At 39.7% G+C, this 144,179-nt stretch overlaps 4 protein-coding genes, 1 long non-coding RNA gene and 6 pseudogenes across 13 annotated transcripts in view; 7 read left to right on the top strand and 4 right to left on the bottom strand.

Annotated features, from left to right (window-relative positions):
• The window catches only part of LOC110058006 (phosphoglycerate kinase 2-like), an 88,896-nt gene extending 86,920 nt beyond the window's left edge, over window positions 1–1,976 (top strand). For both annotated transcript variants that reach the window (XM_020764598.2, XM_089272866.1), the window contains exon 14: window positions 1,213–1,976. In XM_020764598.2, the coding sequence (XP_020620257.2) occupies window positions 1,213–1,253 (41 nt within the window). In that variant the 3' untranslated portion in view covers window positions 1,254–1,976. The remainder of the gene's footprint in view (window positions 1–1,212) is intronic.
• Window positions 1,977–28,752: 26,776 nt separating this feature from the next.
• Window positions 28,753–37,531, top strand: LOC110058061 (KRAB domain-containing protein 2-like; annotated as a pseudogene).
• Window positions 37,532–37,533: 2 nt separating this feature from the next.
• On the top strand, window positions 37,534–39,069 carry LOC110058063 (uncharacterized; annotated as a pseudogene).
• Window positions 39,070–39,071: 2 nt separating this feature from the next.
• Window positions 39,072–40,089, bottom strand: LOC110058064 (putative serine/threonine-protein kinase DDB_G0280461). The gene is made up of 2 exons (XM_020764654.2): window positions 40,068–40,089; window positions 39,072–39,625 (listed from the first exon to the last, which is right to left on the bottom strand). Exons 1-2 carry the CDS (start codon window positions 40,087–40,089, stop codon window positions 39,072–39,074), a joined length of 576 nt encoding a protein of 191 aa, XP_020620313.2.
• A 7,933-nt stretch (window positions 40,090–48,022) lies between these two features.
• On the bottom strand, window positions 48,023–60,046 carry LOC149103154 (uncharacterized). Of its 5 annotated transcripts, none has more exons than XR_016201936.1 (5): window positions 59,196–60,046; window positions 56,828–57,431; window positions 56,219–56,361; window positions 55,532–55,657; window positions 48,023–55,208 (listed from the first exon to the last, which is right to left on the bottom strand). It is a non-coding gene; the product is annotated as an uncharacterized LOC149103154 (long non-coding RNA). The 5 variants fall into 5 exon arrangements; XR_016201934.1 differs by having other exon boundaries at window positions 56,809–57,431; window positions 59,196–60,045; XR_016201935.1 differs by having other exon boundaries at window positions 56,219–56,930; window positions 57,344–57,431; window positions 59,196–60,041.
• Window positions 60,047–60,198: 152 nt separating this feature from the next.
• Window positions 60,199–132,415, top strand: LOC110058102 (uncharacterized). 4 transcript variants are annotated; one of them, XM_089273651.1, is made up of 7 exons: window positions 60,199–60,426; window positions 61,448–61,529; window positions 83,955–84,106; window positions 126,838–127,544; window positions 128,141–128,342; window positions 130,710–130,805; window positions 131,132–132,415. In XM_089273651.1, exons 2-7 carry the CDS (start codon window positions 61,510–61,512, stop codon window positions 131,386–131,388), a joined length of 1,434 nt encoding a protein of 477 aa, XP_089129777.1. In that variant the 5' UTR covers window positions 60,199–60,426; window positions 61,448–61,509; the 3' UTR covers window positions 131,389–132,415. The 4 variants fall into 4 exon arrangements, with proteins under 4 accessions (XP_089129777.1, XP_089129775.1, XP_089129776.1 ...); XM_089273649.1 differs by lacking the exon at window positions 61,448–61,529; XM_089273650.1 differs by lacking the exons at window positions 60,199–60,426; window positions 61,448–61,529 and adding an exon at window positions 71,251–71,369.
• On the bottom strand, window positions 64,390–65,684 carry LOC149103153 (uncharacterized; annotated as a pseudogene).
• Window positions 93,194–94,615, bottom strand: LOC149103152 (uncharacterized). Its single transcript, XM_089273653.1, has one exon. It carries the CDS (start codon window positions 94,613–94,615, stop codon window positions 93,194–93,196), a length of 1,422 nt encoding a protein of 473 aa, XP_089129779.1.
• LOC149103151 (uncharacterized) lies at window positions 97,604–108,627 on the top strand (annotated as a pseudogene).
• On the top strand, window positions 109,291–112,516 carry LOC149103150 (uncharacterized; annotated as a pseudogene).
• A 235-nt stretch (window positions 132,416–132,650) lies between the features above and the next one.
• LOC149103149 (uncharacterized) lies at window positions 132,651–135,298 on the top strand (annotated as a pseudogene).
• Window positions 135,299–144,179: the final 8,881 nt, after the last annotated feature.

Below are 144,179 nucleotides of genomic sequence, written 5' to 3'. Positions count from 1 at the left end.
GAAAATCAGTTAAACGTCCTAAATGTTAGCGCCCGAAATGTTTTTGTAAGTAATGTAGAGTCTGTGTTGCCGTGCGTCTGTTGAGAAATAGATCACTGAAGACGTCATGTGGTAAGAACATCAGTGACACACTCGCCTAATGGTTTGTACACAGTATGCCACATTTTGTTCTAGCCATCTACAAGCGAGGAAAAGCTAAATCAATTTTAGGAGTTCCCACAGGTGGCCCAAACACAAGCTGTGAGCAATGATCATAAATTTGCGTAGTAGTGGTCATGACAAAATTATAAGACTTTGTGTGGGAGTATTTAAGATCGGATGCCTTATCTTACAAGGAATCGAAGCGATTACGCGAAGCGAAGCGGCTTGCGAAGCGCGATTCCAACGCTTCGATTTGCTCCGGTTTCAAAGCTTTCTATTGTCGGAAAGCGAGATAAACATTCCTGCAAGACGTCACACGCATCTTGAACGTTGACAACGCGTTATCAACACTCCTAACATAAGTAATCATAGTTTTTCGTTGTGAAAGCAACGCATAATTCAAACTCCGGACCTGGCTTAGGCGGTGATCCCTCCTTTCACGCTCCTCGCCCCCAGGATTTCGCGCGGCCATTCTTTTTCTCGCCGTTTTCTTTCGCGTCACGCCCGACGGGCTAAGCGAAAGAGGGCCTACTCGTAGTCTAGAAACAGGTCAATAACATCACTAATGTTACGAGAGGTCCTTGTTTCCATGATAACGAGTATGCTCCAGCAACATTAACTTATACCAATCTTTTCAGACATGTTGGGTTGTAGAATCCTGATACCAGCATTCATTTAATAGATCCTGAGTCAGTTTTAGCAATAGAAATGACTGATTCGACCCCTGTTTAGGCATCAACGGTCCCGTGTAATGGTTTCTGGTTAATGGGAGATTATTAGCAGTAAATAAGGGAAATGAGTTTTGGGAGTTTGGGTACTGTCCGCTTAAAACAATGTCACTTTTGCTGTCAGCTTCATACAGGTGGAACTGTTTCTAATATTGTTTGACTACAGTTGTATGAGATAAACTGTGCAATAACAGCTAGTTATATAAAAGACCATAAAATGTATGTAACTTGGAGAGTGTAGAAGGGCAAACTGGGTATCATATGTTGATTTTGTTTTACCCAACGAACGAATCACAGTTTAAAAAAAGATCTCTAAACGCAGTGTTATTTTTTTCCTCCACAGGTAAAACTCTCCCAGGTGTTGCCGCCTTATCAAATGCCTGACTAGGCAATAGTCATCTGTAGGCTACAAACAGCAAGAACTTAGAGTAAACTGATTTTAAATATAACATTTAGTTAGACTGCTAGCTGGTTAAGTTCTCAAACAAATCTTACAGCAACATTCAAAGAGCAAATATTATTTTTCTGCCGTAAATAATCCTGAAATTTCGTCTCAAATTGTAGTTGTACGAACCAATATATCTGATCGGAAAAGTGATATGGCGATGTTCAGTTTTAATCAAACTCACCGCAAGGAGGTCTCAACGGGGTAGACAGCTGACGGTTTAAAAACATCATTTTTTGATGATTAAGATCTGAGCAGTACATACGCTTAGCCATGGTGGTGCGCTACAGTAGTTCTCCAGCTAGTTTACAGGTATATCACTAAAAAAGAGATTTTAAAATAAAATGAATATGGAGTGACAAAAATTGAAGTAGTAGTTGGCAAGATTTCCGTATTTTTCAATACACCTACATCTTAAATCCTTGTTGAAAGAAAACTAATGCCCAAACAATAGGAGTACCTTTGGAAATTACACTTATTGTTCAACAGGTTTCTCATAAAGCGCTGACGATTCTCTCGATAATTTTCGACTAGACTTTCGTGTAATTGCCTTTGAAAAAGAACAAAAGGACGAAAGGCTAGTTCACTGGTCGAGAAGTTGATTTCTTTAAATAAAGATCGAAATGTATTAAAAGGAGAACAATCTTAGCGAACTGTCACAATGTTTACGTAATCTTCCTTACGCAAAAAAAAGCAACTTCACGTTGAATTCGTGACAAAAAAAAATCCACAAACACGTTACGATGTTCTTGGCGCAACAACACTTCGATATCGATGAAAAACATGCGACTCTTCTTTTCCTAAAAATCACGCGATTTTCCGTTCTATATTACTGTACTAAATTACTGAAAAGCGCACGCTAGTTTCTGATTGGTGATTCTGTTGACAGTAATTGACAGTTGATGAAATCGGATTACATGGAAATTGGTGGGCATAATGTCAAAAGCGCGGTTCTTATCGCAGGGTTCCTTCCCCTTCTTCCTCGCGTTTTTTGGCTTCCTACCTCTTCCCCGTTAACGCCTGCAAATAAGTAAAATTTTTACTGTTAATGACATCGTCATCGATGTTAATGACGTCGTAGAATTCGTCAGTTCATAACATTTGTTCTGTTAGCAATCTTAAAAGCAATTTGTTTCTTTTAGATGAATATCTGGAAACGCAGCATTTTTAAAGTCGTGAAAGGTCGTAAAAGGAGCATGAACAATTATACTCCCGATGTTTCTCTCGAAAGTTAATGATAATATAATAATAAAACTAATATTAAAAGAGGAGGCCTCCAATCACATAGAGGTAGTTTTCAGGAGGGTCCTCTAGAAGATAAAAGTCTAGAATATACATTAAATGTCTAAAATACTGAAGTAATAAAAGCTAAAAACGTGATACTAAAACTAAGGTTTAAAACTAGAACTAGGATTAAAAATCTAATTATTATTATTATTATTATTATCCATCATCATCATTATTATTATCATTTACATTATGCCCACCAGTTTCCATGTAATCCAATTTCATCAACTGTCGACAGATTCATCAATCAGAAACTAGCGCGCGTTTTTCAGTAATATAGTACAGTAATATAGAACCGAAAATCGCGTGGTTTTCATCGATATCGCAGTGTTGTTACGCCAAGAACATCGTAACGTGTTTGTGGATTTTTTTGTCATGAATTCAACGTGAAGTATTTACAAGCATTTAAACAGAACTATAATCCTGTGATACATCAGGGGTTTTGAGAATCGAAAATTCAAGTTTTGATGCTATCACCGAAATACCACAAGGCAAACCCAACAGAGCTATTTCAAGCTGTCATGCAAGAAGATGTGAGAACAAAGAGCAGTGCCTGAAGTTCTTGGCCTACAGACTGCGCAGCTTTATTAGACACGGCAGCATTTTGTGGCTTGTACGATGCGTGAGCTACAGGCTGCCATCTTTAATTGTAAACAGGTGGAAGACCGATCAAGTGGCAACAAAAAGTCGATTCGCGCCACAACTGTACGGCGAATTTAACTGGAAAAAAGATCAAATAGGACTCCTCTGTTTCCTGTATTAGCCACACCATGGCGAGTAAAGAGACTGAATTGGAAACTAGCTCGCGTCACCTGTTCCAACATGGTGGAAATTCGTGACGTCACTGTCGCAAGCGACATTTTAGCAGCAACTTTGTTTACGCTGCACAGTAAAGTGACCAAACTATGGATATTGAAGATTTTTTTTGAGGAATGGGATGAAGACGATTTGGCAGAACTTTAAGAAGACGACAATTCTTTACTGAAGCCAACCTGCCCTTTTTCGTCAACGTTTCCATCGGAAGACAGCAATTTAGCTTACTTTTAAAACTCTTCGTAAACCTGCTGTACTTTCAGGTGAGGAAGCGGTCGTACCTAAAAAGTAACACGGAGGAAAGAAAATTGGAAGTAAGAAAATGCAGCTCGGCGCAAAGTTCTGCTGAATTACACGGAAAGGACAGCATGAGAAAAGCTCTGATCTCCTCCAGCGCCAACATCTCAACATCGATGAGTAATTTTCCAGCCCCATTAACATTATCAACATCGATAAGTAATCGATAAATTTCTACTGCAAAAATTCGCTACAAGTTACCAGCTTTTTAATGTAATGTTTTACCAGAAAGAAATCTGTCATACTTTAGAAACCTCTTCAATATGATAAAGATCATTGCGGACACGGACGAAAAGTTTCTATGGGGACCCCTGAGGAAACAACATTTCAGAGCAATGCCAAGCAGTGTATAAATTCACATTTTTGAGCTATTTTTTTTGCAAAAAAAAAACCTCTTAGTCGGCGCGTCGGGGTATGTTATGGACGGATAAGTGGATGAGTGAGTGAGTGGGTGAATGAGTGAGAGATGTGTGTATGTCACACCAATCAGATTGGATCTACTATAAACAGCCAATCAAACTTCTTGTTGTAAAGGTAAATGGTATGTGAGAAGATTTGATCCCGATACAGTTCAGAACGGCCATATTTATTCTTCTATAAAAGAGGAGGAAGCATTCATATATTGGGCTTCGACATTTTCTGTGGGTTAGGCTGAGGATTTTGTGGGCGGGTTCGATGATCATTTGCAACTGGATAATCAGTCAAAGTAACATGGTGTTTGGCATATAACAGCGAGCATGCGATGAAGGGTGAGCCTTTCCCATTAGATACGTTTTCGAATTGAGCCGCTCTACTACTAGGTTTAAGATGTGATGTCTCTGCAGTAGCAGTTTAATATTTTTGTTTGATGGACATTTTATGACATTCATTTCAGTCCGATATTTTTAAAGGTAAAAAGTATGAAAACTGCTCAAATGTTCTTTGAAGACTGCGTGGCAACAAGTTAAAGTCCCAGTTAATTAAATCAGACTTTCAACGTGTCAGAGAGGGTTTTTTGCTCTTTCTTTCTATTTTCGGTGAAGTAGTGTTGTTGCGTTGTGTTGTGTAAAAAGGGTAAACTCACGACTGGTATGAAATGCGAAAAGTTCTCTTAACTTGAGTATTTTTGAGCAAAAATTCCTCTTGGCGGTTGGAAGGGCTTTGTGATCGGTGAGTGAGGGAGTTATGCATGTGCGCTTGTCACACCAATCACAGTGTGGGTTGTATCAAAGAACGAATCAAACTTCCTGTTAGAAAATAAGATGGTATCTACAGTAATCTGGAGACGTGTCAGATTACTGTAGTTTGTTCAGTCAAACATTTTATGGCTTACTGTTTAGTTATCTTACCATTTCTTTCTCGCCGTACATCGCAACCAAAAAAACCTGTCAAACAGACCAAAGCATTACTGTAAACAGTTCCATGAACGCTCCCATCTCCAAAACTTTTAGTTCACAAAAAATAACTCTTGCACGCCTTGCGTGCCTATGTTTAGTGCAGAGTGCACTATTGGGATGGTTTGGAGGTTGACGTCGCTAAAGTACTATGGCAATAAGGCACTATGGCACTTAAATGTTTGTATAATTACTTAATTTCAATTAATTAATTAGACTTGCAGCAACGGGGTAGGATGGGGTAGGTACTTGTGAGCACTATGTAAAATAGGTGGTGTATGTACCTACGTTACTTCCCTGCGCTCTGCTAAAAGCTATTTATGTTTCAGAAAGCCCCTTGCTCTCCTTGTGGTATTCTTCTCTTTAGAACAAAACCAATATTTGCTCCAAACGCATGCGCAGATTAATAAGCGTTAGTGTGAACTACATATTGGGCGGAAGATACATTTCAGACAAGATCACTCACTAACGTTATGCGCTTTTCCTTCTGGTAGAACCCTAATAAGTCATATGTATGCGTTCTAGCGTAGTTAGCACTATGCAAGGATGCTACTGTGACTGCGTGTCTTTTGGAATTAGCAAACGAGTCCCCTCGGTCTCTGAGGGGACTCGTTCACCGATGAAGGATATAATTTCGCTCAAGTAGTGCTGTTTACTTTCAATACCTCTCGTTGAAACGCCCCTCAGTATTATTACTCGATATCAGTGTGTATTTTAAATTTAAGTGGTTTTATTGTTAACGCCAAAGGTGGCAACAGAACCTGCTGTTCCGTGACAGTTTGATAATTAGATTAGTTCCTGTTTATCAATCAAAAGAAAAATTCCGTTTTAAATAAAGCAAATCGTTCCTCTTCCATTTCTTCATCCGACATTCTACTTTCTTCCATTTATCTTCAGCTGTGAAAAGAATACTAGCACATCTTCCGTGTGTTTTCGAGAAAACAAGAGTTTTAGGTTACATACCTTTGCGAGGAAAACAAAAGTATCAAGTTACAAACCTTTTCGTGAAGAGTAAAATTGTCACGTTCGCTACTTAAATGTATTATTAACCGCACGGCCATGGGCCGAGCGCGGTTCATGGTTTACCCATGGTTTATTTTATTTTTTTTTTAACCGCGCGGCCATGGGCGAAGCGCGGTTCATAATCTACCCGTGGTTTATTATTTTTTTTTTTGTCGGTGACCAGACGCAGACCTCCGCTCGGCCAAATTTCGAGTCACGCAACGTGTGGTGTTTGTTCGCCAAAAGCTCTTGAAACATTAATACGCCGACAATTTTACGGATATTGTTTTCTTTGTTGTGGGTAAAATATATTTTCTTTTGGTTTTATCCAAGCGTTGGATTCAAATGGAATAATAAACACGCTAAAAAAAAGTATTACGTCAGCCATGGAATGCGCTAACATTGCAGCTTTCACTTTCCCTAGGTGACAAATAAGATGGTGTTTCCTTTGCAAGGTTATTTCGGCAGAAGCGACGGTCATCAATTTATTTCAAGTTTTGCTAGTATTTCTTCTGGTTTTAGGCAAATGAAGTAAATTCTGTGGCTGTTTCATCGCAGCGAGTTCATAGATCGGAAAGAAAATTAAATATTTGCAAGCCAAGCAAAGAACTTGTCAAAACATGCAAGGATTACGTCATTGGCAGGGAAATTACCACCGTACTAAAAATAGCCTTGAATAACGGAAGTCTTAAATTGTGACTCGTGTGACTACTTTTCTAGCCCTTTACTCGTGGAAAACTTCAAAGAAATTTAATCATGACTTTTAAGAGAGAAAGCAATTGTTTATAGTGTTATCGAATCGTTCATATCGTTCATATCGTGCACGCCCATACATATCCCGAAGAAAGTTCCAGATTAAGACCATTACGTCATCGGAGATTTCACAACGGCTACGACTGATGGTGCAATAATACAGTTTGTGGTGATCAAGTGATGTGGTGTCTACAGTAATCAATGACTCATCAAGGATTGCTTTGGAATGTACGCTGCGTTGCGACTGTAGTGCGAAGGAAACAGTTAGATTTTTAAAAGCGCGCTTATAAGATCTAACAGATCTTGTTTTTTTTAGTTTTCTCCGTGACCAGACCCAAGCTTCCACTCGGCCATCACAGGTTGACACAACCTGTGATGTTTACTCTGCAAAAGCTGTTGAAACATTAATACAAGAACAATGTTACGGATATTATTTTCTTTCCTTTGGGTAAAATATATTTTCTTTTGGTTTTATCGAAGCGTTGGATTCGAAGGGAAATAATGAAATACGCTAAAAAAAAGGTATTCGTCAGCCATGGAATCCGCTGATGTTGCAGCTTTCACTTTCGCTACGTGACAAATAAAATCGTGTTTACTTTGCTAGTTTTAATTCGGCAGAGGCGACGGTCATTAATTTATTTGCAATTTTTCGAGTATCTCTTGTGGTTTTAGGCCAATGAAGTAAATTCTTTGGCTGTGTTATCGCAGCGAGTTCGGTGATCAGAAGGAAAATGAAATATTTGCAAGCCAAGCAAAGAACATGTCAAAACATGCTAGGATTACGTCATTGGTAGGGAAATAACCACCGTACTAAAAATAGCCGTGAATAGCGGAAGTCTTAAATTATGTGACTGGTGTGACTAGTTTTCCAGCCCTTTACTCGTGGAAAACACCAATGAAATTTAATCCTGACTTAAGAAAGAAAGCAATTGTTAATAGTGTTGTTATCGAATCTTCATATCGTTCGTATCGTTCATGCCTATACATATCCCGAAGAAAGTTCCAGATTAAGACCATTACGTCATCGGAGATTTCACAACGGCTGCGACAGATGGTGCAATAGTACAGTTTGTGTTGATCAAGTGGTGTGATGTCTACAGTAACAAAAGAATCATCAAGGACTCCTTTGGAATGTGCACTGCGTTGCGACTGTAGTAGTAAGCAAACAGTTAATTTTTCAAAGCGCGGTTATAAGATCTAACAGATCTTGTTCTTTTTAGTTTTGTCGGTGACCAGACCCAAACTTCCACTCGGCAAAATTTTGAGTCACGCAACCTGTGATGTTTACTCGCCAAAAGCTGTTGAAACATTAATACACGGACAATTTTACGGATATTGTTTTCTTTATTGTGTGTAAAATATATTTTCTTTCGGTTTTATCCAAGCGTTGGATTCAAAGGGAATAAGACATACGCTAAAAAAAGGTATTACGTCAGCCATGGAATGCGTTGACGTTGCAGCTTTCACTTTCGCTACATGACAAATAAGATCGTGTTTACTTTGCAAGTTTATTTCGCCAGAAGCGACTGTCATGAATTTATTTCCAATTTTCCGAGTATTTCTTGTGGTTTTAGGCAAATGAAGTAAATTCTTTGGCTGATTCATCGCAGCGAGTTCATAGATTGGAAGGAAAATTAAATATTTGCAAGCCTAGCAAAGAACTTGTCAGAACGTGCAAGGATTACGTCATTGGTAGGGAAATAACCACCGTACTAAAGATAGCGGTGGATAACGCAATTCTTGAATTAGGTGACTCGTGTGACTTCCTTAATAGCCCTTTACTCAAGGGAAAAAAACAATTAAATTTAATCGTGACTTTTAAGAAAGAAAGCTGTTGTTAATAGTGTTTGTATCCTCGTGCCCATACATATCCCGATGAAAGTTCCAGATTAAGACCATTACGTCATCGGAGATTTCACAACGGCTACGACTGGTAGTGCAATAGTACAGTTTGTGTTGATCAAGTGATGTGTCTACCGTAATCAATGAATCATCAAAGACTGCTTTGGAATCTGCCCTGCATTGCGACTGTAGAGCTAAGAAAACAGTTAAATTTTAAAAGCGCGGTTATACGATCTTAAAGATCTTCTTGTTTAGATTTGTCGGAGACCAGACCCAAGCTTCCACTCGGCCAAATTTTGAGCCACGCAACCTGTAATGTTTACTCGCCAAAAGCTGTTGAAACATTAATAAATCTCATCTCCGATACTGACTTTCGCGGGAAAAAATTAAAAACCCAGCGCTCGTCAAAAATTATATTTTTTCACCAGAAATTTAGCTCGGAACACATACATATTTATATTCGTTGGAATCGTCGATGAAATGACCTTTTCCGGATATTTTTTCCTTCAGGGTCAACAAAAACCTCCGTTTACAAAATCACGCCGAATCCACATGTTGCAAAGAAATCTCTTCAAAACCCTGACTTCGAAACGATATATCACTTTAGCGTTAATAGCTACCATACATCGGCAGACGGTAAATCTATTCCTTAACAATCCAGCTTTATCGTGTTAAAATTTCATCGAAATCGAACAAAACCAGAATTAATTAGAATTTTTTTTTGTCACCTCACTCCCCAGACTTGCCCTAACAAAGGAAGCCACGGTCGCCCATAGCAACCGAAAAACACGAAAATAACAAAGCCGACGTTTCGGCCAAAAAACTCCAGAATTATCGCCTGAGAGCTTAAACTTGAATGGGAACATCTTTTTCGAACTTTTTTCAACTGATCTAGACGAAAGACTGGCCTCGGCGGGCTACAAAAAAGACCAAGAAAAAAAACAGAACAAGACAGCACAACAAGCCGTAAATGGCGACAGAATACGACAAAGGGCGTGAAAAGAGTCGAAGCTCATTCGAAAGTGCTCTCTAAAAAAGTCATGTATGGCAGGATTCCTATGGATTTCCCCAAACCATCGCTGGTCTCTCGGATATACCCAGACTCGAGGACGATTCGACGGCGATGGAGAACACTCTGACGTTTACGCGAAATTAACATCATGTTTGAAAGACCTGCCTTAGAAATTTGCGTAGTGCGCATTAGAAGGAAGAGGGACTGCCTTGGCCGTGAGTGGAGAGAAAGGAAACAAAAACAAAGAAAATGAATCGAGAATATAACAACAGACTGAACAGGGTCCTCCAACTCTGCCATTTTGTTGGTTTATCTCATGACGTCAATTGAGTTTAACACACTTCTTAACCCATTTCAGTGTGGCCGCTCATAAAATATAACCCCGTTATTTAATTATAACCAACCTTTAACCGAGTTAAGTTGTTTAGAATTTTTAACCAGGTTTCTAAAAAATAAACCTAGTTAACTCTCTCAGTGCGGCCGCAGCCAATATTCTCAATATTTCATCGCGTGGCTTTCGGTACAAAAACGAAAATACAGCTTACTTCTGGATAAATTCAGCCTTACAAGCCAGCAACTGGTCCCAAATTACTTTCTGTACCCTTACAAATGTCCTGAATTCCATCTCCGAAAGATTTTGCCCCAATTTCGAGCAAATAAACATTTCGCGGACGCGGTGGCTTCCATACTAAATTAGCTAACTTGACAAAATTCTCCCGAGAGGGGATATGACGAAAAGAGCTGAAAAATGGCCTGTAATTGGCTAATGATGAGATCATCCCACTGTCCAAATTTGGTGAGAATCGAAAGTAACGCCAATTTTCTGTCACATTTTCAATCTGTGGTCACTGGAGTGAACAAAATCGGTACATGGGTCGGGATAGAGTTTTATTATTAAATTATATGACTTGTGTGACTACTTTGCTAGCCCTTTACTCGTGGAAAACACCAATTAAATTTAACCATGATTTTTAAGAAAGAAAGCTGTTGTTAATAGCGTTATTATCGTGTCGTTTATATCGTTCATGCCCATACATATCCCGAAGAAAGTTCTAGATTAAGACCATTACGTCATCGGAGATTTGTCAACGGCTACCACTGATGGTGCAATAATACAGTTTGTGTTGATCAAGTGATGTGATGTCTACAGTAAGAAAAGAATCATCAATGACTGCTTTGGAATGTGCACTGCGTTCCGACGGTAGTGCTAAGCAAACAGTTAAATTTTAAAAGCGCGGTTATAAGTTCTAACAGATCTTCTTGTTTAATTTAAAATGAGCAAAAAATCAACGTAAAACATCGAGAGCTGTGTTCACAAACGATAATTAATTGTAAGTTGTGCTTGGACTGTGAATGAAAATACACACATCAAACATATACACTGCTAAGATTATGTCTCATCAAAATCCCTAGCTGACTAGCAAGGTCATTACAAACCAGGAGTGAATAGTAGGGGTTATATAGGAACTGTGTCGTGGGTACTGCGTCAGAGCTATACATTACACTCTGCACTTTGTGAGATTGTCTCACTAGTTGTTATGGATGTCATCGATGCAAAGACAGTTTCTATCAATTTCTTCTTGTAGGTAAAAAGGCAACGTGCAATGTCATATAATTTTTGTTTGGTGTGTAACATTTTACAGTGGTGTGTAACATTTTTCAGTAAGAATGCACTTAGGAATGCAAAAAACCAAATGAACAGCACAACCGTTGCTTCTCATATTTCTTGAAGAAATGAAGGAGGCTATTTTGCGAGCCTGCAAGCCCGAGCCTCGAGCCACGAGCCGCGAGTCTTTTTTTGCGAGCCTGGAAATATTTCCGCCAAAAAATCCAAAAACGGGCATAATGCCTTAAGACGGTATTTATTACATGGAACGACATTTTCCGATCAAACCGGGCCAACCAAGAGGAATCGGACTCTTGCCAGTTTTCACTTCTTTTCCGAATTCCCTACATAAGTGAAGAGAAGTAGGGCAGTGAACCAGTTTGTCAAAAATGGAACGGCAAATTTCGGTCGGACCGGTCCGAGCGAAATAAGTGAACAACCTCCAGAGGTGATCCCGAATATTCCGGTCGGAAGAAACCGAAATGGACCTTTCCATTTGACTTCCGAGGAAGAATTCATTAGAAATTCATGGAATTCCGGAAAACCTGTACCCGGGCGCACTCAACATCACCATCGTACCCAGTGACGTTGAAATTTGTCATAAATTGAAACTCAACAAAGGGCCACAACCAATTTTGGTTAAATTCCTTAGCCACCAGACCAAGTCCAAACTTTACAGGAACGAACCAAGCTCAAGAATGTGAAGATCTCGGATATCCATCCAAGCTACTCTTATTCTGTAGAAAGCCGAATCTTCATTCATGAAAACCTAACATCGTACAGAAAGGACATAGTAGCAGAACCCAACAGACGCAGACGGGATAGAACTCTTCTTAGTATTTGGACTTTAGATGGTTAGATCTACGTCAAAACGTCTCCAGAAGGTACTCCTAAAAAAATTTATTGTGTTGAAGTTCTCGATTACATCTAGGCTTAAATAGAGTGTATACATGTAGTTGGCAAGCAGGGACCTTTGAACTCGAGGTTTCGAAAGCTTATCTTTATTTGTTCATCTTTCCCTTATTTTATTTTATTGCTTTTTTAATTGCCATAATTATTTAAATTCATATGCGTGACTCAACTGTTTACAAAATAATTTCTTTAAATGTGAGAGGTTTAAAAAATCAACGAAAGCGAAGGAGCATCTTTTCTTATCATAAGGATAAAAAATGTCACTGCTATTTTCTTCAGGAGACCTATTCAGAACCAAAAGATGAATTGATCTGGAAAAGCGAATGGGGAGGAGAAATGTTATTCTCCCATGGTACTAATCGCCAAAAAGGTGTTTGCATCCTTTTGAATCCGTCAGCATGTAATCTTTTAATTAAATCTCAGTGTTCCGATGTTGATGGTCGGATAGTTTTGGTTAACATAAGTTTTAATTTTACCAAAGTCTCACTCTGTCATATTTATGCTCCGAACAATCTTGATCTGCAGCTACGGTTTATTTCAACATTGAATAGATTTTTACGTTCAAATGCAAATATTAGCGAACTTTTTCTCGGTGGAGATTGGAATGTCGCTTTGGAAGCTATTGACAAAAGCGGTGGTATTCCATGGGGGCCTACCGCTTATCACGAACAGGTGTTGGCGCTCTCTAGGGAATTCGGACTTCTTGACATTTTAAGCGTAAAGAATCCAAATGGGAAGCTTTACATGAATCTAAGGCACTTTTAAAAAATGAAGTCGAGGATTGATTACTTTCTCATCACAACATCGTGGGGTCACCTTGTCTCCGTGGCTGATATCAAAATCTCAATAGCTCCCGACCACAGAGCGATCAGATTGGGTACTAAAATGGCCATAAATAAGCGCAGCCCGGGCCTTTGGAAGTTCAATAATTCTCTGTTGAAAGATCAAGTGTTTATAACGCTAATTAAGAACAGCTATCCGATGATTAAAATAAAATATAGCGAGATCGAAGATGCGCGCTTAAGGTTACAGTATACCTTCAGGGGTGTCTCTCGTCCAAGCGATGTAGCGCGTGCAGTTTAAGCTGTGGATACCTAAACCCCTATATCAAATTAAAGCTTATAGAGCTGGCTATCAAACTATGCCAACAATTTCGAAATAAAATGAATTGTCGAATTTTTCATGACCATTAACTGCGAGCGCCCGAATCACCTTTCGAAAGCTACAAGTCAAAACGAATTTCGTTTTTCGCCAATTTAATTTTTTCCTCGGTTTCAGGGCTCAAAGGGCTTTAAAAACGTGTCTGCGTTTTGGCATATTCAATTGTAGTAAAAAGTTACAGAACATTTTCGAAATAGGATTTAAAAAATGTGGAGTGATTGTACAAGAATCGCATTCGAAGAAAAAGTATTTCGAAATTAACAATTCCCCGACACGCTTTTGTAGTTTATATGTTAAACTAGCTAATGTCCAAATTTGAGGGCAATTGAACAAATTCCCTTTGAGTTATAACTCTCTAAAGTGTCTGCTTCAAGTGAAAGAATTTATTCGAGAAAACAGCACTAAGAAAAATCTTATGCTTCGCAAACAAACTCTGCCCACAAACACCTTCAACTGGGTTCTCAGATAACTGAGCTAATCAGTGTAGGGAAAGTTTACCACCGTTAAGCTCCTGGTGAAATTTACGCGCGAATCTCTAAAAAAACCCTTGTGTTTCGCAATGCGCTCAAGGCACCGAAGGAAGATAATTTTTCTGTAGCTCGGTTTTTCTTGAAGCTGTTCTGGCAAAATGGGGAAGACTAAAAACGATACGAACGCTAGAGTGGCTGAGCGAAGAAAACAAACAAAAGAAAGCGCGGGGAGCAACTGTGTGGTCAACTCTGTTTGGATAATATTTCAAATAGTGTGAATGAGTCCGACGATTCGTCGATATCGGACTCATCAGAAGAGTCTCTGTCAACATCCCTGTTATTGCTGTCAAGTTCCGAAATTTTTACAGAACCTTTCTTTTCTCTTACTACGAATATTTTGCCCGCCTTAGACGATAGCTATAGCTTCATCCGCGTGACGAACTTTCGCTTCTTCATTCATTAACCGCGCGGCCATGGGCCGAGCGCGGTTCATGGTTTACCCATGGTTTATTTATAACCGCGCGGCCATGGGCCGAGCGCGGTTCTAGGTTTACCCGGGGTTTATAATTTTTTTTTTTGTCGGTGACCAGACGCAGACCTCCGCTCGGCCAAATTGTAAGTCACGCAACGTGTGATGTTTTTGCGCAAGAAGCTGTTAAACCATTAATACACGAACAATTTTACGGATATTGTTTTCTTTTTTGTGGACAATATATATTTTCTTTTCGTTTTATCAAAGCGTTGGATTTAAAGGGAATAATAAATACGCTAAAAAAAGGTATTACGTCAGCCATGGAATGCGTTGACGTTGCAGCTTTCACTTTCGCTACGTGACAAATAAGATCGTGTTTACTTTGCAAGTTTATTTCACCAGAAGCGACGTTCATTAATTTATTTGTAATTTTGCGAGTATTTCTTGTGGTTTTAGGCAAATGAAGTAAATTCTTTGGCGGTTTCATCGCAGCGAGTTCATAGATCGGAAGGAAAATTAAACATTTGCAAGCCAAGCAAAGAACTTGTCAGAACGTGCAAGGATTACGTCATTGGTAGGGAAATAACCACCGTACTAAAGATAGCCGTAGATAACGCAATTCTTGAATTATGTGACTTGTGTGACTTCTTTGCTAGCCCTTTACTCAAGGGAAAAAACAATTTAATTTAATTGTGACTTTTAAGAAAGAAAGCTGTTGTTAATAGTGTTCGTATCTTCATGCCCATACTTATCCCGACGAAAGTTCCAGATTAAAACTATCACGTCATCGGAGATTTCACACCGGTTACGACTGATGGTGCAATAATACAGTTTGTGTTGATCAAGTAATGTGGTGTCTACAGTAATAAATGAATCATCAAGGATTGCTTTGGAATGTACACTGCGTTGCGATTGTAGTGCTAAGAAAACAGTTAAATTTTAAAAGCGCGGTTACGAGATCTCACAGATCTTCTAGTTATTTTTTTTTTTGTCGGTGACCAGACGCAGACCTCCGCCCGGCCAAACTTTGAGTCACGCAACGTGTGATGTTTTTCCGTCAGAAGCTGTTAAAACATAAATACACGGGCAATTTTACGGATATTGTTTTCTTTCTTGTGGGTAAAATATATTTTCTTTTCGTTTTATCAAAGCGTTGGATTTAAAGGGAATAATAAATACGCTGAAAAAAGGTATTACGTCAGCCATGGAATGCGCTGACGTTGCAGCTTTCACTTTCCCTACGTGACAAATAAGATCGTGTTTACTTTGCAAGTTTATTTCGGCAGAAGTGACGGTCATTAATTTATTTGTAATTTTGTGAGTGTTTCTTGTGGTTTTAGGCAAATGAAGTAAATCCTTTGACTGTTTCATCGCAGCGAGTTCATAGATCGGAAGGAAAATTAAATATTTGCAAGCCAAGCAAAGAACGTGTCAGAACGTGCAAAGATTACGTCATTGGTAGGGAAATAACCACCGTACTAAAGATAGCCGTAGATAACGCAATTCTTGAATTATGTGACTCGTGTGACTTCTTTGCTAACCCTTAACTCAAGGGAAAAAACAATTAAATTTAATCGTGACTTTAAAGAAAGAAAGCGGTTTGTAATAGTGTTCGTATCTTCATGCCCATACATATCCCGAAGAAAGTTCCAGATTAAGACTATTACGTCATCGGAGATGTCACAACGGCTACGACTGATAGCGCGATAATAGAGTTTGTGTTGATCAAGTGCTGTGATGTCTACAGTAATCAATGAATCATCAAAGATTGCTTTGGAATATGCACTGCGTTGCGACTGTAGTGTTAAGAAAACAGTTAAATTTTAAACGCGCGGTTTTAAGATCTAACAGATCTTCTTGTTATTTTTTTTTGTATTTTTTTTGTCGGTGACCAGACGCAGACCTCCGCCCGGCCAAACTTTGAGTCACGCAACGTATGATGTTTTTCCGCCAGAAGCTGTTAAAACATAAACACACGAACAATTTTACGGATATTGTTTTCTTTTTTGTGGGTAAAATATATTTTCTTTTCGCTTTATCAAAACGTTGGATTTAAAGGGAATAATAAATACGCTGAAAAAAGGTATTACGTCAGCCATGGAATGCGCTGACGTTGCAGCTTTCACTTTCGCTACGTGACAAATAAGATCGTGTTTACTTTGCAAGTTTATTTCGGCAGAAGTGACGGTCATTAATTTATTTGTAATTTTGCGAGTATTTCTTGCGGTTTTAGGCAAATGAAGTAAATCCTTTGACTGTTTCATCGCAGCGAGTTCATAGATCGGAAAGAAAATTAAATGTTTGGAAGCCAAGCAAAGAACGTGTCAGAACGTGCAAAGATTACGTCATTGGTAGGGAAATAACCACCGTACTAAAGATAGCCGTAGATAACGCAATTCTTGAATTATGTGACTCGTGTGACTTCTTTGCTAACCCTTAACTCAAGGGAAAAAACAATTAAATTTAATCGTGACTTTAAAGAAAGAAAGCGGTTTGTAATAGTGTTCGTATCTTCATGCCCATACATATCCCGAAGAAAGTTCCAGATTAAGACTATTACGTCATCGGAGATGTCACAACGGCTACGACTGATAGCGCGATAATAGAGTTTGTGTTGATCAAGTGCTGTGATGTCTACAGTAATCAATGAATCATCAAAGATTGCTTTGGAATATGCACTGCGTTGCGACTGTAGTGTTAAGAAAACAGTTAAATTTTAAACGCGCGGTTTTAAGATATAACAGATCTTCTTGTTATTTTTTTTTGTATTTTTTTTGTCGGTGACCAGACGCAGACCTCCGCTCGGCCAAACTTTGAGTCACGCAACGTATGATGTTTTTCCGCCAGAAGCTGTTAAAACATAAACACACGAACAATTTTACGGATATTGTTTTCTTTTTTGTGGGTAAAATATATTTTCTTTTCGCTTTATCAAAGCGTTGGATTTAAAGGGAATAATAAATACGCTGAAAAAAAGTATTACGTCAGCCATGGAATGCGCTGACGTTGCAGCTTTCACTTTCGCTACGTGACAAATAAGATCGTGTTTACTTTGCAAGTTTATTTCGGCAGAAGTGACGGTCATTAATTTATTTGTAATTTTGCGAGTATTTCTTGCGGTTTTAGGCAAATGAAGTAAATCCTTTGACTGTTTCATCGCAGCGAGTTCATAGATCGGAAAGAAAATTAAATGTTTGGAAGCCAAGCAAAGAACGTGTCAGAACGTGCAAAGATTACGTCATTGGTAGGGAAATAACCGCCGTACTAAAGATAGCCGTAGATAACGCAATTCTTGAATTATGTGACTCGTGTGACTTCTTTGCTAACCCTTAACTCAAGGGAAAAAAACAATTAAATTTAATCGTGACTTAAAAGAAAGAAAGCGGTTTGTAATAGTGTTCGTATCTTCATGCCCATACATATCCCGAAGAAAGTTCCAGATTAAGACTATTACGTCATCGGAGATGTCACAACGGCTACGACTGATGGTGCGATAATAGAGTTTATGTTGATCAAGTGCTGTGATGTCTACAGTAATCAATGAATCATCAAAGATTGCTTTGGAATATGCACTGCGTTGCGACTGTAATACTAAGAAAACAGTTAAATTTTAAAAGCGCGGTTATAAGATCTAACAGATCTTCTTGTTTTTTTTTGTCGGTGACCAGACGCAGACCTCCGCTCGGCCAAAGTTTGAGTCACGCAACGTGTGATGTTTTCGCGGCAGAAGCCGTTAAAACATAAATAGACGGACAATTTTACGGATATTGTTTTCTTTTTTGTGGAAAAAATATATTTTCTTTTCGTTTTATCAAAGCGTTGGATTTAAAGGGAATAATAAACACGCTAAAAAAAGGTATTACGTCAGCCATGGAATGCGTTGACGTTGCAGCTTTCACTTTCGCCACGTGACAAATAAGATCGTGTTTATTTTGCACGTTTATTTCGCCAGAAGCGACGTTCATTAATTTATTTGTAATATTGCAAGTATTTCTTGTGGTTTTAGGCAAATGAAGTAAATTCTTTGGCGGTTTCATCGCAGCGAGTTCATAGATCGGAAGGAAAATTAAACATTTGCAAGCCAAGCAAAGAACTTGTCAGAACGTGCAAGGATTACGTCATTGGTAGGGAAATAACCACCGTACTAAAGATAGCGGTGGATAACGCAATTCTTGAATTATGTGACTTGTGTGACTTCTTTGCTAGCCCTTTACTCAAGGGAAAAAACAATTTAATTTAATTGTGACTTTTAAGAAAGAAAGCTGTTGTTAATAGTGTTCGTATCTTCATGCCCATACTTATCCCGAAGAAAGTTCCAGATTAAGACTATTACGTCATCGGAGATTTCACACCGGTTACGATTGATGGTGCAATAATACAGTTTGTGTTCATCAAGTAATGTGCTGTCTACAGTAATCAATGAATCATCAAGGATTGCTTTGGAATGTACACTGCGTTGCGACTGTAGTGCTAAGAAAACAGTTAAATTTTAAAAGCGCGGTTATAAGATCTAGCAGATCTTCTTGTTTTTTGTCGGTGACCAGACGCAGACCTCCGCTCGGCCAAATTTCGAGTCACTCAACGTGTGGTGTTTGTTCCCCAAAAGCTCTTGAAACATTAATACGCGGACAATTTTACGGATATTGCTTTCCTTGTTGTGGGTAAAATATATTTTCTTTTGGTTTTATCCAAGCGTTGGATTCAAATCGAATAATAAACACGGTAAAAAAAAAGTATTACGTCAGCCATGGAATGCGCTAACATTGCAGCTTTCACTTTCCCTTGGTGACAAATAAGATGGTGTTTACTTTAAGGTTATTTCGGTAGAAACGACGGTCATCAATTTATTTGAAGTTTTGCTAGTATTTCTTGTGGTTTTAGGCAAATGAAGTAAATTCTTTGGCTGTTTCATCGCAACGAGTTCATAGATTGGAAGGAAAATTAAATATTTGCAAGTCAAGCAAAGAACATGTCAGAACGTGCAAGGATTACGTCATTGGCAGGGAAATAACCACCGTACTAAAGATAACCGTGAATAACGTAATGCTTGAATTATGTGACTCGTGTGACCACTTTGCTAGCCTTTACTCATTGAAAAACCAATTAAATTTAATCCTGACTTTTAATAGCGTTATTATTGTTGCGTTCGTATCGTTCATGCCCATACATATCCCGAAGAAAGTTCCAGATTAAGAACACTACGTCATCGGAGATTTCACAATGGCTAGGAGTACGATTGATGGTGCAATAATACAGTTTGTGTTAATCAAGTGATGTGGTGTCTACAGTAATCAATGAATCATCAAGGACTGCTTTGGAATGTGCGCTGCATTGCCACTGTAGTGCTAACAACACAGTTAAAATTTAAAAGCGCGGTTATAAGATCTAACAGATCTTCTTGTGTTTTTTTGTCGGTGACCAGACGCAGACCTCCGCTCGGCCAAATTTCGAGTCACGCAGCGTGTGATGTTTTTACCGCCAGAAGCTGTTACAACATTAATACACGGATAATTTTACGGATATTTTTTCCTTTGTTGTGGGTAAAATATATTTTCTTTTGGTTTTATCCAAGCGTTAGATTCAAAGGGAATAATAAATACGCTCAAAAAACGTATTACGTCAACCATGGAATGCGTTGGCGTTGCAGCTTTCACTTTCGCGACATGACTAATAAGATCGTGTTTACTTTGGAAGTTTATTTCGCCAGAAGCGACGGTCATTAATTTATTTGCAAGTTTGCGACTATTTCTCGTGGTTTTAGGCAAATGAAGTAAATTCTTTGGCTGTTTCATCGCAGCGACTTCATAGATCGGAAGGAAAATGAAATATTTGCAAGCCAAGCAAAGAACATGTCTGGACATGCAAGGACTACGTCATTGGTAGGGCAATAACCGCCGTACTAAAGATAGCCGTGGATAACGGAATTCTTAAATTATGTGACTCGTGTGACTTCTTTGCCAGTCCTTTACTCAAGGAAAAAATGAAATTTAAACTTGGCTTTTAAGAAAGAAAGCTGTTGTTAATAGTGTTCGTATCTTCATGCCCATACATATCCCGAAGAAAGTTCCCGATTAAGACTAATACGTCATCGGAGATTTCACAACGGCTACGACTGATGGTGCAATAGCACAGTTTGTGTTGATCAAGTGATGTGATGTCTGCAGTAATCAATGAATCATCAAGGATTACTTTCGAATGTGCAGTGCGTTGCGACTGTAGTGCTAAGAAAACAGTTAAATTTTAAAAGCGCGGTTATAAGATCTAACAGATCTTCTTGTTTTTTTTTTTCTGTCGGTGACCAGACCCAAACTTCCTCTCGGCCAAATTTTGAGTCACGCAACGTGTGATGTTTATTCGCTAAAAGGTGTGAAAACATTAATACAAGGACAATTTTACGGATATTGTTTTCTTTGTTGTGGGTAAAATATATCTTCTTTTGGTTTTATCGAAGCGTTGGATTCAAACGGAATAATAAATACGCTAAAAAAGGTATTACGTCAGCCATGGAATGCGTTGAAGTTGCAGCTTTCACTTTCGATGGGTGACAAATAAGATGGTGTTTACTTCCCAAGTTTATTTCGCCAGAAGCGACGGTAATTAATTTATTTGCAATTTTGCGAGTATTTCTTGTGGTTTTAGGCAAATAAAGGAAATTCTTTGGCTGTTTCATCACAGCGGGGTCATAAACCGGAAGGAAAATTAAATATTTGCAAGCCAAGCAAAGAACTTGCCAGAACACGCAAGGATTATGTCATTGGTAGGGAAATAACCACCATACTAAAGATAGCCGTGGATAACGCAATTCTTGAATTATGTGACTCGTGTGACAGCCTGCGTAGCAAGCGTTTCCGTGGGGTTTGGTAGCAGAGAAAGACCGAGGAACGGGATTTTCGGTGTTTTGTCTGCGCGGAAAATGGGGCGAGAACCAAAAAAAAAGGAGGGGGTGGGAGAGGGGAAGGAAGGAAAGGACAGCATAACAAGCCGATAATATTTCACCGCGTGGCTTTCGGCACGAAAACGAAAATACAGCTTACTTCTGGATAAATTCAGCCTTAGAAGCCAGCAACTGGTCCCAAATTACTTTCTGTATCCTTACAAATGTCCTGACTTCCATCTTCGAAAGATTTTGCCCCAATTTTGAGCAACTAAACATTGAGGCCCTGTTAGGGGTAAATTCCGACAAGCGACATGGCCTTGAAACGGCGACACGAGAGCTACGAATTGGCGACAAATGACAGACTACTCCAGCGAAATAGGGAAAGCGACACCAATGTCAAAATAGACCGACAGCGAATTTCGGATTTGTGAAAGCAGTGAATGTTTTAAACAATAACGTCAATAACGTTTCAATAAAACCAATACAATAAGTCATAAATACGTCTCATTTTACCGACTAAAATAATTTGTATTAACGTCATTAATGACATTAATTAACAAAAACTAAAAATTAATTAACCAACCAGGGCTCGTCACGACAGGAGGATTGCATGACGAGTCCAAAGAGCATCTGGGTAGGAGGCTAGACCCACGTGCGCGCGCGCTCCATCTTTCTGTCATCTGTTCGAGATATTTTACTGTCGCGTTCGTGTTACTGTCGTTACTTGCAAGCGAATTCCGATCATTTCTTCTTTCTTTAAATACGTCACTATCAGGTGCCACTGACTGGTCACTGACGGCATCAACATGGGCAAACACAAAAAGGTCAAAAAGCACAAGAAAGAAAAAAAAGCGCGAAAAGTCAGAAAGAAGAGAGAGACCAGGTGAGTGTAAATCTTCAGATTAAAAGAATGATAACGTCAATGAAAATTAGCGGAATGTTACTAGTCTTCGAGGTTACTGCTCTTATATGTCTTATATCATTCCCAGTTATCGTGGCCATGAGTCAGCGCTAACCCATAAATTATAGAATAAATGGTTTCACAACACGCAAAATTCCGGATCTGTCATGAATGACCATGAACAGGGATCAAAGGTCATCAACTTATACATTTGATCCAGGCAGACCAAGTAACCCGTACGGAAACCGTTAAGGGAGAGTCTTCCGTTCATTAACGTTTCGTCAGATTTTCAGTATTTTCCTTGGAACGTTTTTACCAAGGGAAAATTTGGTAAAAAGATTAAATAAACCGTTTCACGGTTTCTGACGTCATCTTAGATGTTTTTGGGGGGTAGACACGGGAAAAAATTGAGAATCTAATGTCCAACAACTCCAGGAAAATTCGAGTTCTGAAGTATTTTAAACTTATGAATTCTAAAAAAACGAACGTTACTAGTTTTGATGGGACAATTACGTTGCGATCAAAACAAAAAAAGTCGATTTGTCACAAAGCTTTGGAAATTGCGTTAGTATTAAGAAACAAAAGAAACACATGGCATTGAAGGAAGACTGTGGTCAGGTCTGGTTACAGATCTCCGACGCCTCTGATCGCCTCTGGGGTATCTGGTATTTGCGGTCACGCAACACTCCTTTAAGTAGTGCCTGAAAATAATCAGTCATAAATTGTCTTTCATTACTCTAGCAAACGATTACAACAGGAAAGATAGAAAAAGAAAAAGGAGTTGTGTAGACCACTCAGACGAGGAACAATCAGATGTCTGCGAAGTGAAAAAACGGAAGCAAGAGTCGAGGCCGAAATCAATTCAGATGACTATGGCTCACTTTGCCAACAAGAATTCCGTCAACGACAGTGCGTCCGCCACAGTGTCCACAGTAGATAGCTCGAAACTAACAGTCGACACTACAATAGAAGTCTATAAATACGGCCACTCATAACGATGAAGATGATGACATCAGACGTCAGATGCGTAAAGAAGTCACACTCAGTGCGGTAAGAAATCGGGACCGAAAGTCGGTAGAATCCATGCCTCTCATGGCAAAGCCATCGGTGAGAGATGTCATCCGTAAGGAACCACTCCTTGTGCAGGCCATCATCTCAGAGACCTTTCGCCTTTATAAAGGAAACTCCAAAGGTGTGACTGAGAATCCTACTGGTGTCTGTGTTGGTGATTATGGTAGTTTGTTCATCACCGACAACAAAAAATCTAAACTATTTCTGGCCTGCCTCTACTACCCAGTCATGTGACCGAGATTTCAAAGTCACTGAAGCATCCCAATGGTGTAGCATATACCAGTGGCATCGTTTTTGTTGCGGATACAGGCAACGAACGAGTGGCGTACAAAGCAATTGGGTCATCGGTGTTTATGGATCCCAACTTTTTCAGCCAAATGCGCTCTAGAAACGACATGCCGACTGCCTTGGAGTTTGCAAATCTATTTGCGCCCACCATTCGCGAGTCATTGAAGCAACTCACTGACAGTGGCTTTGTCTAGTACACTTCCCCACATTCTTATTATGAAGTACCGGATGAGATGAAACTCCCATTTCGAGACCTGCCATCCTTGTCTTCTGTTCCACCATCAGTAGAAATGGCAAAAGATGATCAGAGGTTAATGAGAGACTGGAGGGACAGCTTTGGTAAACCAGTTCGTCAACTAACCGTCCTGAACCAGAGTACCAAAGACAATGTCGGCACTCTTCCATTGTTTGCATACTCAACACCAGGTCCTCAACCAAGGCCTTTAGATTTCTCCGCTACTGATGACCTCGCCGCATCTGTTGCTTCTAGAAACACAGAGACGCAGCTTGAGCCTCATTTTATTCGAAAACAAACATTTTATTCGAAGCCAATAGTGTGTTGATAGTGAAACGTGATCACATTCGTGGAACTTTCGACAAAGGACCCTTCCTTGTTGGAACTGTTGAAGCTGACATAAGCGACGAGGAACAAACTAACTTTTGTGATGTTCAGTTATTTGTTCCCTCATTTAAAGATTGTCTTCTTTTTACATTGAAAGGAAAAGCACTAATTCACCGAGATGCTATAGCGGGCAAAGTGAACGTAGGGCATTTTCAAAGAGGAGACAACTTTGTCAAACTGACAGAGATGTCGTAGGAGACATTTCTTAGATATCAAAATGAAGTGGAAGATTTTCTGTCAGACAAAGGAAGTTGCAAGGAGACCAGCGACCTTGACTCCGAAGATGAAAGCGGCCAAGCAGACGTGGTCTTTGGCAGAAGGTCCTTGTGTACATCATCTGGAAGGAGTGTCATGCGCCCAGACCGTTTGGACCTCTGACTAGAGCTTTTCAAATAATAGCGTAGACGGCCCCAAAATATACACAATTATTACTCCATTGCTGTTGTGTCTTCAGTGACTTCAGTTGATGTTTTAATATTCTCTACACTACTATCATGTCAAATTTGATACAAGGCACTCACTTTTAACTGGTAGTGTCACATCGACTCGTTATTTATTGCGGTCATTACTAGTCTAGCCATGCCGGATCGAGATTGACTAAACTGCACTTACAAAAACTGAAAGTCACTCTGCTCTCGGTTTTCAAATTATCTTATTATTATTATTTTTTCGTTTGGCAAAATATGGCTAGAACAGGCGACTTCTTCAGTCAAACTTTGATTGATTTTTGTTCTCCTGATGTTTGTCTTCGTATTGTCAGTTTTTTAATAGACAAAGGTATTATGATGTATTATGCGCGTGTATAATTTCGTTTCAATTGAACAAGGTCGAATTCCCTGACACAATTCCTCTAAGACGAAATTCCGACAGGCGACATAAGAATCTTGCGAAATGCCGACATAGCCGCTTGTGAAATTCAGACAGGGGACATGGGCACCCCCCCTAACGGGGCCTCTACAAAGACAGTCCAGTGGAAATCCTTGGGTCCTGCATTGTCTACCTTCACCACAGTAACAAGATATTCAGAGTTTTGTGCGAAGTCGCAGACAGCAACGGTCACATGATCCTAGGCAGGAAGCAAGTGTTAGTCATAGAATACGTCAGTTTCCCTGAGATCCGGGAACCTGCTGTCCAAGCTAAGGCAGATAGGTCTTTCAAGACACTCGTGGAAGAGCCCGCGAAAACCACTAATGGTCCAGTAATTCCAAGAGTTCAGAAATGCACTGATCCAGTAATGCCAGTGATCCAAAGGCGTACTCAAGAGAGGATAGCTATCAATGGAAGACACACTCATTGCCCACAACTAAGGATTACTTACCGTAGGAATACGCTGATGTGTACATGATGTGTATGTGTACGCTGATTAACACAGCTTGGAGTCATTAAAGAAGTAAGAGAGCACACTGAGTGTATTAACTCGATCGTCCCAGTTAAGAAACCAGATGGTTCCTTACGGCTATGTCTTGACCCAAAGGATCTCCACCAAGCGATAAAGAGGAATGAGTGATACAGCAGAACAGTTGATGACATCCTACCGGAGCTAGCAGATTCGAAGTATTTCAGCTTGCTTGACGCGAAGTCGGGGTATTGGCACTTCCCTCTTGACAAAGAGAGCAGTTTCCTGACAACCTTTAATACACCCTGGGGCAAGTACCGATGGCTACGCCTAATCTTTCGGCTAAAGGCAGCAGGAGAGGTTTTCAGGAAAGAATTGACAGAGTGCCGAGAAGTGTCCATAATACCGCTGGAATCGTTAATGATATCCTTTGCCATGGCAAGGCTACCCATAACGCTGTACGCGTGCTTTGTCTCACAAACATCGGGTCTGTGCAGTGCTATTCCCTATGCTCCCTTTAGTTTGCACGCTTTGTTATGTTCAGTAATGGTCTTGTATGCGTACTTTGCCTCACAAACATCGGGCTATTCCTTCTGCTCTCTTTAGTTTGCACGCTTTGTTATGTTCAGCATTGTTCTTGTAGGCGTGCTTTTCCTCACAAACATCGGGTCTGTGCAGTGCTATTCCCTCTGCTCCCTTTAGTTTGCACGCTTTGTTATATTCAGTAATGTTGTTTGCGTTCTTTGCCTAACAAACGTCAGGCTATTCCCTCGGCTCCCTTTAGTTTGCACGCTTTGTTGTATTCAGTAATGTTGTTGTATGCGTGCTTTGCCTCACAACCATTGGGTTTGTGCAGTGCTGTTCCCTCTGCTCCGTTTAGGTGCTCGCTTTATTATGTTTTGTACTATTCAGTGATGTTTTTGTCGAGGTTGCTTTGCCTCGCAAATGCTGGACTTGTGCAGCACAATTCCTTTGGCTCGGCGTCATTTTTACTAATACACGTTTGTTTTCTTGGTTTATATTATTAAGTAATATGTTCCCATTGTTTTGCTTTTAGTTGATACACCTATGTTCTTGTCACTTGTGCAATTACCTTGGATTTATGTTTCGTGCACGTGCTGCTGCATCGTTTCCTCTTTTCCCATAGTAGCCTGAAAGGGTGTCTAATGCCCTAGCCGGATTACTGACGCTCAGGCTGGCATCCCTTGGGTGGGTTCTTTCTACACCTTTTTGTTTCTCCTTAATCGTGTGCCTTTATCCCTAGCATTTTATCCTGTTTCTTACCACTCAAGAGCTGGCAGGTTTTGGATATTTTATTCACGCTCTCCTCCCTTAAAATTGCATAGCCCTTTGTCTTATGTTTTTGGTGGCTAGGATTTGCTAGCTTAAATTTTGGTTTTCGCTTTTGAGTACTGGCTATCGTTTTCGATCTTTAGTGAAACGTTCAACTTCTGGTTGCGGAGCATTTCTCCATCTCTTATTCAGCGAGCGTGAAAGGGAATGTCACGAAAAGTAGGCTATTTGAAACAGTCCCTTACTATAGTCCGGCGGCATAACTCGAAATTTCAGGCAAATTGTGCGCTTTTTGATACAAGCATAAAATTTGGCACATTGATAGCAGTCACCAATACGAGCATTTTCAGGTATAGTGCCAAGTTGGACGTCCATTGGTTTCCATGGAAACCACAATTTATTAAAATTCATGAATTTCTCCTGTTCATTTTCTAGTTTATTGGCAAATACTTTCATTTCAATGCTTCCAACTTACTTACCAAGTTCAATTTGTTTAATCCTACGGCACGTTGCCCTTAACTACGTGTTGCCATGGAAACGAAAAATTCAAATCCCACATTCGCTGAAAATAAAAGAAAGCTCTGCGTCTTGCCGATGGGCCTACGGTTGGTTAGACCATTATCTGCAATAAAACCTACAGATATTTAGGTGTTCTTAAATTTCCGTATCACAATAAACTTAGTCACGAATGCATTGGCCATCACACATACAAAGACAAGACAAGATACATCATCCTCTCAAAGGTTTTTCGGAAACTATTTACAACAATAAAGGCAGGGTAGTAACACATATCGTTTTTGTCGCAGTTCTTTTTTACAACGACAATGGCCCAGCACTTTACAGCTAACAGCTGTCGTGGCTGCATCTGCCCCTGTCTACCGAGATGTGTAGTTAGGCGGCAGGTACAGGGGCTGGGGCCCGTTTCTCGAAACCCCCAGAAACTTTTCGGGCCCGTAAAGCCATAGCAAAATCTCGAACCTTACGATTACAGAGCTGTTTTATTCACATATTCTTAAAATGAAGAGAAGTTCCCTTCATACAAAAAAGTTTCAGCCGTATACGTTTCTCCGTTTTTAACTCGTGAATTGCGCATGCGCAACACGAGTTATCGTGAGTTATGGGAAAATGTGTCGCTCGCTCGATGGGCTGTAAACATTATGCAAATGAGGTACGCTCGCTGCTTACTTTTAAATTGCTGTTCATCTTTAACCAAAACAAGCTGTTTTAAAGGTCAAAATTTTAGAAAATGAGAACATGGAGGATCGTAAAATCGTTGAGCAGCACAAGTTCTCACTGAATGCGGACTTCGTATGGATTTTACAGAAACGGAAGTCGTTGAAGTACGGTTACGGCATGGTAAATGCGCATATAGCGGGCGAAATGATATAAACACAGAGTATTTATTTATTGTATCGCTAAAAACAACGAAAAAAGAAAGGGGGAAAAAAAAAAACAATTCGCCGTCTACCCGGAGTCGGTCGTGGAACCTTTCGACGCGCAGTCTTCCCCAATTCCTTCTGTGCTACGCGATCAATACATACGTACTATGGTAAAAGCAAACAATAAAAGAATTGATTAAACCGCTGATAACTCGACGGGCTCGAGTCTGTACCAGGATTGTCTGGAGGATAATTTGTCCTTCATCGAGCAACTGTCAGTGAGTATATTTGGCATTCGTGGATTTTTCTGACGCTCGACAGTGCCTTTTTTAAAAGTTAGAGGTCACATGTGTTCATTCGTCGGCAACTAGAGTCGTGACGTTTGTTTTGAGGGCAGGTCTTCGTGACACGTTTTGCACCGGGGCTCTTCGCAAGCTACACACAACACTGGTAAGCTGAAACAAGATGTTTTGTTCAAGAGGCTTGGTTTCGAAGAAATCGGAGTGAATCAACGTAGTAGTTGAAGGATACATTAGTCGTCGCGGTCACCGACTGGATCTGAAGAGAGTTTAACATTCCACATTAGGCCGTTTGTGTTGGACTTTTTTGAACATGGTGAAAGAGAAGTTGTTGAGACAGTTTGTCTTGTTATTTTTCCTTTGATTTCCTTGATGGAAGACCAGGTGTCCAGCCTGAACGAGAAAGGAGTCAAAGCTATAGTTTTAGGGCCAGAAAGTTCTGACACGGAAATTAAGGATGCTTTTGAAGGTAAATACAACCTTGTGTTTATAAAGTCGGTGCGCTTTCAAGTGGGTTTTAAATACAGATCGCGGATTTAAAGCAGCTTCCTGGACTTTAGGAAACAAAAGTGGTAACGTACAGTATTACTTCGAAGTTTAATTCAAATTTTTGAACGACGACTAAAGCCACGGCCGATAAAAACTCAAGCTTTCGCTTTAGCGTAAAGAGTTAATTTGAACATGCTGTCACGCAGCGAAGCACGTCTGCGAAATTTTGAACATTTTTTTGCTTTTAGATAGTTTTTTTTTTTGCCTCATCTTGAATGAAACTTTATTGTTATTGAACTTCCTGTCATGTTTCTTTCATTTGGTTACCTTTGTTTGGGAATTTTAGGTTTTTAAAGTTAACAGTATTTTTGCACCGTGGATTTCTGCATATTTAATGACGGCGACCTTCGCGGCCGTGTTTGTTTAGTTTATTCGCTTCGTTCAACTGCATTTTTTTTAGTTTTATTCAGCTACTATAAAACTCCTGAGAAAAGAACTAAATGGGCACTAATTTAGCACAGTTGAAATACGATTTATCTCAAAATAATTGGCTTGTTTTTGTCGTCTTTTTATTTACAACTTTCATCTTTCTTTCTCTGCGCTGCATTATTTGTCGCACCCGAAGAAATTTTAAACTGATTTCTTGTTTTTAAATCGTACTTTAGATATGTCTTTTCGCTGTTATTTTCCGGTGTTTTCTCAAATGTTATCCGCTATAGTAAAAGAATCGAAATTTTGTGGTGACCTGAAAACACTGAACCCCCGGTCCGCGGACTACCTATGGACCGGTCCACGGACTCCTCCAAGGTCCCCCTCTACGGACCAGCCCCCAAAATATAATAAAAACAATAAATAAATATTTCAGTTACGGGTTGTCTAATAGATTACTCGTGACGGCGAAATTTCGAACGTTACATTGTCTAATTGGGCAGACCTGGATTCAGGCTGGGGTGCAATTTATATAATTACACACTGCCATTTCCTTTGCTGTGGCCATAAAGTATACGAATGACGCGTACGGGGAAGCCTCCGAGAAGCCTCGAAATTTGTGTTCTTTCCCCTCTGCCATTTTGTTCAGCCCATTTTCCAGTGGGTTCGTGAACTCGTTCCAGGCTTTACAAATTACTCAGCGAAATAACAGATACAAACAAGAATAAACGGCCTAAAAATATATCTTATATCGCCAGATTGAGCCACGAATAGAAGGTAAGAACTTTCCTTCTTACCATCGGCATCTCCTTACGCTGAAAACAGCTTTTAGGCATTTTTTTGGGGGGGAGGGGGGGTGGGGTGTTAAAAACCCAAGTCTGTTACATTTGCACAGTGTAACACTTGAAAAATCACCGACACGAGTCTGAATTAGACAACCCATAAGTGAAATCTTTATTTATTATTTTTACACTATTTTAGGGTGGTCCGTAGAGGGGATCCGTAGGGGTAGTCCATGGACCGGTCCGTAGGGTAGTCCTCGGACCTGGTCCGTTGTGGGGGTCCGCGGACCGGGGATCAGTGTTTTCGGGTTACCCGAAATTTTGTTGTTTTCGGTTTCGTTTTGTCCTCCCAAGTCAATAATTAACTCGTTTTTGCGTGTTCAATTTTCTCGGTTTTTGTCGCGCGGCAAAGAAAAAATATAATTTCTTGTTTTCTCATAAGTTATAATACACCTCAAGTTGAGTTCTTCAGTTTTGTTGATTTTTTTAAATTTTGGCCCGTCATTTGTTGAACTTTAAATAAACGATGTCTTAACATCTGATCTTATACATGGCTGTGGTTACTGGGCTTATGGTTTATTTTTCTGCTTACGCTCGCTCTGAAATATTTCAAAAAAAAAAAAAACTCCAGTGAATTAGGGGTAGGCTGTGAATCATTACGTCACATCCATGTTTTCGTGCCAAAAATGATACAAATTTTAAATTTGAATCCGAGCAAGCGGAACAAGTCGACTTCATTTTATAGAAGTCTACTTGTGGCAAGTCTATCTGGAGGCGTTCACGCAGGATGTAAGCGTTAACTTTGAATGGCTACCCTGGAACCTGCAAACACTCATGCCCCGTCCACACTACGCTGGAGAAATTTGAAAAAAGTGTTAATCACTCTGAAAACATATCAAATGTTTTCCGTCCACACTTCGTTGGAGAAATTTGAAAACGCAACAATCACCGGTCATTTTGGATTTGTGTTTGAGGAAATCGTGACGTTATCGTTTTGGAAAAGCTCCATTTTGAAAATGTTTTCCGTCCACATTAAAACACAAAGCCGGCAGTGTTTTCGTTTGAAGAGCGCCCGTTTTCGTGGCGAATTAGTGTGGACGGAAGACCTAACCGTAGAAATAAAGCTGCGTTTTCAAATTGCTCTGGCGTAGTGTGGACGAGGCCTCGGTGTAATTGTTTATTAAGTATCACAAATCAAACCTGAAGGTCAAAATTGCTAACATTACGCACTGGTCGGTAAACACGCACTGAGTATCAGATAAGATCGAAATCTCCGGTAATATCACAAATTGTTCTTGCGGACAGACTGGTTGGTGTTTTCCACTGGAATGCTAGCAGGCTCGTACCAAGAGTGTTCGTTCCCCTTAACCAGCGGTCGGGAAACGAGCGACCCTGGAGAGATCCGATTTGAAGTTCGAAAATATCGGACTTCCGGTTGAATTGCGCCTAGCTCATAAACACGTGGCTCAATCTAGTCGCTTGTGTTTTTCTTTAGCGTGAAAGGGCATCTGTTTTTTTCTGCTCTTGTTTCATGCAAAAAAAAAAAACCAAGAGCCAAAAAGCCGGATGCTCTCGCAGGCTAGTTTTTCTTCCAATCATTTTCAATGTTTTTAATGCCAGTGAAACTTAAGGCTGCAATGGAACTAGATATTGTTCACTGTGGATACTTCACCATCGGCATACCTACAGTGGTTACATGAGCTGGAAGTGTGTTCCTCTCTTTTTGCTTAATTTTCTCTAATTTCCCTCGACAAAGGAAAATAACCCATGTTTCCTCGCCGCCTTGTTGCAACTTGAAATGAAAATATCGCCTAGACTTTGCATATCACGGAATTTTTACATCGGAAACTTCCATCGAAAATGTCATGAACGTGTCCTTGTACATGTACGTCCTTATAAGCAGAACCTGAAAATGCCATTTTGCAACAAAACTCAAAACTCGTTTCTGTTTATCTCATTTGATAAAGGGAGAATGATTAATGTTTTCATTAAGACAGTATTGCCCTGATTTTTCAATATTTCCAATGTTCACTTTTGAACCACATTTACTGCTAACTATTTCTCGGTGAAACAGAGCAAACATAGGCACGCAAGGCGTGCAAGAGATTTTTTTTTTGTGAAGTGTCGGGGATAGGAGCATTCTTGGAGCTTTTTACAGTAATGGTTTGGTTAATTTGACAAGTTTTGTTTGGTTGTGATGTACAGCAAGAAAGAAACTGGGAATTTATGATGTACATGCAATGTTACATCGGTCATGGTAAGAGAGCCAAATAGTAAGCTATAAAATGTTTCACTGAACAAACTACAGTAATCTGACACGTCTCCAGATTAATGTAGATACCATCTTATTTTCTAACAGGCAATTTGATTCGTTCTTTAATACAACCCGCACTGTGATTGGTGTGACACGCGCACATGCATAACTCCCTCACTCACCGATCTCATAGCCCTTCCAACCCCCAAGAGGAATTTTTGCTCAAAAATACTCAAGTTAATTAAGAGACTTTTTCGCATTTTATACGAGTCGTAAGATTACCCTTTTTACACAACACAACACAACACAACACAACCTCACCGAAAATAGAAAGAAAGAGAAAAAACCTCTCTGACACGTCGAAAGTCTGATTTAATTAAATTGCACTTTAACTTGGTGCCACGCAGTCTCTTGACTTTTGACATGCCGAGGGCATTCTTTGGATTTCCTGGCGGGCTTCATGACTGGAATTTAGCGTTTGTCCCGCAAGGAAAATGGTTACCGATGCCAACAAAGTCTGGGGTAATGATTCCTCTTGGCAGTTCTGAGGGAAAGGTCCGGTGGCTTTGAATGTTCTACTGAGCATTTCGTAACGTACTATGATAGCTGTGCGTTCTAAACACATCACATTGCCATCGTTTTCCGCAGAGGAAGCGTAAAAACACCAGTTATCCTATGTCTTCGTCAGACACTGGCAATACCTCTTTAACTTGGGTGTCAGCAGTCAATAACACGCATAGAGTGTATCTCTTGCCACTCTGCCGCTACGCCTTTTGCAAAACTCTTTTCTCGAGTCGCGTTCTAGAATTTTGTGTGTGTGAAATCAACTCAGCTGTAGTACTAGATTGGCAGTTACGTTTTTCTTTTTTCTGATGACTTTTCCATTCTTATGTTGTCGCCCGCGGTTGACCGGCGCTGCTAGACAACCCAGGTGATATCAGTTGGCCTCAAGGGAAGTCATGTCAATCATGTTAGGTTAGATATTAGACTCAAATGGAATAACTCGTGAGCAACAGATCGAAATGTAGAGAAAAGGCAACAAGAGGAAATGCAGATTTATGCAAATTAAGGCTTTCATTCAATTAATATTTTTCGCTGGAAAATTACCTCTGCTTGAATAAAGAAGGGAGAAAAAATGACAATTCCAATCATAAGTGCATTAATAACGTGAAAACATAAAGGAAAAACGTGAATAAATTCTCGAAAAAGAACAAGAAAAAGATCTTCGCGGGGGGTCTAATCAGTGAAAACCCTAATTATCGCTAACTAGCTGGAATTAGGGAATTGGAATTGGCACTTTATTAGGAATTGATCAGTATGGGAATGCACATAATCCTGCAAAGTTTGGTGCTTGTATCCAAAATCGTACAATTCAAAAGCTGTGCCGCCGGACTACTAAACGAGTATGAATAAACTGACAACAACCCTAATAAACCTGAAAAGGAAGTTTGCATCTCGCATTGGGAAAGATCGGCAATCGCGCAGAAAAAAAAAAGAGAAAAGAAAGGTGAAAAAATTAAAGGAGGAGCGTTAACAACAGAAGACGTACTTGTTTCTCGAAAGACTCACCTCCAGAGAGCTGGCTGGAGAAGTGTTTGATGCAATCATAAATAACAATAGTTTTACAAGCGTCGCAACTATCAACGTTGAGGTAACTGGGAAATTGGTCAGGCGTCTTCATCTCGACCCTCTGCTATGCTTCCTAGAAAAAAGGCGTTTTTAATATAAGCATTGCCCGTAACATGCAGGTAATAGTAGCCAGTTTAAACGAAAAAAACATTGTGTGTCAGGCTCGGACGAGGCTGATAAATCGGACGAGGAGGCCATCCGAGAGTTGGCAGAGGGAGATATCAAAGAGTCATTGGAACAAGTTGTTCAAGAATCGGTAGAGGGAGGCGTCCAAGAGGCTGACAAAGAAGCGTTGGGGGACGAAGCACTCACACTAAATATTTGTATATATTTATTGCTTTTGTTGATGTTGCTTAGTGACAAGACGGTGTACCGCCACGCTTATCGAACGTTCCCATTGCGGGGATGCCTCTCGATGACTCTAAAGAATTTGAAACATGGAGCTTAGTCGACATTTAAACTAGCAAACTTAAACATTTTCGAGCATCACGTGTTATACTTAAGCACAACCATTATGTCATTATATTAAATTATATCTTGTCTGAACAAGAAAAAAGCTAAAATAAATACCAGATAATAAAAAAGGTAATAAATTGATCCCACCGCCCCCCCCCCCCCCCGCTTAGTGCCTTTCAATTAAGGCTGATCCCCCGTTCACCTAAAAACCATGTGATCTCCCCAAAATCTTCCGCGCCCCGCCCCCCCCCCCCCCCCCATGCAACACATAATGACCGGTCCCTTTATGCTTACATAATCTTTATTTAAACACGGTATTTCAGTCCAGACAGTCAAATATGGAAGCTAGCTGCATAAATTTGTTTTCTGGTTCAGTGCCGATTTCTGCTATGGAAGTCCATGAGTTTGTCGAGAATTACGAGATGCACTATTTAAGCCTATAAAAATAAGTTAAATCTCGAAAGCCCAGTATAGATGGTTTTCACGTGACGTCAAAAAGGTCTGAGATCCAAAACTTAAGAGCCGGCGACCTAAGACTTTCTTTTCCTTTATTTATCTTTTATAAGATGGCATCTTCTTGACTTCATGCACCGCATGACTTTTGATTTATTTTGTTTCACTGCGCGACAGTGAAAACGACCTATTGCTACCTCATTTCTGGGGTCTCACTGAAGGCGGCGGGTGTGTTCATTGGTAAGTTTTGCTTATTCAGTCTAGTTCACGAATTTGTTAGTTCAAGGAAACATAATCTGTTTTTCCTCGTTTCGTTTCTTGGAAGAGTATAATGAAGTCAATTCACGGAATCAATGTCCGCCAAAGTAGAACTGCATCGAGTGTGTATACTGAGCCTATAAAAGTTTTGGTATTTTGATTCATAAAGTTCAAACCTTGAGAAACTGTCAAACTGAAAAATAGTAAGAAAAAAGGGCAATATATTGACGAAAAAAAAGTTAAACGAAGGGTATTCCAAGTCGGTTACCCATCCAAGTGCTAATTTCCGTACGACAGGGCTACTTCGGTGATAAGACGACAACCGATGCTTTCCTCATGGGGCTAAAATTGAGTTAAATCTTTCTTGTGGGTCATACTCGATCATTAGGCTATTAAACACTTAATGACTGGCCTATCGGGAAACGCCTCGGGTAACATCGAGGTTCACGGGAAAACAAAACTCACTGTTTCCCGATAGGCCAGTCATTAAGTGTTTTATTATACCTTCCGAATCTAAAATAGGAAAAAGTGATTTGCTTGACGTCTACGGTGGCCGTGCCCGCAGTACGAGCGGCAGTCAAACCGAGGTGTCCTGCCGAAACGACACGATAATAGTCTTTTTCTTCGCAGCTAACAAAAAATGAAGACAATGCTAAAGTTGTTTTGGCTTCTTCTAATGCTTAGCTCGAGAATTCTGGGATTGATTTGACGAGGAACAGCATATTTTGTTGTAAATGACACAACTATTTTCCTACCTGGCAACACTGATCTGTACGGGTCCGCAAATGATCCCAGGGGCCCGTTTCTCGAAAGCCTCGGAAACTTTTCGGGCCCGTAAAGCCATTTTTAGTTCATCTGTATCTAAAAACGGAGAGGTGTATAAGCCTAAAACTTCTTGTATGAAGGGAACCTGTGTTCATGTTAAGAATACGTGAATAAAACAGCTCTGTAATCATAAGGTTAGAGATGCTGCTATGGCTTCCCGGCTGCGAAAAATTTTCGGGACCTTCGAGAAACGGGCCCCAGGACCGCAAATGATCCCCAAATTGGACTGCAAATGATCAAAGTGATTATGAAGCACGACTCGCAGATTTTTTACAATGACCCTAATAAAATGGCGTCATGATGACACCCAAATATTGGTTGTTATCGCTTACTTTCACTTTTTTATCATTTTACGTGTAGTAGTATTTCACCGTTGCTTCTTCTTGTTTTTCGAAGGACGTAGATAGACACTATCAACTCTTTACATACTTGTAAAAAATAAATAAAAATTTCATTACCCTTTGAAATTAAAAGTCTTGTTCAGCTCTCTCCGTAAAAATTGTACCCAGAGTAGCAGAAAATTATTTTCTTCCTGGCTCCTGGGCAACAACTTTATTTTTGCCTGAAAATTTAATAGACCTAAACAGGTACGATTTTTACTCGATGATCGACTGCCATACAGCTCGTAGTTTCAGGTTCCTATATTTAGCGTTACCCAAATTTAGGGATGTCTGGTCACGCAACTTTTAACCGCGTTACAATTTTGAAACTTCGTCAGATCATTCATGGACTGATCATGGGTAGTTGTAAAGCTAGCCGCCCAAGGATAGTTATCCTTCAGAGTCAATATTCGTCAATTGTCCTAGAAGGGTGGATTTTTTTAATAGAAAAATAAATTGCGAATTTAACAGACTAAACGTTCCCAACCCTTAGCCTCAAAGAAAAAATCTGCCTTTGGACGATGACGTCTACGATGCACTATACAGCATCTTAACTGAAGATAAGTCACTGCACGATTGGCCTAAGAAAGGTGACAAAGGGTTAAGGCAAAGGGTTTATCGGAAATTAAAAAGGTCTCTCAGCATGTGGATAGTGAGTACTACGAGACGAACGGGAAAAAAAATTGAGCAAACAAATGTCTCAAACTTACTGTGGGTTATCACGTCGAATCATCCAACGCAGTCTAAATTCAATAAAGCAGCAACAAAAAGTTAGACCCTTTTTCAAAATAAGGCGCCTCTCCGGTAAATCAGGACATCAAAAGTACAAGAAAGGCATCAAGTGGACCTTGTTAGCATGTCGGGCACGATAGACGGTGATACTTATTATGTATGTCTGTTATTGACATTTTCAGTAGATTTCTTTTCTAACGCCCTCTTTAAACAAAAGTAGACTAATGAAGCGGCGAACATCTTTTAGACATTTACATCGAAGACGACCCTCCAGAAATTTTGCAAAGCGACCAAGGTCTAGAATTTAAGGGAGTAGTAAATACTGTTTATGAAACGCCAAACATTCGCATAGTTAAAAGCTCCGCATACAGTCCCCAGATCTAAGGTAAAAACGAGCGCTCACACAGAACGTGGAACGAGAAAAAAAGTTTGATTTAATTAATAGCAACAATGGTGATCTCACACCTGTGAAGGGGTAATCCTTGAGGCTAATCATTCTGTGCACAAGTACTGTATCAGCTACAGTGATCCCGTGACACTTAAGAGCAAAACGGGGTGGTTTAAACTAGATGATGTTACCTCAGTAACAAAAGAAGAAGAAAATGACCGGCAGCAAAAAGCAAAGAGTGACAGTGGCGGACAAAATGCTAATTATATTCCCCAGGCCAACCAGCGAAGCGAGCAAAAACAGACAACACCAGTTCGTTAGAAGCCAGCATCGATCAAATAATCTCGTCGGAAAAGCTCAATGGTGACACTGGTAACTTGTATTTTGACTTTTTGAGAAAGAATCGGGCATTTGGAGAAGGGAATCGGGGATTTGCAAGTGCCTACTTTTATCCTTCATTGCAGCGACCGGTCGAAACATCTACATACTCCAAACATATAGGCACAAGGCTCTTTTTGAATGTGGACAATTAATGGTTCCAGTAAACCTTCCTACTGAGAACCACTGGCTGCTGGTCCTTATGAGTGTTCTTAATGTATGCCTTTGCATTTACGATTCCGCTAGATGCACTACAACAACGTACCGAACAATTTTTGATACCATCAAAGAAGGATTTATCAGAAAGGAACTTCAGTGGCTTTCTGATGAGGATAAAACTCTCTTCTAGGAAGATAATTGGGACGAGTCCACACCTCGATGTCCCAAGCAAAAGAATGATACCGATTGTGGAGTATTTACATGACTTTTTGCAAAACACTTACTGTTGTCGAGAGGCAACCATTCCGGCCTTACTCTCAACGGAGAGCCTCGAGATGAAAGGGCGAGCGATTTGTTAAATCTTGCATCAGCTTTTCGCATTGAAAACGATTTGTCCGAAGTTTTCCGGTGGATGGCAGACTGCCAGCAAGCTTCTGACAACAACAAACCCCCAAAGAACCGGTTGGACTAAGAGGTGGGAAATGCAGGACTTGCTTATCGCCAGGCCCGAACCCCCAAAGATGGCAACTGTTTGTTTCATGCAATGCATGACCAGACAGTTCGCCTCGGAAGAGTATCTCAGAGTGTCACAAAACTACGCTCTGACCTGGTGAATTATCTCAGAAGTAATCCAGCCACCCCGGACGGAACTCATTTCAATGAATGAACTCATTTCAATTAATTTATCAATCTCAGTGCATGGGACACTTATCTGAGAAGAATGGCTATGGACGGTGAATGGGGTGACTGGATTGCTTTATGGGACCTCATCAACATGCTCCAAATCCCGGTGGCGATAGTATCAAGCTTAGGAGAAACGGGATTGAAAGTTATCTGTCCCGCTGATTGTCAAAACGAAGCGCAAATGCCCTTACCTGGGGCGGATACAGGATTTGGTGAAGGGGGGCTCGGAGAATTGTCATGCTTCACTTCACCCCCGAGACTTATATAGGTTATTTATTTACGTAATTTCCAGCGTTTTGAGGGATGATTGTTAGTTACTTTATATCTTTGAAATCATCTCTGTTTTGAGCCCTTTAAACAAGGACTACGCTTAGGTATTTACAATAATTTCTTCCTTACCTGCTTACCTTAATGTTGTTTGCTTCCCCAGAATCGCCGATCTTTATAATCCATTCCGAGTTATCTGGTCCCCCAGAGATAAAGGAGGTGGCTGCTTTTACATCTCTGTGGATGATATTTTTGTAATGTAAGCATGATAATCCTTCAGCTCCGCTACGGGTAATATAGAGAGGAATGTTGTCCTCCATCTCATCGAGCAACATCCTTACGTCGTATACAGGTATCACTTCTCCATCGATGGTTACCCTTTTTTCCATCAATTTATATGCAAGCATGTTCCTGGATTTCTCTATGCCATAGAATTTTATGACATTTTGGTGATCAAGCTGTTTAAAGAGTTCTGCTTCCTTTTGTGCAGAACGTTTGGTACCTCTCGAGACGGCGACAGCTGACTCTTTAAGGGCAACCGGAATGCCGTTGTATTTTTCAAAGGAAACTAAAGAGCCCTTGTGCGTTCTACAAGTCGCACCAACTGCGAAATGTTTCTCGTCAACTTTCACTTGGTCCTTAGCAAGGAAAATGTCGTCACCTCTGCTCCTTAGCTTAATACCTGTTGAAAAATATAGACATATTTCGGACCCTTTTACATCGAGCTTGAACGCGTGACATATTTAATAAATTGTTGGCTCAATGGACCTCTTTCCAGACCTTTGTCTCGTTATTTCATGGACAGCAACACCAAAATCTGTTAGGCAACTGAGAGCTAATATTTTGAGCTGCAAAATGCAGGAAAATGCTTGTTATACTTTTAAAATTTTGTTAACATTAATTTTTGTGTTATCACCTAGAACTTTGTCCACATCTAATGATGCCTGTGTGGTCGTGTTTAATGCCTGTGTGGTTGTCTTAATTCCTGGTTGGCTGTGTGAATGCCTGTGTGGTTCTGTTAAATCTATGTGGCTGTTTTAATGCCTGGGTGACTGTTTTAATGCTTGTGTGGCGGGTTATTGACCTGTGTGGCTGTGTTAAAGTCTTTGCGGCAGTGGTTATACCTGTGTGGTAGAGTAAATGCATGTGTGGCGGTGTGGCCAGTGTGGCTAAGAAATGTCTACATGCCTTCCATATTGTTGGGCGTGTTACTATGTTTGTGGATGAAATCTGGGTGGCTTGTTCAATGCCTGTGAGGCTTGAGTTGCCCCCTAAGCTATGAATTTAACACCGCGGTCTTGATTTTATGCGACAACATTTTGTGTCTACACAGTGACCAAGTGGTAATAGGCAAAGAAGATTAAGTCATCCATCTTGTTGGTAACATTGGTTTCCTTCCTTGATCCGCTAGGGAGCGCTGGGCATGGCCGATGTCATGCGTAGGCTGAATGTTCTGGAGAATGCGCAGAGGAGGACAGTACAATGTGCCCCGGAGCAGCTCCAGGAGTACATCAGAATCCCTTCATTTTCCAAAGAGAGGGCGCTTGACCAGCTCGTTTCGCTGAGGACACTGGCGAAGGAATGGAATCACCCCAAGTACGTCATCGTTTTATAATGCAGTGCTCCGAGCTATCCAGGAGAAGACCAGGACTTCCGATTACCAATACAAGCACTATTTACGCTCTTTGCTTGGAGACAAAGAGGATGAAAAGGTCCTGGATGCAATGACAAAAGTGGAAAAGGCACTGAGAGTAGCAGAGTCTGGCCCTTCACAGGGAAGATCCCGTGGTCGGGATCGAGATGGTGTGAAGTGTCTTAGCTGCGGCCGGATGGGGCATTTCCAGAGATTCTGCCCCTACAAATTCTGAAGCCCGGCCAAAAGGCAACGAACTGAGCAGGTCTCCCAGGATCGTTCTAACAACTGATCATTTTTTTCTAGGACTTAGCCCGTTGCTGATGGAGACACACCATGCTTTGATTTGATTATGTTACAGGACCCTCAACTCTTGAGGAGTATTGTTCTGGCAATAAAGGTTGTTCATGCACAATGTTAGTGAGTGTTATGCAAAATGTATCTCACAGGTCAATGGACACTACTTGTAGGTTTAGGCTAAAGGTTATTACAGGCTGGGCAGGGACCTACCTACCTCGATATTGGGTGGTTTTAAAGCCCGGGCTCCTTGTTGGCTTATAAGGGGAATGTTCACCCTATCCATGGGTCTCCAATCTGGGCGAGTAACTCCTGCTGGTTCACCACTACGGTGAACCACCAGACGGTCTCTGCGTAGGCGTGTCGATGTTGCTCTCTCCTGATCGGGAACCAATCGGTATCTCCTCACGTCTGTTGGTTCTTTTTTTTTTCTTGTCCGACATTTGGTTTGGCTGTACTCTCATCTGGCCTGAGTTTGATTCCTGATTCGATTTTTGGCGTTTTTTCTTCAGGCAACAGGTTGCAAAAGGAAGTTGGAACTTCCGGCAGCGGAGGCTGGTAATTGGGTGGAGTTTCGGAGGAGGGCTTTAGCAATCAAGCCAAGACAAGCCCAAGCTGAACAGTCGTGGGTGGATATTGATGGAGTTCAGGGGGGACAGAATGAAAAACCGTCTTGCTGGAGGGAGGTTATTTCGTCGGGCGCTCCCGATCTGCATACTGGTCAACTTAGAAACCCTCAGACCTTCTCAGTTGGAGGCGTTCATCGCAGTACTCAGGTCTCGGAGGAACTTCTCCAAGGGTATCCACAGGGGGAGCGGATTGGGGAGTGAATACGACGCAAGATGGACATCCCTGAATTTTCTCGACCATTTTCTGGATCTTTTAAAGGTTCCAGGTACAAAGCAGACTTGCCTCCTCGTAGGGTGTTTCCCAACCACCCTTCGTCTTTCTCTGCTTTTATCTCGTCGGAGATCTTGCGCCGCCTAACGACAGGTGCATTTAGAGTTTGGGGAAAGGTGGGCTCTGATGACCCCCCGCAGTTGGTAATGCCCTTGACAGTTGAACCCTCAAAACCTCGGCTCTGCGTGGACGCCAAGTTCCTGCACCTGTGGATGAGGGATGCTCCTTTCTCATTGGACAGACTAGCATATGTTCCACGGTATGCACGACGCTACCTTTTGGGTGGAAAATCTCCCCTTATATCTACCACAGTATTGGCTTAGCGGCGATGGGATTCCTGAGATCCCAGGGTATTCCTTGCTCGTTATACATCGACGATCGGTTAAATGGGGAGATCTTAACTGCGACTGGTCCATGGTGTAAGCTGCCTCAGGAGCGCCCGAGAGCCTTTAGACTTGAAGCAGCAAAGGTTGCTCTCTATGTCGCGCTGTCTGTTCTTATAGAACTGGGCTACACGATTTGTATAAAGAATTCTGTGCTAGCCCCTACGACTTCTTTGGAATACCGGGGCCTTATTGTGGATTCTGAGAAACACTCCTTCCTGATACCACAGCGCAAGAGGGAGTCGTTTGCCCTTTTAGGGAGCTCATTCTTTCGAGCAAATACGCCATACCATTGAAAACGCTGCAGCGTTTTCGAGGCAAGTGCACATCTTTTTCGTTGGCCGTGCCAGCAGCAACACTTTTTATCAGAGAAATCAGTAAGGCTCGACCTGATCGCGCAGGGAAAGATACAGTGACCCCAAATGATGTCCAACGGGAAGAGGGTTCTTATTCGAGGTTTCTCGACAACTGGGGTAAATCCATCCCGTGGAGGGACGAAAAACATCATACCGTCTCCCTTTCTACCGATGCCTTGGGATATGGCTGGGGATGTGTCATTCACCAAGCCTCCTAGGATGCTGCCTTTGGTGATTATTGGGATGCCGAAGACAAGACACCAATATTTCCTCCAAGGAGATGTTGGCGCTGGTGTACGCGATAAGAGCCTTCCCGGACAACATCTGCAACTCCAGGGTGGATGCTTTTGTTTATAGCCAAGTGATGACTGGGGCGTTGGAGTCTCGAGGGCGAAAGTTTTCGCTAGAGTTGGTCAGAGTCACTAAAAAGCTCTTCATGGAAGTCTCTGAGCGGAATATTCACCTTAGCCTGAATTTCATTGAGTCCCGTGTGGACGAAGCCGATGCCCCCTCCCGGAGGTTGTCTTGCAGTGACGCAAGGTTATCCCGGGAATCGTTTGGGAATGTGGAGAGTGGGTTTAGTGCTGAATTAGGCCATTCCTCCGACCCCATGGCCCAGAATTACCTTAGAATAAGCAGGCTCTTAGGAATTCATCTGTCCCTGGGTTTGCTTTTCCGTACTACAACTAGGGCGAATATGGTTGGCTCGCAATATTTAGCGCCCTCAGCTGCTCAAGCGCGCCTTAAGTTTTACACCTCTCTCGTGGGAGATCACATTTCCGGGAAGCAGCTTACCATGCATAGCCGTCGTAGTAGTACAGCGGTCTCCCTAGCTCTAGAGGGTGTAAGCCTTCATGAAATTATGGACCATGTCGGGTGGAAGAACAGCAAGACCGCTCTTCACTATATAAGGTTAAGGCAGGTAGTAAATCCGGCGGAGGCGGCAGCAAAGCTAGCAGATTTACCCCTTGATACCGGCGAGACAGACAGGCGTGTCAATCGGCTGGAAGGCTTTGTGCCGGCTTTTGGCAACCAAACAGAAGGGAAACTGACATTTTTTCTAATCTTGGCTAGGTTCAAGCGCGGGGTAGCGCGTAAGCCACTCTGAAGCTTTATCACGTGGATATAGATTATGTAAGTGATTATAAATTATTCATTATTTGGGTGATACTAAGTTATTATTTAAGTAAGGATTAGGAAAGTATGTGTGAATATTTGAGAACGCTACTGAATTTGCTTTGTAATAAAGTTATGGCAAAAGGTTGCCCTTCGAGTTGTCGTTCTCATGGTGGATAGTGGTACAGGGAGTGGTTAAGGCGTGGAGGAGGTCGGAGCAATTCCCCATTCCTTATTACCATCTCATGAATAATACCCAGGGAGGAATATTACACTATGCAAACTTCACTTGCTTTAGTAAGGTGACTCCCTGCGGATTATGCGAACGAGATAATAAAAGGGACTCCGAGTGGTCCTAGTGTCACTCTACTCGTGGCAGCCGCTTGGTAAACATTTAGTGTGCCACAACCGCCCACCCATAGGAAGACCGGGTTTGAATTGGATCCCTCACACATCTTGCACTGGCCTAGGCGTGTCCCAGGCCATCGCAATTTCCCATCCCTTATTATCATATCACGAATAACAATACACAGGGAGGACTATTACACTACGTCCTTTCAAAATCGCGCTTGAATTGTTACGCGACCGCGTTTAAGGAGTCTGGGGGCGGCGGTTGCTGATGACGCCCATTCTCGTCCCCATAGTCGTTTTCGTTTTGGGCAACCCTAAAACACGGAATCCAGAATCCAGATATTATGAATGACGATAGAACTAAATCGCTTAAGCAATGTCTAATAAATAAATATAGGGAAAAATTATTTTATTTTATTTATTTTCTTTGCTTCTCTTCAACCACAAATTGTAATTGTTAAAAAATTCTTGACTAGGTCTGAACAACCCCTAGCTATACATCTGGTCCGGTTGTTCAAAAGCTGGATAAAGCTATCCATTGGGTAAATCACTATCCAGTCAGGGTTAGTGATTTTTCGGGTGGGTAGAGTTGCCCATAGCCCGCGAGCAGGCTCTAGCGTCTGTCTCTAGTGTCTGAGCAGGCCCTAGTGTCTAGTGTCTTTTTGTGCTGGCATGTGAGCGAGTGCCTTCTCGCGGCTTCGCAACTCGCGGCCCCGGCCCAAACACGAGAGCCTGCTCGCATGCACGCAGGCTAAGTTACCCATCTTTTGTTCAACCTGGCCATGGTGAGCGGTTCTTGTCTAGATCAAATTGCCCTGAGAAGACTAGTGAGTAGCACAATAGCAACAAGCTATTGCGATGAGTTTCTGGCAGCCTTTTAGCATCTTTTAACAACGTGTGGTCCGATCCGTTCGTAAGCGAGAAGCAGACGGAAGTAAGTGTTCAACATCTCCATAAATTGTTTTGATACGATGGCCGGCAAGAATATGTAGTGGTGATTTGTAACAGTATCATGGAATCATATTACGACGCACGTTATTTAGATTCTCATAATCATAGCCCTCACTAGAAGTAACGGTTGCGAGAATTTTTGTTTCAAAAAAGGTTAAGTTTGAGGTCTCTTTTACTTGGCCTCTTATTTTTTGCCGGCAAAAGCTATGCAAAATAATTTTCGCGTATTCGAAGAACTTGTTTTCTTTGACTTATGGATTCCGAATTCCGGTTTCCTGGTTTCCGGTTTCCGGTTTCTGGATTCCGGTTTCCGCCTCCGGATTCTGGATTCCGGTTTCCTAGTTTTGGGGATGTCCTTTTCGCTTCTCTTAGCCGGCTGGAGCCGGCTAAAGCCTGGTTCACACTAGCGACATAACGACATACCGACATCGTCACGAACGACATAAAAAGGACGCGCGTTATCTCGACGTAAAAAGGACGTTATGTTTGTACTGTGAACATGTAGACATAATGACATATTAGCAACATAACAGCATGAACATAACGACATAAAGATAAAACTGATCTTTTCCTTATGTCGTTATGTCGTTATGTCGCTAGTGTGAACCGGGCTTAAGAGAAGCGAAAAGGGCTATGGGAACGAGAATGGATGACGCCTACCCAGGAACCAAACACAATAGCGCGTCGGTCAGCTTCCTGTATTTGCTCGAGAAAATGGAAAGCAAAACTAATCGCTCTAATATATTTTGGGACTAAAACTTCAAAGTTTTGTTCAAAATCATTTCTTCCTCGTCACTGGAGTCAGAGTTAAGTTTCGATTCGGAAGACTCCGAAATAAGCTTCGATCGAGCACGCTCGACAACTGTGAACTCAATGCTTAGAGCTTTGAGAGTAATCTGCAATATTTCAAGCGTGGACGGGGAAGATTTCTTTGCGGACGAGCTGTTTGTATATTAGACATGAAAAGCTAGATACGAAGTGGAGAAGCAGGAAAACGAAAAGCAGGAAAGAAAGCTCGAGAACTTCTTTGAGTCAGTTGGATGGTAATTTTGTGACCTAAACACAAGATTCCCACGCGTGCTTATAGCCCGTTTGCATTTGTCCTTAGCGAGAATGCATTTCGTCAAGGTATGGTTGTTCTATTAAATTCAGTTTGTGTTTTACTTTCTGGAATGCTTCATGTTTACTACAATGGTGGGATTTCATTTGCACTAAAGCGGTTTTACTGTAGACAATGGGTTACAGCATAAGAATTGTGATATGTGACATTCTAGATGCAGTTAGGAGGGGTGGGTAAATTTTTGAAGTGCGAAAATGACAGAGCAGTTGTTGATTTGATAAGTCGTCCTTCTCTAAGTGCTTTTTCTCACACGGATCGCCATGTTTACATGGCCAAATGATGTGCTTATTGTTGCAAGAAAATTGATGGAGCAATTTCAATACATACTATACCTGTTCCATCAGGCAAAAGAATCACGCGATGAAGCTTGAGAGCGATTTCTTTATGGAAACAACACAAAAACTATCAAATATCAACGTTGATCAACCTCTGTGGCTCTCTTAAAGTCCAGACGTAGTCAGATGAAAATTAAATGTGTTTGTTCACCTGAAATTTGACACCGAAAGTCACGCGAGGCTCTTCAGTTAATAGCGGAGCTCCGCCAAGCGGAGCCCCATACTCATATAGGAAAGAAAAGGAAACCCATGAGTTGATTTTCGCATGGTTATCTTGGCTAACGGTATTGCTCGTGGGCGCGTTCGCACGACGACAGCGACGGCGACGATGGAGTCGCGCAATATGGCGGCCATACTCCAAACAAGAAGATCTGTTAGATCTTATAACCGCGCTTTTAAAATTTAACTGTTCTCTTAGCACTACAGTCGCAATGCAGTGCACATTCCAAAGCAGTCCTTGATGATTCATTGATTACTGCAGACACCGCATCACTTGATCAACACAAACTGTATTATTATACCATCCCTCTTAGACTTTGTGAAATCTGAAATCACGTGATCGATCTGTAGCACAACTGACAACAACGACAACACTGTTTAACTGTTTAACTGTTTAAGCCTCTTATTGCACCATCACTTGCAGCTGTTGTGAAATCTCTGATTGAACCATCAGTCGTAGCCGTTGTGAAATGTCCGATGACGTAATGGTCTTAATCTGGAACTTTCTTCGGAATATGTATGGGCATGAATGATGCGAACGATGCGATAATAACACTATTAACAACAGCTTTCTTTCTTAAAGTCACGATTAAATTTAATTTTAATTCAACTAATTTTATTCATGAGTAGTCACATGAGTCATGTAATTCCAGATAGTACGGTGGTTATTTCCCTACCAATGACGTAATCCTTGCATGTTCTGACGCGTTCTTTGCGGTCACCCCAAAACGCAGACCATGCAGACTGCAGACTGCAGATCGTGCAGACCGTGCAGACCGTGCAGACCGTGCAGACTGTGCAGACTGAGTACTTTTTTTCTAACACTTGACTCACTTTTTTCGCTTCTAATGACAAAATAGTGTTCAATATGTCCTAATGTTTGTTATTTATCCACAAGCGGCACAAACTGAACATCTGACTGTTGATTCATGCGTTTAATAGGCTTTCTATGGGAAATTCCCTTTACTGGTCCAAAATATACTAAAATCAAGCATAAAAATAAACTTACATACGTTCTAGGCGCAAATTGCGTCGATTTTTGACGGGTTTGTGGTTTTATTTATTTTGTCCAATTTGTTGTTGTTGTGTTCTTTTTCTTTGCGATTTTCTTAGTCTTCGTTCTCCTCTTAACTGATTCATAAAACAAAGCAAGGACGGTGACTCTAAGCGACCTTGTCGCTCAAATCGCTTTTGCTTCACAAAGTACAGAATCGCCATTACACTAGGAGTATTCCCTCTTTCGCTTCGTTGACCGTAAGTAAACCTTGAGGAAAAAATGCTCGCATGGAATGTTTCACTCGAGGTTTTCTTATGCGTCACGCACGATGGACTAAGCGAAAGAGGGACCACTCGTAGTCTAAATCGCCATAAAAACACAACTGCCATGGTGCAGAAGGCAACAAACGTGTCAAACCACCTTAGATTTCTTTAATCTTTATTGTAGTTGATTAGTAGATTCTGAAGAGTGGATCTCTGTGGCTTGGAAGAACTAATACGATGAAGCTTGAATACAATTGAATGTTCGCAATACTGACGCTGATCGCAACTGAAATCGAATTTCAAACGCTATTCGGTTTTCTTTGATCTTTCCATTCACACCCCCTGATCCAACAGCCATTTGGAATTACATTTTGCACACCAAGAGTAGAAAATGCTCATGTTACGTGTGACATTATAATACAAGTGAAGTATATTTCTACATTTTAAAATAGCTTTACTTAAGCATATTTAGGACTAAAGCGAGTTTCCCTTGCCGAGTGCAAAATCTATAACACATCAACAGTCACATACCACCGAGTTTGCGCGGCCTGTGGATAACAAACACTCCGGTATACAATTGAACAGAACCAAAAAATATGCAAGTCAAAAGTAAATGCAAAAACAAGAATAAGAAAAAAAAAGTACTCAGTCTGCACAGTCTGCATGACCTGTACGGTCTGCATGGTCTGCGGTCTGCAGTCTACAGTCTGCATGGTCTGCGTTTTGGGGTGACCGCCGTTTCTTCAGGAAATATGAGAAGCAACAGTTGTGCTGTTCATTTGCTTTTGTGCATTTCCAAGTGCATTCTTACTGTAAAATGTTACACACCAAATAAAAATTATATATTACATTGCGCTTTGCCTTTTTACCTACAAGAAGAAATTGATAGAAACTGTCTTTGCATCGATGACATCCATAACAAAAACGTTAATTTATACTCTGCTTGGCATTGCTCTCAAATATTGTTTCCTCAGGGATCCCCTTAGAAACTTTTCGTCCGTGTCCGAAATGATCTTTATCTATAATATTGAAGTTGCTTTTTAAGTATGACAGATTTCTTTCTGGTAAAACATTAAATTAAAAGCTGGTAACTTTGCAGCAGAAAATTCTCGATTACTTATCGATGTTGATACTGTTAATGGGGCTGGAGAATTATTCATCGATGTCGAGATGTTGAGATGTTGGCGCCGGAGGAGATCACAGATTTTCTCATACCGTCCTTCCCGTGTAATTCAGCAGAACTTTGCGCCGAGCTGCCATCTCAGGTCTTCATTTGAATAAGTCTAAAACAAAAGCCTTGTGGTTAGGACCTTGGAGATCTAACCGCGGCAGACCTCTGGGTCTAGCCTGGACTAATGAACCCGTGAAAGTCTTGGGAACCTTTATTTCGTATGATAGTGTTGGCAATGAATGGAAAAGCTTTGCTAAGAAGGTGAATACTTTCAAGACAAAACTTGCAGCTTGGCGTTCGCGTAAGCTTTCTCTGTTTGGGCAGTGCTTGATTTCGAAAACCCGAGGATTATCTCAAATTGTTTATTCGGCTTCCATGCTTGACATTCCAAATAACTACGTATCTGTAATCCAATCACTACTTTTCCAGTTCTTATGGAAAAACAAACCAGATAAAATGAAGAGACAAGTCGTATATCACGACTATGGCGATGGTGGTTTGCGGGTCACTAATGTTGAAATTATGTTTAAGTCCTTGCGCTTAGCGTGGATCCAGCGTCTCCTCAAAAATAATGACGAGGAAGACGATACCTGGTCAGCAATTCCAAAATTGTATTTGAACAAGTATGGGGGTCTTAATTTTCTCTTACGTTCCAACTTTGATAAGAAATTTGTAAAAGACTCAGACTTACCATCCTTCTATAAGGATATCTTGTTTTCTTTCCTGGATCTAAAAAAGTCTTTGTAACTCTAAGCATGAACAAGAGATGATTCTCTTTAATAATAAAGAGATCCTCATTGACGGGAGGACTGTTTTTTCTTTTTTTTTTTTTTTTTTTTACCACGATTGGGTTGAAAACGGTATCTCCACGCTGCATGATGTAATCGACGCTAGTGGTAATTTTTTACCATCTGAACAGTTCCAACAACGTTATGGAACTGTAAATTTCTCAATTATTTCCAAGTAATCTCTGCAATCCCGAGCGCCTTACGGAACAAAGCCAAGGAGCGTGCTAAGCCTAATGGCAACTTTTTGTCCGGCGGCACCTTATTTCAATTATTCTCGGTCTTAACCATCGACCTCTTGAATCTTAGATCTAAAGACTATTAGTATCACCCAACTAGTGGACTAATGCAAATCGTGCATTTTAATTGGCTACGCTAGAGAATAGATTAGAGAATTATTAGCAATAACCCTCGAGTAACGAAATTGGCGCAATCTAGCGTGACGCTTTCTTTCGTTTTATTATATTCCCAAATAAATCTTTCTTCAACTTGCATTTGCTAACTTTATTATTGCCTTTTCTGTCCGACTAGTTGGGTAATACTAAAACGATTAGACCCTTCGCCCTTAGGAGCCACGGGTCAATAGCCCATTCGGCTTCGCCTCTTGTTAATTATTGGCTTTTTCTCAATAAACAGAAGCCCCAGGCCACTGGTCCAATGAAATGGGACCGCGACTTTGCTCCGACGGCCTTGTTATGGAACCAGATCTTTAAGAGGCACCCCCTGTAATCAACTTACAGAATTATGCTTTAAGCGAATCCATCGCATTGTCACTACGAAGAAAGAACTTACTCTCTATGGAATTGCACACAATAATATATGTTTCTACTGTGGTGAGCCCCCAGGGGGGGTACTTTGGGAATTTTTGGGTGGGGATGTGCCGCTGGGACCCTGAAACCCTTAGTCTATACCAGAGCTAGTTCAGCTGAATTTTGCTACCCTATACTAGAGTAAACTCCCCAAATCCCCACATCTACCAACACTGTTGAGGCTGATTTGCATAAATTTAAACTTACCGATTTGATTTTTTCACATTTTTGAGTGGCAATTCCTGGTTTCCTTAGTCTAGATAAAATCTTCAACCAACTAGTCAGTTTTGAAAAAAATTATACCCTATTCTAGACCCAAATGCTCTGATTTATATACCCTATCCTAGAGTAAACTGCTTGAAAACCATACCCTTCACAGTGGCAAATACGTATATAGCCCATATATGTCAGTGCCCCCCGGGGGTGAGCCTGACTCAGTTCTTCATACGATTCAAAACTGTAATACGACAACTTCTTTTCACAATCAGCTGTTGAACTGGTTCAAGGAGATGCATAACACCTCAATATCCCCAGCAATCTACGAATTATTATTTGGTACGCCGTGTGGGAAGGAAAATAACATTCTTAGGAAACTGAATTTCTCTTTATTATTTGTTAACTATCATCTACATTATCACAAGATAAACGAAAGGAATCTTGACTGGGTTGAACTTACTACAAAAGTAAAATACAAGTTAAGAATAGAAAATCGTTTCTGGTTCTCTTTTATGATGCTTCTTCGCAGTTTCTGTCCTGTTAATGGTTTTAAAAGGTATTAGAAAAGCGTTTTATATCGCTAGGTTTATTGCTACAATAGGTTAATAAATGATATGCAATTTAAAAAATACCTGTGTTGCTGTTACGTATGTAATGTTCCTTTAAAATATTGTTCAAAATCGTTTCTTTATAGTAAGTAGGGCGAGGAAGCTGTCTTGTACTGTAAGTAGTGTTAATAGCTCTGCTGTATTTTAAGTAGAGTATGTAGCCTTTATTGTACTGTTTTAGTGCAAAGTAACAACAAAAGTATTGTAAAATATAAGCAAACATATCAAAATAAATTTATTATGAAAAAAAAATACTCCTCATATTCCATACTCCGCACTCCTGGTGAGAGGTTCAACACCCTCCATTTTGAAAAGCGGAGAAGGCACTGGGGACGAGGTTTGTGGCGAAACAATCTCGTCCCCAGGGTCTTCTCCACTCTTCAAAATGGCAGTGTCACAATGATTTGGGTATCCCTGTGTTTTGGGTATTTCCGTACCCAAATCCCTAGTGTTTTGGGTATCCCAGGTACCCAAAACACTGAAAGCATAAAACTGGGGCAAGTGAAATCATCCACAATTCTGCTCAAAATCCATTTATCTTCTCACGAAGCTTTGTCTCAATAAATTAAAGCATTCTTTAGCTTGATATAAACACAATACGTCTCTGAAAATTGTCGCAATTCATATTGGACTGTCTGTTCAGAGGCCGTAGTTATAAATCGTCGAGGAGAAGGCCCTGGGGATGAGGTTGGTGGCAAAATCTTTTTTGTCGTCCGCCATTCAATCTCGTTCCCAGAGTCTTCGTTCCCCTTGACCAGCGGTTGGAAAACGAGAGCTCTGGGAGCAACCATTTCAGGCATGCGCCATAGATGCAGACTGTACAGTGAAACCGGATGGGCAGAGTCACCAGAATAAATGAGTTGCGAGTAATCGGATACCTGTGTTTGTGCAAAGAACTCTAGGATCGTCAAGGGGCAAACATTGCAAGTCGCTAGAAGGAAATGTATGGCGAAAAGTTGTTTTGACGCCCAAAAACAAGGTTTTGGGGAGAGATCAACGCTTTTTTGCCATTGTTTTATCGTGAATGGATTTTGGCAATGTTGATACATGGAAAACGTAAGTTTTTGTTTGAATAACCATGAAATAAGTGATAAAATTTACTGATAAACTCCCTTTTGCTTGCGTGAGGTTTATTGTGAAATACATTGAAGAGAATATTGAAAATTTCAATACACGCCTATTCTTGAGAGGCTAACCGGAGCAAATGGTAGAAAAGACCCTCCGAGAAGTGAAATATAAAGACAGAAAAGAAGCTCTAAAACAGAAATCGAAAATTGCAGAAGGAACTACCGACCTCGTTCCCAGGCTCTCTCATCTTACCGCCCTCTGGAGTGAGCGACAAGAGACCCTCTCCCTTCGCTCGCTCCAGGGGGCGGTAAGATGAGAGACCCTGAGAACGAGGTTGAGGAACTACTACCCTTTGTGTCGGGCAATTTCACTCAACCATCAATACCAAACTTTGGAAAGCATAATCACGCACAAATGGCACTTTTCAATACAAATACTCAAGGATAAATTCAAGGAGCCACCCTTGATCTGTTATAGAAAAGGAAAATCACTGAAATACGTGCTTGTAAAAGCAAAACAAAGGCTTTGAGCACCACAGTAGCGACACAGCATGAGTTGTGCGGACTCATTTGTCATTAAATCAACCCTAGACAGTACAATGATCGCCACCGGGCTTATTTCCAGTATTATTTGTGACTGAGCTTTCAAATAAGCCAAAAGTAGCCTGTACACAACTTATAAGGCTTTACTGGGTTATTTCCTCTCGATTTATACCTAATTAATTTTGTAATATTTTCAGACCATTACGTGATGTAAATTTCACAATAAACCTCACGCAAGCAACGGAGTTTATCGGTAGATTGTCACATATTTCACGGTTATTCAAACGTACATAAAACTTACATATTCCACATGTCAACATTGCCCAAATCCATTTGCGATAAAAACGATGGCGAAAAAGCGTTGATCTCTCTCAAAAATCGTTTTCTTGTACTTCGAAACAACTTTTCGCCATACATTTCCTTCTAGCGACTAGCAATGTTTGCCCCCTGACAATCCCAGAGTTCTTCGCGCAAACACGGGTATCAAATTAGCACACATGTCAGCAGTGTACACCCACGGGCAAATAGTAGATGCTAAATTAACCAATCAGAGCGTGCGCTTTGCTTCAGTTATGTTAATATATAGATTTAGCCAAGCCTAAAAGCGGAGCTCGTCAGTTATTTTTTGGAATGTTGTTACTGATGAAAATAATCCAACATGTACATGTATGTGAAGTAAACTGCGAGCGATTTTATAGTTTCAGCCCGAACTAGGATTACATCAGCAGATCGAGGTGTAAGATGGTGTGATGAGGAAAATAGAGCCATGATTTCAAGCATTTCAGGGGAGCCACCAAAAATGTTGATCACATAACAGAACTGTCTCCTGTACCTTTTGGTGGCATTTCCTGTTCTTTCTTATTGAGAAAGACAAGATATTGTTATTAGTCATTATATTCTTTCTTAGTTAACATGGGAACTCCCGCACAAAAGAAGTTTACACATTTTTGTTGTTGTTGTGGGGTATGACTGAAATGCAGTGGTTACAATATACTCAGTCCCCAAATTTCTACCAAATGAAATCTCACAAAAATACCAAAGTAGTATACACTAGTAAAAAGTTAAAAAGTTTTGTTTTCTAACTTGATCCCCAAAGATAGTTAGCTATCCTCATTTTTGTATGGAGTCCCCTCCTGCTGAAAGGGTTTGCACCATCTCTCAAAGTACAAGTATAAGCAAAATCACTCTGGCGTGAACAATAAATATGATATTTTGTTGCTGATCATGAATACTTGCATTGGCTTCTGATAATAATTTTATTATTCAATTCCAATGTGATTTGTTCTTTTTCTCGACTGAGATTGTGGACTACAGGAGCTGTTATTGGGTTCCATTAATTAATTTGGCTATGATTAAATTATACCAAGAATTATAAGTAAGCTACAAGTAAGGTATATTATGTACGTGTATTATGTCTGCACTACACAACCAAACACACTCAAAGATTATGAGGCATAGGTACATTTGTCAGAAAAAGCCAGTATATCAAAGGTATGTTTTGATTGACACATCAATTAAAGATAATTTACAGCAAAATGGATAAACAATACATCAATAGTATCCTGCATGCACCAAAGCTGGACATGAGGCAATCATTTAAACAACAGATTGAAATAATTTATAAATTAGAGAACACTATTTGTACAACACTAGGGAACAAATTAACATTATTGGACATTGCAAATGGCAAGGCTGTGGGTAGAATGTCACAAATTTCTCAACTCTTTCTTTCTACAAAAAATACTAATCCTGCAACTTTGTTTAAGACTCAGTTCTGCATTTCGTGTTGGCAAAATATTAATTTATGCCATGCCCAATGCAGGTTATCACAAAATTGATTTAAGAGCAACATAAACCAAGCACAATAAATATCATTTTTAAGCCAAAAAAGCAATTATTTAAATAAACCATGACATGATGAGTAAATGATCTCTAAGAAAAACTGATTAATTTAACAGACACTTTAAATAATTAGTTAATACATTTATCATAGGTGTTTCTTAATAATGTAATACAGTTTATCTGTCACAATGTTGCAGCTACAGCTGTATGATATAACAACACACAGTATGGGTTGCAGAACGCAACTTCCAAGTCAGTTTGTTCAATGAACTTAGTGCAGAAATTATTAAGGCATCAAGTTGTCTGTGAATATAGAGAAACCAAACAAAGCATTACAATCTTAAGGAATAAATTATTGAACTCTTTTACATGTATGTACAATGTATGTTCCATTAATATTGGGGATCTCTCAGAAGCTGCATCTATGATGATTTAATTTGCTCCCAGTGCATTTTTTTATGGAACTTTTCACACATTAATATCTCTGTCATGACAGTGGTCTCTGTGTTCTACAACAATTAGTACACAAGAAAAATACACTCAGTAAGATATTGTTTACAATAAAAATCAATCCCTGTAAGCAATCATAAGGACCTTGAATTTATATTTCTTTAGAAATATCTCACCTGGCCATGGTTGCTTTGAAAATCTTTGATGTTTTAATCCAGGCTGCCCATGTGTACACTGTTCGCGTATTGACTGACAGAAACAGGGATGTAATCATACTGTATTTTGCTGCTACTTAAACACCACTGAACATACAAAGACATATCAATTATAATTTGTAACCAACAGATGACATTCCTTTCATTGATATACAGTGTACTTCATTGCTAGTTGTTTACGGAGTGTCTACAGTAGTGAATCAAATGCTAGGGGGATGGTACCAAAACTTTTACATTGGCAGTTCTGCCCTGAGATGCAAAGCAAACATATATAACTGTTATGAACTTGGCGACTTGCTTTTGAGCGCACATGCAATTTGCTTTAAACAAGAAAATGGAACATTGCAGTACAACAATGTGTACAGTCCCAATCAAAGGGCCATCCAGGCTGTTTGGTTGTACATATAACTGAAAATCAGACTTTGTCAGGATAAATACTGATGTTCTTGCTGACTTAATCTGAGTGTGCAGTTACAGAAGATATTCACACCCAACACCCATTCATGGCCAGTTATTAGAAATTCTAAAGTAACAGGGGGAGGGAGCTCTTAAAGAAAAAAACTTCCATGTGGGGTATGAATCTTTTCTTGAAGAAAACAATGTCTGAGAAATCATTAATTAAAAAATATGCTTTAAGATATATCTTACCTGGTAAGGCCAACTTTCAGAAAGTTTTGTAATGTAGACTGGCTGGCCAGTTCATACATTTGACAAGTTGACACTGGGCATGTTTGCAAATTTGTGCGCTTCAACATCACATTGCAATGTACATGTAGTAGCATAATGGTCAACTGAAAACAGCGTAATTTGGTTAATTAATTTACACTGTACATGATTTGGTTAAATATCTCTATCTCTATCGTTGCACACTAACAGATGACTATTAAAATTAATTTACAGAACATATTGGCAGCTAAATCATAACAAGTAAAAAATCGAGCATGAGCTATTTACATGTACATGTAACAGCCCTCACCTCAGAACTGTCATAGATATAATATATTTTCAAACTCGCTGAAATTTCAGATTATTCAATATTAACATGCACGTACATCTTTAACAGTGTGTTTGCTTTACATTCACTTTACACACAACCGGTATCCACCATAGGCAGACTTTTAAGTTTGCCTTTGAAAATAAATTGCATCAACTTATGCATCTTTCATTACCTATTCTTGTGACGAAATGACACAAAATCGAAGTTCAAGAAGTCATAAGCATAAAACTAACTTAATTACCCGGTAATGCTTACAGCACCTCTTACTGTCTGCACATGCCGTCCATAAACTGGTACTGCCTGGACAACACTCACTATTCTTCTGATCACATCTTTTAAAATGTCACTGTTATATAATTTGTCCTGAAAAGGCAAATGCATGAAATGTTATGCCTTTGGCACTCACCACATACCCTTACATGATGTACAATGTACACCAAGTCATGATCAACATTCACAATTCTTTTTACTTTCATTGTAACTTTTTGCAGTGTCATTTTCCCTCACTAATGAAGACAGGACATCTACATTAGGTGGTAATTCTCTATGAATTCACAGGGAGTGATAACAATTAAATGGTGACTAACTTTAGCAAAGGAGACATTCAAATGTCAGATTTTAATGTTAAGTTCATAACTTTACATTTCTCTCTCTCTCTCTCTCTCTGTGTATATATATATATATGTATATATATAACAACTCAATGATTGCACCTGTAGAATGCAGGTGTGCTGGTGGAGGAGATGTTCTGAACTTTCTGAACTTTTTCCCCTTACCTTTAATAGGATGACTAATATGAATTGCAATTCACAACCAACACCAACATCAGGTTATACTGTATACACATGTATATTTTGTTGTCTTCTGTTATCATAAAAAAATAATAATAAACCTTTAAAACCCTCCATAAAGTTCACACTCATTATAACACTGCTACATGTAGTGCTGTTCAACTGGAAAACAATTGAACTGAAACTGTTGAAACAGCTCTCTCAACATTGCTTCTAATAATTTAAAAATACTTAACACTGAAATGAATCTAATTCTTTACTTGAAAATTATTCTCCCATAATGCCTATGGGCCAACTACTGGCCTGCTAAAAGGTCCTAAAACAAAGCGAAAGGAAATTAAGAAAACCACTGCTTTTTTCCTGAAAATTGTATCGACTGAAAACGATGATTGAACACTCTGAGAGTGCATTCTATTACCCTGATGAGATAAAAATTTTATGAGAATAGAGAATTCACAAAGTTATATCACAAACTAATTGGTACTGGACAGGACAAAGGAAACAGCCGGGAAGAAACTGAAACTTTCTTCGATGAGCAAAAAAGTAAAGCACAACAAAGAAAACAGTCAGTGACATTCGGTTAATAAGTTAGTCAATCAAAAAATTAGTGTGAAGAAGAGAGCAGAGAGAGAGGGTCAGTGGAGCGAGGAATGCACTCTCACCAACTAAATTTTGAATGTATATATGTAAAAGTTATTTTTATTACCAAGAAATGGTCAGGGCAAGGACTTGTGCACCCTAAATTTTTTTCTAAGTATGTAAATGTCATTTTCACTGTTCATTACCGAGTAAAGCTCTTAGCATTTTTTTTTTAATTAGTACTATCTCACTTTTATGGAACATTTCCATAAGTGTAAATACCACACTGGGGAATAACATCTCATTAGGAAAATAGGGGCCATGTACCCCCAACCAAAAGCAGTGGCACTAATAAAATGAAATAGCAAATCAAAATCGAAGTAGCGTTTTATTCGCCGACAGGGTTTACATGCACAATTGTCTACTCGACATTTCGACTACAAGCATTTCACCAAACCGAACTAACTGGACAACAACAAAATAAAACGAGGAAATCTACATGATAAACACAATATGCATATCATTACAGCTGAGTATCAAACAGCAAATCCCTTCTCAATGAAGGATGACCGAATAAAAGAAAGGATGAAGAAAATTCGTTTAAGCTTGCAGTGTTAAAGTTTAACAATTATTCACGCTTAAGCATAGATTTGAATATCACAATGTGTATTTTTGCCGACGGCTTAATTTAGCTTTGCTGTCATTTTATCGGCGGTAGCTTTACCAGTCTTCAACCAAATTAACCTGGAAATTCCCCCCCAAGCATTTCGCCAAACCGAATAAGTTGAACTAACGAAACGAGGAAATACTTTGTAGTCACAGAATGTCAATATTCACATAGGAACGTCAAAAGTAAATTTAGCAAATCCTGTTCGCTTCGGCTTAAAATGGTTTGTTGACCTATCTTGGTTTAAGAAATTTTTGTAGTCTAGGAAGCGGTTGTGCCAACTAACACAGAGAAAACTTCAAAACTCGCCCGGCAGTGTTTACAAATACAGTTGTTGTTTTTTTTAAAACGTGACGACGAAACTCGAGACAAAACTTGATTTGTTTACAATGTGCAACTCACAACAACCTCCACAAAGCCACTCACGCGTTATTGTTTTGAGCGAGATTAAAACTATGTAATTTATAAAATGCCTCACAGCATGGCTTCAAATAAGGAAGACTTTAAAAAGGATTCCTATTGAAAATAAGCTTATCTCGCCGAGGCAACTTCATAATTTCCATAGTAAACGCCACAACAAAAGTCACTTACCTCAAGTTGGCGATTCACTGCGGCCAGTGTAAATCTTCCAGGCAGAAACTTGCAACAAAAGTTGTGAAGACTGAACCGAACTGATCTAATCTTTTCGATAGCTCAACGAATCAACCACTTTTCCGCTGTGTTTTCTGTTTTGCAATTACTGTAAACACACAGTTCTCAAGTTCGTCTCCTGATTTTAATCATGTGACTTTCCTTGCTCGGTTGCACAGCATCTCGACGCACGAATTAACTTGAGCAGTTCTGTAGTCGTCAGTTATTTCGTCTCCTTTCTATAGTCCTCGTTAGCTTTGCTTCACGGTATTGTTCCGTATTATTTCATCCCCTTTCTCTAGTCCTTGACTCGCTATAATTCACGGCATTGTTCAGTACTGTTTCGCCTCCTTCCCCAGCGCTGGCCCGCTCTCTTTCACGATCTTCTTCGCTACTTCTTTGCCTGTAAATTCTTGCTTTCTGTTTCTGTTTTATGCTTCAGTGCAACCCCATCTTAAAAACGTTGGATCGACCTCCGCTATCATTTGTTGACATGACAAATAGAAATGAGTTTTCTTTTCTTTAAAAATCCCGCCAAAAAAAGATGGCATTCCTCCGTTCCCCAGTTTGCGTTACCGCGAAGCTCCTCTCTCCCTCCCCGTCCCCCAGAGTAGTCTGTACGGACGGCGTTCGCTCTCGCTCGCTCGCTCGTAGGGTGACGTCATAACCAAATTTTCTCGGCTTGATAAGTTTACCAAAATTTCTAAGGAATGGGGCTCCGCTATAAAACAAATAGATTCCATGTTGCCGTGCGTCTGTTCAGTAATAGATCACAGATGACGTCAAAATGTGGTAAGAACATCAGTGACACACTCGGCTATCGCCTCGTGTGCGATCTCGTGTGCCACTTTTTTGTTCTTAGCACATTTTGACGTCATCTGTGATCTATTTCTGACCAGATGCACGGCAACATGGAATCTATTTGTTAAATGGATGCATGCGGGAGGTTGCTAAGCACGAAAGAAGCGCAAGAGTCGCACTCGGCGATAGCCGAGTGCGACTCTGGCTTCTTGAGTGCTTGGCAACCTCCCGCGTGCATCCATAACTAAATAGTGCACCCTATGGCGTTTACCATATGTTAAATGGTAAATGGGCCAAATAGTCCTACTGAAGGAAAGATGGAGGAAAACATTGGCGAATCGATGATGAGAAAATTTGTGCACAAAGTGTTCAGGAAAAGCGATAACATTGGGTAAGTCGTAGGAATTTCTATAAGCGCAAGTTTGTGAACGTTCATTCACGTGGTGGGTCCATGGTTTTGGTCTGTCCTGTTATGGTGGACCAAGTGCCGATACTTGGAAAAAGATATATTAAGAAAATCACATGCTGTAGGTCCACGTTTCCTTCTTAGGATAACAACTTTATTTGCGTTTGTTCTTAAGCGTATTTTTGAAAGGGTGTTCTTTATTTGTTCTTAAGCGGATTTTTGAAAGGGTGTTCTTTATAGTGTATCGGGGGTGAAATTCTTAAGCTCAAGGTAATTCCCCTGAAATAAAACTGTCGATAGATTTTTGTTCAAACTTTGTCCACTATATATTTATCATATGAGAACTTTAATTATAAAATAAAAAGGGGCGGCGGGGTGCCTGTGTTCGTTAAGGAGTAGTGAGGCATTGAAAATGTCCCATTTTAGCATTATTTAAAGCTCATTACAAGAACGCATTCCAAGGTATTGTAAACTCTTTGTGAGCCCAGACTCATGAAAACATGCCTCAAACTACAGTCAGTACTTGTGTTGGACACAAATAAAGTTTTTAACTGCACGGCGATGGGCCGAGCGTGGTTCATGTTCTACCTGTGGTTTATTATTTTTTTTTTTAAGTTTTGTTGGTGACCAGACCCAAACTTCCTCTTGGCTGAATTTTGAATCACGCAACCTGTGATGTTTATTCACCAAAAGCTGTTCAAAAATTAATACCCGGACAATGTTACAGATATTGTTTTCTTTGATGTGGGTAAAATATATTTTCTTTTGGTTTTATCGAAGCGTTGGATTCAAAGGGAATAATAAATACGCTAAAAAAAGGTATTACGTCAGCCATGGAATATGTTGAAGTTGCAGCTTTCTTCTTTCGCTACGTGACAAATAAGGTCGTGTTTATGTTGCAAGTTTATTTCGCCAGAAGTGATAGTCATTAATTTATTTGCAATTTTGCGAGTGTTTCTTGTGGTTTTAGGCAAATGAAGTAAATTCTTTGGCTGTTTCATTGCAGCGAGTTCATAGATTGGAAGGAAAATTAAATATTTGCAAGCCAAGCAAAGAACGTGTCAGAACATGCAAGGGTTACGTCATTGGTAGGGAAATAACCACCGTACTAAAGATAGCCGTGGATAACGTAATTCTTGAATTATGTGACTCATGTGACTTCTTTGCTAGCCCTTTACTCAAGGAAAAAAACAAATATGGTGGACTACTCAGTCGGCTCCCAGGACAAGTTGCGTAAAAGCGAGGCCAGTCAGGCTTTGATGTTTTGTTTTGACAATGCTTCCCCAGAAATGTCTTGCTTCATCGTCGATCTGGTCTGTTTTGTTTAGCTGTGGCTACGAGCTGCTGTGTTTCTGAACGCTATGAGCAGGGATACAAATTTTCCACCGTTTGCCTCTTAAGCTTAGGGAAAATAGTGGATCAATGCAATTTGTTGAGACGAAGGAAAGGAGTTCACGATCGCCGTAGGAACTGAAGTTTGTTTGCTACATTTCACATTAGAAGATCTTAGAAAAATCGTTTGAATGATGAGCTTATGTGGTGTCTAGTGGTGTTCCAATACGATTTACATGGCCAGTACCTTCCCCAAAGTAAAGAAAAGCTCCTCTTGAAAAACATCCTTTGTCTCAAAGGAAGAAGTTGACTTAGCGTCCGCTCCCATGGAATTGAACAAAACAAATACTACGGTGTAATAACCAAGCGAATGAACTTCAGCTGCCCCCATCGTTGTATCCAGTGAATGCTTTGAGCCAAATGAGAACTACTTGGAGCTAAATGCGGTCGTTTACACATTTTCTAAGATCTTCCAGCCTGAATGAACAAACTTTAACAGTTCCTTCAGCGATCATGAACTACTTACCTTCATCTGTTTTCCCTGAGAGGCGACCGTGGAAACGGAAAAAAAAAAAACACTTTCTCTGCTGTGGAAGGTTTCAATTCCTTCTGGTGGCATTCAGGAACACAACAACTTATAGGGAGGGTGAAACAAAAACAGACCAGATTGACGACGGAGCAAGACTTTTCCGGGGAAGCATTGTCAAAACAAAACATCAAAGCCTGACTAGCCTCACTTGCATGCGACTCGTCCAGGGTGCCAACCGAGCGGTCCGCCATATTTGCATCTGATGTATGTAATTGTGACTTTTAAGAAAGAAAGCTGTTGTTAATAGTGTTCGTATCTTCATGCCCATACATATCCCGAGGAAAGTTCCAGATTAAGACTATTACGTCATCGGAGATTTCACAACGGCTACGACTAATGGTGCAATAATACAGTTTGTGTTGATCAAGTGATGTGGTGTCTACAGTAATCAATAAATCATCAGGGATTGCTTTGGAATGTGCACTGCGTTGCAATTGTAGTGCTAAGAAAACAGTTAAATTTTAAAAGCGCGGTTATAAGATCTAACAGATCTTCTTGTTAAGTTTGATTTTGACAGACAGCTGAATCCTTGTTAAAATATTGGAACCAAATTGCTTGCCACTGCTATCAAACTGCAAAATAGAAAAGGCTACGGTGCAGCTGCTATTTTCCTTATTTATTCAATTGTCAACAATAGAAATCAGATCCTCTTTTCTTGTGCAAAGCTAATGATTAGTTGATTAAAATGACTGGAAAAAAATTTGGGTTGCCCGAGCTCGTAAGTGAGCTATAGCCATTTTTCAAATGATAGAACTCAATATCCAGGCAAATCCGCCATGTTTTCAATGTGCGCATGCACGAGCGCACGCGAATGACGCCATAAATTATGTGCAGTAAGGATGTGCAATGCAAATGTGAGGAAAGTAAGGCCCATTCCAAACGCTGCTCTATTCATGCGCCAAACCTACAGTACCGCTCAAAAGTAAGTTACCACCTCTCGTCTCGTTTCTCGCGAGACGAGTCTCGTTTCTCTCGAGACGTTTCTCGTTTCTCGTGAGCTGCGTCTTGTTTCTCTCGAGAATCACTGAAGCGTTTAGTATGGCGTATATTACGCGTAAGAAACCGGTTACGGGTAACGATTGCCGCTCTGCAGTTCGTTGTCAAATCGATGGGACCGTCCAACATAAAATATGCATCGATCATTTGCTCGATTCGTATCGAAGAAAGGTAATATCGAACATCGAACGTAACTACAAGTAGAGTTACATGCGTTTCAATTCGTGCGATCACGGGGGCAAAGAGTTGATTTTGCGAATCTTGCTCACTCTGAATGATTCAGTTACCTACATTTGCTTGCTCTGCAATAACCGCTAACTCAAATAAACATTTAATTTTGCGTACAGTAGGAGAAAAACGTTCCCGCTTTCGGCATGCGCCAGCGAGTCAGTTGTGAATGGGAGTCATGAAAGCGTCACGGAAATTGTTGAAAAAATGATATCTCCGGTTCTATTTGGCATAAATCGTTCATTCAAACGCTGAAATACGATATCTTTGAAGACAGAAGTTTTTATCAAAGTTTCTGAGATGCGCCGTTTACATTACATGTAGTTTTAAATTTTTCTGCCAGCGCGAGTTTTGTCTAGTGGCACGCATCGACAAGTCGACAACATAATGAACTTTTATTGTTCTCCGAAACGTCAATGCAAACACTAAAAGTATATTTCCAGTTCTATTTGGCATAAATCGTTTATTCAAACGGCAAAATACTACATCTTTGAAGACAGGAGTTTCTAACAATGTTTATGTGATGCGACGTTTACAGTAACTCAATGTTTTTGCAAGGGAAAGTTCTGTCTAGCGGCAGTCGATTTAATATGCAAATGAAGTTTGTTTTGCAAAGCGTCGCGGCAAAAACATCGCCGGTTCTATTTGGTATAAATCGTTTTTTTCCAATGGCACAATACACTCTCTTTAACAGATAGAATTTTTGTTGCTCGACAACGAAGATCTCGCGCGGTATGTGAATAAACATTTTATATATTGGTCGATACAGCGGTCTAGGCCTGCCATAAGATACATGATCCGACTTCTGAACACTGAAACGCACTTTTATTACCACATTTGCACATAACTATTATTAACATTGGCCAGCTAGTCTAAGAGTTGTGATCTTTTCTAAATTACATTCATGACAACGGAAACTTTTCTCTTCGAACGGCAATACTGTACTTGAGCGCGCTCAAATCCACGAAACTATGTTGTTATCTCTCAATCTTTCTTATATGAACTTGAACATGTGAGAATCTCCGATTTTAAGACTGATGAATTCATTTTTTCACAAACTGGACTGTTTCGCACAAACTGGCCGTTAGGGTTCAATCTAAGAAAGCGGATTTTAGCGCACTCAAACATATGAATTAATTACTGTAACATTAAAAATAGAGCTTATTTAATCTCGTCGTTCCCGGCCATCATGCTTTTTCCTTCACAAAAATTCGTCGATAGCAATAATACATTTCCTCCATACTAAGTCCTCTTGTGCTGGGGTACATGGATACATTTTTAGAGCATACCTTTTTACAATATCTATTTTCGCAGCATTCAGCTGCCACTTTCCCTGAGTCCCAGTACAGTTACGGTTAATTAACTCCTCCGGCTTAAAGATAACGCTTAAAAACTTAGCGGCGAAATTTCCCACACTACAACTTGAACGCTTCAAAAGTAATGCCTCCCCCATAAATATTTTATCCTCCTCCCCCAACGACTGTTCCCGTGAAACATTACCAATTTCCTTATCACCCTCTTCCAAAGTGCTTGCCCGTTCCATAACATTTGAAATGTCCCCTAAAATTCGATTTCCTCCAGTTCCCCGTGAAACAATATTTTCCGTGGATCCCTGACCGAACCTTCCCATAACATTTGAAATATCCTGCAAACTTCCCTGTGAAACAATATCATTTTCCCTGTATCCCTCCCCCAAACTACATGATTCTCCCATAACAATTGAAATGTCGCTTATACCTCCCGATATGTCCTCAGTAACAAAATTTGAAGTTCTCCAATCCCTCTCCTCTGGGACACTTGATGCCCTATCCCTCCCTACTGAAACATTTGACACCCCGTCCCTCCCTACTGAAACACTTGATGCCCTGTCCCTCTCTTCTGAAACACTTGATGCCCCATCCTTCCCTATTGAAACATTTGACCCCCTGTCCCTCCCTACTGAAACACTCGATGCCCTGTCCCTCTCTTCTGAAACACTTGTTGCCCTATCCCTCCCTGCTGAAACGTTTGACCCCCTGTCCCTCCCCACTGAAACACTTGATGCCCTGTCTCTCCCTTCCAAACGTGGAGCGATACCAAACCATCCAAGCATTGACATCTCAACTTGCTTAATTATCAATGTTTACTTTGTCAAGTTACCTCGTTGCCGACATCCTTCTCCCCACTCACATTGTTGTTAGTGTTACACAACGCGGGTGGCACGGTTTCGGACTGTTCTTTCTCCGGCTCTACAGGTGCTACTGTCAGAAGTACCTGACAGTCATCCTATCAAACCCAATAAAATAGAAATATAAGAAAACAAAAATGACCGGGAAGCTTCTCTAAATCTGTGTTATTCGCGAATAGTTACGTTGTTAACTTCGAAACTCTTCGGGCTATGCTATGCTGTCTCCCTAGAAAATGTTGACTCTAAAAACCATTGAAATTTCAAGTTACCTTCTTTCCTCCATTTTAATGCCCCTCTACCAGGTCGTCCAAATAAAAATGTCACGCCAGAAGTATTGAACTTTATTGATGCTGAAATGGAGAAGAATGACGAACTCACAGCACCGAAGCTTGGCAAAAAGCTCCAGGAACAGTTCGGCGTCGACTTCTCTGAGAGCAAGGTGAAGAGGCTGAGGCAGAAGCTCGGGTGGGTTCAGACTGGCACGAAATACTGCCAGCTGATACGCGAGACGAACCGCGCCAAACGACTGGAGTTCTGTCTGAAGTGTGTGGAAGACAACGAGCAGTTCAATGATGTCATCTTCACAGATGAATGTTCCGTTCATATGGAAAAGCACGCCAAGCTATGCTTCCGTTGCAGGTGGGAGCAGCCGAAGCTGAAAGGACGAGCCAAGCATCCTTTCAAAGTACACATCTGGGCCGGTATCTCGAAAAGAGGACCGACTAGAGTTCTAATCTTCTCTGGGAACATGGATGCGACGTTTTATGTCAACGAAATCTTGGAAAAGACCCTTCTGCCCTTCATTCAGTCTCGATTTCCTGATGGTCATCGCTTCCAGCAAGACAACGACCCTAAGCACACAAGCCGTCTAGCACAAGACTTCATGGATCGGAGTGGAATCAACTGGTGGAAGACCCCCTCGGAGAGCCCAGACCTGAACCCTATCGAGCTTATCTGGCATGAACTTAAACACTTCCTTCGCACCAATGTAAAGCCCACAACAAAGGACGAGCTTCTCGGCGGAATAACGCGATTTTGGCAAGAAAGAATGACGGCAGAGAAGTGCTCGACGTACATCGACCATTTACAGAAGGTTGTGCCATTGGTAGTTCAGCGAGAAGGCCGTGCATCTGGGCATTAACAACAGCTCTTTTCAGAGCTAACCTAGAGAAAATCCTGTCATCGTCGACCATTACACTTTAACAACAAAACGGCTCCTTTAGGAGCCACCACTCCTAAAAAAGTCGTGATCAACAATAAATGTATCATGTTCGAGATCATTTTATCAGCTAAGTTTCATGATACATGCACAAAAATCATACTATATTTACATTCAAAACACCCAGAAAAAGTTTATTTCAAAACGTTGAAGCGCATATTGTTGACATTCACAATTACGGTCGCGTACTTAACAACACGTGATAAGTTTTCACTTAGAGTACCTAGAAGAAACGTTTGGCTGTAAACTGTGAATAAAAAGTCAGTCGAGGTTTCATGATCAAAGCGTGGTTTAGCATGTTTACGAGTATGAATAAAAAGTTAGTCGAGGTTTCATGATCAAAACGTGGTTTAGCATGTTTACGAGTATGAATAAAAAGTTAGTCGAGGTTTCATGATCAAAGCGTGGTTTAGCAGTTTACGAGTATGAATGAAAAGTTAGTCGAGGTTTCATGATCAAAGCGTGGTTTAGCATGTTTATGAGTATGAATAAAAAGTTAGTCGAGGTTTCATGATCAAAGTGTGGTTTAGCATTTTTACGAGTATCAATAAAAAGTCAGTCGAGGTTTCATGATCAAAGCGTGGTTTAACATGTTTACGAGTATGAATAAAAAGTTAGTCGAGGTTTCATGATCAAAACATGGTTTAGCATTTTTACGAGTATGAATAAAAAGTTAGTCAAGGTTTCATGATCAAAGCGTGGTTTAGCATGTTTACGAGTATGAATAAAAAGTTAGTCGAGGTTTCATGATCAAAGCGTGGTTTAGCATGTTTACGAGTATGAATAAAAAGTTAGTCGAGGTTTCATGATCAAAACGTGGTTTAGCATTTTTACGAGTATGAATAAAAAGTTAGTCGAGGTTTCATGATCAAAGCGTGGTGTCTCATGTTCACAAGTTTGAATAAAATGTTAGCTGAAGTTTCATGATCAAAGTGTGGTGTTGCATGTGTTCACAAGTTTGAATAAAATGTTAGAGGTTTGATGTGGCAAAAAGCGTGTGAATACAAATATGGATAAAAAGTTGGTTGAGGCTCAGTGATTAAAGTGTGTGTTCAAAAGGTAGTCGAGATTCCTTATGTTTACAAAGCGTGTGTTCTCAAGTGTACACAAGTATGAACAAAAAGTTAGTCAACTCAGATTTCATGTGCAAAGCGAGCGTTCACAAGTTTGAATAAATTAGTTATTCGAATGTAAAGTGAAGTGAAGTATGATCAAAGCGTGGCGTGCTCACAACTTTTGAATAAAAAGTTCGAGGCTTATGTGCAAAGCGTGTGTTCGCAAGTTTGAATATTAAATTATTCGACGGAACACTTAACGTCGTTTTGTATGTTCGCAATCTTTGGATAAAAAGTTCGTCGAGTTTCCCGACAAATCAGTTGGGAGCGATAGTTGGCAAAACATAGGCGGCGCTGCTGTGTTGACTTAGTGATCACGATCGCGGCTTTAACTTCCAACACGTAGATCGGGTGACAAAACTCCACAAGTTGTTTCATGAACACTACATTTTGATTATCAACTGTATGAATCACGTTTAGGGTTGCGAACAAACTTTTTTTTTAAGATCTATACAAACAACAGAATTAATACAACTGTAAAACATATTTGTAAACATAGTGACTAACTTGCCGACGATTCACATACCTTCAACTTTTATCGTGCATGTATTTACAAAAACTAAACGTTAAGCAAGTCTGGCTGGAATAAAAAAAGGTTTGGTCGATGTATATGAAACAATACTGGACGCTTGAGAATTTATAATACACACATGGTACACACGCATTGCTGATGAGAATGAAAATCGTGTCTACCGCGCTAATCGATCCGATACGATACAGACGTCTTATTAACAAAACAGGTTTCGAATACCAACGAATGCGTAGCATTGGTACTTCCAGTGCACTCGCGAGAAACGAGACTCGTCTCGTTTCTCTCGAGACGAGTCTCGCGAGAAACGAGACGCGTCTCGCAAGAAACGAGACGCGTCTCGCGAGACGGTGGTAACTTACTTTTGAGCGGTACTGTAACTGATGAGTTAAGTAAGGCAGAAGAGCGGTGTTTGAATCAGTTTGGTTTGGCAGGTCAGGTTTGGTGTGGCAAACAATATTAAATTCGGCAGGGTCTGTCGCACTATGCGATGTTGGAGCGGCAGCTGATTCATATGGCGTTCTCCTCATGGGTCGAACCTAATGCATAAATTACTGTAATGTATTTTTCATATAATGGGACTTGTGATTGGCTCAAAATTGAGTGGTGTGACCAGTCATGCATGAAGCTCGAAGTTGTCACTAAAAATAAGCTCAACGAAACTAGGTATGCCCTTGATTTAAGAGAAACGGGACTGTACAAGGGAGTTTCTTTCACGGAAATTCATTTTTTGCTTTTTCTTTGTGATAATAGCCCAGGTTATGCGATTTCCCTCTAACAAGTCGAATTAACCAGGAGAAAACCTGTCTAAATACAAACACTGAACCTTGAGTTTGAATTTGCTTCCCTAAATATTGCTATAACAGCGAAATGTTAGTCACAGCTTTTCCATTTGGACAGAGTTCTTGAATTCAGAACACGTATTTTCTCGTGGAAAATTGTTACCACTGGCTTCCCAAATTAAGTTTGACACAAGTACGCTGTCTGAACCAGCCGTCGCTCTAAAGTCGAACTTAATCAAGTTTGGTTCGGCGCATGAGTGGAGCGGCATTTGGACGGGGCCTAAGCTTATATATCGTGCTTTTTTTTCCATTATTGAGTGCTAACCATAAACATCTCAGTGAAAGTCTGCACTCTGGTTAGCCTGAATAATATCACTCCGGTTAGACTAGTATCACTTCAGTTAGCTTGAGTATCACTCAGGTTAACCTGAATATCACTCAGGGTGGCCTGAATATCACTCAGGTTGGCCTGAATATCACTCAGGTTAGCCTTAATATCACTCAGGTTAGCCTAAACAATGGTCCGGTTAGCCTGTGTACAGTTAGCTCTCAGTGATGGAATGGTAACACGATACAGTCAAAAATTATACATTCTGCAGTCTGCATTTTACCCCTGGTATGACCCTGAAGTGGCCAGGGCATTTGAACCAGAGGATGGGAATTTAAGGTATCAGTATAACCCATTTGACCATCCGTGCGCGGTCCACTCTAGCCTTCGTGGTTTTAACAAAAACCCATATAAACCGTATATTTATTGGAAGCTTAATAGCTACAGATAATGACCCAACCCGTTTAAAACGGTAAAAATTTACCGTGTCTTGAAGATGTGAATATGTTTACAAAGCTTCACGAACCCATAAATCAAGGTATACGCCCACTAAACTTAGGTCGGAGAAAACGATTAACATGGTGTCTGTTTCTTCACACATTGACCTCAAAAATTGTGTCTCAAATTTTTCGCACATGTGTTTGTTATTATTTTACAAGAGGATAAAGTTAGCAAAGGCCAAAAAATAGGACTGCGCACAAAAAAAAGGCATAACTTTTTAATGAAAAGAATAATCAGAATTCGCAGACACTGTTTTGTTGGCGATCGTTCTGACAACATTCTCTCTGAATTTCAGCCAATCTGGTCCAGGGACTGCCAACCTGGAACTCGAAATGCATGTACAATGGATAAATATCGGATAAATATCGGAAAAATTCATTCCAAAAGGTTATTTTTCAAACCTTAACTTGATGACTTTGTTGTCAATAAAGGTACACACATCATGTTCTATAGTGAAATACATCGCTGAGTTCATTTGGTGTCGGTGTTCTTACAGGAATGTATATTGACATTTTTCGATTTTCACCCACAAACACTGGTACAAAACAATTTAGCCTTCTTGCAACTGAAGCAGAGATTTGTTCATCCAGGAGAGCATGAGCATGAGATTATTTCCTGGCAGGTTTTCAGAATCAGATCTTGTGTCATTAGGAGTGGTTGAAGTTTGTTACAAGCAATCTTCTTCCACCCTAATGTTTCAGGATCTGGAAGATGAGGCCCTGAGCAGTGAGCTGGTTTCCATACAATTGCCAGATAGTAAAGCACACTTTACATGTAGTGATAAAGCATCACTTGTCAGTGGCAGTGCCTCTGGCTTTCCTTTCTTCGAGAACAAAATAGCTCTGGCTTCGTCAACTGATCCAATGGTATCCAATTTGTACATTTTACAAACAAATTCTTTGATTTCTTTCATCTTTTCTTCGGTTAGCTCTCCCTCTCCTAGAGAGGAAAGAAGTGTGTGGTGCTTTAGGAATACTTTCCAAGCTGATTTCTTAAATGATTGCATAGGAACGACGTTGTGTCGCAACCTGTTAATGCATGGAAAGGCAGAAGAGTGGATACAGAACCAGCTGGGAGATTTTTGTAGATAGCCCTGATGTTGAAATACATTCACTTTTGGCTGTCCCAGACATCATATACAGGTAAGGACAAGGGATATGGGGGACATGTGCGATAAGAAGCAACAAGACATCCGTATCCCTTGCCGATACAACTACGTTGTCAAGACTGCTGTTGATGCAGTGAACTATCAGACGTGTATCTGCTTCCTCATGGTTGCCTTTAGAGCAGACAGGTCAATTGCTCTTTCTGATGATTGCACTTCCCTTTCATTTACAAGTCCTCCAGCAGCTACAACAACTTTGTCTGGGGGTGCGTTCACAATGATGTGTTCTGATAGGAACCTGGCTAGATCTGACTTGTTATCTGGCAATGCAAGGCACAGTTTGGTCAACTGTGAGGGAGAGGGACACTGCCATCTTCAATAACACGTCGGATAGGGCGAGTGGACTTCATGCGTCTTTCTCTCGTTCCTGATTTGATGGAATGTTCTTGATACCAATCAAATATGACATGGATTTGCTGATAGCAGGATCCAGCCTGAAGAACTGCTGCTTAAAAGCTGTCTGCAAAGTACCCAAACGTTTGAGCAGCAGATGGTTTCATAATTGCAGAAACTAATGCCAGACCATCTATTGATAGAGCTGAGCTGCCTTGAAGCTCTATTTCACTTAGGTTATTTATTCCACTTGTAATTAAGTCTGCTAAGACAGATTTCTGCCCAGTTCTGAGACTGCCATTCATCTCTGCTAACGCGACTGGTACAGGTGTCAACTCATAGTTTAGCACATTGTGGAGATCAACTTTGTGCCCCGCTTCATAAGCAATGATATGGTGTTGAAGGACATTTCGGTTGGCTCTTAAAATTGTGGTTTTGTTCTTCTCTTTGCTGCTCTTTACAACTTGATTCAAGTTCTCAATAGTTGGAGCGTTATTCTTGTGCATCGTGTCCCAAAATCGCACCTCTGATGATCTATCTTGCTGCTGTTGAGAGACACTTGGTAACCTTTGCTCCACAAATTCTTTCATTTGTTGCCAACCAAGCTCTTTGGCATTTAACCAGCGAGACTTGAATTTCATTGCTGACAAGATCTTTAGTGACAATGTTATAAAGACAGGTTGGATGTTCTGGTGGTGAAAATACCTTGAACTGCTTGAGAATGGTGAGCAATGAACATTCATTCATCCTGTCATGATCTTTCCTTCCAGGAGTAGATTCATTGTGAGAAAACTTGTTTTCTTGGTGCAATCCAAACATCACGTGTGTATTATCAGCTATCTATGACCTTAGGTTATAGGACAGAGCCCACCTACTCAATGCTGATGATGTCTTGGTTATGCCCACGATTCCTCCACCGCTTTTCCCTATTCCGTTCAGCCATTCAATGCTGGTGACGTCTTGGCTATGCCCACGATTCCTCCACCTCTTTTCCCTATCCCATTCAGCTATTCAAGACTGCGATCGGGAGTGACCTGGTTGAACTTGCTTTCATTCCATTTGACAACGAAGTTCCCTTTTTTTAAATCTTGTAAGACTTCCTTTGGTAACTGCTCCATCTCTGCAATGTACACTGATCCCCATCTTGCATAATTCAGATGGTCATATCTGAAAAAATATGGCAACATGTGGCAGAAACTGTGCAAGTACATGTCCCATATCCCCTCTCTCTGAGCCTGAGTGAACATAAGGAGAACAGATACCATTTCCATGTAGTTCCACCAAAACTTGAAGTTGACATTTTCCTTGGATCTTTGTGTGACGAATTCGTTGAGCATCTTTTTCACTCTTGGTGACTTCAGGGATGTTATCAGTGCTGCAGCATTTTCGGGAGAGCAAGCAAGAGCAGATTTCTTGGAAGAGATTGGGTACGATTTCTGGCTGAATTGTAACAGAAAAGGCATCAGCAGTTGCCACCATGATTGCAGAGTAATCTTGTGGGCATACAGAGCTCTCTTGTAGGCTTTTCCATTCATGTCATGTTCGGTTACATTTGGCCCAAGCAGTCCACCCTCGACCCATTCTTCGACCAAGCCTGATCTTTCATATGGTTTCCAAACAATACAAGTATCGTCATTTCTTCCAAGTAAATCATCCAGACAATTGATAACCTCTCTGTTTGCTACGTCCCTGTACATGTACTTTCTTCGTTTAGTCATCGCTTTGCAAACAACATTTTTGCTGTAACTTGTAGCTTCTCTTACATCGACCTTTGGCTTATTATGCTTCTGACAGAAGATGCACAGCTTCAAGTCAACTTCCAAAGCTCTCTTTAGAGTCACAACTGGATCCATTCCAACATTTCACAGCTTCAGAACAGCTTTCTACTTGCCAAAAATCCAGCGATGGCATACTAAACAACGAAGCTGAGTAACCAGGCTTACCACTAGACTGGACTCAGACAGTGAGAGCGAAATTAGGGAAGCGCAACCGTGAACGCATTTCTGTTTTCATGTTCAAATGCGTAGCCATAAACCACATTGAAAAAAAGCCCCATTGAACCCAAAATAACAGTGCGTATGAAACACTTTTTTGTTTTAATTCAGCCAGTTGAAAATAACGTGTTTCTCTGTGGGAGAGAATATTATGAAAACATAAATGATGTCATACATTGGCCCATGAGACAGGCAAGTCTTACATTCCTCAAAATACGAAGCATGTAACATATTATAACTGAACTGGCTCAAGAAAATCCAAATTTGTGACATTTAACTTAGTGGTTTCCTCTTTTCTAAACATTTATCATTGCGATGACGTCATTTTAAATGTCAATTCTCTGACGTCATTTTCAGACTTAAGATCACAAAATGAACTTTGGTAACAAGCATTTTCGTTTTCAGCACATCAGATTACTTCAGAAAACTCTTGTTACCAGCTTTTACTAAGAAATGCTTCTTGATTTTTGTGAGAAGGACTTTATCCAAATACGGACTAGTCTAGAATAGAAAAGGCTTTTTTCAGTGCTTCATCGGTTAAATTAAATTTGCACTTCAATTTTTTGGCGTTATTAGGAAAGCAAACCTTTTTACAGACAAAAAGAGAACAATAGTCTTTTGATTTCTTTTTAGTTATGTCAAGAAGGCCGCAGTCAATTTTGAAAGGGATTTAGGGCTGTATAATCTGGATTATGATAAGTATTCCTTAAATTGACCAGTACAGAATGGCACAGACCGGTCCATTCCAGAAAGTTCATCTTCTTTATGTGTTTTGTGATTAGTTCATAAGAATCGATGTTGTTAAGATCAAAACGTAAGTCTCCCACCATCTGAATTCTATGATTAAAGTACCTTTTATAAACTACTGAGACAATCGCAGATAATAAAGAGTGCAATTGATAGCTCTGGCACGGTAGTCCCATGAGTACTCACCGTTCACTTTTAGTTTGTATCTACCTTGGTAGTCTGCTAGGACTTTTCCCCTTAGCAGTGTGTATGTTTCAATGTTGTATTTTCATTCAAGGTCCACAAATTACGTACAATTAATGTTTATTACGACAGCTTTTAAATTTTACTCTGGTGTACGATGATTTTCGTTCATTTTAAATTCAATAATACTTTGAGCAAACGTGACAATTTAGCTCTTTGCGCCATCTTTGTAACCTGATACTTTTGTTTCCCGCGCAAAGGTATGTAACATGAAACCCCTGTTTTCTCCAAAACACGCGGAAGATGTGCTTTTTTGGGGGGGATAATTGAAAGAAAGTTAAATATCTGATGAAGAAATGAAAGAGAAACGATTTTGTTTTTTCTAAAAATGCAAATTTTCTTATCACCAATGAACAAGAACTAATTTAGTTATCAGATAGTCATGGAATACCACTTTCTTTTCCTGTTGCCACCTTTGTTGTAAACAATAAAACAATTTAAAATTAACAGTTTTGTCCAGCGTACTAATTAATTGAAATTAATTAATTAAACAAACATTAAAGTTTACACCTTAGTACCATAGCGACTTATTGCCTTAGAGGCAGGCAGTCCCCAAAACCACCCTCATAGTGCACTCTGCACTAAAAACTGGTATGTTGTTTATTCTTATTTCCTGGTTATTCCAAATGCGGTAAAGCCAATTGAAGGGGTTCGTGCAAAAAGGGCATACATCGCTTTTTGGGCCAATTTTCATTTTTTCAGGATTGAGCTAATTTTTGACAGACGGACTTGTTTTGACATGAAAAGCATCGTTCCATAATTGTTTTTGATGATTTGCGCTTCATTTTCAAGAAATAATGTATGCAAAAAACTCAGTTTTCCATGGGCATGTTTAGGAGATCCTTTGTTGAATGAAAAACAAAAGAAACCTTTTGTTTCGCTAAACGATGAAGTCACCGAAGCATGGCATTTGCCGCTAGGTGTTCAAACCGATACAAGTTTTATTATTCATATAATAAAATACGCTCATCTCTTACTGTTGCTTTGTTAGCGCAAACGCATAAGGCGCTGAATGGGCCGGACTCGAGTTTGTTTTGTCCTGACATTGGTTCGATACGAGGTCGGTCGATTTTTTTCCCGGTCTATTTCTCCACGTCTTTCAAAAATAAAAACATTTATGTTAAAAAAAAAAAAACATGCTGTCGAAGCTGTGAAAAGTAACTGTTTAAGTTCGCGTCATGTTGAAATCAACCTTCAAAGGATTCGCTCCAAAAGATGCTGCTTGGAAGACTGAGTTTTTTTGCATACGTTATTTATTGAAAACGAAAAGTGCAAATCAACAAAAACAATTACACAAAGATGCTTTTCATGTCAAAACAAGTCAGTCTGCCAAAAATCGGCCCAAAAACCGATATACGCCCTTTTTGCACGAAAGCCTTGAATTGTCAGGTTTGTCCCTTCAATGTATTAATGAATTTGAAATGAACAAAAATCAACATAAAACACCAGAGAAAAACTTGAAAGCTCTCCTGACAAAGAGTTATCGTAAGTTATTTTTGGACAAAGAAAGAAAATGTGCACATGAAACATACACACTGCTTAGATTATGTTTTATCGAGGTTCCTGTCCGTTCATATTCTGCAAGGGGAAAAGCCCTAGGTACCAAGGTAAATACAAACTGGGAGTGAACAGGGTAGGGGTGGGGACTTGCATGACTACCGTGCCAGAGCTATACACTATGCACTCTGCACTATCTGAGATTGTCTCACTAGTTTTGAATCTGTGGCTGAAACCAACGGCGCATGAAATGGCCTGGAAAAAAAAAGCTATTTCAACAGATTTCAAGGAGCAATAGTACCCCAAAATGTGTATATGATGCATTTGACTGACTGCCTGCTTTACTGAGCAGTAAATTTTCCCTCAGCTAACTGCTATGATCCACTCAGAGCTTTGCCTTTGCAAGTTAAACTAGCGAGGCAATCTCAGATAGTGCAGAGTATTAAGCTAGCACTGACACATGTTAGTCACACAGGTCCCCAGTCGTCAGCTAGGGCTTTGTAGAATATGAATGTACAAAAACCAAGTGATTAAGGCATAATCTTAGCAGTATATATGTGTGCATGTGTGTATTTTCATTCAAGCTACAAAAATGTAACTTATAATAATCGTTAACCAAAACACTTTCAGAAGACTTTGTTTTATCCAAAGTGCAAATGTTCATTGCATTGATAAACAAATGCTAATGCTATAATCAAGTAGTCACAGAATAGCAGATACCTATTTTATTGTGACCATCGATCGCAGTTTCTTTGGTTTTAACAATACAACCACTTACAATTAATGCGTAATGAAAATTAATGCACAACAATATCGATTAATATAAGAAGAGTTTTAATGGGAAGTGCTGAAGGTTCCGTAGTTTCTATTCCAAACCCTGACAAACACAGCCACAGAAGTGCTATGGAATCTGCAACAATAATTTGCAGTTTAAAAAGTTTTAACTTGGGAAAGTTTCGACAAAATATGAATTTTTTGGTCTCTTTCATAGAGACCTCTATAGGATTAAATAAACAAACCACCAAGGAGAAACAATACATTTCTACTCCACGCAAATACAGTTGTGTACTTTGAAAACAGCGGATAACATTTCTTGAAACGAGCTAGGCGTAATTCAAAATGATACATAGTCACAGTAGCATTCTTTACGTTTATAAAAGGAAGAAGTGACGTTATCCAAAATATGACTGCTGTCCCGGCCAAAATGAGAGTGTACCATCACGAGATATCACAAGCGCATGGCTCTGGAGACAAGGAAGGGAGGGTATCACAATCATGATGCTAGAATGCATGCATCTTACATTATGTGTTCTACCATAAGGGAATTCATATGATAGGTATCCTTCACACTAATGTTGTCTAATCTGCGCATGCATCAAGAGCAAATTTCTTTTGTTCCAAAAACAATAGTACCACAAGGAGAGGAAGGGGTTTTCTAAAACAAATATATAGCTTTGTAATGTTGATGTAGATACGTACTTTAGATAAGTCGTGTTTTTACTTAACGCACACAGGCACATGTGCCCACACACCCCTTCCCTTTTGCAATACTAATTAATTAATTAATTGTTTAAAAAAATTTAAGCATCCATTAAAATGGCAAAAGCAATCCGTTAAATAAAACTGAGCATCCGTTTAAACGGCAAAAGCAACCCTGTGTTGTAATAACTTCTATTTTTTTCTTTTTTCTTTTTCTCCCTCCCTTTCCAAGGCGAAGTTAGTGACTCCTGTGTATTTATCAACTAATTTTGTTTAAATCATTTTGCAATAGCCTCGTCCTTCCCATCTTAGACTATGCTGACATGGTATGGGGCGACAACGATAATGCTGCTCTAATGAACAACCTATAGTTGCTACAAAATAAGGCTGCTAAACTTATTTTAGATAGACCTTTGTATTCTTCCGCAATGGAGGCACTTAGTCAACTCAGCTGGTTGAGCTTAGAACAAGGGAGGCTCTTTCATCGTTGCCTGTATGTTTATAAATGCATTAATGGAATAACTTCCCACAGTATAGAGCTACTAAGAAACAGCGATGTAAATAGATACAGTACACGCAACAAAGAAATCTTAGACTTCCATCTGTAAAACAAAATTGGGGACAGCAAAGAACTTGTTATCCTGCCTTCAAAGATTGGAATTATTTAGATAGAGATTTAAGAAACTTGTGTACCATATCCGATTTTAAACATAAATTTTTGGAATCATTCTCAGTTATGTAATTTCTTTTTCTTTCTGCATTATTTTAGTGTTAGAACATATTTTATTCCTTTATTATGTGACTAATGATATATTTAGAACAGGACCTCTCTGTATATAAGCGGTAGGTGAGAGAGCTTCCTGTAATCATTAACTGTTATTCACCAAAGGTGAAGTAAACATTGATGAATATTCACTGAGACAAAGTCGAGGTGAATATTCACCAATGTTCACTGAGCCTGAGGCGAATAATTGAAGGCTTTCGTGCAAAAAGGGCGTATGTAACATTTTGAGCCAATTTTTGAGTTATTTTTTTGTAAAAAAAATACCTCTTAGTCGGCGCGTCGGGTATGTTATGGACGGGTCAATGGGTGAGTAAGTGAGTGAGTGAGTGAGTGAGTGAGTGAGTGAGTGAGTAAGTGAGAGATGTATGTATGTCACACCAATCAGATTGGATCTACTATGAACAGCCAATCAAATTTCTTGTTGTAAAGGTAAATGATACGTGAGAAACACAAGGTATGTATAAACACAAGGACTTTGGTAATTGAAAAATAAAGAGTGACGTGTATGCTGCCGGTTTGTGATTTTTAGTCCGGTTTGGAGGGGAGTGTGACAGTTACATACGTACATTGGGTTGTTTTAGAGTGCATAATTTTCAGTGTAATGGTGGCTAGTTATGAACGAGATGAGTCTTGAGTTTTGAAGCAGTTCATGGGTAGTAGGCAAATGGCACGAGATATTTTTATTTGTAATTACAAAGGGTAACTTGATACTTTTGTTTTTCACAAGGAGTTAATTCAATTAGAGGTCACGAATCGTCGGCTCTAGTTCTTAGGACATGTTTTAGAGGAGACAAGACTATTTAGATTTGAAGCAGTTCTAACGTTTACGATAGTAAGTGCAGGTAACGATTGTTTTGTTCTTATTGCATGCAAATATAACGAGATAGTTTTATTTTTTAGTTACAATGGGTAATTTTACACTCTTGTTTTTCACAAGGTAGTAAATTCAATTAGAGCTGACGAATCGTCACCATTTGTTCCCACGAGATGTTTGCTATTTTTAGTTACAAATGGTAACTCGACACTTTTGTTTTTCATATGGGAGTAAATTCAATTAGAGCTTGCAAGTTATTGGCTATTGGTCCCAGGATATTAAACAAAAAAGAAGCTTTCATTTCTAGAGTGTTTTTACGTCTCTGCAGTAGCAGTTTAATATTTTTATTTGATGGGCATTTTATGACATTCTTTTCAGTCCGATATTTTTAAAGGTAAAAAGTATGAAAACTGTTCAAATGTTCTTTGAAGACTGTGTGGCACCAAGTTAAAGTGCAATTTAATTAAATCAGAGAGGTTTTTTCTCTTTCTTTCAATTTCCGGTGAAGTAGTGTTGTTGCGTTGTGTTGTGTAAAAAGGGTAAACTTACGACTCGTGTAAAATGCGAAAAGTTCTCTTAACTTGAGTATTTTTGAGCAAAAATTCCTCTTGGGGGCTGGAAGGGCTCCTGTGGGGGTACTCCCAGAAAAATTGGTTGGGGGTGTGTGGCCCGCTTCCCAAAACCCTTACCCTATGTATGACCAAAATCTGCGATATTCCTTACCCTATTTATGACCTGACCAAAAATTCGAAACCCTATTTACGACCTGACCCTCAAATCAAAACCCTGTTTCAGACCTGCGTTATAATTAGCTCCCTAGTTCAAACCAATGTTAAATTGCTGTAAACATACAAATTTGTGAAGGGCTTGTGTTGATTTTCTTTTCGATAATGATGAAAAAGTGGCTTCTTCTTAAAGCATACCCATATCAAGCCTAGAGTGCAAAAACCGTACCCTATTTATGACCAAAATGACCAAAATCAGCTAAAATCGATACCCTATTTATGACCAAAACGGCTGAAAAACCATACCCTTCGGGGCCGCACAGACCTATATAGCCCATATAAGGAAGTCCCCCCCCCCCCCGGGGTAAGGGCTACGTGATCGGTGAGTGAGGGAGTTATGCATGTGCGCGTGTCAGACCAATCACAGTGTGGGTTGTATCAAAGAACGAATAAAATTGCCTGTTAGAAAATAAGATGGTATCTACATTAATCTGGAGACGTGTCAGATTACTGTAGTTTGTTCAGTCAAACATTTTAGGGCTTACTATTTAGTTATCTTACCATTACCGATGTAACATCGTATATACATCATAAACTCCCAGTTTCTTTCTTGCTGTACATTGCAACCAAAAAAACTTGTCAAATCAACCAAACCATTACTATAAACAGTTCCATGAATGCTCCTATCTTCGAGACTTATAGTTCACAAAATAATAACTCTTGCACGCCTTGCGTGCCTATGTTTATTTTTTGTAGGATTGAGCTAATTTTTGGCAGATGACTTGTTTGACGTGAAAAGCATTGTTGCGTAATTGTTTTTGTTGATTTGCACTTCGTTTTTGAGAAATAACGTATGCAAAAAAACTCAGTTTTCCAAGGGTATCTTTTGGAGATCTTTTGTTGAGCGAAAAACAAAAGAAACCTTTGTTTTGCTAAACGATGAAGTCACCGAAGCGTGGTATTTGCCACTAGTTTTATTATTCATATAATTACGCAATTCTCTTACTGTTGCTTCATTAGCGCAAACGAATAAGGCGCTGAACTGGCTGGATGCGAGTTTGATATGAGGTCGGTCAATTTCTTTTTCCGGTCTATTTCTCTACTTCTTTCAAAACTCAAAACATCTATTTTAAAAAAACCATGCTGTTGAAGCTGCTAAAAGTAACCGTTTAAGTTTACGCCATGTTAAAATCCACCTTGGAAGGATTCACTCCAAAAGATGCCGCTCGGAAAACTGAGTTTTTTTGCATATGTTATTTCTCAAAAACAAAGTGCAAATCGACAAAAACAATTATGCAACGATGCTTTTCATGCCAAAACAAGTCAGTCTGCCAAAAATTAGCTCGATCCTACAAAAAATAAAAATCAGCCCAAAATGCTACATACGTCCTTTTTGCACGAAAGCCTTCAATTACTTTAGTATAATTTTCAGAGGACTACAAAATAACAGACTAAAACATAAAAACACAGGTGCAATTGTTCATGTGCATACATGTATGCAGTCATACTTTTAATAATAAGCTTACATGTACATTGATTGTCAATCCATTTACTCATCGAGTTTGGTAGTAAAACAAATGAGCGAAACACTACGAAAAATAACATCGTCTGGTACCTTTGTTTTATCGTTGTTGACTTCATTCACAGTTGTCATCATCGCCTAAAATGAGTAGCTTTGTTTGAAGAAAAAGAAATTTCAGTCAATCGATCTGACCTGCATTTACAATTCTTAAAAGTCTTGAATACGAGTTCTTGAAAAGATTTTTGGTCCAAGGGCTACAGCAGTCATTTTGAAAGATTCTCCATCCTTTCAAATATCCTGGACTTGGAGTGATGTCTGCCAAATAAATGAGAACTTCATTCAGCAACTGTCCACCATGTTTACTTACCGAGATGGCAAAGATGGCAAGCTTAGTAACCAAGCTCTAGCGGGGTGAATATAGCGACATATGATGAGCTTTTCAACCAATCAGAATGTCCAATTCTTACAGTATATTCACCTCTGGAAATTATACTACATGTAAAATAATAATATTATTATTATCATTATTATTATTATTGTCATTCTTACTGTAGTTGTCAAAGTAACCTTTAGGGTGCACTTGCAGAAATAGCAATAAAAGAAACACTGAAAGTGAAGAATGATCATCGCAGTTAATCTTCCAATTTAAGCAATTGGAAAGAAGAAGCCTGAAAAAAATCAGGGCTTCAACGGGATTCGAACCCGTGACCTCCGCGATACCGGTGCGATGCTCTACCAACTGAGCTATGAAGCCACACATTGGGAGCGAGGTCAATTAATTGAGTTCATATCTTCCCGTGAGGAGTGAAATGATGTGAAGTTTAATTGACCTCGCTCCCAATGTATGGCTTCATAGCTCAGTTGGTAGAGCATCGCATCGGTATCGCGGAGGTCACGGTTTCGAATCCCGTTGAAGCCCTGATTTTTTTCAGGCTTCTTCTTTCCAATTGCTTAAATTGGAAGATTAACTGCGATGATCATTCTTCACTTTCATCTACAACCGCAGTTCATATATGAATTATTTCATATAAACTTCACATCATTTCACCCTCACGGGAAGATATGAACTCAATTAATTGACCTCGCTCCCAATGTGTGGCTTCATAGCTCAGTTGGTAGAGCATCGCACCGGTATCGTGGAGGTCACGGGTTCGAATCCCGTTGAAGCCCTAATTTTTTTCAGGCTTCTTCTTTCTAATTGCTTAAATTGGAAGATTAACTGCAATGATCATTCTTCACTTTCATCTACAACCGCAGTTCATATATGAATTATTTCATATAAACTTCACATCAAAAGAAACACTCTCATTTGTTTTCTGCTGATCTCGTGAGTCGGGTCTACAAGTGCACACAGGATCCTTTCTTGAACAGTGGCTGGTTATCAAACCTATTCTGTTTTAAGTGGTATCTTTTAAGGGTCTAATGAAGCTCAAGCAAAGCCCACATTAGTCTTCTTTAGGAGTTAAATTCAAATTTTCCGATGAGCATCCCTGACCTTCTTATATGGGGGAGTGCCCCCCAGGGTTCCAAATGTCTAACAGGAAGTACAATTCTGTGGAATTTTCTACCGATTGGATGCCGAATGGTGAACAGTGTAAACAGCTTCTCTAAGATGATCAATAATCTTACTTTGGTCAGGGACATTAGCTTTGTGAATATATACTGCAGAAGGTGACTCGACTGCCCATTGGTATACATTTATTAGTCACATAATGTTAATAATTAGGTTATTATTAGCTACAAATTTTTATGTAAACTAGATTACATCTTACATTGTAAATTTTTTTTTAAAATTCTTATTTTGTAATTATTCTTTATTGTTTATTTATACACGACCCCACAAGCTGCAAGCTTAATTACTTATTGTGTTTAAATAAAGGGTACGTACTTACTTACTTACTTACTTAAGTGACCCAGTGAAGTAGTGATGGAGTGAAATCGTCCCACCAATACATCTTGGAAAATATAAATAATTATTATTTTCCGAGCTAAAAAACCAGTTGCTTCTGACTGGATGAGAACAATGAATTTATCCTAAATTTTACTTACTAGCAGTATCCATTAGTTGGTATGGTACTCCTAATGTTTTCATTGTGCATGTCAAAGATTGATATTCCCTGAGGTTTTTGTTTTTTTTAAAAGATTTCCAAAGTTGACTCTAAGGCCTCCGAATAGTTCCAAAGATTGAAAGTGGTATCATTTTCAATGTATATATTCAATACCTCAGGGATTTGGCCATTGTATTCAAAGACTATAGTTTGCATGCATAATTGAATATTCTTCAGGCATAATAAGTATGGAAATTTTTCCCAGCACAGCACAGTACAATTTAGTTCCTGGGTACAATTTTAGTATTATTATGTGTGGCACATGTAGCATTGTGTGCAGTTAAATGACCACTCACATAATGCTCTTTATTTTCAGGAGGCTGACAGTAAAATCTGTAAGGCAGCAATTTCTGGAGTACTTGGGATTGGAGAAACTTAGGGCAGAGCAAAAGGAAGTTTTCAAAAGCATTGTGCATGATATTTATAATTTGTATTCTAATGAAAACCAGGAACAAAATGGAGATCAAGGTAACTACACTTTACTGTTTGGTTAGTTTTAGGTATAGTAGTAAAATTAAGGTATTAAAATAAAGTTTTGTTTTATTCATCTTGACACAACAGTTGTTTATCGTCAAACATGACGAGTGGATAATACTGGATACTGGATTCCAACAAGCCTTTTAACTACCATTCTGGGTTATGGCTGCTCTTGAGCCATATTATTTTGAGCCAAACATGCTCCAAATGTGCATGAATTTCTACTGCAATCCAATTTAAGAATTGATGATAAACTGGCCTGCTCTCAGCCAATCACAATGAAGTAATTTTCTCAGTCATGTAATAAAGGTAGAGACAAGTTGACAGTTACTCGAGTTTCACACTTATCACCAGACTGAATAAGGTAATATATATTTTTAGACTGCTGATATCAACAAAGACAAGTTGTCATAAATTTAAGTGCAAAGTATTATTGACACCAGAAGACTTTGTTTACAGGTGTCAAAATTAAGGTTACTTCCCACCTTTTTGGATGACCGTTGGGAAAAAAATTGTAGGGACTCTAGTTTCAGTAACATTCTAACAAAAACAGTGATGGACAAAACACTGACCCCCAGTCCATGGATTACTCCAATGGACTACCCTAAAATGGATTACCCCTGAGTCCAAATGAGTAGTATTTAATGTTCTGTTGTAAGTTGCTAGTATACTTGCATTAAACGCAAATTGTGCTTATGTTCTTCTCAAACTCATTAATAATTCATAAGGTCAACTACCAACCACAAGATGTATACCACATCATGTGCATGTGTTTGGATACCCAATGAAAAACATCATACCACTCTCCAGTGAGAGTGGTATATACCACTAAAATATGCACAATGACAACTAGCACAAAATTAATGAATATTTATTACTCAGAAGTAAGCTTTTACAATGTGTCTCCTTTTGTTTTCAAAGTCACACCCATTCGTGTTGCTTCTTTCATTTCTGCATCCAAAACATGCCGAAATGTCACAAACCTAAGAAAGCGAAAGAAAAAAAGTAGTATTAAAAACAATGCGCACAAGTAGTTTATGCGAACCAAATTTTATCCCCAAAAAATGTAACTTACCTTTGGTCGGACATGTCCAAAGGGTTCAATGCAGCACTTCCATTTACATCAGAAAGGTGGCGCTTCAGTTGGCAAATAATCGAGTACAACTAACAGGAAGGATAACGTTCCCCAGAAGAATTGTTTACTTCTTGAACGAACTTTGACAGCCAGTAGTTGCGACTGCATGCACTCTTTCTTCAAAGTCTTTCGTGGTAAAAAGACCGCTGGGTTCCAAAGTACAGGACTTCACTAATTGATGCGGTTTCCATTCCTCGAAAACCTTACATGACCATTTGGCTTTATAAGCTGTTGATTTCGGAACTGCATTATCAACACTTTTCTTCTCATCCTCCACACCTCTCGAATGACTTTCTTGCGATATACATCCTGACTGAACATCAACTTGTAAATGCTGGCAACCCCAGCAACTTTCACATCTCAGAATAAATTAAATCGCACCATAAATGCAAATTAATTACGCCGGTAAAACAATTCTAATTGGAAGTCTTTGTTTAGTATTTCTTTAAGAGTGGTCATGAGAAGTTATTTCCAAAACTCGTGCTTCATGTTTCATCGGGGTATCCAAACACCTCGAAACATAAAAACACTCGGCCTACGGCCTGGTGCTTGCATTTGTTTCTCGGTGTTTGGATACCCCGATGAAACACTCGCTCTCGTTTTGGAAATAGTACATCTCACATGGCTGCTATTATTATACTTATTGAACAACTGCTGAACACAAAATGGTCCAAAAAGCATCAACTCAAATCAAATTTGATCATTTCATTATCAATCAGCTTTATAAACTTGCGGCAGAACTTCAGAATAGATGATGCCAATTTTGTTCAAAGTTGATGACGTCAGAAGTTGAACAAAGGACAACACTTGTCACAGCCGCTTGTCACAAAACCTTTTTATTTTTCCAGTATTCAAATCATCATTAAATCTTGACATTACTTGGCATTGGTCTGAAAATTGGTGTTCTGGCTATTTAACATGTATATATGAATTTCACAATTGGAAAGAGCATGTTTGAATCAAACATGCTCTTTCCAGTTGTGAAATTCATATATACATGTAGCTGTAGCAGTAAGTTTAGAAATTATCAGTCACATGGTCAGCTGTTGCAAGAGGCCAATAGCACAAGTTTGAATGGGGTTACTTGAAATTTTCGAAATAAGGAGGGCATGAAGGATCGTATGAAAGTGAGCACCTTCATTACATTCCTTGCAAGGAAAGATGAGCAAAACTCCACTACCATAAAACTTCTCTTAGTTCAACAAGTTTTTATTCTGCTACTCTTTACAAACCTATGTGTGTGTAAATAACCAGGAAATAAGTGGTTCTTATCACTGTAAAATTTTCGTCTCATCGATCAGCACAGCTTATAGTCCTCTCTTTTAAGACAAGTCCTCAGTAATGCAATTTCAACAAACTCGTCCACCACAAAAGGCACAACGAAGCCTGTTGGTAAAATATTCAGACAAGCTTGTAATCATTTTTGAAGTGATGGCATTCAAGGCGGCTTTCTGTTCTCATTTTAACTCTAAATCACCAAACTTCAGTGAAATGAAAACCTCTGTCAATGCCTCTTCATAGTCCAATCTGTCAACACAGAGGAATACACTCTCTACCTCTCCCCCTCTCTTGGGATCAATTACTGAGCATGAGCAGATATAGTTCGTATAGTGCGATCGTCAGGGTGAGGGTAGCTTGTAAAAAAACTGTTGTTGGCAACTGACGTTTCAGCAACCTTAGCAGAAGTCATCTTCAGAGTCAAGTGAATAGTGTTTGTCAGTCGATGATGTTGTAAGTCTGCTCCGTTGAACATTATTGGTCAGTTTAGCCATGATGGTATTGGCTGAAAGACTCATGTAAAGTTTGTCATCAGTCATTGGTTGGTTTTGATCCGTCTATTGTTAGTCAAATTGGTCGGTTTTTGTTTTTTGAGTTATTTCTTTGTAAAAAAATGCCTCTTAGTCGGCGTGTCGGGTATGTTATGGACAGGTCAATGGATGAGTGAGTGAGTGAGAGATGTATGTATGTCACACCAATCAGATTGGATCCACTATAAACAGCCAATCAAATTTCTTGTTGTAAAGGTAAATGGTATGTGAGAAGATTTGATCCCAACACAGATTAGAACGGCCATATTTATTCTTCTCTGAAAGAGGAGGAAGTATTCATATATTGGGCTTACTTCAACATTTTCTGTGGGTTAGGCTGAAGATTTTAGTTGCGAACGAGATGAGCCTTGAGGTTTGAAACAGTTCGTGAGTTAGTAGTATGCAAATGCAACAAGACATTTTTATTTTTAGTTACAAAGGTAACTTGATACTTTTGTTTTTCACAAGGAGTAAATTCAATTAGAGGTCACGAATCGTCGCTTCTAGTTCTTAGGACATCTTTTAGAGGAGATGAGACTATTTAGATTTGAAACAGTTCTAACATTTACAATAGTAAGTGCAGGTAACGATTGTTTTGTTCTTGTTGCATGCAAATATAATGAGATATTTTTATTTTTTAGTTACAAAGGGTAATTTGACACTCTTGTTTTTCACAAGGGAGTAAATTCAATTAGAGCTGATGAATCGTCACCACTTGTTTCCACGAGATGTTTGCTATCTTTAGCTACAAATGGTAACTGAACACTTTTGTTTTTTATATGGGGGTAAATTCAATTAGAGCTGACAAGTTATTGGCTTTTGTTACCAGGATATTTAACAAAAAAAACCTTTCATTTCTGGAGGGTTTTTACGTCTCTGCAGTAGCAGTTCATTTTTATTTGGTGGGCATTTTATGACATTCTTTTCAGTCAGATATTTTTCAAGGTAAAAAGTATGAAAACTGTTTAAATGTTCTTTGAAGACTGTGTGGCACCAAGTTAAAGTGCAATATAATTAAATCAGGCTTTCAACATGTCAGAGAGGTTTTTTTTCTCTTTCTTTCTATTTTCGGTTAAGTAGTGTTGTTGTGTTGTGTTGTGTAAAAAGGGTAAACTTACGTCTCATATAAAATGCGAAAAGGTCTCTTAACCTGAGTATTTTTGAGCAAAAATTCCCCTTGGGGGTTGGAAGGGCTATGTGATTGGTGAGTGAGGGAGTTATGCATGTGCACGTGTCACACCAATCACAGTGTGGGTTTTATCAAAGAATGAATCAAAGAAAAAAAATAAGATGGTATCTACATTAATCTGGAGACGTGTCAGATTACTGTAGTTTGTTTGTTCTATTGTTTGTTTAATTTTAGCTATCTTACCATTACCGATGTAACAGCGTATGTATATCATAAATTCCCAGTTTCTTTCTTGTTGTACATCGCAACCAAAAAACCTTGTCAAATTAACCAAATCATTATTGTAAACAGCTCCGTGAATGCTCCTATCTCTGAGACTTCCCAAAAAAATAACTCTTGCACGCCTTGCGTGCCTATGTTTTTTTTTTTTTTGATGTCAGTCATCAACAACAGTTCTTTTCAGAACTACCCTCATCTGGACGATCACACTTTACGAGCTACTGATACTCCTGGGTTCAAAACATTTACTATGAGCAGATGTGTTGGCAAAAATTATGCATAGGCTACTGGATGACCGTGATTTACAGGTATCTTATATTAGCTGCTACCAGAGCCCTCCGTTTTGCCAAACAGAGACTCTGGGCACGAGCATGTGTTGCATCTAATACAAAAGCCTGCAAATAACAGTCGGTCATCGGACAATTGTCCGGTAAATTTGAGGTTTTGACAGGTAAAAGCTTAGCCTGGTCAGACACTCTGACCGGCATTTCTGCTAAAATGAAAAATATTTTAACTGGAAATTTGTGGCCGAATATGGAACAAGTTAAGTAGTATAGAGGGAAGTCGACAAATAACGTTTTGAATCTAGAGAGCGTTTTTTCGAGTTTTAAGCCCCCCAACAACCACCCCCACTTAAAACCCGAAAAGAAGCTCTCTAGAACAAAACATTATTTGTCGACTTCCCTCTATACTACTGATAGAGGTGTTCCGCAAATTAAATAGAAGTGACCCCGCTGTTATACCACCCGAACACCGGCAATGTTTGGAGGAACAAACAAGTGTGCGTGGTTGATGCGTGGCCGGAAAGAAAACTGTCAACTTTCCGAGGCCATTCAAAACCTCACTCCACAGCTTCGTGAGATAATTTACAAGGAGTATGTCGCAATAAAAATGAGAGAAAGAAAGGCAATGGGCTGGGATGAGGTGCATGATGAGATTGAAGAGGCGCCCTTCTGTTAAAAACGATCAAGAATTGTAAAGGTCATGTTTTGCCGTAAATGCGACTCCTGTCTCCTAAAAAGACTCTGTTATGCGTGTTATAAAAATGGAGTAAAACACTATCTCGGCTACCCCATACATGACGAGAACGCCTACACCGAAATCTTTAAGAAATTTTACTGAGCGGCAACGATATTAACCTCCGTTCGAATTAACATTTAAAAATTCACGGCTTAGTTTTCATATTATTATAAAAACATGATTGTCAGTGTTCACTTGATTGCGTTTCTTGTGAATGAGTATTTCACGCCTGAGTGGCTGAGACACATGCGTGATATTACACGCGAAGTTGTTGATTGCTTTCATGACACGCTTCCAGTTGTTTAAGGCCTTCAGACTACAGCTTCCCATTGCGAATTCCTGATGGCTTCAGTTAAAGCTGGTTGCATTCCTCTTGGCTTCAGTTGAAGCCATCAGGAATGTTGAAGCCAAGAGGAATTTTACTGTCAGATTTCTATTTTTTGTCCACAGTTTGTTAGAATACGGCATTTCTTCTCGGCCTGGTCAATAAAAATAACACTATTCACCTTTTTTTGAGGAAAAATTGGGCACGAAAGGTGGTAGAACAAAGAGATTTCACTAGAGCGATAAAAAGAAACAGCTGATCAAGGGATTTTCCCTATTTCGCACTTGACTGCGGACCCTCTACGCGTGAAGGTAACACGGTGTAACATAATTATCTGTTTTTAATAAGACTAAGTGATAGTTTTGTGTTTTTTCGCTCAAAATTTAGTTCAAATTTGTGCTGGACTCCGTAAGTTGTTTTATAAATTCTTGCTGAGTCTGGTTTCTTATTTTTTCAATATCTGGCTGGAGTGGATTTGTTTGTTTTTGCACAAAGTTTGAGCGTAAAGTCTCTTTAAGTTGGCTATATTTCTGCATTTCACGTGTGATCAGTTGAAACTCCATGTCAGAAACACAATTATCATTCAGAGCTTGTGAGACAGAGCTATTTATCGAGTCATGTTTTGCAACAGCCAGAGAATGGATTCTCGAGTGCTTATTAACTTTTCGTTCAAGCTTCTTGTTGACAACGGATAGGCCAGTGGAAACTGCGCCAGATAAAGCTGCTATCGCGGCAACAGGCGGGCCAATAACAATTCCAACACCAGTGAGTGATGTTGCAACAGCCCCAGAAGACAGAGCTGCCGTGATAGCGCCAAGGCCAACCACGGAATAGTGAATCGCTTTCCGGGCTTTTTTATATTTCTTCAACACAAGCCTGTAATGCTTAACCTTGGCAGATATTTCTTTTTCAATTTTACTTATTTCAGTTAGCCGGAAATTCTCGGCATTTGTCGTTTCAGGAAGGCTTGGATAGATTCTTCTTTCATTCTCGGCAGGCGGCGCGCTTGGAGGTAACAAATTTGCTGAAGACATTGCGTATATAAAGAAATTTAATTTAACTAATTCAAAAAGAAGCGGGAAGCCCTTGAAATCAAAGAGTTCGCCATTTTCATCTTTGACACTTATAGTGATGCTATTTATAAACTCGTCTGTAGAGCAGTCTCGCAAAACCTGTTGCGGAGAACCCTGGTAGCTTACCTTTTCAAAAGGCTTCCCTTTCACATCAAACAGTGCTAGGACATCTGACCTTTTGCTATTGAACAGATTCCGTTCTGTGTCGATCAAATCACAATGAATAAAATATGTCGTTGGAGATGTAAGCCATTTTACGAAGGTTATAGGCAGCAACTTTCTCCCAATACCAAGCAAATTGGCTAAATCGCGATCAAGTTCAATAGGTTTTTCCCCAGCCCCAAAATTTCTGATTACAAGCTGGCCAACAGGTTGGTTTATTGCTGTTTGCAACACTTTATATTGATATTTGGCGAACAGACCATCTATTTCTTTTGCCAATCTTTCTAAACTATAATGCCCTGGGAGTAATTTACTAACTGATAAAGCTCTATCTTTGTCTTTATCTCCCAAGGTGGCTGAACCTTCTCTTTTCAAAGTGTCCCAGCTGTTGAATAAACTACAAGAAATGAGTTTCATGAAATGTACTCTCGGTATCAGGTCTTCAAAATAGATAGTCTCGCTGTTCTTTTGCATGGCAATAGTGAGAACAACCATTTTATATTTAACAAACAAAAATTGTGTCCAAATAAGATGGCGAATTTGTGGAAAGATCCTGAGTTTGTGAAAAAAGCTGATGCTGCGAAGAAAAAGGCGTGGACAAATTTTTTAATTACTTTTCAAAAGCGTCAAAAGCCGGTTCGTTTCACAAGAAAGCATCGACGAGAAAAACAACACAACTGCAGAGGTGTTTTTCAAAGAAAGCGAAGGCTCGTTACAAAGCGTGTTCAGTTCAGACAGGCGGTATTGGAGCGCGGAAATGAAACAGGCGCTCGGTTTGGGAGACAGCGGAGGTTTTCCTTATCAATTGTCGGCACTTGGTTCAAAAGTTTCTTTGCCTATCCCTGCGGAACCTTTCGGTGGAAAAGTGCCAAGCTTGAGGAAAATATTCAACGCTGAAATCAAAATCTACGTCACGCCTGACCAATATTTCACGACAAAATTCAGAGAAATATTCCAAAAAACCAAACTCAGGCATACTTCTGGAACTGAATCAAAACACTGGTCAGGAGGGCCTGACATGAAATATTGGCCACAACAGCTCAACTTTGTGGTTTTCTGTGACACAAGGGTGTGGAGTTTCTTGCAAAATCTTTGCCAACGGAATAAATCTCTCTCCGCAGATAAGAGCTTTTTATATCTTCCACGTGTATTTCACGGTCAAGCGCATTTTGTACCAGCTAGGAGGTATTCAGAGCATGAGCGCTTTGCCCGGAGACCCGACATTCAGTCAAATGAATAATCATGACGTTGCTTCGTACAAAAGGCTATGCGATGAGTTCGGCATAGACCCCTTGAGCGATTTTCGCTTCACACACGGGGCAAACCATGGTCTTGGAGGCGTTTACATTTATGCGCAGGGCGTGATGAAAACTGGCACTCTATACCCGGGAGGATTTAACAAATTCAGCGATGAAGGAGGGAAAGCTAATCAAGGAAACCTGATTTATTACATCGAGCTAGGTGCTTCTGCTTATGCTCAAGCGGACTGGTTCGTGCCAAACACAGCATCAGGTTTGATGCAGGTGGGCTTGTCGAGAATCAACCAGTCAATCGAGGCTTTCGTTTACTGCATCCTGGGTGTGCAGGTGAACATCCGCAGTAGCATTCTCGGTTCTGGTGGCCGGGCGAAAGAAGCCCAAAGCGAGTTCCTGGTGCTGATGGAAGACGCAATCAGACAGCCCGACCTGGTCAAGAGCATGCAAAGGTACCAGCTCTCGCTGGATCAAGTGAAGGTCAGGCTCAATCTTGCTGTAGCCCCCATGGCCTGGCTTATGCCCACGCAAATGATAATCAACACCGAAAGCACAATCGGTTACAATAACAAGCTGAAACAGGCGGTCTCCGGGATGAAACTGGGGGTCAACAACGAGGTAAACCTGGAGACGAAAAAAGCTGCGCTGAAACTCATGGCAGGCGCCCTGTCAAAAATTAACCCTCCCAACAACCATCCTTCCAACCCGATACACAAAGCGCAACAGCCAAATCAAGGAAATCAGCTTCGACTGAAACTCAGCAAGCACAACCAATGGCGCAAAAAATAGAGCCCAAGGCTCCAGATAAAACACCGCAACACGAAATAAACAAAACAGCGGTAATTGTTGGTGTAGTAGGATTATCGGCTTTGCTGTTCATGGCTTGGCGGTAAGCTACCGCTGCTTCTTAAAATATTTTTTGAACAAAAATGCCACTGCAGCAAGAATGAGCAGCCAGGTGTGCTTGGCCAGAAACCCGACAACTTGGCCGGCGGCTTTGAATAGAAAGCTCACAATTGACCCAATCAGCCCGGGCAGAATAGAAGCAAGTTTCGCGCCAATATCTTTTAGGTCTTTCCCCAAAGCCTTGCCGGTGGCTTTCAAACCTCTGGTGAGGGCTCCGATGACAGATCCGATTGTGACCCCGGCAGCAAGAAGAACAGCGGTCAATGTCACACAATTTTTTTTGAAGATCTCTTTGACCCTTTCCAAGAGAGGCCGCCCCCTTTCCCTTTCCATAATCTGAGTTTGCAAACGTGCGATCTCCTCGTTTCTTTCTGCCACTCTGCCTTCTGCGGCTTCTTTGTCATAGGGCGAGGCATTCTCATCTTGGATGATTGCCTGGTCTTCCTTGTTTTGGCGCTGCAGCTGGCTTTCCTGCTCTTTCAGGTTGTCCAACGGTTTTGTTTGGTTTAACCTTTCTTCCATGGTGTTTGTTTCACTTTCTTTTGCTGCGAGGCTGGCCCTGAGTCTGTCAACCTTGGCTTGTTCTTTTTCTCTATTTCTTGCTTTTTTTGTAAGCAAGTCCAATTCTTTTTTCTTGTTTTCAAGATCGGTTTGATAGTTCTTTTTCAGTTCTTTCAGCCTACGCAGCTCTGCTTCACTTTCAATATTTGAACCTTGATTATCCTGAATGGCATCACTCTGAGCATCAGTTTGCTCGATTTTATGTCTCAGAACTTCCACTTCTTTCTTTTCTTCTTCTCTTTGCGAAGAGAGTGTTTCCGCCTGTTGTAGTTGGTTTTCAGCTTCTATCAGTCTTTGGCGTTGTTCTCTGATTGTATTTCGTTCTTCGGCTATAATTTCTTCAGCCCTCAGCCCAAGTTTATCTTTGAAGCTGTCTAAAAAACTTTTCATTAAGCCTGACCCATCATCTTTTAGAATCTTGTACTCACCCTTTTTAGGCCCCTCAGCAATAATTTTTCCCTCATTTTTTCCAGTGCCTCTTCTAATTGTGATTTTTTCAAAGTTTGCTTTTGGGAATTTGCCTTTTATCGTGTCTACAGCTTTTTTGAGTTTTTGCCACAAATAACTTTCTTTTTGAAGATCACTGATTGAAGGTGTTCTTTCAAGCAAAGGGGTTTCTTCCTGATAAGAAGTTTTGGGCAGGCCTGACTGCTCGTGCTGCATTGTACGCATTTCCATTTGTTCACCCACATGGTAGGGGGTGCCAGGTTGGTAGGGAGTGGATGCTGCGCTTGGCTGAAAAGGTTGGGTTCTCTCAACCTCTTGTTCCTCATCATTGTCATCATCGTGGTCAACCCGATTGTCAAGGTCCGGGTCTTCGTAACCAAATTTGCCACCGCCTGTCGCCATAACAATAATATATTTCAATTCTGTTATTTTTAAATTAGAAAATAATCCCCGGTTTATTATACGAAATGTCAGTGCCAGAGAACCTTCGCCCAGCGTACAACGAAGACATTACACACAATGCAGGCCGAGCGTGCGGTCAAGCGAATCACCTTTATCCGCTCTGAAGCCAACCCCGGTGATAAGCTGTATGTTTCCGTGCCCAAGCTGAATGAGAACGAGGTTCTGGTGCCGGGCTTGCTAGCACTTTGCTTTGACATCGACATTTCTGGAGGGCATGCCAACAACTTCCTTGTTCAGAACATCATGCGGGAGCTCGTTGACAGGCTGGTCATGAAGTTTGCAGGCACTATCCTGTAAGACACGGTTGGATATGACATCTACAAAACTTTCGCAGACCTTTTCCTTTCGCAGGAAAAGCGAGACGGCATGATTCTCAAAGGGATTCAGAGCAAGGATCTATGCAAGATCCGCTCAGGCGCTGGAGACAAGAAAACCTTGGGCATCGACGCTGAAAACAAGCTGAACGAGGTATACAGAAGCAAGTACCGGATCAGGCTAGACCATCAGATTTTAACCAACCATGGTGTTTTCTACCCCCAGGCCCTTTACAACGACCTTACGTTCGATGTAAAACTTGCTGAAGCTATACATGTGGTAAGAGGCTCCAACACAACCCAGCTGAAATACAAGCTGACCAACATCCAGCTCGAGTACGAAATTATCCGCAGCAAAACTCTGGCAGATGAGGCACACAGCGTTTACTCCAGTGGTAAAGAGTTCGCTTACGACCACGTGATGCATGACAAAGAGGTGTCTTTCAAAAAAGGCACTGACACGAGGATCAACATCAAAGTCAACACCCAAAGAAGGTCACTAAAAGCCCTCCTCCTCGTGTTTGTAGAGCCGTATACTGCGGGCGACAGAGATTCAGAAAAATTCATCTTCCCGGATCTGACGAAACTCAGCGTCACGGTCAACGGCTCGCCCAACATGTTTTTCAACGACGGCATCGAAGGCAAGGACATGTGGGAAGAGGCCCACCGCTTCTTTGTGAAAGAGAAGAATAAAACCAAGCACATGAATATGACAAAGTTTTACACTGATGATAAGTTCGGGCTTGTGATTGACATGCGCTCCACGGCAGATCAGTCGATGCACGGCAGCGGCAAGCGCATTGTGAACAGTACAGACGGGGTCCAGCTGGAAATTGAGCAGAAAGCCGAAGGCTCAGGCGACATGAAATCTCCGACTCCCAGTTCAACATTATGGACAGACAGCTTGAATCTTTACAGTTTTAAATATTACATGGACCCAAGCAAGATACCCTTAACTGCTGTCATTGTGGGGCCGACGAATTCAGGCAAATCAAGGTTTGTGGTGGACCAGATCTATGGCCCTTTCCGCTTCAAGTTCGACTACATCGTGCTCATCTGCCCGACATTCGCGCACAACAAGACCTACCACAGAATTGGTGAAAATGATCCAAGAATGAACGTGATAGTATGCGAGCAGCACGACTTGGAAAAATGGTTGAAGCTCGTAAGAAGGCTTTTCGAGGACACCAACACGCTCGTAATCCTCGATGACTGCACAGCCTCCAAAGATGTGAAAGGGCGCACAAGCGGGCTGGTGAATGTCGCCTTTTCTGCTCGACATATGGGCATCAGCGTTTGGGTACTGACTCAGAAGATGACAGGCATAACAGCTTCCTTCCGGGAGAACGTGGGGGCGATCGTTCTCTTTTACACCCCCTCGGCCAAGACCATGAAAGCCATTTTTGATGATTACACTGGTTTCAAAGCTGAAAGAGCGAAAGTTCTCTCGTGTTCTTGCTTCACCACCCCTACGGGGTAAAGTTATTTTGAATAAAAAAATGAAAGTTGAATATATAGCCTTGAACAATGGCTGAAGAAGAGGCCGCGTTAGCAGAAGTTATGAACCTACTTCAAACCGAGCCCGAGTGGCCGAGTGGTCCAGCAGGTGGCATAGTTCCAACAGTTTAAAGTATATCACGATGCCAAAACCTAAAGTTTTGCAGATTCTCATCTCTTCAGCCGCACTTGGGGGCCTTGTGATAATATGGTTCGACTTTAACGTAAAGGTTTTTAAAACAATGCTCAATGTTACAAATAGAACATTGTTTGACACGGCCGCAGAAAGAAGAATAAAAGAAACAGAGGAAGAAATAAGAAGAATAGAAGAAGAAAAAGAGGAAGAAAAAGAGGAAGCAATAAGAAGAATAGAAGAAGAAAAAGAGGAAGAAATAAGAAGAATAAAAGAAGAATAAAAGAAGAAGAAGCCGCGGGAAAGACAGATTAATTTTGTTTTAAACTTTTGTTATTTTCCTAATATCTAATGTACCATGTCCGACAACAAGCTTGTTAAGACCATCATGGAAGCCGCTACCATCACTGGCTTAGCAGCTGGCATTGGCTGGGCCGCAAAAAAGGTTGTAAAAGAGAATTTTACTTCCGATCCCAGCAGGAGTGCGATGAATTACGTGAAGTTCACCACCGTCATGGCGGGTAGCATTGCGCTCAAACAATACCTCGAGGACCAAAAAATCCTTCCCACCACTGTCTGAAATTAATGATTTGAAAAAAAGACTCTGCTATATAACACCATGGCGATTACTACAATCATCAATGTTCATGAGGCTGTTTTGAGAGCCGCTAGAGAAAAAGAAAAGAGCTACGATGAAGCAGTCAAGGAGTTTCTAGGGGTTTCCGATGAAGTAATTCTCAACCGCAAAAAAGAAGTTTTTGACAGGGTTGTGACAAAAGGACGTATAAAAAATGTGGAGTCTTTAAAAAAGTACCACGATGAATTCGTCGAGGCGTATCTAAATGCCAAAGAAAAGCACAAGATCGAACCAAAAAAACTTCTCGAATGGATTGCGACCAACTTGCAAACCTGCTGAAGACAAGAAGAACCTCAAACAGTGTCTGAAATTAATGTTTTCAAGAAAAGACTCTGCAACATAGCACCATGGCGAGCATCGTGATTATGGTTGGCGGGGCTGTGTTGAACGCCACAGCTTTTATCGGAGGCAATTATCTGGCAAGGGCGCTCTGAGGGGGCAACAAAGCTGCACTTGAAGAAAAAAAGCGCCATGACAAAGCTCTCGAGGCGTACCAAGTGGCTTACGCCAAATACACGCACGACCGCACCCATCTTCTCAACTGGATTGCAACCAACGCGCAAATAAAGGCAGAGGCCAAGCAGAACTTCACCAACACTGACTATGCCTTTAAACTCTACAACCAGGTGCATCCTGACGAACAGATGATACCCCCCAAAAAGCCCAAGTTCTCAGATTTCTATCAGCCAAGCAAGCAGCAGAAAAATGGTGAACTCATGTTCGTGGGCGCCGGGGCACTCGCTCTGGGTTACGCACCCTTCCGGTTCCTTTAAACTTTTTCACACATCCTTATAGTAATGCTATGGACGCCACACTCGCAAAGATATACTACGGCCCCGGGGGCTACTGGAAAGGTGTCGCCGCGATCAAAAAATTAGCCAAAGCCGCCAAGGTACCTGAAGAAGTCGCAAAAAAGTGGCTGATCAAGCAAGCGCTCTGGCAGATATTTCTGCCCGTGCCGAGGCGAATTCCTCGGCCTAAATTTGACGTTCCCACTCATCCGCATCTTTGCCAGCTGACAGACAGCGATTCCAACTTGAAACGGCCGTCTGATTGTGATCCGAGGCTTCCGACTTTCCAACTTATACGCCTGTCCGATCTCGTTAAGATCAGAGTAATACACGCTTCGCAAGGCTCTGTCGACTACCTTCTCGTCTTTGGTGTAAATCACGTTTGTTTGCCTCTCCAAAGCTTCAATGAGCTTCCTGTACATGCTGTTTCCCAGCAGTTTGAACACTTCAGCGAGAAGCGCCTTGCTTTTATCCACGTCTCCTGTCCAGCGCGTCTCCGTCACCTGCTCCACAAACCAGGGAAAGATCTTGGCCAGTTAGTAGTCGATTGTTCTGTAAACCTTCATGACTACCGCCCCCTGGTTCACGTACCACAGCAGCAGAGGGGCGTATACTAGCATCCGTTCTGCAGACAGCGCCCCCACAAGTTTTTTTCCGTCTCCGTGCTTCCTACCAGTTCAAGCTAAGTAATCGGCCATATGTTTCGGCACAGCTTCGGCAGGAACCTTTTTGTTGTAAAAGAAAGGACACATCTCAAACTTTGGACGCAAGCGTTCTGGAATCTCGATGTCGACTTCGGCAAATCCAAACCAGCTTCCTTCTTTGAGCCTGTGTGTTAGTGCATGAGCCGCCTCCGCTTGGAACTCACCGCTGTAATGCACGACCCTTTCCTTCCTGCAAGGCATTTCTCTGAGCATGGTCAAAAGATAGAGGGCGTTGACGTCATAACCAAGGATATTTTTGCAAAGACGCGGCTCTGATATTCGATGAGACTTTATCTCTGTAACATCAACTTCGCTGTACCTTGTGAAAACCAGGCTCGGGCCCCCGACAACAGCTTCTTTCAGCATCTCATATGCTTCTTTGCCCGGGCTGTAAAGCTCCGCGCCACGCTCAACCACTCCCCGGAGCAAGTAATGTAAACTCACGCCTGGGATGCTGACAGCGTCTTTCAGAATCTCGATTCCCTTCTCGGTGTAGAAGTTTCTCATCTTTTCCAGAGCCTCAAGGCTGGGAGCCACATCGAGATTGTTGTAGTAATGCAGCCAGTCTGAGAAGGTACGCATGCCCTTTTCTTTGAACAATCGCTGACACCCCTCCCATTCATCCCGCGTGAGAACGTATTCACCCTTCAGCTTCGAATACCACTTGTATTTTGGGAGCCCAGGGTAATCAAGCTTTTCGGGGGTGTCAAACCATTCGTATGGAAACCATGATTTCACTGTCTTGCATTCATAGACTTTCACCCATTTCTCATAGCTCGTCACCGGCCCAAGGTAATTGATGATATCGAGGAAATGGAATCCCCAGGTGAGCAAGAACATGGTTTTGTTCCCGTTTTTTGCCACTCTGACTTTGGGTGATGTTTCAGCAAGGCGGCCAGCGAAGTGGTTTTTGATCAGATTCAGATCGTAACTTCCTGAGTTGAATCTGACGACAGGAACCTGGTTGCACCATTCATCGATTTTTTGTCGCTGCGCTTTTGGCAGCAGGTGCACATCTTCTGGCACAAACTCCGCTCGTACCTGGGCCCGGATGTTTTTTCTGCGTCTCTCCAGCTCTTCCATAAACTTGCAGACCAACTCTGCGGGGTCTCTTTCACAGATGTGGGTGGGCTCTCTTTCAAGGGTGTCACCAACGCTCACCGAAATTGGCACGTGCGCATTTTCTATCGTGAGTGGGCGTCGCTTCCTTCCAATGATTATTATCGCCATATGCCTTGAAATCGTACAAGATCATGTGCGGGTAGCTTTTTTTTTCGGCCCGCAGTGGATCAGCGTAGATTTTCCCAACTGCGCATGCCCAGGCCTCGATAACTTGGTAGCCGGCCTCCCACAGAAATCTTGTGTGTTTCATTGTTGCTTGGTACATATCTTCTTGCGTTTGGTTGTTGCAGTGAATGATTTTGTCACGATCTTGCGGGTAACATTTTCGACACCCGTGCCAGTGGCAGCCATGGTATTGAAATACAGTCTTCGTTGCGTGGTTGTACCTGTCGACAGGCACGCGCTCAATCCAACGCTCGCCACCATGCCCGCACATTGCGTGGTGGATCTGGATTTTCTGCCGCTTGGCTTCTCGCTCAAGCCACAGAAGCGATTCTTTGGAAGCGTTGTCCTTTGGATAGAAAGCTTTCTTGAAAGCTGTCTGCGGGGCTTTGACCCTTTCACCAGGGCAATCGATTACCGTTTTTCCTTCACTGCAGGTTTGGAAATGCTGTTGGAGATTGCCTGCTTGTGTGAATCTCTGACGGCAATGCCCACATTCATGTATTTTTGCCAGCTTTGCGATGTCTTTTATGACGAAGGCGTGCCCTTTGTAAATTCCGATTGTCAGGATGTTTGTCAGCTTGGCCGGCGGGCTTCATCTGTGATGTCATACCACTTCTCCATCTTCTCTGCGCTCAGGCTCATAAACTCGGATTCCGAGCCAAGACGAGAAAACGGTGCCCTGATTTAGATGGCCTTCAACCTTGTCCAATTTATCTAGAGACGTTTTTGGGTAGTCTGACGGTACGGCTTTGAGTTTGTAGAAACTCTTGGCGAGACTGCGGGCTGCTTTTGTACTTCGGTGGGGGAGAGCACTTTGGTGCACAGCGATGCAACGCCATAGACACAAGTTATCTTGATAAGTATCCAACGCCACTATCGACCGGCTATGTGCAAGGTTACGCAGCCAGTCTGGTAACGGGCCTGTACCCAACAACGGCTGACGGTCAAGCACAACTTTCAGGTCAATGTTAAAAAAGCTTACGAACTCCCACTTTGTTGATGGTCTTTCGATTTTGTCATAGTCCAGGCGTTTCATCTCTTCTTCACTCAACCATTCTTCTGCCTCTGCCAGTCTGTTTATCCAAGGAGAGCCGTGGTTTTTGTAGTGCGGAATGACCATTCCATCTTCAATGTTGCGCAGCTGATACGAGAAAACATGCCTCATGTAAAACGCTGTGTCAACGTTTTCTTGAATTTTTTCCATAAAGTTTGTTGTTTGGTCTTTTTCCAGACCTCTGATGAAGTGCCATCGAATGTAACGCCGTCCTTTACTCTCCTCCCCCTCGTGTGTTGCATCATTGAACAGGTCCAGAATCTCATTCTGGTAGTCTGTCACTGTTCGGATGTTCTGTACAGGAAAGGGGTCGTACTCCCTCAGAAGGTCTTACATTTTTTCTCGTTTTTCTTTGCCTGGGAGGGGGTCTTGGTCGGTAAGCTTTTGGACGTAAAGGTTTTTTCAAACGCTTCTCCATTTCTTGGGAAATAGGTTCATCCAGCATGTTCTGAACAACCTTTCTAACAGCTGGCACGTTTTCTACAAGTAATTGCTCCAAATACTGCAGTGTTGCTGGATTGATTTTTGCAAGTTCTTCTTCCAGTCTTTCTTCAAAGTTTTGGTTAACAGAAGACATTGTCAACTTGTTATATAATGCAAGTCGTCATTTCTCTAATTGTGTTGACTTGAGCTCGAGCAAAACGAGTTCAAATTTTCTCTTTGCTTTTCTGCGTTTGTTGACAAGCCGGTGTTTTAGCACGCTCCTGCCGCATGAAATGCATAGACGGTAATCGCACAAAACCCTAACTCCACAACCGCGACATGGGGCTGGCATTCTCATTCCTTTCCTTATTTGGTAGTTGTGCTTCCCGCAGAAGGAACCGACGCACCTCTTTCGGCAGTTTTCTTTCCGGTTTCACATCAACCACCTGCAGTTGTTTGTTCCTCGAAGCATTACCGGCGTTCTAACCGTATAACATATGTCACTTCCATCTAATTTGTGGAACACCTCTATCAGTAGTATAGGGGAAAGTCGACAAATAATGTTTTGTTCTAGAGAGCTTCTTTTTGGGTTTTAAGTGGGGGTGGTTGTTGGGGGGGTTAAAACCCAAAAAAACGCTCTCTAGATTCAAAACATTATTTGTTGACTTCCCCCTATACTACTAGTCATTTTGTTATACTGCCACACAATGCTATGCAAAAAAGCATTGTTATCGGTTTTGCTTTATTCTAATTCGGAGAATTTTATTATGTGCAGTGCTCCGTCTGAAATGTTATGTCGAATTGTAAACATATCACAACAGCGCCACTATTCCTGTGTGTTAATTTAGGCATGTTGCAGTGGCATTGTGAAAGATCGTGAAGCCCCATTTAGTCTGAATTACGTTCGTCTGAAAAACTACTTAGAACTGAGGTCTTATGTAATTACTCGTTGTTTGTTACCACCAAGTGTTGTGGAATTAATTTTCAGTTGTAATACATTGACCCGATTAAAGATATTATGGAAATTGAATACACAGCCCAAATACTCACGTTTCGTTTATGTGAATGCAATCACTTTCAAAAACTTTAAAACCTCTAAAACTTAACCAAATGTTTTTCTAGTCCATATGATCAAAACTCAGTTTAATTTTTAACCTTTTATAGTTTTTTTACGTCTGCCTGTGTGGTTTAAATATAGTTTCCGTACCACAGACATGTTTTTGTGGAAAACGGGAATGTACAAATTGGTCACGCTTTATAGTCATGACCGCCTCCAATTCCACATTTTAAATAATTACACAAATTTTTTATTTAATTGACCCTGAAAGCTTTCAGAGGAAACTTGCTTTCAGAAAAAGTCGAAGAATTCATTTCGGCCAGTTTTCAAGTCTCTGAATGTTATTGTGAGGTTTTATACTGACAAGCGGTCCACGCGGGAGATTGTTTCATCCCTTTTCCCGTTCAGTCCCTAGAATGTCGTGGGAAACTTGTTACATTGGAAATGCTTGTGTGACTAGGGGTATAAACGTTTCTCAATTTTCAACAGGTAAATTAATACCAGATGTAATGTAAAGGTCCCCTTGCTGGTGCTAGTAGCGATTTTACACTCAGTTGACTTTTAAGCTATTCGAATTTGCAACCAATATTTTGGCGGAGTCAACACTGAAATACCAAAATGTCTCAAATGTCTCTTTTTAATTTCTAATGACAAACAATTTTTTTTGTCCGACCAGACTGGCTTTTTGTCAGGTCAAAACTTGTCTTTGTCCTGACAAATGACCTGCCTATAGACAAAAATTATTTGCAGGCTTGAATACGTACATTCTATTATTGTATTGAGCATGTGTAAATTTGGTCCCGCAAAGAAAAAGAAGAAACTTGGCGATTCTCGTCCCAATGCAACCTGAACATATTGCAACACATACTGCTGCATTGTCAGCCTTCTCCTTTTCATTCCATTGACAGACAATTTTTTCACAAAATTAAAGTCCTTCATCGCTCAGTATCCGAGTCCACCATATTGAATACTCCACATTTAAGGTGGCTCCCTATAGATTTACGATTGTGTGAACGCTGAGGAAGTAATCTGCGCGTGCTCAAAGGAAACGTCAGTGTTTTTCGATATTTTATTACGTCAACCTGAGCACAAAAAGCAAACCTGACAGTGAATTTTCTCGCGTTTCCTTTCGTGAAATTCCGTAAAATTTGGCAGATTGGTAGAAAATATTTTACTTTTGTCGGACCTTGTTTTTCAGGGAAATCTATGAGACCAGATTTTTTGCAGCGGTAAAAGACATAAATTTGAAAATATCGAAAAAACTGCCTTTACAGCCCCTACTTTTTTCTTGTTTAAAATTCGTATCCCATTGGAAGCGATGTGATGTAAAAATTTTGGAAGATTTCACTGAAGGAAATTCATGAAAGTCACAAATAAAGCCATAAAAACAGTTAAAAACACTTTTGTTTGGGCATTTATTATTTAAGACTAAATCCCAAAATTTTAACAGAGATGATAGCAAAACGCTATTTAATCATTGCTTATTACATGTAATAAGTTTGAGAGGACTAGGTATGAAAGCGAATGCAAAAACAGCATTCAAAACAACACTTGCGCACGCAATGCCATAAATTATTACTCTTTGGAGCCACCTTAAAACATTTTCCGCTGACCAACATACCCGACAGTATTACAGTGCGTTTACTGAAACCGGGGTCACCCAGACAATGAAAACCAATCAGATGGCAGAACTGAAACAATAGATTTCAACATTTTCAAATCCAGTCAATCAAATGTCCGGTACAAAACAATGAAATCTAAACTTGTTCTTTGTGATGCTTACACAACTACGGTGTCTGTTAATAAATTGTCAAGCTCTAGCCATTCATACATGTACTTTCGCGTTAGAAAATAATATCGTGTTACTTTACTTTAGATTTTACATTTACAAGCGTGATAGACTCATTAGATTGATCATTTTCCAGCTGTGAATGTACGGCCACACAAAATATCTTTTTTACAGTTGTTTAAAATCGTAGAATAGTAGATTTTGACATTTTAGAGTGAATTCTGCTCAGGCTGCTGTCTGTGCATTTTTCTATTTTTACACACCTTTTGGTTGTCCACCACATAGTTCCCGAAAAAACCATCGCGTTCACTGTCTCAGGAGCTCTACATTTTGGAGTTTGAGCTCTCTTTCTGGGTTATCAGTGTATTGAAATAACATCTTCATGAAAATTCAAACAACTTTTTTTTCTGCATTGTACTTTCGAAGCCTCAGCCTGTAAAATCACTCAAGGAAAAACAAAAGATGGATGCATATAGGAACTTCCCCTGGATGGAAAATCAAAGATATTTTGAGCAAAGAATTCATTTTTGTATCAAGTTAACTTTTCAATTCTTGTGCTTGAAGTTTGCCTTCAGCTCCTTTCAGTTACATTGAAAATAATCAGAGACCCGCATTTGAAGGGTTTCTTTTAAACTGCCACAACAATATTCGCACAACACACTCTCTTGGCGATATACATTGATGAGTCACACTCTTACGCAGCTTTTATTTCCATGTACCGTAAAAACTCGTGTATAAGCCACACCTTTTTGCTGAAATTTTGGGCTCAAAATGGCGGATGCTGTGACCATACGAGACCATTGCTTTCAGAGGGGGCTAATTGCCTAGTTAGGGGTCAGATATAGCACTTAAAAATGCAAGTAAATAAACATTCAACATTTTGAAACCTGTTGCTGTTGTTGATCATTGCTTTTGATAGAAGTGGTGGCTCCCAAAGGAGCGTTTGTCTCTTCAGGTTTTAAACCTGAATCTTCTTCCCGAGGAGTTCTTTCAAGCGATTCATTTGTACTTCCTTTGCACAGCTAAACTCTAACTGGCATGGAATCTCCATTCCTCCACAAAGCTGTTTACAATGCCTTCTGCGACCGATCACTTCAATACTGATCTCTCCGCCATGTGCAAGAAAATACCACGCTATTCGTGAGAACTCACGGGGCAAATGACCGATTGTTTCGGTGTTCTTCACAACTTGCACCACGTGTTTATCCATAGGATTGTTAAACTCGTGTCGAGCAACAAATTTTTCACCAATTGAAGGCTTCCATACATGTTTATAAACATGGTATCCACGCACAGCTGATGTGAAATGGAACTTTTCCATGTTGTTTATCGTTCGTTCGATCGTTCAATTTGATCGATCTACGTGACTCGGCCCAGGCTTCTTATCGGTTTTTAGCTAGCCAATCAAAGTGTATTTCTCTTGTGTCCAGACTCTTAAATGACTGCGTGGTTACTAAGCAATCATTTTGCATCGATCAGTCAGAGATTGTTTTGCTCGGATTTCCGTTTGAATTTCATCGTTTTCCACTTTCGCCTTTAGCAATAAAGGCAACATCTTGTCTAAAGAGCTTCTCTTTAGGAGGATATCGGAAATTCCATTGAAGAATAGCTTGTAAAAGGTATTTCTCGCAGCAAATACACAGCATCAGATTTGACCAAGCTTACAATGTACAAGTAATCACTTTCTTTTGCTCAGCACTTTTTAAAGAGTTTTCTTTTTTTCAAAATCAAGCTCGAAAGTTGGGGGTGCGGCTCATATACGAGTGCGGCTTATACACGAGTTTTTACGGTATTTTCCAAACCAACCAATGACCCCATAGAAAGTGTGGCATATAATTCTTCTTCAGCCTGCATGCACGTGAAACTACTAACGGTTTGAACTTGGCAATTTATTATGCGACACCGTAATTGCGTAAGCGTCACAATGAACAAGTTGAGATTTCATTGTCTTGTACCGAACATTTGATTGGCTGGAATTGAAAATGGGACATTATTTTGATTGGCTGGATTTGAAAATGTTGGAATCTATTGTTTCAGTTCTGCCGTGTGAATGGTTTTCATTTTCTTGGTGGCGCGGGTTTCAGTTGACACACTGTAATTCTGAATTAAGTGTAACACAAGTGTGATGTACATGTATGAATCCACAGTTGCATATCTGCTGCACTTAATTGAATTGAATTCAACACGGCAGAAGTGTGACATATGTACAAGGCCTTTCAGTAAAGCATGATACATTACTTAATTAAACTTGAATAAATTCTCTCAAAAAATATTTTTGCTTCTGAATGCCAAATTTATTGGCATTCAAAAGTATTGTGATGGGTGCGAATTCAGTCACTTGATCACTTCCTGTTAACACTTAGGCATGCTTGGAATGTAGATTTGTTCTCTACGATACTGTAGAGGTTTACATGGTGTTACTAGTAAACAATTTCAGGGAGTTTTGACCTCATTGTTTTTCAAGGTTTTTGACTGGCTTTGTTGAAAATGTTGGCTATCAAACATACACTTTAGGTGAAATCTGCAGGCAATAAGAAGTTTTGAAGCAAATTGATGTCTATTTTCTATATTAGCAGGGTAGGATCAAACTTCGTGACTGGTCTAAATTGAGTGACTCTTAACAGATATATCACTGTTGCACTTCTAAACAACTCAGTTCCTCAATAAACATCCAGAATGCAGATATCATTTTAAAACTAGTGAGGCAATCTCAGATAGTGCAGAGTGTAATCCAGTGCTGTCATTAAGCTGAATCATCTGCTGTCTGGATCTTCCCACCTTAATAAACTTGTTGGTTTGTGGGTGAATTGTGTTGACTACCGGGAAGTGCAGCCACAAAATTAAGACCCATCAAGCATGCTCAGCAATAAGAGGTGTTATGGGTTATGGGCCTTAATGACAGCCCAGTAATGTACAGCAGTTAAACCAGTCATTTACATAGGTGACGTGTGTTCCCTTAGACAGCTTGGGTCTTGCCCTCAACAAATGTGGGTGGATACTGTAGAAACCTTGATTAATAGTCATTCCTGTAATGTTATTATTTTGAGTGTGAACACTCAACAGAGAAAAATAATTTGACATCACTTGCATGTATTTCAAACTTGTATTTTTTACTCCAATGTTTTAATGGATAACAGCAAACTTTTACAACACCTGTGATGGACAATCGCCATGCTTTCATGGATAACTATGTAAATTACCTTAGGGCTATCCCAGTGTTCTCACAGGCCACGCTATTGGCAGTCCCTGCCAACTGCAGTACTACCTGTTGTTTACAAATGACAGTTGACCATCATTTCCGGTGACAGTTCTTGAATTGTGGGCCACATCACAAAATTATCTCAAATAAATCAGTATGGCTGACTAGTCTAGGCAGACCCAAGTTCAACTCCTTGGTAAAGCTTGTAAATAGCCATCAGTTTTGCCTCATGACAGTTGTTGTTTTTTTCATTATTTTGTTTCTGACATTGATTTACTCAGCCCACTAGCCTTAATGCTTTATAGACTGACTGAGGGTAAATAAAGGTCATTCATTTATTTTAACTACAATATGACAGTAAATAGTTTAAATGATCAGTTATGTCTGTCCTTTTGATTTCCATTTTGTGTAGCACATACTGTTTTTGAATAACTTCTTGGGTGTTTTTTCTGCCAAGTGAAGACCACCCAAGTGACTCTCCATGCTTACAGATGGACATGTATATTCAGAGTACCATTTGTGGTCATTCTTGCTTTGAGACAAAGCAGATGATTGCAAGTTTTGAAGTGACTTCCATATTGTTGTGAAATCCCTCTTTAGAGGAAATGTGCACCATGCTCAGTGATTTCGAGAAGCTGTCTTTAGCAACATATTTAGAGTAACATCCATTGTTGTTGGAAACAAGCCGAGCTTGTGCATACCATGACAATTTGTGTGTGGATCACGCATGTATGAAACTACAAGTAAAAGCTTAAATGTGCGTTTATACTGTTTTTCGTAGTATCTTGAATAATAAGGTACAGTATAATGAAGAGTTGTATCCACAGTGCTTTCAGTGTCTTGACAATACATGAAGAGTCCACTGAGAGTATTTGCTGTGGCAATCATAAACATTCCAAGATACAATGTAATTCATGCAAACAGCAGTCTACAAAATAATGTATAAGAACAAAAAAATCAAAACATTATTTCTAGTTTACATTGGGAAAATATACTTTGCCGCTCTAATACATACTTTAAATTAAATTCAAATAATTGCCCAACACCCCACCCTCCTCAAAAAATAATATATGACTAACTTGGATTCAACTCTGTTGGCTTGCCTGTTGACATCAGGTAGTGACCCGTCACTACCCCACCACAGGACACATTGATCTCCCTCAGGTTAAGAGTGAGGTCACTTTCCATTTTCTTTGTCTTCACTAAGAAACAATCCATTTTAATTGCTACATCATAATTTTCCTCCTCTACAACCTTTACTGTTCTTATGTCTATTTGTAAATTACATGGGTATACATGTTGTCAGTGCTATTAAATATCAAACCAACCGTAATATGCAATAATACTTACAAGTGGTCAAGCTAAATTAACAAAACAAATGTTATAGCCAACAAATGATATAATCATTCCTTATCTCCACAAAATAACCAACAGTAGAAAACAATGTGCTCTAGCTGGTTATGTTTAGGCAAATGAAAATGGGCTTATGGTCACTTTGATATGACTCTACTTGTTGTGGAATATTAGTGTATATGTGGTCTATCTGAGTTTTACAATCTGTTGTGTACTGTTTTATCAGCTGAGTGTAACCTTTTTGCTTGATCATATATTCCACAGGAGCTTTAATTCAGAGGCGACTTGCATAAAATTGACATTAGTCTCCAAGTCTCATAAAATTATGACTGGAGTCTGTGGCTCACTAAGAATAGTCCGATGTAAGTGTTCTAAAGCTTCAACTAATTTAGAAAATACAACTTTTGTTTTTGAGTGATATATCCCAACAGATCCCAACAACATGTACATTGTTATAACCAAGTAAACTGCAAATAGCATCAGTCATTTCTGTATTGTTGTAGTTCCATCTAAAGGGGTCACAGTGCACTCTACATCATTTCTGATGTACACAGCTGTTCCATATGTTGTTCAAGTAGTATTCTGTGGATCACAATCATTTCTGTACAGGCAAAAATTAGTCATGTCATATGCTTCATCAGTGTCCGTTGAACATAAAGCTCTCTCAACAAGTATATTCACACGTGCTTGTACACTATAATCACACACTGCATCTTCAACATGGAGATGCAAGGATCTTACATTTTGGAACAAAATGTTCAAGTTGCTTTTGTTACTTGATGTTTCATAAAGAAAGGAAATACATGGTTTTAGAGAGGCTTCTGACCTTAGAGGGTCATACAGGGGGTCTATGGCACAGTTCACGAACGGAAAAAAATTGAGGATCACGGATATAAAAATTTTGTTTTCGTGAATCACGAAAATAAGCAAGTAAGATACTCTTTTTAGTAACCTGTTCTTATGCTAGAAAGATTTTTTGAAGAAAGAAAAATTGTGAAAGGCTAAGTCAAGGCTCCATATTGCAAAGTCACTCTCGATAGACGACTCTAATCATTCGGAGGACTCGCGTCTCAAAATAACGTAGAATAGATTGGTGAAATCATGAATATGGGTCAATTATTCAAGTTCTTCAGGGGTCACGCGAAACCTTCAGGTCATGGATCACGAAGAATAATTTCCTAAATTCATGTTTCATAGAAAATAAAATCAGCTGATCACGTTTCACGAGTATACCCCGGTATGACCCTCACCTTTGTCTAGACATTTCAGCTGCAACTTTCTTGCTAACTGCTATCTTTTTCTCTTTAAATTTAAGATATGCAAACCTGAAATATTCTGAAGTCTGCTTAGGCCAACATAATGCATACATGTATGTTCTCTCGCTGAAGCTGGTAAATCAACAACTGCTTCATCAAGTGTGTCACCTTGACAGCGATGTAATGTTTTTGCTGCAGCTGGTCGTAAAGGGAAAATGCGAAGAACTTGAACTTGATTTCTTTTGTACAATCTAAATTCTCTTGTGATTTCCAAGATTGGTGTCCAAGTGCTCTGTTTATGTCCATTATACAGATGTCGATATTCCCTTTGCCAATGAAGACCAATGTTAGGATCCTGAAACATTACCCATATAATACTTGGTCTAGTGGAGTCAGGTACTCTGTAGTCAATTTTTTTAACGGTACATTCTGCTCCATTGGTCATACCATCAAGGACAGAGACATTTGTTGTCAGTGTCGAGGAAAAGGCTGTTGTTATTCATCGTGGTAGATGCAATAATAAAGTGTATTATTGTTTGTCTCACGATGTAGTCACTTGAGATGTAGATCGCGATGTTTCGACTGCTTACTGCTAGTCTTCTTCAGGCGATAAGGTCGACTGATTGCACAGTATCATTTATATCACAAAGGTCGGCTGTGATTGGTGCATTTTGATCCTCCTATTGTTCCATCATTCCGACGAGTAGCTGCTCCCTCAGTGGTCTGCTGTTGTACCGTTCTCCTGTTGTTGTGTTTTTTGATCGTGGGCATCCATGCTTCAGGAATTTCAATTCCACTATCCCTGTTGATGTTATTAGGGTGAAGTCTTATGTGAATAGCTTCCTTGACCCTATGTGTGTACCAGTGAGGATCTCGATCAATAAACTTGACCTCAATCCAGATAGGATAGTGGCTGGTCTCATGGGTGTGTTCAGAAACGGCGGAGGTCTGGGTACAGGCGAGTCGTATATCCCTGTTGTGTTCTTCGATCCTCTCCTGCATAGATCTCCCTGTTTCTCCAATGTAGACTTTGCCGCACTCACATTGTTCCAAGAGATCTGCAAGTTCGGCTGCCAGTTCCCACCAGAGGCACACACAGAGTCACTGAACTAGCATCCATGAGGTTCCTGAGGGAAAGAATCAGACTGACGCAGAGAGCCCAGGGAGATACGAAGAAAGAAGCCGAATCAACAGCACAGAGCATAACATCTGCTCTTTCTGCAGATGACGCTGCAGAGGTACTTGACAAGGTTAAATCCACTATCCAGCAAGTCTTTAGTACCACCAAAGACCATCAATAGCACAAGTTTGAGAAACTTTTGCGAGAGAAACAGTCTTCTGCTTCTCCTACAACTTTTGCTGACAAAACAAAGTCCGTTAACAACCTGTCATCCAGGGCCCTTAACGAAGCTGAGATGTCCTTACTGAAGAAAGGTCTAAATTTTGCCGTGACTCCTACGAGTGTCCCAGCCACCAAGATCATTGCCAAGGTTGAGTCAGCAGTCAGGCTACTGGATGCACAGTGAACACAGTCAGAAGATCTGTCAACACCATCCTTCAACAGGCACAACCAACCATGCCCAACATCACGAAGGAACAGCAGGAGGCTCTTAAAAGCCTAAAAGAGGACAACTCTATCATGGCCCTTCTGGCTGATAAAGGTCACGCCAGCGTAATCCTGGACGCTGACACATACCAGGCAAAAATGTCAGCGCTAATTGATTCTGGACCATACCAGCTGCTCAACAAAGATCCGACAGACCGCTTGACCCAGAAGCTATCTGAGAAGCTGCTAACTCTGAAACAGAATGGACACATATCAGAGATGGTTTATAATGAGATCAGACCCCGACACAAACAACCACCTAGGATCTATGGTTTGCCGAAGATCCACAAGGCCGACGCACCGCTTAGGCCAATTGTGTTGTGTGTCAATACCTTTGTATATGACCTGTCTGGTTTCTTGGCTAACATATTATCTCCTCTTGCAGATAACTCGAACTTCACAGTGAAAAACTCAACTGACTTCACCTCCACCATCGCCAGTGAAGAGATCCAGGACCACAAGATCATGGTGTCTTTCGACGTAGAGTAATTGTTTACCAATGTACTGATCAAGGACACTGTGCAAGCCGTGCTACAAAAAATGGAGAACGACGCAGCCTGGCTGACCGCATGACACTTACACCAGTTCAAATTGCGGACCTCTTGGATTTCGTATTAAGATCTACGTACTTCCAGTGCAACGGATTGATTTACAAACAACAAGACAGCGCAGCCATAGGGAGCCCTGTATCAGCGGTTATTGCTAATCTCTACATGGAGATATTTGAAGAACAAGCAATAGAGTCTGTACCTTGCAAGCCTAAGATCTGGAAACGCTACGTAGATGGTACTTTCATCATCCTGGATCAGGATAGAGTTGACAACTTCCTGCAACACCTTAACAGTCAACAACCATCAATCCGTTTCACCATGGAGATCGAGAATAACAGTAAGATCGCCTTTCTCGACACGTCAGTTTGTAGAGAACCTGATGGCCGCCTTAACACCAGTGTCTACAGGAAACCAACACATACTGATCAGTACCTAACTTATGATTCACACCGGTATTGTGAAGTGTCTGTACGACCGGGCTAAATGTCTCGTGACCAAACCATCAGTAATCGCTGGAGAGAAGAAACATCTGTCATACATACATACATACATACATACATACATACATACATACATACATACATACATACATACATACATACATACATACATACATACATACATACATACATACATACATACATACATACATACATACATACATACATACATACATACATACATACATACATACATACATACATACATACATACATACATACATACATACATACATACATACATACATACATACATACATACATACATACATACATACATACATACATACATACATACATACATACATACATACATACATACATACATACATACATACATACATACATACATACATACATACATACATACATACATACATACATACATACATACATACATACATACATACATACATACATACATACATACATACATACATACATACATACATACATACATACATACATACATACATACATACATACATACATACATACATACATACATACATACATACATACATACATACATACATACATACATACATACATACATACATACATACATACATACATACATACATACATACATACATACATACATACATACATACATACATACATACATACATACATACATACATACATACATACATACATACATACATACATACATACATACATACATACATACATACATACATACATACATACATACATACATACATACATACATACATACATACATACATACATACATACATACATACATACATACATACATACATACATACATACATACATACATACATACATACATACATATATTTTTGATGAGGCAGGTCTGCGTCTGACAACCCAGGGGGCTGGTGTGGACCTGCCATAAAATATATAATTAAAAACTAAAATCTAAAATTATTAAAATACATCCTCAGGATTCAAAAGCTACTAAAGATAATTTAAAATGACTTAAAATTTACATTTGTACTTGTTTCTAATGGATATCCCTCCTCGTTTGTACAGAAGATCACAAAGGCACGAACCACCCCAAGAAGAGAGCCCGTCGTGGAATTTAAATCCACCACCATTTTACCTTATGTCCAAGGAGTTTAAGAGTCTCTCCACCGCTGCCTAGAGCAACAAGGCATTCGTACCGTCTTCAAGTCCGACACAACACTTCGGTCACACTTAGTGCAACCAAAGGACACCGTCAACCCGGCTAAACAAGATGGTGTTGTCTACAGGATTCCCTGTGAGTGTGGCAAAGTCTACATCGGGAAACAGGGAGATCTATGCAGGAGAGGATCAAAGGACACGACAGGGATATACGACTCGCCCGTACCCAGACCTCCGCCGTTTCTGAACACACCCACGAGACCGACCACTATCCTATCTGGAATGAGGTCGAGTTTATTGATCGAGATCCTCATTGGTACACATGTAGGGTCAAGGAAGCTATTCACATAAGACTTCACCCTAATAACATCAACAGGGATAGTGGAATTGAAATTCCTGAAGCATGTATGCCCACGATCAAAAAACACAACAACAGGAGAACGGTACAACAGCAGACCACTGAGGGAGCAGCTACTCATCAGAACGATGGAACAATAGGAGGATCAAAATGCACCAATCACAGCCGACCTTTGTGATATAAATGATACTGTGCAATCAGTCGACCTTATCGCCTGAAGAAGACTAGCAGTAAGCAGTCGAAACATCGCGATCTACATCTCAAGTGACTAAATCGTGAGACAAACAATAATACACTTTATTATTTGTTGTCAGGTTATACTTTGCTGCAACATGGACAGAACAAACAGAAAATAATCCCACGGTTTTGGTTGAATCATTTGGGATTTTTTGTTTCATTTTTTCTTTTAGTTCATCAGACAGATGTCCAATTATAATGTCAACTGCACAAATGTTTACTTTTTGGTTTTTGGAGTTAAATATTTTAACATTGTGACCATCTACTGCTTTGGTTAGTACTAAACAAGTGTGTGATGTTCATGGGATAATCACTTTCACCTGGGTTTACATTTAAAATCCTTCCTTTTGGGACCTCAATATCTTGTTCTGTGTGTTTTCCTTCTCTTGGGTGATTTAAAAGCTCTGCAAATTCTTTTTCATCCTTCTGTCTCATAATTTCTGACAATTCATGCGTCTTAAAATGTTCTTGCCAAATATTTGTGGTTAATGCACTATAGACATCTTTTGAATTCTCAAAGATCCATTTGTCAAAAACTGGCTTTAACTGAAACAGGTCACCAACAGTAACATGTACATTTATCAAATTAATTCCTCCAAAGGATTTGGGTGTACCCATGAGCTGCTGTAAGCATAAATTCAAGAACGTGAACATGCCACTGCCTACCATACTAATCTTGTAAACTTATGAAAATAACCTCAAGTTTCCTCAGCTGTGCTCTGATAGTGTTAAGTCTGTCTCTATCAAGTGTGCAAATATACTCAAAACCTTGGTTAACAGGTATGTTAAAAGCAGAGTGAAGAGTGTTACCACTTATATTAAATGCTGCTTTTCATGTTGGTGCTACTTTAAGTACTTTTATGTCATCAGGGTTTTCACCTCTTGCTGGTACACTATTGAAATATCTGATCAAAGTTTCATACAAAGCATTAGTAACTGTACACATGTAGTTTTTCCAACGCCAGCCCCACCACTTGAAAAATTCTAAGTGTTTCATCACTAGTTTTGATGGAGTTCAAGAAAAATTCCATTTGCTTCACATTAATTGAATGAACAAGTTTTGTAAAATTATCATCAGTCATACATTTTACTACAAGATCTTCATTGTCATTAGTTCTTGGAAAGATACCAATATCATCCATTAAATCATATTGATTGTGTTGTTTATTTGTGTCTGGGGCCACATCCACAAATTCTTCCAGTTTGTCATTTTCAACATTTTATATTACATCATCAAGCACTTCTGCATGACAATCATATTGATGTCTGTTCTGGGCTACTGTGTTCTTGAGTTGTTCGTATCTTTCTTGGTAACTTTTGCAGTTGTATAAGATCCTTGTTTTCATTCCTCCAAGGAGTGTACAGTATTAACTGTTCTCTGCTGTAATTTTCGGGGTCCTTGTATTTTGTTAAATCTTACTGAATGAATAATAAATATTTTAGATTTTTGTCTTTTCGCTAGTTTCAATTCACCTTTAAGTTCATATTCTTCACTTACTTCTGTGTTGTCATTTTCAGGTAAGCAGTCATCTCATGTATGTAGATGTTTTAACTTGACTGATATGTTCTGTACCTCAGGCTTTTATTTTGTTTGGCACAGTTATACATGCTGCAAAATCAGCGACGCATAATTCTTCTAATTGCTTTGGTCGTCTTTGGTATCTTTTGATCAGGTTATCTGACTCAATATCTTCAGAGCTACCTGGTAGTTTTTGAAGCTTATCCATTGATTTTAGTAGGAATGTTCTTTCCTGAGGGTTGGATGTGTTAATAAACTGGAATTCACGAGATGACCTTCTTAAAGGCATTTGCAAAACGAAATATACTGCTTCTTGTGCACTGATCTCAACAGTATGTAGAAATTGGTTTCCAGTGTGTCTGACTTTGTTTATGAGGTCTTCATTACCAGAGCTTGCTTCTTCTGAAGCTTTTCTTAGAAATTTGCTCGTTCCTCTTTGTCCTTTAGTAATATATGAAAAAAAATGAACAGCACAAGCATAAGGATCCAAGATAAGACTGTATGTCCATGTTAGCTAGTCCATGTTAGAAAATAGTATTTTAGTAATTTAGAGTAGTATTCTTATCTTAAACTTTAATAATCCCCTAGATTCAATATTTGTTTTGATATCCAATGTGTTGTGGCAAATGCTTTACCTCGAAATTTGTTAAAACAAACAAGCTAGTTACTCTGGAAGCCCCTTGCAAGTAATATTAGATAGTGTTTACATTTAGAGCGTTATGTTCAGTTGGGGTACACATCCATTTTATGCATGCTCTAATTCCCAGAAAATGACGGTCGAATCAGGGACATCAAAAATTGTAGGGTTTAGATTTTCCTCCACATCATTTGTTTGCCTTATAAGTAATGGAACATACACTGTACACATCGTAGCACATCATTTGTGTTAACCAAAGCATCACAGTTCATTCCACATTTTGTACTGTGTAACAAGTTGTTTCAATTTTGGCATGAGAATTTATGTCTTGGCTCCGAGAATTGTAGCAAATTTTTCGCAATACGACGTCATTGTCCGTAATTGGTGCCATACGCATCATATTCCAGAACTGATCCTTAAAACATGGTAAGGCATCCTTTGCATTCACAAAATGGTTATGAAGGCCGATCCTTGACAGGTATTGCTCAACCGAGATTCACATGCTATCTTTTGATCTTGAAAACACAACAACAGGGTTACTGTAAACACTGTTCAAGTGTATTTGTAACAATGCAAGTACAGTGCAAGTGCAATACAGTCTTTTTCAGTTTCTGAGAGTTTCTGATAATCCCTGGCAATCCCTGACAATACATGTATGTCTCACTTAGAAAACTTGCCTACATCAGTCAGTTCAAGTGGATATAAATGTTGGCTTGTGAAAGTACAATGACTCCTTTGCGGTATAGGGCAACCTACAACGAACATTCAGGCTGATAAACTTACGTGTTTGCTTGCGAAAGGGTACCAGCCCCAGTGCAACCTGCACCAACCACAAGCTGAGTCTTGATATGTTGGCTTGTGTAAGTAAAATAACTCCCGATATGGACACCTGAAGGAATGATGAAAGAAAGCTATCAATAAGCAAAACAACTGCAATCAATATTTGTAAAGCCTACATGCAATTAGGAAGCTGGATTTTCGATAAATGAAAACAGATATGCAGTTAACTATAATCTACATGTAAAATACGAAATTATGAAGGATATGACGATAGATTTTCAATACATGCAAACAGACAACATAATCATCTCAAAACAAGCAATACATGTAAAAGAAAAAACATACCTTCGCAACAGAAAGCTGGGAAAATAAAAATGAAGTATCTTAAAACCGATAAATGGTACACAAAAGCGAAGCGGCCAACATGAAGGAGGCAAAAAATCCACTCGCACAAGCCAACTAGCGCCCAATATTCTCATCTATAAGATCTAAATCTAGTGCCCAGTCATCTTGGTAGAATTCCTTTCAATCATGTGACTCTCATGAACAGACAAACTTCTGGCTGCAAACTTAATGTGAGCTTCGCACACAAAAATCAGCTATTTCACTAATACATGTTGGCTACAGTTAACTTTTTAAATGTCACAAAGAAATAATTGGACCATGTGTTCAAAGTTTCTAGCAGAAGTCACCGGATCACTTTTAATTAAGTCTGATTTCTTTTGCCATATCATAACTTGGATTTCGTTGTCAGTGTCAATAAGCCGTCCTAATATTTTAAGCAAATGTATCCATCTTGTCTCTGCTGCTAAAGATGAAGAGAACCAATTGTAGGCTTACCGAGTTGTCTCACCATTGCAAACAAGTCCTTTTTGCATCTCTCAAAGTATGGAGGGGATCCCATTAGATTTCTAAATACCCTGAAGCCTTCATCAAGGTGTATCAATGTTTCCCAAAAACCAGCTGATTTCAAATCACCGGCTGTGTACGTTTTATCCTTTCTTTTGCACTTGCGAAGAGAAAGTGATGCACTACCTTGAATGAATCTACTTGATTTGTAATTTCTTAAGCTTATAAAAAAATGTTAGGGACGCTCTGTGCTACTCTTCTATCCTGACTTTGCAACTCCCACTTACATATTGTAATGCACAGCCACTAATCTCTCACTGTTATCAGCTCTTTGTTTTCTGCAAAATATTGAGGGAAATGACAAACATTCTGAATCTTTATCAATAAATATTCCTAAAGGTCTGTTGCCTTCATCCAGTGCAAAGCTCATTACGTTGTCCCTATGTTCAGTCATGTCTGGCTCTTGCAGCAAAGTGTCCAAAATTCCTGATGGACATTGTGTTTCTTCACACCACTCATCATCACTGTCATTTTCACTGTTGTCGTTTTACCTAACATTCCCTACGGACATATTCTGTTCACCCTGGTTCTTATCTTTTTTATTAATGTGTTCAACTGTATTTGAGCTTTCCACACTACTCCTTTCAAGAAATTGCAACATCTCCTGGTCATTTTCATTCAATGTATCTAACCAACTGTTTGCAACTTGTACACCTTCATTCTGAAATAATTTGCTCTTGCCAACTAAGTATTTTGCAGCTTCTAAAACTTTGCTAGGTCTGATGCTCTGAAATTGTTAGTAATGTTTGTAACTAAGACATCTTTTTAGTTTTACTGGAAAAGTCTGGGATTCCTTTACTGGTCTAGGTAGAACATTTACAATCAAGTTGACATCAGCTGTTACATTGATAACATTCCATGAATACTTAATTGACCACCAGTGGATAATTCTCTAATTTGCATAAATGGTATACATAGTGATATGAGCCTTTCTTCAAGAACAGTCAGGTTTAGTATTTCTTGTTTATCAGGAAATGTCATTTTGTTGGCTTTGGCATAACTTGGTAATTTACCATCTTTAAGGTTGAATGACGTATAGAACAAATCCACTCAGTGTCATTTATACTCTTACAGTAACTCCAGTCAGGCATAAATAAAGAATATTTTGTGGGCATATTTTATTAAGACTTGGGTTACATTTTGCAACAGATGATCTGTACCATAACTGATCACAGCAAGTACAGCCATATTCTGGACCACATTTAATATTCCTATGAAACATTTCAGTTAGCTTAGGCATTGTTAAATTGTAGAAACATTCTTTGCTGTGGCAAGTTTGCTCTCTAGATTCCTCATCAAAAACGTTTCTTTGTTTAGTAGTTTCTTGTTTGAATTGATTTATACCTCCAGAAGCTTTTGCCTTTCTCTATTTGGCCCAGGGTTGTCGCTATTGTCATCATCATTAATTCAATTCTGTGGACTATCCATCACATTTTGAAGGCAAGCTCTGTTTCTTTTGAAGGATAGTTGAACTTTGTCTGGATTTTCTTGTTTATAGTTTTTCAATCTTTGCCTTTGGCACTCTCTAATTTTCTCTAGATTGCATTCTTGTGCTTTCGAGTTTGTGTGTTTGTCCATTTGTTTGACTTTCTCTGGATTTGCTCCTTTATATTTTAGAAAATCTTGTCTTTGGCACTCTAACTTTCTCTAGATCACGTTCTTGTCTTTCTGATTTTGTTTGTTTCTCCATTTGTTTGACTTTCACAGGATTTGCTATTTTAAATGTTTTGGTAGCTAGTCTTTGACATTCCCATGATTTTTCAAGAGTATCTTTCCGTTTCTGTTGTTTGTTCTTATTCTCTTTCTCTCTGAATTGTTTATTGGTTCTCCTCTCCTTCATATATTGCCTCATGAATGCTATTCGTTTTTCAGAGCATGATGATTGGTAACACAAGTGTCAGAAGATTAATGGCATTGTACTGATCACATAAAATTTGCTATCAACCGATGGTTTGAGTGCTTTTCAACTTTTACTGGGTGAATTTCCAACGGTTTCCCATTGGTAATCCATTAAAATATATAGAAAAGTTATTTAATATATTCTATTTTTAACGTTTTACCATTGATAAAACATTGAGAACTCACGACATGAAGTTCAAAAGTGTGGTAAAACAGGTGATCTTCTGTAATTTTGTCTGCTAAACAATGCTGTCAACAGAATTTTTTTTTCGATAGCAGTTGTTCAACAATTTTAATTTACATCTTATTCAAATTTGCTTTCAAATAGTTTCACCATAGTGAGCAAAATAGTAATAACGTTTTTTGATGTGATTGGTTTTCGCTACATTTTTCCCCCTCCTTTATTGAGTGTCTTCTTCAAAAGCTATTATTGTATTACAGTTTCTTTTTTCTATATGTGTGTACTTATTAAACTTACATGTAAAGTTTTGTTTATGTCCTTATTAAAATTACTTACAAGATGAATATTCCATAATTAACCAGAAATGAAGAGTTACTTATCACCACTAATTAAATTACTTGTATGCATTATTTTTATGCATGCAAGTAATTTAATTAGTGGTAGTAACAGCATTCTGCTGTTAACAGAATGCTTCAAACACATAAGTGTGATATAAAAATGATGCCATTACACATGGTAAACTGTCGCTAAAGCGATAAAACGTGCCTTCTGATCTGAAAAGTTACTTTTATAACGTAGTGTCTCATTTTAATTCCTGTTGTACAAAGTTTTTGCTACCTTTTTCAGTCCAGCTTGGATTAAAGATTATTTAATGCAAATAAATGCAGTTTTTTCACCAATAGCCTCGAGTATTTAAGAGTAACCACTGGTAACCAAATGATATTGACTAGTCAATTTGTGGTTACCAGTTGATTTTCTTGTCCAGCGGTCGTTTGAGTCACTCTATAGTCTGCTTTGGGAGTACCACCGGTAGTTTGTAATTCAACAATTACATGTACTTTATTATTTCATTCCTTTTTTGGAGAGAAATAAGGTGGAGATGATCGACACCCTAAATTGGCGATGTCACGCAAGATTACACTTCCAAAAAAGTTTATAATTTCCTTAAATTTTTGTACTAATGAGTAAGCTTGCCATATTTGCCCATGAAAAAAACCCAGATCCCGGAATAAAGCGATTGCAGACATTTCAATCAAGTACTACACCTGTTATTTAGCAAAAACAAGTTTACTGTTGTGGACAATGGGTGACAAAAGTGTTGAGACACTTGTTAGTAAAATTTGATTCTCGAGCATCTTGGACACATTTTCCCGCCTTCCCCCCAAACAATGTTGATTTTTCTATTTCTTAGACTGCGTAGAACGCAGTGCCTACACAACATTGAATTGGGGGGCCGGGGGTATAAGAGAATCAACACTAGATGTAAATAAAATAGGACAAGTGCTTAAATATCGAAAAGCGTCATTTCCTAAAAGTGTCTCAACTACTTTTGTTGCCCATTGTAGTCTGATGATCTCTGAGGTAATTAGGTGAAATTCTAGTTACATTTACTTTGTTTTTATATTTGTATATAATATGTATACTGGTATGTATGGTTGGCTTGTTTTTGTTTGGCACTTGTTTTTTGTGAAGATGAAAAGATATTGGCTATTACTATTATTATTAAAGGCCAGTAAAATATATAATTTAATTTTTGTGGGGTTATGCAATATTATTGCATAATCACACATAGTCATCGGCATCTTGAAGGCTTGAGGATTTTATGAAACCTGAGTGTGGGGCAAGGTACACGGGCTCACAAAATGGTTGGAAATCGAGCCTAGAGAATCTCTCACGCGATGAAAATTTTCATGAGCGCAAATCGAACAGGAGCTTTTAAGCCTGGTTTTCACTAGTGACGCAAGCACAAGCGCAAGTGCAAGTGCAAACACAATAATTCTTATTTCACTGTGAAAATGGCCTTGATGCAGGCATAAGTGCAAGAACAAACACAAGGATCAAAATTTTTCCTTTTTCTTGTGCTTGCGCTTATGCTTGCATTTGCACTGCAGCAATTGAAAACAAAATACCGCTCAGGCGTAACACAAGCACAAGGATATTTACCACATGTGGTTGTGTTTGGCCACTAAATACGCAGGACCCAGATTACCTTGAATTTCGTTTATACTTGGATCATCCCTATTGCTTGTGCTTGTGCTTACACTTGTGCTTGTGCTTGTGCTTGTGCTTGTGCTTGCGCTTGCGCTTGTGCTTGCATTGCTAGTGAAAACCAGACTTAAAGGGACAGCATCATGAGCTGCACATGTCTAAAACTGCCTTTTTATATTGGTTGAACTATTTGTTTTTTGAGCTGATTTTTAACTTAATGTGTTATCTTGTAGCTAAGGGAAAGCAGATTTGTCAAAAGTGAGTTATTTTGAGGCTAATTTCAGTTTTCAAAAATAACTTATAACTCGTGCCATGTTTCGGGTCTCTCGGGTCGCAGCGTGATCAAGTCACCAGTGCTAACTGACTCACGTACATAATTTTTTTTCTCCACTACGTCTCCACAGATTTCTAAGTGAAATATGCCATTTGAAAGCTAAGTGAATGTAGATTCCGCAGTATGTAATGATTGAGATGCCACGATACATAACGATACATAACAATACGATCCATCTCTTTTTAACTCCACACAGCTAACCGATTCATGTAAATAATTTCTCTTACTACTTTTGGAAACAGAATCAGAAAGCTTAACTTATCAGACTTTTACTAATAATAGTAATTGCTGTAAACTTTGTGGTGAATAGATTACATTGTACAGAGTTCGTATGGGTCATGGAAAACCTGGAAAGTCATGGAATTTTTAATTTCAATTTCCAGGCCTGAAAAGTCATGGAAAAGCAATATGCTTTCCGAGAATACAGAGGCAAAAAGATTTTTAAAAAATGGAAAAAACACAAATGAGTCAGAAACTGACTTAATTTCAATGGAAATAAACACAAGCACAGATTTTATGCATTATAATGTTGGACAATACCTGAAATAAATAATAATTGTTGTGACAATACTGACAGAACAGCTGATTAACTTAGGTCATGCAAAACTCAAAAAGGTCCTGGAAAGTGTTGGAATTTTAAAAGCTCAAAGAGTACGAACCTTGTGTAAATAATTTTAATTTACTTTTTAACTTGGAAAATATTTATATTTATTTCCACGTAGTGATGGGACGATTTGACTGGGTCACTTCCTGTCAGACATTTGGAACCCCCGGGGGGAACTCCGATATGAGAAGGTCAGGGATGCTCATCGGAAAATTTGAATTTAGCTGCTAAAGAAGACTAATGTGGGCTTTGCTCGAGCTTCATTAGACCCTTAAAAGATACCATGCAACATGGAATAGGTTCAATTACTAGCCACTGTTCAAACTAGTGAGACAATCTCAGATAGTGCAGAGTGCATTTTACGGCTCTGATACAGTAGTCACGTAAGTCCTCACCCATGCCGTTCTCTCCCTTGGTACTCAGCTAGGCATTTTCCCCTTGCAAAATATGAGTGGACAAAACTTGATAAGACATAATCTTAGTAGTGTGCATGTTTCATGTTTGTTTTTTCCTTCAAGGCCCAAAAATAATTTACAATTAACATTTGTCAAGAAGGCTTTGAATTTTATTGTGGTGTTTTATGCTGAGTTTCAGTCAGTTTAAATTCAATAATACGCAGAAGTGGCAAATGTGACAATTTTACTTTTCACGCTAACGTTTGTAACTTGATACTTTTGTTTTCGTCGCCAAGGTATGCAACGTGATACCCTTGGTTCCTCGAAAATATAAGAAAGATGTATATTTTTTACTTACTGCTGGAGATAAGTGGAATAAAGTTAAATATCTGATGAGAAATCGAAGAGGAACAACTTTGTTTTATTCAATTTCACCGATAAACAAGAACTAATCTAATTATCAAATAGTCAGTAGAGTCACAGAATAAAGCGTTCTTATTCACGTCAAACTAATACACAATGCTATTGATTAATACAACTGAGGAGCGTTGTAACAAGAAGTATTGAAGGTAGAAATCGTTACTTGGCCAAAATTATATCCTACATCGGTGAGCAAGTAACCTCAAAGACTGATGAAATTAATTGGAGGTTTCAGTAAGTGCCACAGAGTCTGCGGCAATAATTGTGAAGTTTCTTAATCTGTGGTCACAGATTTAGTAGTTTTACATGTAACTAACACGAGAAAGTTTCAGCTGAATATGAATTTGTGGTATTACTCGAAAAAACGTGCAGAGTTGAACTGGAAAACAGAGTTTATCACACTAACAATGCTAGAATGCATGCATCTTACATGTTTTGTTCTACCATAAGGAAAAGCACTACAATTTGTGTATGATTCTGTATGAAATGTATCTTTCACTTAACATATTCGCCATTTCCACATCCCGATTAATTAATTAAACAAACATTCAAGTTTACACCTTATGGCATTATGGCATTATAGCATTAGTGCCTTAGCGAACAGCAGCCCCCTAAACCATCCCAATAGTGCACTCTGCGCTAGAAAGGTTCCCGCAGGCACTTGTAGACCCGATTCGCTCACTTGAGAGATCAGCAGAAAACAAATCAGAGCATTTCTTTTATTATTATTTCTTTGAGTGCACCCTAAAGGATACTTTGACTAAGAATGGTGATGTTTCATCAACGCCCAAAGTGAGAACAGAATCCTTGATTTGTACCCAAGACAAGCATCCCCGACCTTTTCATATAGGAGTCCCCTCCCGGGTTCAAACATCTCGCCGTCCAAGATCATTTTACAGTCTAGTTAGTTATTCTTTGAAATTCTTTTGCAAGTACTCTATATCTTACAACAGAAATGATCTACATTGAATAGATTTACGCACGAACATGTTTATATATAGAAGCTAATCATATAAATAGCTCATTTGCCGAAGGTGTCCGGTTATACAGGTGTAACCATACTTGATTGCCGAAAACTGCGGAGATATTGAAAATCACAAAATTGATGAGCTCTATGAGTTTTCGAATGATGATTCACAAAGTTTTGGACCATCAACAGACGAGAATTGAGGAGAATTCGAATGCCCCGTTTCACTATTATTTATACAGTTTTGTAAGATGAATGCACACATGACGAAATGATTTGAACAAAATAGTTGATAAATTAAAAAAAGACATTACACAAGACTGGGAGTTCAGCAGTCACTAACATCGTCTTGGAAAGGGAAGAAACAAAAAAAGAAAAAAAAAGAAGTTATTACAACACAGGGTATTCATATTTGGTAACCCATCCAAGCAAGAACCCCGCCGAACATTTTCTCCTATTGATGGGAACTGGTAGATTGAAGTAACTGATGAACTAAACTGAAACTCGATGCAACCTTACACAACGAATCTCATGATGATAGACGAGTTAAATTTTAAATCAAGTGTAATTCACGTAGGGGAAATGTCACGCATGTTTGAATCCTACATACCGGCCCCTAAATGCGAACTGAAAGCATTTAAACTTAATCCAGTGATTCAAATGGAAAAACTTGAGTAATATATTGTCACTAAATCAATTCGAAATGGTTCATCACAATCAAGTCAATAAAGAAACAACTGTTCTCTGACGTTACAAGCAAACTTCTTGGTTGAAGACATAGACTGCAAGCAGTCTCTCTTTTGCTCGAAAATTCGTGGAGACGAACACAAAGAACGCAACACAAGCGAGCAAAGGGTTGTGAGCATGCAAGTGTAATATGCGAAGCCGCGAGCCCACTGCGCTACTGGCGGCCACTCGCATGTCACGCTCACAGTCACACTTGTTTTGCTTTCTTCTCCACGGATTTCCGAGCAAAAGAGACTGTTCGCAGTCTATTGAGGACATCAAGATCAACAGATGTTTAGCTGCTCTCGTGGAGTCTAGCAGCCTCTAGAAGAACAATCTTGTCAATGGGATGTTCCAAGGCTGCGGACTTGGTTTTCAGCAGGACTCTCCTCACAAGCCCATCTCTCTTGTTTGGTTTTACTTCCAGGATGCAACCAAGGAGCCACAAGTTTTCTACCAAGAGTACAATGTCTCCAGTTCCAAAGTGACACCTTTACCTTTGCAGTGATTGCCTTCTCACATACAGTATAGCAATTCAATTCCCAGATACTGACTTTTAAAAACAAACTCCAACTGAATGGAATAACACTATCTAAGCCCACAAGTACGCATTGCGGACTTATTTTTAAAAGGGCACCGCTTTATGGGACTCTCAACGATTGAACCTTCCATTGCTCCCTTAAAACTCTGGCCCTATAAGTATTGTCTATATACACTATATCTGTGGTATTTTCCAGCAAGGGCCTCAATATGGCAACAAATTATTCAAGGCAGTGTTTTGATTATTCAGTAAAAAGAGGTTTTATACAAAATAACAATCCATAATGAGCCGTTAAAAAAAGAGATCTAAAAAGTCACGTGAAGTGATTATCTCCTGCCTTTCAATTATGGTTAACACAACAAGGTTTTAATTGCCTGCCTGTGTTGTTTTGTCACTTAGGTTCAAGTTCGGAAGATTCTCACATGACAACTGAAACTGACAATGTTTGTGACCTTGTGGTATCATGTTCATCTGCAAGTTCAAGAAAGAAGAAAAGAGACCATGGAATAGCTAATGATGTAGGCTCTCACAGAGGGGAAATGTCCAGTCACAATAATAACATGTCTGACGAGGAAAAACAGAAAGGAAAAACTGTCTCTGAGAAGGAGGTATTACATAAAACGGTTGGAGAAAGAGGACAAAGGAAAAAGAAAATTGCATCAAAAGAAAAGGCCTTACAGGCAGTTGATAAATGGGTAGAGTTAACAGATTCAAAAAGTGACGAGGAACAAAATAGAAGGACAAATAGTAAGTCTGGGAATAAAAGATCATGGAAAATTAATGATGACACAGAGGTGGATGATTGCAAAGGAAATGAGGAAGCACCAGGGAGAAACAATGGGTCCAACAAAATTACAGCACAGAAAATGGAAGGCAATGCAGATTCTAATGATTCTCACAGAGAAGAGGAAGTTCTGAGGAAAACGAATACATCTGAGGAGAAAAGATCACACAAAGTTGATGAATATGAATTGTCTGGTGTTTCTAACAGTGAAGATCAGTTAAATAAAGAACAAGATCAGGGGAATGCATCGCACCATGATAACTCTAATGTGCATAGGAATGAGGATAACACCCAAAAGACAAGACTCACAAAGATGTCAAAGGTACAATAAATTAATGCTAGGTTATCATAAGTACCGCTTTTGACATACGAGTGGCAACTTGACAGTTAGCACACATGATTCCAGATCTTGTGGTCTAGGTTCAAGCCTTGGACAAAGTATTCTTGTGATCTTGGCGTAAACACTTTCCTCTCACAGAACCTCTCCACCTACAGTGCAGGTGTATAAATGTACATGGGTGGTAACAGATTTAATGATGGGGCAGTGAAAATCCTGCAGTTGATCCAGGCCAAGTGGGGTGGGGAGTAGAATTACTCCTAGTAGCATAATGCTACAGAGGCGGGAATAAACTCTTGTAGTGTTGGTTACTCAGCTTGATAGAAATCAACAGTTGAGAGTAGGTTAACGTAAAGTCTAGTCTGTCCACAGACGTTTTTTTTCTTCTGCGAGTTTTTTTTCCATATCTATTGTCAAGTTTTCTACAATATTACGCATGTTTGCTTCAGGATTTTCACCTAAACATGTAAACTAAAAGTGACAAAATATTTCATGCATCCAAGACCTTTTTTAAATTTATCTTGAGGCTAAAAAAAACTTGGTTCACTCACTGTGTTGTCTTTACTTTGCCTAAATTTCAGGACACCACCTCTAGATCTGCTGACAGGTTAAAAAAATTGCCACCACAAACTGCAGACAGTATTAGACTTAGGAACTTAAAACGTTTTGTGCGTACTTGTGGACTGCATAAGAACTATGTTAAACTTTTTTCTGAGTGTGATACTACGTCCCAAAGGGAGAAAACTTTAGAAAGAGTTCTGCGAAAGGATACAGGTTTTCAAGGTAAGATGTACAATGTATATACATGTATATGTATTAGTATAGGTAATCCTACTGTTTCGAGTTCAATTTGGAATTAATTTGCACAAGTGAGCTTTTTGAAAAACTCACAAGTGCAAATTAATTCCAAATTGAACGAGACAAACCGTATGATAACTAATTAATAATATAAACATGAAAAAATTTGCATGGAGGGAGTGCCGGAAGACCTTTCTTGAAGAAATTTTTTCTCATTCGAGAAAACTTTTTTCAACGTTTCCGCACAGAATTTTCGTCATCATTTTACGTAATATCATTGGCTTTAAAAATTTCCTGTTGTCTTTCAGCCAATCATAATCCAGAATTACGATGTGTGATTTGCACTTGTGTTACACTTGAACTGCACTGCTCTCAGCCAATCAGACGTTTTTTTCTGCTGCGAGTTTTTTTTTTCCTTTTTTTGTCCATATCTATTGTCAAGTTTTCTACAATATTACGCATGTTTGCTTCAGGATTTTCACCTAAACATGTAAAATGTTATGCACGACTGGAAAGTTGTCCAGCCCTGCACCCGCATGCCTCTCTTGTAAAGCAGTCGTTGTTAAAGAACAAGGTCACTGTTGTAGCAAAAACGGAGTGACAGCGATATACACAGTGAAATTGAGTTTAATTATCCAGATCAATTGTCTGATAATGAACTCTTAGAACAAGCAAACAGACTTGAGTTGAAACTTCTTCCAGTTGAAAGCAAGAATTCATTGTGGGGCAAAAGCAAGAAAACACTGAAAAAAATTAACGTTTTCTTCAAGTTTCTGGGAGAAGTTGGAGAATCCAAGGAAATCACAAAGTACACGTACCTTGTGTACAGTAATATTCAGTCACTGGTTCTCCTGTTTTCAAGAGAATCTAAGAAGTTGACAAATATGATTGAACTTGAAATGATGCCAACGCTTTATTGAGTCTACAGATGAAGCAGATTTGTGAACGACAATACTGAAAGGCCCGGTGGAAAAAGGGTGTTAGGTATTTTTGGTCAAAAGTGAACTTTGTCGAAGGCAGTCCCAGTTTTGCATGCGGTTTTGTTAAGGCAAAACGTGCTCTAATGTTCGAACAAAGATACAGTCGAGTTATCGGTGTTTGAAGTCAGGTTGATCCAGGCAGCAATTAGTCCAAGAGCAGTTCTTGCCCAAGAAGAAACCCTGTCGTGAGTTGTGACCAATTTGCCTAGTGCTGCTGGCGTCAAAGTTTGGAAAGCGAGAACCGATTGAATAAAATCATGTAGACAGCTTGGCTTGCTGAGCAGCGAAAGAAACAGTCTCACGGTCCACACAGCTGAGAGGACCTTTACAACTATGATACTTCCTAAGCTAGATTATTGCGACTTTTTTTTGGAACAATTGAGCGCCTTCGAGATATAATACATTAGTGTGGTTACAAACGAGAGCTGCTAGAATTATCTTAAAGGAAAGTAGCCTTAACCACAAGCATTTGTTATGACTATTAAGTTGTGTAAAGTGGATCACCTTTATTGTTGATGGGAAGTCATAAGAGTTTCAGACTTAGAATGTCTTTGGAGTAGGTTTTAGATAAAGTCATTTCAGTCCGTTCTTGTTTGTTTGTCAACGATATTCCTGTTCAAAAATGTTTTTGTTTTTACCGTTTATTTCTATTAAATACACATGTATTGATATAATTGCACCTTTTGATGTAACCTTTCACTTTCCATTCCTGGGTGTGTAGTTTTAATCAGACTAAATGCTCTATTTCCTTCTAGAGAGGAAATTAGAATTACCACATCATCGCAAACATTAGGCAATTCAGAGGTCAATTTCCCAGCTTGATCCCTGGGGGGTTATTTTCCCTAAAATAGTAAGGCATTGAGAACGAAGAAAACTAAAATCGGACTTGAACCATGCCCTAGTCTTACACCTTTGCAGTTATATACACGTAATTGCAATATTGTCATAGAAAAAAGCGAAAAAGCAAATAGGAATTAATAAGGGAAATTGAAATTTCCATTGCATGTTCTTAGATACTGTACATGAATGAAAAATACATTTTTTCCATTCATGTCATTCATGTACATTATATTTTTCATTCATGTACAGTATCTGAAAACAATGGAAATTTAATTTGGCTAGTTAATTCCTATTGGGCTTTTTGCTTTTTGCTTATTTCTGTGACAGCGTTATTGCAATTAAGTGTATATGAATGAAGAAAGGTAAAGCTTTTTGGATTCTAACATCACTTATGCATACCCCTTAACCATCACAGCGCACCACTTTATTATGACAAATTTAATTATTATCTTATTATCATAGATTTTTTTTGTTCGAATGGAAAGGCGCATGTGGCAAAGTTTGATAATATTCAGTGTCACTCTCTTTTCAGGGAGAATTACACTCAGTATGTGTAAGAAGTTTAAGCTGGCCAAAGAGGAAGCAGATGAACTGGCTGAGCTGGACTGCAATAACATCATTACAGCAAGTAAGGAAGCATGCCAAAATAACAATAAGAACGTTCCAAGCAAGATTAAGCTAATCCAGGATTAGCGTAAATTTTTATTTCAATTTTGTAACTTTTCAGTAAATTTTTCTCGTCCAATTTTTTGTCCTTCAGTTTTGGCTTTGACCTATGTCAAACTTCAGGAAACATGGACAGTAAAAACAGTTTTATTCAAGAGAAATTAGAACTTTGATTAGCTTTTAATCCTGGATTAGCGTTAATCAGCTTTCGAACAAGCGGGCCCTGAAGTTTATTTAAGGTATTATGATGTGTTATAGCATGTACTTTCAATCTTTTCAATACTTCAGACCATGGTCGGCGTGCAACTAGAAGAACACGCGCAGGATTAGATAACCAGCTCACACCATTGACTGGCCTTAACTCGGATAGCCCCAAACTGTTCAGACGACTTAAAGGAGTGGTCGATAGTGATGGCAGTGATTCTGAGGAAAAACCACGAACTGGAAAACATCCACTGGGCGCTTGTCCTAAAAAGCAGTATCCTGAAGAAAACAGCAGAAAAAGACGGAGACTTAACAGTAGTTCAGATGAAGATGGTGACTAGTCCATGTGCAATTATTGCATTACTTTTTACACGGGGACTATTTTATACTTTAAAGGAGAGAAGTAAAGAGCATTGTGTAGGGTACTCTATGCGGTGATGCCCCGGGGGGTGGGGGGTACTTGGGTCAATCTTTGTTGGGTATGTGCCGCTGGCCTCTCAGAACCCCTACCCCATTATAGTCATATTCTATGGCCAATTATAGACCCCATCTTAGTCACTTTTGGGTAAATGTAATTTTCACGACCCCAACCGTATAAATCCTTTTAATTAAGTCTTTCTAAAATGAATTGACGCATTTAATAAACTGAATGAAGAACACTTTACTTTACAACTGCACTATAAACATTCTGGTACATTTGCTGACCATAAACATTTACAAACATACCATCATAAATAGTTGAAATGCAAACATTAAACAACAAATATTAAACAACAGCAATAAATACGGTAACATTTTTTTTCGGCGAATCTTTCCGTTTATAAATCACAACTTGCCAGAATTTTCTTACTCTCAAAATCCCGGAAAAGTGTGACCCCATTCTAGTCACCCTATGAAAAATGCTTGAAGAGGCGCCCCATTTTAGTCAGTCCAGTAGTGAAAATGCGACCCCATCCAGCGGCACATCCCCATTAGCCCATTTATAGGAAGTGCCCGCCCCCCCGGGGGGTGATGTCTGGTTTTAACACCAAGGACCATTGTTAAAACATTTAACAATGAAGCAGAAATTAAAACCCCCAAAGTAACTCAGACTAGTTTTTTTCAGACTAGGCTTACACTAGAGGAAATTGTTCCAGATTCGTGACGAATCCAAAACGATTCAGTACCGGATTGATTTTAGCATTTACACATAAGTGCACGAATCCGAAATAGAAACTGTTATTGTAAACAGATTCCATCCCTAGAGGGTAGTGCTGATTGTTTAGTTCTCAAGATTTTTAATAAAGGCATGTAAGAATGTGTTTTGGGTAGGGGATATCCACATGTAAAAGACATTCAGGCACTTGTCATTAAAATTATTTTATAATACATGTAAATTCCTTTTTGGGCTGGCAAAAAACCCCTGGGCAACTCCAATATGAAAAGTTCAGGGATACGTGTCTGAAAATTTGAATTAAACCCCCAAAGGAGACCAATCTGGGTGTGAGTTCAACTTTATTCAACCTGTAAAAGATACCACTCAAAACGGAAGATACGGTGGCCCATTAGGGACAACTTTACAAACCAGAAAAACACGAAATAACAAATAATATCACTGCAAACTAAATCAAAGATACTACGAATGAAGTCAAACCAGCACTGCCAATGAAAGATCGAATGCAATCCTATAATTAACGCATGCACACCGCCAAAAAATTAAACGCACACTGCAAATGAAAGCAAAATCAATCCCCAAATAAAATAAAAAAAATTCTCACAGCAAAAAAACTGAACGCACGCTGCAAATGAAAGCAAAATCAACACTGCAAAGAAAAGTTAACCGCACGCCACAAATGAAAGGGAAATAAACTATGCGCACGCATTTTAACGAGAGGGCATGAGACCTAGTAGTAAGCTCTAAGATTCGCGCCCTTTTTCGAAGACAGAGTTTAATAAATATGGCGTCCAGTGAAAACTCGAGCTGCTCCAGCGAAGACGAATCGGCTGAAACAACTCAACACGGCGATTTACCTGGTGGGTCAGAAAGAGATGTTATTACGTATTACTTTTACAGAGGTCTTACGTATAGGCATATCTGATGTTGGAGAAGCAACATATTACAATGAATCAGCGAACTTTTAAGCGAAGGCTGAAAGACTACGTACTTAAGAGACGTGAAAAAGTAGACGAGGAGCTCAAGGAACGCATCAGGGATCTCATTTTACAAGATATATGTACTGGTCCTGATAGCCTTAATGGTTACAGGACTATGTGGCATGTCTTGCGTCTCAGACACCGGATTAATGTTCCCCGGCGATTAGTAGAGTCATTATTAAGGGAGGTCGATCCTAGGGGAGTGGAACACAGAAGGAACCGTTGCCTTCAGCGCAGGATGTATGTGTCACCTGGATCCAACTTCTGGCACATGGACGGGTACGATAAACTAAAGCCATTCACGGCCGTGTCGATGGCTTGAGCCGAAGAATTATTTGGCTCGAGGTCCAACGATCGAACAAAAATCCAGTGTGTAGCAAGCTATTTCATCAAGCATGTCAAAGCAGCACACGGATGCCCAATGCGCGTATATACTGACCCCGGCACTGAAAACGGTCTGGTTGCTGGAATACAGTGCTATTTGAGGGCTGAAGGATTGGATGAACATGCAGGATCGAAGTCTCACCAGTATGTATCGAGCACTAGGAATCAACGTATTGAATGTCAGTGGTCACATTACTGGAAACGTTCAAGTTGGTGGATCGACTTCTTTCAAGACCTTCACGAATCGGATATTCTCGATCTGACCAGTGACTTGCATAAAGAGGCTATTTGGTTTTGTCTTGCTGATCTGCTCCAGACTGATCTGGAGGAATACTGGAACAGTCACCGGATCAGGAAGTCAAAGCATGCCACTGTTTCCGGTGTTCCCGACATGATGTACTTCCTGCCTGAGGATTTTGGTCACAGCGACTGCTTGGTTCCAGTATCCCCACACAAGATCACAGAAATGGAAAATAGGTTTGAAGGACTCGATAATGAAGATGATGAAACCAACTCAGTTTTCTGCGAGTATTTTCAATACGTCATGGAAAAAAATAGCTTATCCCACCCCACAAGCATTCTGGAAGCAGGAATTCTTTTTGAGAAACTAATCAAGTTCGCAAAAGGTGAACCCTAAATTTCTCATGTTCTGTGACCGGGGAAAACACCTTGCTAAGGACTCCTGTGGAGAGAGGAAAGAGGCAAGAACATAATAGTTCATGCACTGCTACCAACCAAATAACATATTGTAGGGTACCAGAAAATTCCCCTACTCACCCCAAGGCCTTGGAAAGTCCATGGGGGAGGGGACTTTCCAAATCCAAAATCTTCAAAGAAAAAAGTTTGAACCAAAACTGGAATATCCGGAAGGCTGGGGTCAAACCAACAACAAACCTCTGCGGGAGGAGTATGGATATTATCTGGAACAACAATCATTTCTCACCATAAAATGGTGAGGGGCATCCTCTTCAATGGGATATGGGTATCATTTCACCTTCCTAGTGCAATGCAAATAAATTTGCATGTTCATTTACTATGTTCCATTTCTGCATCTATGTCTGAGATACACTGAGAATTTTGAACAACCCATCTTCAATGACAAATGCATGTAATCCAAACAGGCTGCTTGCAAGTTACAGAGTTTTAACAAATTTATTGACACCATATTACTAACAAGATGTGTTAGATCTTATAACCGCGCTTTGAAAATTTAACTGTTTGCTTACCACTACAGTCCCAACGCAGTGCACATTTCAAAGCAGTCCTTGATGATTCTTTTGTTACTGTAGACATCACATCACTTGATCAACACAAACTGTATTATTGCACCATCAGTCGTAGCCGTTGTGAAATCTCCGATGACGTAATGGTCTTAATCTGAAACTTTCTTCGGGATATGTATGGGCATGCACGATATGAACGATATGAACGATTCGATAACAACACTATTAACAATTTCTTTCTTAAAAGCCATGATTAAATTTCTTTGGTGTTTTCCACGAGTAAAGGGCTAGAAAAGTAGTCACATGAGTCACAATTTAAGACTTCGTTATTCAAGGCTATTTTTAGTACGGTGGTTGTTTCCCCACCAATGACTTAATCCTTGCATGTTTTAACAAGTTCTTTGCTTGGCTTGCAAATATTTAATTTTCCTTCTGATCACCGAACTCGCTGCGATAACACAGCTAACGAATTTACTTCATTGGCCTAAAACCACAAGAAATACAAGAAAAATTGCGAATAAATTAATTACCGTCGCTTCTGCCGAAATAAACTTGCAAAGTAAACTCGATTTTATTTGTCACGTAGCGAAAGTGAAAGCTGCAACGTCAGCGCATACCGTGGCTGTCGTAATACCTTTTCTTTAGTGTATTTATTATTTCCCTTCGAATCCAACGCTTCGATAAAACCAAAAGAAAATATATTTTACCCAAAGCAAATAAAATAGTTTCTGTAACGTTGTTTCTTGTATTAATGTTTCAACAGCTTTTGGCGAGTAAACATCACAGGTTGCGTCATTCAAAATTTGGCCGAGTGGAAGTTAGGGTCTGCTCACCGACAAAACTAAAAAAACAAGAAGATCTGTTAGATCTTATAACCGCGCTTTTAAAATTTAACTGTTTGCTTAGCACTACCGTCGGAACGCAGTGCACATTCCAAAGCAGTCATTGATGATTCTTTTCTCACTGTAGACATCACATTACTTGATCAACACAAACTGTATTATTGCACCATCAGTGGTAGGTAAAGTCTGCATGCGAGCCAAGTGGCCCATCAGGCCGGAGCTTATCCCGGTTTCTGTAGCATCAAGCGACTAGGAATATTTCTACTCCCCCCTGGATGGGATGCTAGTCCATCGCAGGGTTACCCCCAGCATTTAGTTCGCCGGTACCCATTTATACACCTGGGTGGAGAGAGGCACTGTGAGAGTAAAGTGTCTTGCCCAAGAACACAACACAATGTCCCCGGCCAGGGCTCGAACCCGGACCGCTCGATCCGGAGACGAGCGCACTAACCATGAGGCCACCGCGCCTTCCACCATCAGTGGTAGCCGTTGACAAATCTCCGATGACGCAATGGTCTTAATTGCCCCGCAGGGTTTTGACCCAGAGGCCAAAACCCGAGGAGGCATCATTGTAGTCCGCGCGTAAATAGAAGAAGTACTTACAGTATGAATATACAGTCAATATTACCGGACGAAATCTCGAGTTGGCTAAAATGAGACCGCAAATAGTCTCGGGAGTTGATGACGTCTCGAGCTTTTGAGCCCGCTTGAGGTTCTGGGAGTTGATGACGTTGGAGGAACCAAGACGTCACTCTCGATGGTTGATTTCATTGGCTGATGGCCATAAGATTTACGACGTTACTGCTGGCGCATGATATAATTGGTTGATAGCCAGAACGCTTTGATTCAATGTAAATACTTGCGTGACCTTTGCGGCATTGAATTGTCATCACGAAGCACATGGTCTGTGGAGGTAAGCAGTATTTGACATCTTATTTGTTATTATTTGCGAAGTAGAATCTTTTCGGTTTTCAGTAAGACTTTTGCAAGAGGCTTTGCAAGATTGGGAGGACGGATGTAAAGGTACTATTGCACAGATTTTATTTGCAGTGACTCGCAGTCACGAATTTCAGCCACACAATCGACAGCGACTGGAAGACTCATTTGTCAGACACAAATCAGTTCCAACTACGATTTGTTAGACACAAATCACTTCCAACTACGATTTGTCAGACACAAATCACTTCCAGTGACTGACAGACTCGGTCAACGAACGACGATCGAACGAACGACGATCGATCGATCGATCGATTAACGCTCACTCGAGGTTCAAAACAGTTGAGGTTTAGAGCAAAATAACATGCAGTTTCATGTAAAAGGACGAAGCCAGTTCTGTACTGAAAAAGTCCATTTTGTATTGCCGTTTACTCATTTATACCATTTGTTTGTAGAAAAACGAGATAGAGAAGCCAAAGAATTCTCCTGATTGTAGTGATTTCAAGGGAAAAGGTGAGAAATCGCGCTTACATCTTACCTGTAACAGACTCTGAGAAAAATATTTGATCGAATACTTTATCGTTTCATAAGGTGCACATTTGTTCATAATTTTTGCTAAATTACAGTGCTTTAATTCTTACAGATACATCTTTATAGAGAAATATTGAGAGAGAATTGACAGAAAGCGGTCCCAAGCATTTGCCATTCATTGTGTAGAGGTGAGAAAATTTCAGAATGGTTACCCATTTTATGAATTCACTTTTTGAAAAACCTGGAGTTTATTCTTGTGCCGTTGATTGTTTTTTGGAAATTACAAGATATTCGCCTCTTCCATTTTTGGCAAAAGTATCTATTCGAAGCGAATTCCTTCAATTGTTGTTCAATAACCTATCACAATGTCGTGAGAACAATCACAACATGAAATCTCTGTCACGCATTCGTGAACCTGTTTGGTTGCATCTTACAGAAAATTGTAGTTCATTTCAAGCTGGAGATTGCAATGCCTGTCTTAGTCAGATATTCGAAGAAAAAACTTTTGGAAACTTAAATTTTGAGGAGGCCAGTCTGTTTGCAACACAGCGGGCAATTGATTCTTATTGTCAGACATGTGAAAAAGATCTGACGTTCAACGGCAGAATTTTTTTAACTTACGTGACACATTCTGGGTTAGAAAAATTTGGTTTTGACGTTTGTTCTTGGCCACTGTATGTTGCAAATGTTCATACACAGCCCGGCAGGTTAATTTGTAAAGACTGCAAATCTCCAACAAATCAACTGAAGATGAAATCTACAGTTAGTTCAAGATTTGTTTTCATCGAATTTTCTCCTGAAATAATGTATATAAATATCACCAAGTTCAAAAAAGCGGGGGCAGTTTTAGTGTCAACTATTATTAGTCTAGAACTTTCTTCGGGATATGTATGGGCATGAACGATATGAACGACACGACAATCACACTATTAACAACAGCTTTCTTCTTAAAAAGTCATGATTAAATTTAATTGGTGTTTTCCACGAGTAAAGGGCTACCAAAGTAGTCACACAAGTCATATAATTTAATAATAAAACTCTATCCCGACCGATGTATCGATTTGGTCACTCCAGTGGCCACAAATTAAAAACGTGACAGAAAATTGGCGTTACTTTCGATTCTAACCAAATTTGGACAGGGGGATAATCTCATCATTAGCCAATTACAGGCCATTTTTCACCTCTTCTCGTCATATCCCCCCCTCGGGAAAATTTTGTCAAGTTAGCTAATTTAGTATGCAAGCCACCGTAATGACTGTCGCCGTCGCCGAAATGTTTATTTGCCCAAAATTGGGGCAAAATCTTTCGGAGATGGAAGTCAGGACATTTGTAAGGATACAGAAAGAAATTTGGGACCAGTTGCTGGCTTCTAAGGCTGAATTTATCCAGAACTAAGCTTTATTTTCGTTTTCGTGCCGAAAGCCACGCGGTGAAATACTATAGCTGGTTTTCACATGACGTCACTAAACTTCGAACTACAAAACTATTGATCCTCCTGGGATTTCACTTTAATGATGTATAAGAGCAGCTGAAAACTAATATTCATACAACTTTTCGCTCTGAATGGGTTCTTGGTTTTGTGATAAACTACGCTTGAATTTCTAAGCTTTTGCGTGACGCGGCATTTACATGACGGCCTAGAGAGCTGTCATGATGGTTAAAAAAGTGACTTATTTCGGGGAACTTGGCTATCTGAACAGTTCATATCTTAAAAAAAGTATTATTTTAATGTTTTAGAGTTCCTTGAGGGATAAATTCACGCTTTTGTAGCAAAACTCAGTGACAGATGTTTCCGTTGGTTTCCGGCCGCCATGTTGGTGCCCATACGGATGGGCACCAGCATGGCGTCTCCATACAAATCTCTATAAATTTGGGGAAAAAATTTCTCCGCATATCTCCCATAAGAAAAATTGCTGTGACCAGAATTTTGGCGAGAGTCTTTGCATATTTACCTTCTTCCATTTCCCAGATTCTAGACTTAATCTATTGACCGGTTTTGATTTTTATTTTGATCTATTTTGAAGTGCGTGACACTGAAAACCAGCAATCGGCTTGTTCTGCTGTCTTGTTCTGTTTTTTCTCTTGGTCTTTTTTGTAGCCCGCAGAGGCCATTCTTTCGTCGAAATCAGTTGAAAAAAGGTCGAAAAAGATGTTCCCATTCAAGTGTTAGCTCTCAGGCGATAATTCTGGAGTTTTTTGGCGGAAACGTCGGCTTTGTTATGTTGTGTTTTTCGGTTGCTATGGACGACCGTGGTTTTCTTTGTTAGGTCAAGTCTGGGGAGTGAGGTCACAAAAAAAATCCTAATTAATTCTGGTTTTGTTCGATTTCGCTGAAATTTTAACACGATAAAGCTGGATTGTTAAGGAATAGATTTACCGTCTGCCGATGTGTGGTAGCTATTAACGCTAAAGTGATATATCGCCTCGAAGTTAGGGTTTTGAAGAGATTTTTTTGCAACGTGTGGGTTCGGCGTGATTTTGTAATCGGAGGTTTTTGTTGACCCCGAAGGAAAACAATCCGGAAAAGGTCATTTCATCGACGATTCAAACAAATATAAATATGTATATGTTCCGAGCTAAATTTCTGGTAAAAAAATATAATTTTTGACGAGCGCTGGGTTTTTAATTTTTTTCCCCCGAAAGTCAGTATCGGAGATGAGATTTATTAATGTTTCAACAGCTTTTGGCGAGTAAACATCACAGGTTGCGTGACTCAAAGTTTGGCCGAGGGGAAGCTTGGGGCTGGTCGCCGACAAAACTAAAAAGAACAAGAAGATCTGTTAGATCTTATAACCGCGCTTTTAAAATTTAACTGTTTTGGTAGCGCTACAGTTGCAATGCAATGCACAATCCAAAGCAGTCCTTGATGATTCTTTTGTTACTGTAGACATCACATCACTTGATCAACACAAACTCTATTATTGCACCATCAGTCGTAGCCGTTGTCTCCCATGACGTAATGGTCTTAATTTGGAAATTTCTTCGGGATATGTATGGTCATGAACGATATGAACACTAAACTCTATCCCTAACTCTATCCCGACCGTAGATTGAAAACGTGACAGAACATTGGCGTTACTTTCGATTCTCACCAAATTTGGACAGTGGGATGATCTCATCATTAGCCAATTACAGGCCATTTTTCAGCTCTTTTTGTCATATCCCCCCCTCGGGTGAATTTTGTCAAGTTAGCCAATTTAGTATGCAAGCCACCGTAATGGCGGTCGCCGTCGGCGAAATGTTTAGTTGCTCAAAATTGAGGCAAAATCTTTCGGAGATAGGAGTCAGGACATTTGTAAGGATACAGAAAGTAATTTGGGACCAGTTGCTGGCTTCTAAGGCTTAATTTATCCAGAAGTAAGCTTTATTTTCGTTTTCGTGCCGAAAGCCACGCGGTGAAATATTATCGGCTTGTTATGCCCTCGTGTTCTGTTTTTTCTCTTGGCCTTTTTTGTAGCCCGCGAAGGCCATTCTTTCGTCTAAATCAGTTGAAAAAAGGTCGAAAAAGATGTTCCCATTCAAGTTTAAGCTCTGAGGCGATAATTCTGGAGTTTTTTGGCGGAAACGTCGGCTTTGTTATGTTCGTGTCTTTCGGTTGCTATGGGCGACCGTGGCTTCCTTTGTTAGGTCAAGTCTGGGAAGTGAGGTGAGAAAAAAAATTCTAATTAATTCTGGTTTTGTTCGATTTCGCTGAAATTTTAACACGATAAAGCTGGATTGTTGAGGAATAGATTTACCGTATGCCGATGTGTGGTAGCTATTAACGCTAAAGTGATATATCGCTTCGAAGTGTGGGTTTTGAAGAGATTTTTTTGCAACGTGTGGGTTCGGCGTGATTTTATAATCGGAGGTTTTTGTTGACCCCGAAGGAAAAAATATCCGGAAAAGGTCATTTCATCGACGATTCAAACGAATATAAATATGTATATGTTCCGAGTTAAATTCTGGTGAAAAAATGTAATTTTTGACGAGCGCTGGGTTTTTAATTTTTTCCCGCGAAAGTCAGGACCTGAGATGAGTTAAATTAACAACAGCTTTCTTTCTTAAAACTCACGATTAAATTTAATTGTTGTTTTCCCTTGAGTAAAGGGCTAGCAAAGAAGTCACACGAGTCACATAATTCAAAAATTGCGTGATCCACGGCTATCTTTAGTATGGTGGTTATTTCTCTACCAATGACATAATCCCTTGCGTGTTCTGGCAAGTTCTTTGTTGGCTTGCAAATATTTAATTTTCCTTCCGATTTATGACCTCGCTGTGATGAAACAGCCAAAGAATTTCCATCATTTGCGTAAAACCACAAGAAATACTCGCAAAATTGCAAATAAATTAATGACCGTCGCTTCTGGCGAAATAAACTTGCAAAGTAAACACGATCTTATTTGTCACCTATCGAAAGTGAAAGCTGCAACTTCAACGCATTCCATGGCTGACGTACTACCTTTTTTAGCGTATTTATCATTCCGTTTGAATTCAACGCTTCGATAAAACCAAAAGAAGATATATTTTACCCACAACAAAGAAAACAATATCCGTAAAATTGTCCGTGTATTAATGTTTTAGCAGCTTTTAGCGAATAAACATCACACGTTGCGTGACTCAAAATTTGGCTGAGAGGAAGTTTGGGTCTGGTTACCAACAAAAAAAACAAGAAGATCTGTTAGATCTTATAACCGCGCTTTTAAAATTTTACTGTTTTCTTAGTACTACAGTGGCAATTCAGTGCACATTCCAGAGCAGTCCTTGATGATTTATTGATTACTGTAGACACCACATCACTTGATCAACACAAACTGTATTATTGCACCATCAGTCGTACTCGTAGCAATTGTGAAATCTCCGATGACGTAATGTTTTTAATCTGGAACTTTTTTCGGGATATGCATGGGCATGAACGATAGGAACGCCACAATAATAACACTATTAAAAGTCATGATTAAATTTAATTGGTTTTTCAATGAGTAAAGGGCTAGGAAAGTAGTCACACGAGTCACAATTCAGGAATTACGTTATTCACGGCTATCTTTAGTACGGTGGTTATTTCCATACCAATGACGTAATCCTTGCATGTTCAGTCTAACATGTTCTTTGCTTGGCTTGCAAATATTTAATTTTCCTTCCGATCTATGAACTCGCTGGGATTAAACCATCGCGCAGAATTCTATTGTCTTTCGCGACATATACTTGCAGTGCTCAGTTTTTCAATGCGTGGAATAATAAATGGAGGATATTACACGGTGGGGAAAAGATATGAATTTTATGTTCTCGTGGCAAGACCATAAAATTCATATCTTCGAGCCAACGTGTAATGTTCTTTTTATTATATGGAGAAACCAATTCAACAAAAGCAAAAAGTAGGAATCGTGACGTCATTGAACGATACGACAGTCACAAAGGTGACATACGGAAAATACGCCACTCGGGTCCCGGATAAAGTGGCGTATGGAATCTACGAGTCGTTTAGTTCCCACTAAAACACTCTTCGCCATATAATAATTACAAATATTAGCTGTCGGAATTCCGACTGCTCTTGTCAATGAATCGGCGGCTGTCAATCAAGCGGTCTAATGTGTGAAGTAAATTCCAAGGTGTAATAGGCTAACAAAAGCGCTCTAATTTCAAGGCGGCCTGCGCTCTTCACAAAGACTTTTGTCAACAAAGTCGTGTGCAGCGACATGTCACACTCGAAATGGTTTGAGCGCGGGAACCAAAAGTTCTCCCACAAAAAATTCTTCTTCCAAAACGTTGCCAAATGGAAAGAACGGTGCGAAAAAAAGTTTCTTCTACTTTGTCGTTGTCCTCTTTTACTCGATCGGTCAAAGCAGTTCATCAGACGTAGTCTTTTACTCGATCGGTTTACGTTGTCTGTCGTTGATCGAGGACTTAAAAGGCAACACAGGTCTTTATCTATTCGAAAGATGAAGGGGAAAATAAATGACATTTCTATTTGAAATCCAGAGCCGAACAAAAAAGCAAAGGCACGCGGCGCGTCTTACGCCTGAGTGAGCATTGTTGTCCATTGCATGTGTGAGATAATTATTCAAAATTGGAACCGTTTTAATTGATGAAAACATTTAAAAGGCCCAGGTTCGAGTATTCAGTTGTTAGAATCCTGTTTGGAGTAAGATGTCAAAGCGAAAAGAGCTCCCGATCAACGCGCTGCATTTCTTGCACAGATGACATGCTAAAAATTCGTTTATTGCAACTCGTGCAAAGCGTTACTTTAAATACGATGGCCGGTTAAGTGATAGATTTTATCACCTCTCAATTTCAATGCCTTATAGCGTCGGCGTGTGTCCTATTGTTTTTGGAGGCGGAGCTTGGCATATATTAATATTCTACCGGGTAATTCAAAAGAGTTTCGCTCTATTGTTTTTCTAGTCTCCGAGGCGAACGAAGGCTGAAAGATCGTTACTAGTGTTCGAAAGTTGGCAGAACGACCACTTCGAAACATTATTTTCCGTTAAAACTTGGCATAAAGCTTCCTTTAACAACATACATTCAAAGCCCTATGATAACCGTTAAGAAGGACACTTTAAAGGAGTAAAATTCTTCCCCCAAATATTTCCTCATATAATATTTTCCCTCAAATGGACCAAATTCAGGAAAAGAAAACGACTAAATCCACTTTTCGTAACATTTCAAAAAATGTTTTCTTTATTCCATCAATGTCTCATATACAAAAGCCCTATGATAACCACTACGAAACACAACTATGAAGCACGTAAACTCTGAACAAGTATGCGTAGTCGGCCATTTTCTGGTCATTTTCTTTACTGTTTAACCATCGGCAGCCTAATTAATAATTAAATTTCGCGCGCACTCTGCATTTAAGTCCCGGATGTGTCGCGGCATTCTGCGCGATGAGCCAAAGAATTTACTTCATTTGCCTAAAACCACAAGAAATACAACAAAACTGCAAATAAATTAATGATCGTCGCTTCTGCCGAAATAAACTTGCAAAGTAAACACCATCCTATTTGTCACCTAGGGAAAGAAAAAGCTGCAATGTTAGCCCATTCCATGGCTGACGTAAAACTTTTTTTTAGCGCGTTTATTATTCCCTTTGAATCCAACGCTTCG

The sequence above is a fragment of the Orbicella faveolata genome, unplaced genomic scaffold (genome assembly GCF_042242905.1).
Source record: "Orbicella faveolata isolate gen_17 unplaced genomic scaffold, um_ofav_v1 contig_35, whole genome shotgun sequence".
Taxonomy (NCBI): Eukaryota; Metazoa; Cnidaria; class Anthozoa; order Scleractinia; family Merulinidae; genus Orbicella; species Orbicella faveolata.
This window is presented reverse-complemented; position numbering and strand designations above follow the sequence as displayed.

Excerpts from the sequence above, each read along its gene's own strand:
- LOC110058064 (XM_020764654.2), bottom strand. The coding sequence starts at position 40,089 with ATGCATTTACTCTACCACACAG. Across the intron at positions 39,626-40,067 it reads GCATTTACTCTACCACACAG|GTATTAAGCTAAGGAGCAGA; the intron begins GTATAACCACTG and ends ATTTTTCAACAG.
- LOC110058102 (XM_089273649.1), top strand. The coding sequence starts at position 60,317 with ATGGTAAATGGGCCAAATAGTCCTACTGAAGGAAAGATGGAGGAAAAC. Across the intron at positions 60,427-83,954 it reads AGGAAAAGCGATAACATTGG|GAGGCTGACAGTAAAATCTG; the intron begins GTAAGTCGTAGG and ends CTTTATTTTCAG. Across the intron at positions 127,545-128,140 it reads GACTCACAAAGATGTCAAAG|GACACCACCTCTAGATCTGC; the intron begins GTACAATAAATT and ends CCTAAATTTCAG.
- LOC149103152 (XM_089273653.1), bottom strand. The coding sequence starts at position 94,615 with ATGGCGACAGGCGGTGGCAAATTTGGTTACGAAGACCCGGACCTTGAC.